This window comes from Erigeron canadensis, chromosome 7 (assembly GCF_010389155.1).
Source record: "Erigeron canadensis isolate Cc75 chromosome 7, C_canadensis_v1, whole genome shotgun sequence".
Classification (NCBI taxonomy): domain Eukaryota; kingdom Viridiplantae; phylum Streptophyta; class Magnoliopsida; order Asterales; family Asteraceae; genus Erigeron; species Erigeron canadensis.
The window spans coordinates 36,659,713-36,803,891 of NC_057767.1; the positions used below are offsets into that span (position 1 = coordinate 36,659,713).

The window sequence follows — 144,179 nt, forward strand, 5'->3', positions numbered from 1 at the left end:
TGGATTAAAATAAGGAATTAATTAAATAGATATTTTAACGAATATGACTAAAAGGGTACTTGTCGTTTTAATAATTTAATATAATATCATGTGTCGATCAAATGAGACTACAATAATCATGTTTTAGTTTATTGATAGATTTTCCAAACATAATACAAAGTCCATGGTGTTTGAGAATTTAAATGAAATCAAATACAAATGATCTATTTCACTAAATCCATGTTAAAAAGTGTATAAAGATACTAGCTAATAAATTATTATTATATAAAAAAAATTTCAATTTGTAGTTAAAGAGTTTTATGTGTGTTAAATTACTAATAGTTTAAATGGTTTTTATTATTAACAAGTAGAACTTATACATGATAATACTTTCTAAAAGTAGTTATTGAATGAAGAGTAAAAATAAAAAGATAAGATTTAAAAAAAAAAAACTTAGTAAAAACTACATGTTATCATTTTATATTTTTAACAAGAATTTTAAGCGAATTTTTCAACATATACTAGCTTATCAAACCCCGGTAATACCCAGATAGATCAAAATACATATTTAGAATTCGATCGTGTATATATACAATGAAGATAAAGGAAGAACATAATCATAATCATAATCTATTCATGAAACCATAAAATATGAATTAATTGAATCAATTTTGTCACGTTAATAGAAAAATATATATGATTTAAAAATACATAAAAAGATATATTAACTAATATGATAAAAACTTTAAAATATATAATAAATTAAGTATTGTAGTTTAATGTTATAATGATATCATAATATATTTAGTTGATGAGAAAATAACTTTTTTTTATATAAAAATGATAATGTAGGTAATTATAATTTTGTTTTATTTAATAAAAGTATCATTTTAAGACAAAAAAACATATAGGAACTAACATGTTTTTTTTTTTACCATCCCTAAATATTCATCTATATACAAAATCAATATACTACTTTAATTGTGTTTACAAAAGTAAAATAAAGAAATTGTTCATTGCCATCTTTCGCATGTTTTGAGTTACAATATCTCGACGGTGTGTGAGAAAGGTTATGATTAGACAGACTTTATCTCTACCTAGGTAGAGAGGCTGCTAGGTTCTACCTAAATGGTAGAAAAAGATCTCATGTCTTTTCATGGGCCGATGATTAAACCATTGACTTATATTTTCCAGAGGTCAGGATGTAAAAGTCAAGATATTTACCACTAATTCACCCCACGCTATTTTAGTGTTTAGAAAAATAAGTCAATAATAATATTAAACGAAGACATACAATAAACAAGAATATTAACTTATGCAATTTATTATTGGGTTAAGTATCTCATAATGAATTAATGATACTAACTATGACCAAATATATGTGTTAGGAACGAACAAAGGTTTTGTACATTGTATATTGATAATTTGGTGAAAATATTCAAATTATCTAATCAACCTATCAAAAACTTGCATGTGACAGCTCATATGAGTTGCCACGTATACGATGTTACATGATTTGAAAAATTTACCAAGTTGTCAAGATACAATATCTAAAATCTAAGTTTGTTCTTACTATAAACATTTGATAATATTTAGTTACATTTTGAGAAACTTAACCCTCTATCTATACTCGTTTATAATAATTATCAACTCCGTATTTTAAAAAAGTGTTAGAAAATGGTTAGATGCAAAAATACTAAATTACCCTTAATAAACACCCTTTATGAAAAAGATTATTAGAGATTACCAAATTTGCGCTTAATAAACTAATTTATACTTTATAACCTTATTTTGCTAATTTACACTATAAGTCCTTACTCTTAAAATATTTCCACTATCACCATTACATCAACTTACACGGTTACATCACTCGACACCAATTGTCGATGTCAACACCACCTTTCACTGACACCACTAAACTGCCGTCGTTGTCGCTGTCACCGCCGCCGCATTACGCGGGTTTATTTGTAATTGTAAGTTATTTTTAATATATTTTACTATGTTTTATCCATTTGGCAAAAGAGCAACGCAAAACTAATAATTTATTCTACACTTTTTGTCGCATTCAATATTTTAGAGGGCGGTTAAACCCTAACGGAAAAACCACACCGGCAAACATCACGAAACTAACAAAATGATGATCAATCGGTACCGGAACCGGATACCCTTTATCAACACGTCGACATTTCTAAGGAACTTTTCTACAGCCGTTGAAGAGTCAAACATTCCGGCTGAGGCCGTACCACCCCCGCCGCCACCGCCTAAAGAATCAGCAAACGAAAAACGGCTATACAGACGGTTATCAGCGATAGGCGCCACTGGGGGCACAGTAACACAAACATTAAATGAGTATACAAGAGAAGGCCATTTTGTCAAGAAAGTTGAGTTAGAGAGATGTGTTAGGGAGCTTCGTCGGTACGGAAAGTATGATCACGCGCTCGAGGTAGTATTATAGCTGGTTGTATATATATATATATGTATAATATTATATCTTAACGGCTAAAAAAGGAAGCTTGGTTACCTGGGGTGACCCAAGTGTTAAAGCCACCCCATTTGGTTGTACAGACCTCTGTTTTGATTCAGGTGTGAAGGAAAAAAAGATAATCTGTTGGTTGACGCTGTACGGGTAGACAGGCATCATTTCTGTTTATCATGAATATTGGTTTATCATCAAATGATGCACACGTTTTCATGATGCATAAAATAACACGGCGTTTGCATGATTGTTCACAAACAGTCTACATTTTATGAAAAGGGAATATAGAATTAAAAAAATGCTTATTTGGGTAAAAGTGGAATATAAATGATAGATTAGATAATGTAACGCTTATCTTGGTTAAAATGGAATATAAATGCTAGATTAGATAATGGAACACTTATTTTGGTCAAAATGGAATACAAATGATCGATTAAATGATGTAGTTCATAGGGAATGTGATTGAAATTTTCTGAATTACTGTCTGTACCAACGAACTGTGTTTTCTTCATTCGCTAGTAAATCTAAGTTTAGGTTTTTGCCGTTGATTAGGATACTGATAAATGCATAATCATTTGTGAGTTGTGACTTTTTCTGTTGGACTACTTTTATGTATAGTTATGATGATGTACATTACATGAAGTCATAATAATACTTCAGTTTGTAATGTCCAGTGGGAAGTGGCTTGCCATTAGTTACAATATGGGATTAGGCGTAAGCGTTCCTTTTCTCACACAAGTGGCGCGGGTTCGATCCTACCCTAGTACATATTGGAATGGACAGGCTGGAACCTTTCATGGGCAAAGCCTGTTAGACCACTACAATGAGCCAAAAAATGGCTTGCAATCCCGGGGTTACCCTTAACCAAGAGAAAACCATTTGAAATAGAAATTGCATTGATTTTGTGTGGATATCTTTCTACAGAACTGCTAAAACAAAACTATTTATGGAAAAACGGACATAATGTTTGTAATCAAGTAGCTGTTTAGGCAAACTGGATTCTGTGTAACAGATCAGACGATTAGTTTAAAAGGAATAAGATTGACATTTGACGGTTTCTAGAATACTGATAGTGCTAACGAACTAATTTTTTCTATTTATTGTTGAATCATATCTGGAGGTTTTTCCACTAAGTATGTGCATTAGTATTTCATCTGAACTGAAGTTATCATGATGATGACAATTTTAATGTACTACAGGTAATGGAATGGATGGATAAAAGGGACATCAACTTTTCAAACACAGATCTTGCGGTGCGTTTGGATCTAATATCGAAAGTCCATGGGGTGGCTGCAGCCGAAGGTTACTTCAATGACCTATCTCCAGTCATGCAGAACAGAAATACTTATGGTTCTCTTTTGAATAGTTACTGTAAGTTGAAATTGGTAGATAAAGCATTGGCTCTTTTCAAAGAAATCGAAGCGAAAAAGTTCACAACCTCTTTGTCTTTCAATAATATGATGACCCTATACATAGGATTAGAACAGCCCGAGAAGGTTCCTCCATTGGTGGAAGAAATGAAGGCACGAAAAATTCCGTTGAGCACATTTACTTATAATATATGGATGCAAAGCTTTTCACTTCTAGGAGATATAGAGGGCGTAGAACGGGTTTATGAAGAAATAACGAGAGACCACAAAGAAACTTGTAACTGGACTACTTACTGTAACCTTGCCGGAGCTTATGTCAAGGCGGGTCTTAGTGAAAAAGCCGACTCTGCATTAAAAATGGTTGAACACGAGATGGGGCAGGGGCGCCCTTCCCGGGAGGCTTACCATTTCCTTATTACTTTTTATTCTACACTGAATAATAAAGAGGAAATTCATCGTCTATGCAATGTATTAAAATCATCTTTCGAGATAACTAGTAATGTAAGTTATCGAATCATGCTTCAAGCTCTTTCTAAGGTGAAAGATCTCGAAGGTATGAAAAAGTGTTTTGAAGAATGGGAATCCAACTGTACCTATTATGATACACGAGTGGCTAATGTTGTTGTAAGTGGTTATTTAAGACATGGCATGGTTGCAGAAGCTGAAGTAATCTTTCATGGAGCTGTCAAGAAATCAAAAGGACCTTTCGTTCAAACTCTGGCTTTATTCATGAAACATTATCTTGCGACTCAGCAAATGGATCTTGCTTTTAAATGTCTGGAGACTGCCGCTACACGAGAGGAGAGTAACTGGTATCCTCACATCGACAATATTGAAGAGTTTATGAAGTATTATGAGCAAGAAAAAGATGTGGAGAGTGCTGAGAAGCTATACAACTGTTTAAAAAGTCTAAAATGTGTCGATGATAAGGTGTATACTCTCTTGTTGCAGATTTATATTGCTGCTGGTGTAACAAACCCTGATATTCGCTAGAGGATAGAAAGAGATCGCATTGTGGTAAACCCCGAGCTTGAAGACATGATTGAAAAAGTTTGCTCTGAGTAGGTATTATGTATTAAGTTCCAAGTTTACTTTAATTTGATGGCAATAAGATTGAAGAGCAAGTAAATTCTTTTATTTTTGGGCAAGAATCCAACTTTTCTAGAAATTCTTCTATTTTTTTTTTCCCGCTAATTAGATCAATCATGTGAACTAGTACTTCCAGATTGTTAGATATATAGCATTGATTTTAGAATCATTAAGATCTGAAGTTTGAATGTTTATCAACCCCCCATAAATAGAACTGCCCTTCTATACATCGTTTTAAGCCGTATCGTTTGAGATGTATTGGGTTATAACATATGTTGTTTATGCTTAATATAATTATTTTTGCTATCTATTAGTTGAAGGTTTTAGCTTTTAGGATAGTCTTTGTTTGACAAAATATTGAGATTAAATGAACATCTAATGTTAGCCAGAAACAAGGGAAGGCCACCCTGATTAAATGATGAACCATACATTTCCTTGAAATTAGTTACACATGCTATTTGTCCATTTGTTTTTGCATATTAGCCCTCCCTTCATTTCTATCTACAATTGAGAGAAGAGTAGAGATGATAAAAGAGAAAATAAATATGGAGCTTAGAGCTCGTATTTTGCTCATAATCTCCATCTCTTCTCTCATTTTGTATCTTTCAGTTGAAGGTCTTAATATCCTGCCATCAATAGCCCAACCGAGTTCTAATCTAGATAAAGGTAATCAGTTAGAAATAGATCAAGGTTCACCCGTTTTAGACGAACCTAAGAAAGCATCCAAGCGCACGCTTGACCCGGTTTCACCTACCCCGTTAAATAAGGCAGAACAGGTTCTTCGCCCAATTGCAGATGAAACTGAAGCGCAAAAATTACCTAATCCAGCTTCATCCCCTGATTCTGACCAAGATAAAGGGTCTAAGCGGCCCTCAATATGGGATGGAATCAGTGGGGTTTTAGATGATGCTGAAAGGACGATTGCACCAGTTACATCCTCAATCGTAAACGAAGCTGAAGCCATTTCCTCATCAATTTTTGGGTCAGGTGTAGATGTATTTAGCCCAGTTCCATCACCATTTTCAGGTCGTGTTCCTAACCCGAACTTGCCCCACTTCTCACCTGACTCAGGCCCGGCTCCATCTTCATTTTCAGGGCCTGTTCCTCGCCCAAACTCTCCTCAACCAGGCTCAGCCCCATCCCCGTCTCCATTTGCAGGGCCTGCTTCTTATGCGATCCCGACTTCTTCGGCACCTGGCTCAGGACTAGGCCCAGGTCCATCTCCGTTTTCTGGGCCTTTCCCATACCCGAACCCACCCTCCTTCTTACCTGGTTTGGTGCCTGGTCCGGGTCCAGCTCCTATTGGGTTCTTTGATCATGATGTTGCTTTGGCTATCGAAGCCCGGATCAAGCAAAGCCAGAGTGATGCTCAAATAGCGATGGATGAGGCTAAGAAGCATCTAAAGGACCCAAACATTGCTTCTTCAGAAACAGGCAAGTGTTTGAGTAAATGCATAGACAAGTACGGTACGAGCCTGGATAAACTAAACCATGCCATAACGGATCTTGGTGTTCGTGATGTAACGTTACTTGCCGACGATTTTGGTGCCGTGGAGATAGATATATCCACATGTCAAGCATGTTTTACGGAGAACATTGGAGAGGATTCCCCGTTAAAGGCATTGGAGGAGGCCACAGCCAAGGCGGCCCGTGAATGCTTAACAGTTATGGATTATGCAGCTTAATGAAATTTTTGTTTCATTTTATTGTCTAGTAGAATACAGTTTGTTGAAAATTATGCAGAGTAGGTGTATGTATTTTTGGCAGGAAAAACTTTAGCAATTACTAATCGCAAGCTACAATATCGACACTCTTAGTTTTACAAACTACTCGTAGTATAAAGGTAAATGGGTGGGAACCATTTGGTTTCATCCAACCATGACAAACTAGTTTAATACCTGATATTAAATAGAAAACCAATGCTTACTACTACGGAACCTGTACTACATATTTATGAGAGCTGGTTATTTAGATGATTTACATACATAAATCATTGAAGTTGGATATTGTCTCTTGAGAGGAAATCTGGATATTTTTGAGAAACCCCTGTATCCAACCAACAAAATTTTTTGCTCACATATAGATTTGAACCCGGGATCAAGTCCTCAAGTATCGATAGAGCATTATCTCATCTTCTGAACTAATGGTTTTCAGTCTTAATGTGTTGACGAAGTTGGGTCAAAAGTCCATAGTATGGACTCCATACTTTGTTAGTCCATGAAGCTCCATATTTGTAGCTGCTGCTCCTTTTTATCTTCATATTTATGCAGTTCACTAGCTTGTTGCAATTTTATTTTCATCTTATTCTTCAATACTACTACTTCACTCACTTTGAAAAGAAAAAAAATAGAACCTTTCCAATGAAAAACGACCCTAGGAGGGGAAACGAGGGATTTTGCCTCTTGTCCTAAACTCATCTTGAACATAAAGATTTATACTATTAATGACAACGCACCAAAAACACAATAGAAAAGCATAACAAAAGCAAACATCCATAAAATTATCCAATTTAAAAGTTAGAATGATACAAGATAAATGCTCTGATGAGCATAAAGTCATTGACAGGTGAAAATGGAAAATAAACCTCGTCCATTTCTTGTGAATGGGTACCTCGAGTGTATGCTGTCATTCCATATCGAGTGTATGTGTGTATAACATTGACACATAAACATAGTAGTAAATCTACTTTCATATAAAATCTAAGACATTCCAATCTCATATCTTTTGATAAAAAATTGAAAAATTGAAATCTTATTTTTTAAAATCATAATTTTACATGATTTTTTTTAACAGCGAGTTAATCAGTAGTTCGCATTCTAGCACAGTGACATTCAATTGGGCAGTATGCAAAGCTCGAATCATACATGCCTGCGATGAAACCCAAAAATCTAAAAAAAAAGAACCAATAATCTACCCCTATAAATGTAGAAAGTGAGATTCGAACCCCAGTAAATATGTAATACTATGCTTAAGAGAAGTGATAGAATTATAAATCAATTATCAATTGTTTATAACTGTTGCCAATGAGGTTCGTGGCTTTGATAAGGTATTTGAGCTTAAAAAAATTTGCTTGGGTTCGAGTTTATATTTCTATATTTGTATTATTGTGGTTTTTTAAAGTTTGGGTTTCATTTCAAATATTTGTTATGTAAAAAAAGAAAATAGTACGAGTAATAAAATTTGTCTATAGAGCATGGTACCCGTGTAATGCAACGACGGTGGTGGAGAATGGGGTCTAGTAGTGTCGGTGATGGTACTATTGGAGGTGGTGTCGGTGTCAAGTGGTATAGGTTGATGTAATTGTGATAGTTCAAGTTATTTAGAAGATAAGGTTTTAAAGTTTTGATTATTAAGATAAAGGTTTAAAGTGTAAATTAATTCATTAAGAACAAATTTGGTATTTTATAAAAACTCTTTTTATAGTGGGTGCTTATTAAGTGTAATTTAGTAATTCTATATGTAATTATTGTGTACCTATTTTTAAAAGAGAAAATCGCGTCATTAGCCACATTTCATTGCGATTATACCAAATTAACCAAGTTTTTTTGGATTTTCACAAAATAGCCAACAAAATCGCAATGAGATCTTCAAAACCGCAATGAGAACATCAAAATCGCAATAAGATGAACGGAATCGCAATGAGATTATGAAGAATCGCAACGAGATCTTGAGAATCGCAATGCGATTAATCTGCAGTATCTCTATGAGATCCTGCGGATCTCTACGAGATTACCAGAATCGCATAGTGATCATCAGAATCGCGTTGTGATTCTTAGAATCTCGTTGCGATTCTGCATAATCTCATTACGATTTTGAAGATCTCATTGCGATTTTGTCAGTTTATTGCAATTTTGTTGGTTATTTTGTGAAAATCCAAAAAAACTTGACTAATTTGGTATAATCGTAATGAAATTTGGCTAATAATGTGATTTTCTCTTTTTAAAATGGAGGTGTGATAATTTTTATAAAAAAAATATATAAGTATAGATGATATCATAAATCTATGACCACAAAATCCAAGGCCCAAACCAAAAAACTCAACATCAATTTGGGTTTAACATTCCTAACACGCAAAACCCAAATAAAAATCTTTAATTTCCATTTCCTATTATCTTCTTCACTCACCCACCTTAGTACCTTACTCCGTTGCAATCGCCGGCGTTATCCGTTATTCCGCCACCGTAAACCACCGCAACACAATGGCCCAATCTTGTGTTCCTTCACTCAGATTTAATCCTCTTGTTTTTTCTCCCACTAAAAACCCTAATTCCATTTCTGAACACACTTTCGTCCCTCTTCGTTCCAGGTAATATTTTATTAAATTAAGTTCATTTTTTTATTCTAATAATGTTTTTATATGTGGGTTTGTTGTTATATTGGAATTTATTGATTAAAGTTTGAAACTTTGTAAGTTTTATAAGAATTAATTTGATTAAAAGATTTCATTTTTGTTTAAAAATGATTAAAAAATCAATATTTTAAAATTGTTTTTTGAGCTAGTTTTATGCTTTTATTTGTGGGTTTAGTGCTATTTTTGAATTTATTGAATAAAGTTTGAAACTTTATAAATTCTATAAAAATTAATGTTGTGGGTAAATATGTAAAAGATTTTGTTGTTTTCTTGAAATGATAATAGGAATTTCGTTCTTTATATGATAGAGTGTAAATTTGATTGAAATTTGCAGGAAAGTGAGAATTAATGAGAAAAGGAGTTGTTCAGTGAAAGCTGTTTATTCCAGTGATTATTCGACACTCGACAAGAATTCGAGGCAAGGAGTATGGTCTATTAGGTGAGAGTTTCCATATATATGTATTTATATATTTATATGTATATCCATATGCGTATGTATATCTACATTTGTAATGTGTGTATCCATACATGTATAGGTGATGGTTCAAATGAGAATCATGTTAGTTACTTAGTTGAAATGTGCATAAGTTAGGTTACATGTGAAAGTTTGGACATGTTTGGCAGAATTAGCTTGTAGCGAGAGCTGGGGCTATTATTTAGAGCTTGAAGCTAGAACTTTTAATTGTATAAAGGTGTATGACAAAGTAGATGGAGTTGGAGCATGAGAATTGTAAAATGAAATAAGTACATACCCCTAAAAACTTGATTACACAGTAAAATACTTGGAGGGTATTTATGTTGCTTGGCATTTTATAAACTTGAGCTAGTTTTAAAAATTATTTAATGTAACTTATTTCAATAAGCTCAAGAAAATTATGTTAACGAAACAAAATTTTTAGCTTTTGTTAAGCTCTCATAAGCTTGCTTACTAACCATACTCTACACAGTTATTGATATGAAAACGAAAAGAAAATATTGGTCTAGACTGTTCAAGTATGAGCAAATTAAATAACATGTTTTAATAGTTTTCAGCTTTTTTTGTCGAGCTTATCCGGGTCTCCACTATTTTCACACCCAATTGACTTATTTGCGTATGAATTAGCACATACTTTTGTGGTTCTTAAGCATTTCTTTGGCTCTCATTCGAATCTTCACTTTGTTTATACACACATACACTATCCTGTTTGGCATGCAGGCCTTTTAACTGTAGATTATTTCTTTTATGAATAGGGAGGATGTGCAAGTTCCATCATCTCCTTACTTCCCGACTTATGCACAAGGTCAAGGGCCGCCTCCAATGATGCAAGAACGGTTTCAGAGTGTTATCAGTCAGCTTTTTCAATATGTAAGCTCCTATGTCATATCGGCATCTCTGGGCTTATGCATCAGTTTTTGTTGTTTTTTTCACAAGTGTTTTGGCGTGTTTGTAGAGAATTATACGATGTGGCGGTGCTGTTGATGATGATATGGCAAACATTATAGTTGCTCAGCTCTTATATCTTGATGCTGTTGATCCTAACAAGGTTTTTATCAAATTCATGTCTATTAAGATTATTGGAATTTTTTTTATTATAGATATAGAATTGTTTCGTATGAAGTGACAAAATGTGTACCAAATATCTGACAGGATATTGTGATGTATGTGAACTCTCCTGGTGGTTCCGTCACTGCTGGTATGATGTTCTTTTTTCTTATATTGTTCATCTCTATCTTTTTTTTCTTTTATTTTTCATCTCTATTTATGTTATCATGACTCATTCTTGAAAAGTAGTTTTCATGTTTGTGTGATTTATTCATTAGGTATGGCCATATTTGACACCATGAAGCATATCCGACCCGATGTTTCCACTGTCTGTGTTGGACTTGCCGCTAGGTAATAGAATCATTGCTGCACTTTTTATGCCATGCTGACTTGTACTTAATTATATTCACTGCAACTGCATTTGGTTATTGATAGTTTATGTGTTGAAAATATGACCTAATATCTTCTTCAATGTTCTATACATCGTCAATGACTATCTAAGCACTTTGCTCGTTTATAAGGATGGGAATTGCTTAAAATGTTCATGTGATCTTCTGCCATTAGAAGAGTGAATGGCAAGGCAATTGTTATATACTTGTGTTTCTAGGTTTTTGTTTATGTATGTTTATGTGTATGAAGTAATGGCAAGTTTAAGCGTGGAAGTAACAGGGGCATAATATTTTGAGAGGGGTTTGTAGTGAATAAATACAGATGTTACTATAACACACATGTTTTAGTTATATTCTTCTCCGTTATTACCTGATTCTGTCAAATTATTTAGTAGGAAAAGGTCGATGAAGCCGACATGTACTGAAATAAAGTGATAAGTGCTACGTTGTATGTATGCCCTGTCCTAAGGATATCACAATATATGTAGCATATGTATAATGGTTAGTGATGACTGATTATAGGTGTAATCGAGTTAAGTCTAGTCGATACACTGCTAAGCTCAAGCTCGTAGTGGTAAGGTGTCCTGATAGCCTCAGAAGACACACAGGTCGAACCTCACTAGGTCTTAGTATGGCCAGGAAAAAGGTGTAGCAAAAGGGCACGGAAATAAGCGTACATCAGAGTCAAAGGCTCGAGTCCGCTTGATTTTAGGCTTGAACAGGGATCCTTCGGAGTTTGCAGTTTGCCTGTCTATCTCAAGGCCTTGTAACTACTAATGCTTATGTGACTTAGGTAGACAATGACATGATTGTTGCTACTTCAGCGGGTTATTCTTGCTCTGTGCATAGCCTCCAACTTCAGCCAATGTGTTTTTGAGATATTCCTATTGGCCATGTTGGAACCTCTTTGCATGGTGTATTTGCCCACCACAAGGTAGAAACCCTTCGCACAGACAAAGCTCCAGATGACCATTGGTTACCAAGTTTTCAGGAAAGGGAAGGGCTGATTCTCCCTTCTCTGTAGTTATTGATTATTAGAGCTGATATCTTGCCTATATGGTCATTTCGGTGTTCAAATCATGTATAAGATTATTAGTTTTAGCTTTTTTTTTTAGGATATCAGGGTTTGTAGTGAGAGGTTTATCTATGGAAAGGACAAGGTAAGGGGTTGCCAAAGGGGAAGGGTGAAGGTCGCGGAAGGACGAGAGGGGTGATTCAGTAATGCTATGTTCTTGAGTTGCTTATTAAAAGAAAAGAAAAGAAGTGATAAGATGAGATTAGAAGATATTGAATCCTTTCAAATCATCCCAAAAGAAAATTTAGGAAACAAAATCAACTAGATTATCACTCCACTTCCTATCATTTCATTTCTCTTCCATCCTTAAAAAAAACTCAAGAACACAAATTGTTTTAAAATCATTTGGATTCCTTTCTTTTCATCTCTTAAAAAAACTCAAGAACATAGCATAAAGGTTATACTAGTTTAACCTGAAATCCTAAATAAGAAATTCATCTCTTTTCCAATTTCCAAATTAGCAACTTGGTTCATTTCTGTACAAATCAGCACTGCTGTTAATTGCCATACCTCTGGGTTCCTTTAATAATTAATATGTATAAATTATGCCCTTAAACATCAGTTCTTAAAGTGCAACTTATAATGAAAATTGACAGAAAGTATGCCTTTTTGTTGTAGTTTGCTGTTTGTAGTAGCCTAATTATCAGTTTCTGAAATGTGTCTATGTAAAGCTACGTGGAGTTAAACTAGACACTCGACTGTTCTGGATCTCCTTTGTTTGTTGTTTCAGCTCACTCGTAGTAGTGCTTTTATGCTTATAGCTTTGTTGTAGTGCCTTTATGCTTATAAATGATGGGGGGTTGGCATTTTATACTTCTTTGTTATTGTTCTATCGCCTGGGTGCTGATGAATATATCTTTACTATTTATTCTGGCAGTATGGGTGCCTTTCTCCTTGGTGCGGGCACTAAAGGTGATATACTGACTCTGCTGTATTTACCATGTCTTTGAGTCTTTCATTTCTTTTGAGGTTGGGTGCTAAATTATCATTTTTAAACCCCTTAAATAGGAAAAAGGTTTAGTCTTCCGAATTCTAGGATAATGATTCATCAACCTCTTGGTGGAGCCCAAGGTGGTCAAACTGATTTAGATATTCAGGTATGTCCTCTTTTCACTGATTTTGAGTTTAAGTGATTGGAATATCCACTTTCAAGCAAGAGCGTGTACTTTGAGAGAACTTATAATAATATAATATGGTGTTGAGGTATTCAATGAACTTGTTTCGTGCTTCTTATTGCAGGCTAATGAAATGTTGCATCATAAGGCAAATTTGAATGGATATTTGGCATACCACACCGGACAAAGCCTTGACCGAATCAACCAAGACACAGACCGTGATTATTTCATGAGTGCTAAAGAAGCCAAGGAATATGGACTTATAGATGGCGTTATCACGAATCCCCTCAAAGCCCTCCAACCACTACAAGCTGCCTAGTAAGCATCAGTAATCAATTTTAGCTGTGTAAACCAACATTATAATTTGCTCCACTGAAGCGTACCATCATGGATGTTGTGCCAAGTTGAATAGTATGCCGACTTATGCGCCTCTCATGATGAGTCTTCTGGATCCCTTTCTTGCTATTTTGTACCAATTAGAACTCTCTTTACACATAAAAACGGTAATGTAATATTTTTCTCTGAGTACATCTTATTCTAATTGTAGTCTTGTTCTTTCATTTGGATTACATATTCACACCCTTAGCCCTTACCAAACCCCTGGCCCTACTCCGGCCTTCTTTAGGAGGTGTTTAACATTGCCTTCTGGAAGTGATAATGTCCTGTAAGAAAGTTGTTACGGAAGATGGTGTTTGGATGTGTATTGTTGAGATTAAATTAGTAATTAAAGGTATAGTGTGTGGAAATATTGATTATTTAAGAATGTTGTCTTAAGGTTATGATTGTTTAAATACAAAGCTATTAACTTATTGATTAAGAGCTAACCACTCCAATTAACAGCTAAGATTGCGAATTTAACTTGTGGGATACTGGATATTAATAAATTTCGCCATTATTTTAGATTGGAATTTAAAACTTGGTTAGTCAACTTTTTTTTGGCTTGAGATCAACAAATGGATCTAAAGTTCAGTTGCAGCATGCACTTGAAAATGTAGGAAGAATGAGAAATGATTTGTGTATTACTAGCACTAAATCATGAGAAAGAAGACATAAATACATGTCATCAAATTATCTATTTTTCAAAAGGATGACCATAAATAAGAGGACTAAAAAAATGTAAGTACATCTTTAAATTCTTACAAGAGTGATTTATACACAACAAATTAGAGTATGTGATTACGATATGTATCATGCTACTCTAATTCTGCTGGCTATATCAATTATGGTGATGAACTGATGATACAATAGATATACCGTCGATCTATATTTTATATTTGTATGTATATTTGGTGTGTGTGAAACATGGTTATATGTTGGTGCTATGACGAAAATAGATTGTGTAGATATCTTCATCGTATGTACACTTCTAGCCAGTCCATGAATAACATGTGAGAATCTTTGTAGGTTTTAGATTTGGCATTTAGTAAAATGGGGGAATCTAAAATTTCTAGTGCCAATAAATCAACAAAACCAAAATGTTTGTCCCCCACTTTGTTGCAAAATAGATTCTACACAACATCCAAAAAACCAACTTTTGTAGTGCAACAAAAAGGAGGAGATACTTCCAAATGTTACACATGTATTCCCACTTATGCTCATAGCCTCATAGCACATGTGCACTAACTTAACCTCATGATCCATGTGTAATCTTTAAATTATGAAAAACAATACACATTTGGGAAGCAACAATAATCCACTTAAATAAAACATTATAATCTCCACTCAATACCTTTATTAGTTTTAGAGGGATTAATTATTAACCACTAGCTAATTTAAAATTTATCAACAAACTAAATATGATTTACATATTTTACTTCTTTTTTATTTAAGAAGGTTGAACAAGAACTCTTTCCTCAAAAAAATTACTTCTCATAAAACTCTTGAATGATGAAGAAGACATGGGTAACTCTTCAAGTTCATCATAAAAGTCATTTTCTTCCGTTTTTGATGCCGAAAAGTTCATGAGATCAGGATATGAGAGCGGCTCTTGATCAAAGAATGTATTTTCAGGGTCTAACGTCAAATGAAATTCATTTTCTGGGGTTTGGATGTAAAGAAAGTTATCACTTTCATCGGTTTTATTTTCGTCGTTTGGAGAGGTAACAACGGGGTCTTTTTCTCCAACGTTTTTTTGGTCTAGTTCATCGGTTGTAATTGTATCGGATTTCGGATCATTTTTGGGTTGTTTGGAGGAATTAGGGTCTGGATGATTATGAGTTGAAGTGTATGTTATAATGAGCATGGATGAATCTGTCCTACATATTTCCACTTGTTTCTTGGCTGAACAACTTTTTGATGTGCTACATTTGTAGTACCCTCTGCAAAATAAATGGAAAAACATAAAACAACTTTGTGAGCCAATAATTGATTTTTTTTTTTTACGAGTTGGCAAAAGGACCTACACTTTTTTAACCACTAAAATGAAAACATGATTTATGGGAGGTACAATGAACCCAAATATTATTTACTTTTTCACTAGTAAACACAAGTCTATGATTGGATTGATTTGAGCCCAAGTACTAAGGTAAATAAACCCAGAACAGAAAAGAAATAGAAGTGAAAAACAGGAAACTATCATAACTTTGTAAAACTTTTATATAATGATTGACATACTAACTAAAAGTAGTTCCCAAAATAGAAGTTTATATATAGATCTTAATTAAGTATGTCAAAATATACCAAAAAAATTAAAAATTGATTGTCTTCATAAGTGATAATTACAAGAAAAAAATAAGTGAATGAAATAAACTTTAAAACCAATAATTAGTTAACCTTGGATAAGGAGATCCCTTTATGGGTTTTTGACCATATTTCCTCCATGACCAACAATCACAAGAAGGGTTTAAATCACTCTTCTTTTTGCCTTCATGTTCTTCAAGTTTCACTGTTACCACAATCTTTTCAGCCACCTTCCTATCTTGCAAAAAGAACCATAAAAAACGATCAACACTCTTGTGTACTTCATTCAAAAGTCATATGAGCTATATAACTAAAATGAAAAAGAATCAAGAAAACTTGATAATAATGAACAGGAGAAGTGTTGTAATGCCTTGCCTTTTCTTGGAAGCTTGAACTTCATAATCAATGGAATAATCTTCCATTTTTTTGATATTGTTTCTATGAAGAGACAAATGAGAGAGTATTGTTGTTGATTTGGTAAAAATGGCAAGGAAGTATTAAAAAAAAGGACAATTGATTAAGAAGGAGAGAAAAAGAAATAAAGCAATAGATGACAAGATCCACAACATGCACTTCACCACTTTCACTAAGCATGCATTTTACTTTAATACCCTTGTTCCCCATGGATAGAGTTTTTTATCCAAAGTTTATCATCAACTATTATGCAAGTGGCCATTTTTTATACTCCTTTTATCAAGTAGTAGTTGGGCGAGTTTAAATCCTCTAACTAACACATTGCAGGCTTCAATAATTTAAACGTAATGATTATTGAGTAATACTTCGTAATATATAAATGATGAGAATATGTGATTATCTTGTATTTAAATTTAAATATATAATTTTTATATTTTAATCTATACAAAATATGAGAGTTTAATGTTTACTCATAATACAATAATTATTAAATAATTACTATATTTATTAAATAATTACTATGTGTAGAGGTGTATGTTTAAATTTAAGTACATAATAACCACATATATATATTTTTTTATATTTATGTGATTAATTTAATAAGCTTAAATATATGTCTCTCAAATTGATATTAACATTTTAATCTTAATTTTTAATTCATCATCTGTTACTATTAGATATTTAACCATGTATTTAAACCTAACAAATAAGTCATTATAAAAATTAGAGGGCGATTTAAAACAACAAGAACAACCAAAAGAAGTAAGACTACGGGCAAGGCCACCTGGTCTCGACAGGAGGGGCAAATAATTATATCAATATATAAAAAGGGTAATGATTAATTATCCTAATTTATAAACCTAAAAACTTTCCTTATGTATATGATGCTCACATGTGAAAAATCAAGAAAGGAGATTATGAAAGAGATTTAGTGGGATACCCTTTGTCATATTGATGTAGTTTTAGATGAATTTTTAGGCTAATAATTAAGATGATCAAACATTTTCCATATAAAAATTATAGTCATATGTTACAAGTTAAAAAAAAAAAATAAGAGACTCGAATTGACTAAACTACCCTTAATTTATGAAATATTCCATTTTTTTAATATTAAATTAAACAATCATTTTCTTTAAATTAAATTACTTGACTATCTGAAGCCTTCATCACACTGCATCATTGCTCGGGTAAGATGTTAGTTTTTTTTTTCCTTGTTTTTTTGTAACTAAATAGTTTTTTTTATCTAGACACTTTCTTCTAGATAAAGATGTCACTAATATTCATTATTTTTAAACATATCCTAATACTAATACTATTCTTGTATGATATTAGTATTATACTATTATTATCTTAATGAGGCACTTGAAAGCCAACTGGAAAAAATAAGACATGTTTTAATATTTTAGTTAGATTAGGAATAACCATATTACGGTACCTATTACTTTATAGTTACCTAATTGAAACGACATGACTCAATTAAAGAAAAACTAAGTTTTTTTTTACGCCCAGGTGTGCCACATGTTATATGCATGTGCCACATTTTTGAGTTAAAATCTGAACAGAGGCAAATATGTGCCACATGCTGTATTTCATGTGCCACATATTCAAGTTTTCCATGTGCCACATCCAAATTGTATGTGTCACACAAATGACCAAAATCCGAACAGAACCAAAACTGTGCCACATATTTTCGCTGAACAACAAGATGACCCTTTATAACACTTGACTCAACTTGCAATCTTTAAGACTCATTTCCAAGCTTTCAAACAGTGATTATGGACACAATTTGAACTTAAAAGGTAAAGTAATATCTTTACAAACTTCATTCAACAGAATGTACAAAGATAACAACTCATGGGTACTTTACCCAATTTGCCACATTATCCAAAACACCATTTTGACTTCAATTTATTAAGACTAGTTACAAACACCACAATTTACAATTTACATATCCATAAGATTCAAAATGCTAAGATTGTACCAAGAGCCATATGAGGTGGGATGCACTAAGTCTCTAACCAAAGAATACCATTCTTTCATGAATGGCCAAAAATACCTTCGAGTCAACTAGCACTCCAAAAATCAACACTTCAAATCAACAATACCTAGTTCCTTCTTCCGGAACCACCTATAAAATGGTAAACAACTAAAATATAAGCAAAGGCTTAGTGAATATACTTGCATACAATTATACATACGAAGGAGGACAAAAACACAAAAGACTATCGCATGTAGCCAATGATACCGTCATATCATCACTTGCATACTCACTTTTGCGCTAACAAAACATACATGGATCCACATACGCTAAACAATCATCAACATGATTAACTATCGGGATTCTTAGGCCCCGGAGGTTTTTAGGCCTCATAAACACTATGCCTCATATGGGCCTACCCCAAATCAATCACCACACATGGATAAGTAAACTTCAACATGATGTAGTCAACACCACACATGGACAAAAAGGCTTCAACATGATGAGGTCGATTGACCCAACGTATACATAAAGGTATGCAAGAGTACTCATATCCTCCGCGACTATCAACAATCAACAATGCAACAACAAGTGCAAAGCTTTCAACCTATCAATTCAATACAATATGCACATAAGACTTTATTCACAATCTTGGCTAACTCACTTAGCCAAACTAACGATTCACTAGCATTCCTATTCACCCAAACTCAATTTCCTTGAGTAGGCTTAAAATCAAGTTTCACTTAATAAAGCTCAATCTTTCTAACTCATCAATCTCAATAATCTATCATTTTGCTAAAAATCTCATTTTACCACCAACATGTGGCCATTTCATCTAGTTGCTCAAAATTACCAAATTCTCATTCACTAGCATTTTTCAAACCCAAACCCAAAACCCAACCCATTTGTCATTGAGTTACTTCCACCTTTAACAACAAAATTAGGTAATTCATCTTACCTTTTTCAACCACATTTCAATAACTAGTAAAAATTTCATCTTTTCTTGCAAACTCAAAATATTACTTAGAACTTATCAATTTCATAATCAAACACATCATATAACTCAATGACAACTAGGTTAACTAAGGAATTGGGAGAAATTAACCATAATTCATTTTCTAGCAAAAACCCCCAATTTGGTTCATCCATGAACCCTAAATTCAAAAAGAAAGATAAAAACTAAATTAGGGGAATTCAATACCTCAACAAACAATAGGTTAATGCTTAGACTTAAGTTGAAAAATTCTTCTTCCTTTCTTTTCTCTAGCAATTTTGGCCACCACCACAAAACCCGCAAGCCCTAGCTTTTCAATTCTTGAATGGAGATTATTTGATGGTGATAATTATTATTATGATTTTTATTCTTGGATTGAAAGAATTAGTCTTTGATTTTAGAAGAATTGAGATGAAGTTGCATGGAGGAATGATGATGAACAAGAGTGAAAATGTGAGAAGTGGAAAAAGGAAATGGCTGGCACTTCCTATGAGTGCCACGCCCTTGACTAACTTTTGTGGGTATTTTTACCCGCTATCCGTTAAAGTTCCAACTAAATTAACCTCATATCCAAAAATAAAATACTAGGAAACTAATTTAAAGTCAAAACTATAAAAAGGGGTTAGTTTATTTATTTTAAAATTATTGGGGTGTTACACTAATTACTCGTAGTATTCTATTGTATTAACATGCCCATTGTCCAAGCCCAACCTATATTATAAAGGCCGTATATATATAAAATAGCCATCTAATAAGGCAAAGGACGTACTTCAACTCTTAAAGAGAAGAAACAGGGTAAAGTTATTTTGAGAACTTTTTTTTGCGAGAACTTTTAAGAGTTTTTCAGATCAAACCCAACCGATAATTGTTCTTTACATGAAAATTGTTTTTTTGATTGTTTTCTGAATAACTTATGTGTAATTTTGAAGTTTATAATTGTTGGAGCATGGATTATCATCCGTTATACAATTATGTGGAAATTTGGATTCATGATCACATGTGCACGAATATTGCTATGATCACATGTATGCAAGTTGATCACATGTAATCATAGCAATATTCATGCACATGTGATCAAGAATCCAAATCTCAACATAATTGTATAACGGATGATAATCTATAACTCCACACAATATAAACTTCAAAATTACACATAAGTTGTTCAGAAAACAATAAAAAAAACAATTTTCATGTAAAAAATAATCATCGGTTGAGCTTGATTTGAAAAGTTCTTAAAAGTTCTCGTAAAAAAAAGTTCTCAAAATAACTTTTCACATTGTCCAAGCCCAACCTATAATATAAAGGCAGTATATATATAAAATAACCATCTAATAAGGCAAAGGACGTACTTCAACTCTTAAAGAGAAGAAACAAAAATAAAGTCTAAGACTATCTCCAATAGGTATGTTTTTGGGCGCCCTTGGATATCCTTTGCGGTTGAAGCTTGTCCAAAACTAAAGATAATTTGATGCATGCCCTTACTTAAGGGCATGCCCTTAGGCGCCCTTACTTATATTTTTTTTGTTTTTAGTGGAGTTAAAGGATATGTAAGGATGTTTGTATGGTTGGAGATAAAATTATAGGATTTTAAGGATTTATAAGGATGTGTAAGGATTTGTAAGGATATGATGTGGCAGCTCAAGGACGGACGTCCTTGAGCTGTCACATCATTTCCTTACAAAAGGCGTCCTTAGCATTGGAGATAGCCTAAACATACAACAAAATACACAAACTAACATTTTTTTCAAGACTCTAACTGTTAAGATTGTAAAATAAAATCATGTCAATATAGCAAAAGTAAACCCGAGAACAACTCCAACCATTAAAAGAGTTTGTTTAGCCAATCTTCATGTATACACCAAATATGACAAGTAACTAATTAACCCAAATTAATATTACACTTGTATAATTGGTGAGTAGCTAACTCATCACACCTGGCGTATAAAGCTACATGGCTTTCACCTTATATAGATACATGATACATGGCTATAGACGCATTAGCCGGCCAAGTCATTTGAGATATTATTACGCAACAACCCCTTAGAAAGAGAAGAATTATAACCAAAAGTACAGAAAAGACTGCAGTTAATTACATTTTTAAGGACATTATTCTAACATATTTCGTATAATATCAAAACTTTTAATGAATATATTGGTAATAAAAAAACTGGATTAAACTTTCTTAAGTCGTTAAACATAGGAATTATTACCTATGAATGTAACTAACTATGACAAAATGTTTATGTTATGTAAAAAGTCTTGTAAAATGTCTATGTAATGTAATCAACTTTCAAATCTTGGTTATTAGATGTATTCGGATATATATGTCAACCATATAAGCTGTCACGTGTAGGTTTTTGATTGAACAGATATATCCAATGACTGGAATTTGAAAGTTCATTACATTATATAGACATTTTACAAGACCTTTACACAATATAATCATTTTGTAATAGTTAGTTTTATCCATAGGTAATAATCCCTTAAACATAATATATAAGTCAGTGTGACCCCTGACTCACACGTTTAACCATTGTAATATACAAATCCATTATCTTTTTTTTTTGTATCTTGTAGTTATTTTTCAAACATGATAATCTATCATGTTATCTTCAATTTCTTAGTATCTTCACCAAAAAAAATAAAAAATAAAAACAAACATAAAATATGCTTCAAAAGTTATGTTGAAAAGTATACCATTTTTATGACATAGAGTAGTATTATTTTTCTTCGTTTTCTTCAATTTAGTGGATATGCTCGCATGCATATCTCAAGATATTTTCCTGATTTAATTTTCTTCAAGTTTTGAGCATACGGAAGGTCTATAATACATATTCTAATTTTCCACCCATGCTATGAATGGTGACCATGTCATTTTCACGCAAGGTTGTTGGGAAACTATTTATTTCTTCACAGTCGCGTGTTTAATTGGAATTAATTCCAAAATATCTAAAAAACATTATGTGACTGGATAAGTCGTATTTATTTCAAAGAATTATAAAATATTCTGTGAAATCTATATGAGTACTTATTGGCCCATATTTATGAAAACATAAAAATTTAATTTCCGAGTAATATCCAAATGCTTTTAAACTAATTAACTAACATGTAAGTATGTTCAAAAAATAAGAAAAGAAAAACTAACATAATGCAAGTTTAATCCAATATATGTCGATCAATATATAGCGAGCGGAGCTACATCTCGGCAACTATCCCTTAATTCACAATGTATGTCGATCACAAAAAATCGTTATGGACATCACTAATTTATATAGGGATAAAACAAATGTTCAACTTTAATCCAATGCAATAATAATATTTCTGATGAGTATTCTAACTAACAATTAAACAATAACTTATATTTCATGGAGATTTTTTGAGACTAGAATTGTGAATAATGTTACATGAAATAAGCTATAGGTTATATATTTTGGTTTTGAAAACGACCCCAATTAACTAGAGAGTGCTACTCTCTACAATAATAGTAATAAAAAAAAATCGATTTAGCTCACTTGGGTAATAGGCTAATAGCCTAGTGGTGGAGGGCTAGCTTGTTCCTTCTTTATGTAGGTGTGGAGTTCAAATCTCATTGTTGGACTTTTTTTTAAATAATTTATTTTATTTCATTTTTTGAATAATTACTAACACTATTAACATTTAGCTGTTAATAAAAATGTATATGAGGTTACACCACAACCTTTCACAGTTACCCACAAGACATTACGACATGATGGCTTCTTGAATGTTAAGAGCGTTGGCATTGGTTCAAGCACATTTTATCCCATCACTCACTTTTAACTAATCACCTTATGTCACCTCATCTTCACCACTCACTCACCACTCATTTAAATTTTATTGGCATCCGACCACACACTTCACCACTTACTACAATTTTAAAAAAATAAACTTAAAAAAAGAAAAAGAAGTCAAATCACAAAGAATTTAATCTATGAAGATGTCTCGTTGGTTGTTCCCATGGAAGTTCACTTACGTGGTCTGACCACTCAAAACGACACCACCACTCGTGGTGGAAGGTAGGCGGCGGTGTTCCAACGTGGTGCCACGCCCAACTTCCATCCATTGCCAACGCCCTAAATGCGATAAAGAAAGAGAGACCATATCACAACATATATACGTGATATAATGATGGTTTGCGGTGCGATCAACCAAGTTAGCTGAGCACGCGAAAACCAACTATACTTGAACTTAGTTTTGGCTCTGTTTTAATTACAAAAAGATTAATAAATGATGAAGAAACTTATTTAATCCTTGAAAAAATATTTAACATACATTTTTTTTTGTTTAAGTGGCTTGTAAGGATCCTGGTTTTAATGTGATTCGAAATTATACTGTTAATTAAAGGCACTACAAAAAAAATGTCGATTAGTGATGAAAAACATTTGGTCACTAATTTATCTTAGCAACTAGATTTTCGTCACTAACAATCAAAATTAGGTCACTATTGTGGTTAGTTACCAAATTTTGAGTGGTCACTTTTCGTCACTAAAGGTCTATCACTAATTTTGTTTAGAGACAAAAAAATGTTATCTTTTGGCAACTAATTTTGTTTAGTGACAACTTTTTTTTAATGGTAACTAAATAAGGTTATTAGTTTATAGAACAAATTGCATTTTTGGTCCTTGTGTTATCACACAAATTATAGATTTCATATAAATGTATGTAAGGTGGTGTTCGTGATCCCTGTGGTATCACTACACTAGTTGCAATTTTGGTCCAAAACTAATAGGTCGGTTATTTCTCCATTAGTGTGGCCATAAGCCAAACATGTGAGGCGAAATTATGTTATTTTCATGCAAATAGTATCTATTTAGCTAGATCATCAGATTCTGCTTTGTTGTAGAAAATTCTAGATTTATCATTTCTTTCACTCCTAAATTTATTTCTCATACATAAATTGAAAACATAAATTCATGTATCTATTACTATCTATTATCATCAAAGGAAACAGGGATCAGCAACAATCCCCACCATCATCTTCATCTAACACCTACCAAATTTTTCTACCCTTCCTAGTGGCTTCCTTTACATATCTAGAATACTAGAACTCAACCTTCCCTGACCACCTATCACTATCTTCTTTTTCTCTTTCTCTCTCTCTCTCTCTCTCTATATATATATATATATAATCATCATCATCATCATCATCAACCCTGACAAATGGTGGTTGTAGGTGGTGATAATGACAGGCGATGGTGGTGGGTGGTGTACACAGGATCTAGAAATCCCTTGCTTCACAATTGTCGGACCACCACAATTGCCAAACTTTACAGCTGTCGCCACCACCGTTGCTGGATAACAAAAAATAACCCATAAATTTTTAATTCTCGACTGGATTTTCTAGGGCTTGAATACCTTGGCCTTCAAAAAGTATTAAAAAAAAATTAAAAAAATGATTTTTAAGTAGTTAATATAAAATTTAAAAATTATTTTACATTTATATCATTGAAGTACTTTACTTATTTTAGATATATAATTACTTTTTATAATTAATGATCTTATTTTAATTTATATTAAATTAAATTTAAAAGTTAAAAAAAGTGTAAAACAATATAATAACTTTAATCAAATAAGAATTTCATATAAAGGTCTTAACTTCTTCGGTTATGAATTAAATGTTATTAGAGATTGTCCATACACATACATAGATGGATGACTTTACTTGTTGGCCGTGAAAAAATGTAACCAAGAATTGTAATTTTGAGTTATATAAAGCTAAATGTATATAGAATAATGATAAATCAATAATAAGTCGAGGTGCTTGTATTTAAACAGGCAATAATTAAACGTCCATAATAGTTATTATTTTAATTTAACGTGGAAGTGCATCATATATAATTTGTAGTTTCCTTAAAATATTTGATAGGATAGTTGTTCACCTATAATGGATAGACAGATATAAAGCTTTATCATTATAATAACATATTTAAATCTTCAATCTAATATTCATAAAGAAATACATATGATTAAATCATTTTATCAAAGAACCAAATTCTAGCATTGTTTAGAATAATTGGTGGCTAGGCTTGTTAATAATATAAAAATAAAATGGTAGCTAGACATATTGGTTTTCATATGTATGTAGTCGTCGTCCTCAATGGCATGAAATGTAATCCTGTCATATGTCAACCAACCACTTAGTCGTGGATACCACTCTATCTATTCATAAGTCTATGCGCAAACATATATACATATATATACCATCATTCAACTCATGTCATGAATCAAATCATATTTTCTATATTTATTGTATCATATTCATATAATCAATGTCTTCTATCAAAGTTACAAGGTTGGATCAAATAAGTGAAAACATTTTCTTGAAATGGAGAGGAACACTTCAAGTTTTCACAACCACCCTTCTTAGCCTCCTCCTCCCCCTCTCATTCCTTCTACTAGCTCGTCTTTCAGCCGCGGATTACCTTCTATCGTTGAATGACTTTCCTACGGTTGAGCCACCGTCTATGATCTTCTTCTCCCTCCTCCTCAATTCGATTCCATTAAGTCCTCTTCACTTCCTTGTTTCCCTTCTTTGTATTGCATCCCTTGTTCATACCTTAAACGATGGCCGGATCACATTCCCAAGCTTTTCCAAAGGAGAATGCACCGTGAGACCACGTTTATACACCGCATGGATCGTTCTATGTACACTACAAGTATGTGTTGATTGTAAATACTAGAATGTTATATTAACATACAATTAGAATGCAATTATTCATTTAATTTTTTATGATATCAGAGCCAAATTGTAATTTACCTCGGTTTTTATGTCAGGTTTGTGTTGGTCTAGGGATTGAAGGAAGCATAGGTGCTGGAATAGATGGTTCAAGTTTTGGTCATGAGAGAAACTTGATATGTAGCATTGTGTTTTTCCTAGGGTTACATGGGACAACGGTATATTGGTGGAGAATGATAGTAAAACCGGTAGTGGATGATACAATGTTCGGGTTTGAGATGGAGGAAAGGTGGGTGGAGAGGGTGATAATGGGTGGTAGTTTGGGTGGTCTATGGTGGTGGAGATTAAGAGATGAAGTGGAGTCATTAGTGGTAGTGACCGAGATGAAAAGAGAGATGGATATTGGTGCTAGTATGGTGGACTTGATGGGTTGGTGGTTATACTATTTGGTTGTGACAATTGGGATGGTTAGGGTGGTCAAGTGTCTCATTTGGTTTGGTGTTGTTTTGCTTTACAAGAAGGTAGAACAAGTGAAAGATGATAATATTAATGAATCCCTTATAGTTCAAGAAAAGGTCTAACATTGTTTCTTATTTAATTACTTCAATCTTTTGGTCTAAGTTCTAAATTTTTTATACTACCATGTAAAGAATTGGTAATATGATGCATTGTTGACAAAGGTTACATGATTTGTTGGATTTACGTATCTATAAAATGATAGTGATATATGAGATAACCTTTTGTATTATTTTGATATGTTTAGCTAAAGTTGCAATATTTTTAAGGAGCCGGCTCATCGCCTATTTTAATAGACTGGACTGGGTTGTTATTTAATTATTACATGGATTTGGATGAAACACAAAAGAGTGGGTCGAATTTGGGCTTTATATAGTTTTCTCACATTTGGCCCATAATAACTTTTTTTTTTTTAACATTGATGATCGATGGCAAAGCCGCCCTTTATCACCGATAGTCCCTCGTCTATTTTGGGTTGGATGTCATAATAACCCGCCAAAGAATACGTTCTAAACTTTTGTTTTTGTCACAGGTGATTGTAATAAATTCGATTAAATTATATTTATATTAATTTGTAAAATAGAGTGACCTTATTCATAGATCTAATAATATACATATTCTCATGGGCGGTACCACATGGGGGGAAAATGGGGCAATTGTCTCCCTCAAAATTTAGATTTTGTTATGTATTTTCAAATTTTTCATCGATTTTAAAAAATTTCTTATAGATTTTTAACATTTTGACCTCTTTTATATTTATATTTCACGGATTTTTTAATTTTGACCCCTCTAAGATTTTTTTTTGGTACCGCCTCTGCATATTCTATCTATTGTTTGACATATGAAAGTTTTGAAAAAATATTTCAAGAATGAATAAAGTCATATACAGAAGTGAAACGATGAATGAATTGGACTGATTATTCTTTTTTCCAAAAAATTAATAATTTTAAATATTAATTTTTTTAAGTTCATATTTAGCCCTTTTATTAGATTAATTCCCAGTTTTAGATTAAATTTTAAAACGATCCAAGTATTTTGTTTTCTCCCTTCTCAATTATATCTTTCCAAGGTGCTCGAATTTATTCAGAAAATAGAAAATATTCCAAGCGGATTATTGATGCTCTAAGCTTAGGTCATACTAGAACTTCTTCGCTGCCGAGGTTCAAAAGCATAATATTACCATCTTTTTTTCCATTTATTGAGTTATTTCTATCTAAGTGAGTCATGTATTGACGATCTGATCCGATCGTTTGAACCTTTCGTTATGGCATTTTAACCAAGTCAATGAAAAGTCCAAAGAATGTCTTATATTAATTCCTAGATTTGCTACTGAGAAATTCTAGACTTGATTTAAATCCTAAACAAAAGAAAGGGTGAATTTTAACTCGAATCTTGGTGATTATTTATTTATAGAAAAAACAAGTAAGAGAAATGAGAGCAAACATAAAACAACATGCAGAAAATGTGAAATGGCCATAAATTTCTCTCCACTAAATTACCCTTCGTCAGTACGTGAAGCTGCTAAAACAAGTCTTTTAGAATGTGTCACATGTATATGAAAGTAAAGTAAAGTAACTTAACTCCCAATGCCGTCTTCCACGGGTTTGGGTCCCAATACCATCTTCGACGGTGTATGGGGGAGGTTGATATGTAAACAGCCTTACCCCTACCAAAGGTAGAGAGGCTGCTTCCAGGTTCTACCATAGGTTGAAAAGGACCTCCAGCCTTGCTGGGCATGAGGATCGAACCCATGACCTCTGTTTACAGAAGCATGAGCTCTAACCACTGATCCAACCCAGTTGGTTTTAATTAAAAGAAAAAAATATTATTATTGTATATGCATTTGTTTAGTTGTCTACTATAACAGATTTAATTAAAAGAAAAAACATTATTATTATTTTTTTTTTAAAAAAAACATCTTATTATATCTACTAAAAGAGAAATACTAGAGAAAAATAATAAACATACGTATAAACGGATGAGGTTTTTCTTGTTTGAGTTGCCGTGGTCGTTCCTAACCAATTCCCTAACCACCCCAAAGTTATTTGTCAAAGTAGTATTTGGATTTGAGACCTCTTATAAAGGAACAAATCTTTTTTATATTTATCACTATAGTATTTGGTGATGATTTATTGATAAACAGACTAGGTAATGTTCAAATATCATTGTTAACGCATATGTAATACTTTAGCTTGTTAAAGATATTACAATTATTTTAAAGTCAAATTCACAAAATATTTTAAAGTTAATTTAATTTAAAATAAAATAAAGATATGTATAACTTAATTAGGCTTTTTCTCACATGTATCATGTATGATATCTAGAGGAGTCGATATATAGACCATTTCCCATCTTTGTCTCTCTTATCATGATTTTAAATCGATGCATTATTCTTTAATTACATAAATTATGTAGAAATTATTTCATATAATATCAATAATACTTTAAATAAAATTTTAGACAAAAATTTGCAGCTCATACTTTATATATCCAGATTTCAATGATAATTTCTGAATGTGATATAAATAATATATTTTAAAATGTGATATGCATCGTCGTCTAGGTTTAGAATAATAGCCGTTGGAATACACGATGGTTGTTGGTTTCTCAAAAATATTTATATTATGGCGTGTAAATCAAATTTAAAATGAAATTCATAAACTTCCATTAGTACATGTAGATATATTAATGGTGGTCTGTTATCGATTTCGTCTCAATCATTGACGGTGTATGGGGAGTTAAGATAGTGAGACTATTTTAGGTTCCATATAAGATATAAAAGGACTTACAGTTACAGTCTGGCAAGACATGAGAATAGAACTCTTGATCTATGTCTATAGGGTCAAAAATGTTGACTACTTATCCAGCCTTGTTGGTTCTTCCAATCATTGAAACATATGTGTATATTATTATGTTTTTTATTTGTTCGTAACATAATAAACATGAAAATTATTAAGCAACATTTTTTTTTAAGAGTAATGACATGTCTCTTTATATACCCAACTACAATTACAGAAAAAACTTATTCTAGGAATTTGAGCATTTTGCTCACATCAATATTTAAACTTAAGACCTCTAAATCTAATTAGGCTTCTATCATTTAGAGAGTGTTAACGTAATATCAAGGCTTTTAAAATAATAAAAAAATTAGAATATGTCCTCACATGTTTTATAATCTAATCGAGATATTACATTAGGATGGTGGCAATGGAGCTAGACATGGGCTAGGCATGGTCATGCCTAACGGCAAACACTACCGCTACACTTTAGACATGAGCTGCGCATGGAGCTTTTAGGCAACTTTTGCCGCTCAGGCATGGAAGAGAGAAAGAAAGAAGGATAATGATTGAATTGATGAGGGATAAGAGAAAAAGTGAGTATGATTGGAGGAAAATAATAAGGAATGGTGAGACATGATTGTTATAGGTTAGACATAACTAGATCTGAGTTTGACATAAAATGATGTGACATAACTAGGCATGTGAGGCATGGCTGTCATTAAGGCTGGCGTAACAGGTCACACAAAACTTGTTAAGCCACGAACCTGTTAAGGTGAAACACGAACACGACCTATTAACTAATCGTGTCAATTTTTTCAAACACGAACACAACACAAAAATTAACAGGTGCACCTGTTAAGACCTGTTAACATATATTTTTATAGAATTCTTGAGTAATATTAAAAAAACCTAAACGATACAAAAATTCTTACAATTCTCAACTATTATATAGCAATAATAATCCTACATTACAAAAGTTCATGAACATTTACCTCATAAAAATCATATATCATATCATAATATCAATTCGAAGTATTTTATATATACGCGAGTAAGTACCCGCGCGTTGCAGCGGTGAGATGGTGGGGGTGATAGCTATGTCATAGAGTGTGATAGGTCATAGGAGTTAATATGTCATAGAGTATGATAATCAAATGCCTTAGCCGTACGAGTTCCGCCTCAGATTTAAAATTTGTCAAAAGTATATTAAATGACATCTCTAATGGAGGAGCATGAAATTCTAAGAACACCCATATAATTCTTATAATTTATCGATGTATGGTTTTTGAGATAAAATATTTTGAATGAATTGGAGGAATAAATGATTTATGGAGGAGAGAGAAAAAAAATGATTGGTTGGGATTTGAGGAAAGAGAAAAGGGTATTATAGTTATTTTAGGTAATTATAGAATAGATAGGAGAGACATTTTGGAGAAATACTTAAAATCAATATTGAAAATTTAAGTTCAATGTTGAAAATCTAGGGTCTTTTTGCTTTATAATATTGTATAGATGTACCCCGTATAATCTTAACAGGTCTTAACAGGACCTAACATGTCCGGATCTGTTAAGACACGAATCTTAGCAGGTCTGGATCTGTTAAAACACAAACCTATTAAGATCAAACATGAAACCTGTTAAAAACAAGTCGTGTCGTGTTAACATGTTCCGTGTCAAAATTGTCAGCCTTAGTCGTCATCATCCTTAGAGATACAAACTCAAATGTTATTTCTTATAAAAAAAAATATAAATAAAAGATATACTCTTAAAGTCAACAAATTTTTTTGAATACTAAACGAATAAATAATAAATAATACCAAATAAGACATCTATCTACGAAAGTTCTCATATGCATTTATTATCATTTATTGCTACATATTTTATATTTATGCATTAAAGAAATCATATGCTTCTCTAATATTTATTACCATGTAATTTTATTAACTTCTAGTTAACTTATTAACTTCTAGTTAATTGCGTCATATTTATCAACTTCTAGTTAATCTATTAACTATTATATCTCATTTAATTGTTATAGCTTACAGTTTAATTATTATTATAAATAATATTATTGTTAATAAAACTCATGAAGATTTAATAAAATAAAATACATAGATGAAAAATAACGTACGTAATTTATTACATTGTTCTTTTTGAAACGTGTTATAAAGTACCGTCATAGTGCAGAATGATACTAGTTAACAAATCCTTTTTGTGTTATAAAAAGTTTCATATAACACTTTTCATTAATAAATAATATTGTTAGTGGATTGGTGATCAATTGATAAGGTCTTAAACCTTGAAAAAATCCACAAGTGTTCGAATTCCATTTCGTATGAGTGGATTATTATAGCGTGTTTTCGATAGATGTTATTGTGGTGTATCAAAAACTAATTAGTAATTACTAATTCGTTGTTTAAAAAAACAAAAAGAATATTATAAATATTAAATAATAATTAACGAAAATTAAATAATAATATCTAGTCAAACGTGATTACATATTACCTTTTTTTCTCTGACGTCAGTAAAATAAAAAGAATATAATAATTCACATACATTTTCGTATTATCTTTTTCCAATATTACGGAGTACATAATATTTCCTCTACAAACATTTCCGTTTTTTTTTTTCTTACATTAGTAAAGTAATAAGAATTTTGTAATTCACAAAATTAGAAGTTCATCAGTCCATATAAGTCAAGTTTTTATATTCAAAGTTTTGACAGAACATTATTTATACTTTTTAAAGCAAGCAATGAAAGAAAAAAAAAATTCATTTGGATATCTAAAAACTAGACCTTTACTACAAATATGGATTTTAAATAAATATCAGTATAAATATTCAAAAATAAAAAGAGTTAAAAACAATTAATAGTGATGACATATACATGACTTACTATAGAGAAAAAGTTCAAAAAAACAAATGATATTTAACCTTTAATTAACCTCACGTAATATAGCACACTAATTAACTTCACATACTACTTGCACACAATAGTCACTTATACCACCTTTCACACCATCACCTTCCGTTCTTCTTCGACATTCATCCTCCCTACGTCGATCATGGCTTCCAACTCTCCTCCAATCTCCGATGACGACATCGTTTGTTCTCTTTCTCTTCATTAGTTTTTTATATATATTAATAGTTGTTAATATTATGTGTGCACCTATCTACGAATCTCCACTCTTGATACATCTTAATAACAAAAGAACGTATTAATGTGCTTGTTTATGTAAAGTTTGTGAATTTGTGTGTGTTGATATAATTTAACTTACTATATGTAACGTTTTTAATGTAGTGCTTTTCATTACATGATTTAAAAGAATTCTTTATTGGATAGGGCATTTGTAATTATTGGATTTGTGTTCTTGTTAGAAATATCTGAAATATTTCATTCTCTTTAGTCTTTAGGATCATTTTGGATTGGATGCGAAAAAATTATAACTTTTCTTTGAAATCTATGGCTATAAATAAATGAAAAAAACTCTCGTTATAATTTATGAGAATTAGACTCCAATCTTGTGTTCTAATAAAATTCTGTCTGTCTAAAAAAATATTGATACTCATAAAAAATATAAATTACTATGTTTATTAATTTAGTGCATATATATATATATATATATATATATATATATTGTTAGTATAAGTTGAACAAGTCATATAAGATTCAAAGTTTTGTGGAATTAATATTTTTGATCAATAAATCCTTATAAACATTTATGAAAGATAACATATATACTATTCTAGTTATTTCAAATTTATATGAGCAATTGATATTTTTAATAAGTATATAATGAATTTATAAAACTTATAAAAAGTAAAATAAGATCAATTTGCGTAAGTTAAAATGATTTTTACATTATATATTGAAACTTCTTTATATATCATTTTTATTTACTTTATTCAAAGGACTTGTATTTTTTTATTCTTTTTCTTCTGCATTGGCAATTTGAATATATTTTTTTTTAATAAAAAAATTATTCTAGGAATTTTTTTTTACTTATTGAAAATGTTGTTTTGCCTTCTTTTTTTTGTTTAAAAAAATGAGATAAAAAAAATTTATTAAAAAGTTTAGTTATATTAAAAACTCACAGAAAAAAAATATTAAATAAATAAAACCTACATTGGTTATATCATTTAAAACTTTAGATTAACAATTGGGAACGTACAAATCCATATCAAACGTTTACACCTGAATTTTATTTTATGATAAGTGTACAATTATTTAATTAAGTAATAAACACTTCAATTTATTTGATGCCTAAATTATCATTTTCTTATGATACAATTAAGTTGTGATTATGACACATTGTATATTGTAAATAAAAAAAAAGAAAAAAGAAAGCAAACTCACGTACAGTTAATTTTCATAAAAGAAAGGGATTAGTACCCCATAATGTAAACAACTTTACACGAATTGTTATAGTGTATATCGAACTTCAATCTTATATATTGTATGTAATGAACTTTCAAACTTGTGCATTGTATGTATTCAACTAATCAAAACTTGACAAGTGACAACTTATATGGTTGCCACATATACTCGGATACATACAATGCACAAGATTTGAAAATTTATTACATCCAATACACGTGATTGAAGTTCGATACATACTATAACTATTTGTGTAAAATTGTTTACATTCTAAAATACTAATCCCTAAAAAAACTCCACAAGACCTAGAGAGAATTTAAACTCCGTAGTCCGTACTAGTTGTAAGATGACTCGATTGGTTTACCAATTTTATCTTTGGATGACTTATATGTTTTAAAACTTTTTAGCATAAGTATAGGGGACTGAACCATGATTCTCTTCCCAAAGATACAGAAGTCTCTAATCCCCACCACCCAGCAAAAGTTTTCACATATTTAAAAATTATTGTATGTATTCCATAACAAAGAGAGCTTTATAAGTCTACGGATAAATAGTACCTTTTAATCTAATAAAAAAATACATTGTTTAATCTAAATAGTACCTTCAATGATTATTCTTCGAAACAACGTTATTGGCTCATGATTCATCATTTTTAATCTAAGATACTACTCCGTATATAACATAAATCAATTCTTTAATCATCTTTTTATGATACTATGGACTGTTAGTATAACTTCAAAGGCATCATTAAGCTTTCGCAAACCACCTTCTATAGTCCTTTCATTTACAAAGCAATTACCGCAATTATGATAACACTTGACAATAACGATATCCGAAACAAAATTTCGAGATCGTTAGCGACCGTTAATTTTTCTACTATTCCTCGTCCTTTTAACTTGAAGTTATGGTAAGTAGTCTAAAATGTTGAAGCCCTAAAGGATTTATTTCCTGTATGGACTTCACAGCTAGACACTTGCTAATATCCTTCACTGCATATCTTACATGTGAAGGAAATCTAGAACGAATACGAGTTTATACTTGAAATAATGAGCTCAATCTCTCCATATAATCTACCGAATTCATGTCTCCATGTTTCTCTATTCTAATAGTTAAGTGTATCTCTAATTTTGGAATAGTAGGAAATGCATTTTGTTTTCTAAAAATGGTATACAACTATATTTAAGAGCTTTATCTAAACAGTCACCTGTACTATTAAAAAAATAATAATAAAAAACAAAAAAAAAAATCTTCAAATTATGTTTTGCTTTGTCTTAGATTGTTCACCTTTTGTTCTAGCTAAACATAATAATTTACGGATTACACTTGTATAATACTCGTTGAATCGCTATTCCCTTTTCTCCATAATGACAGGAATTGCAAGGAGAACAAATGGAGGCCGATTTAGCAGAGGTTGAAACCGAAATCGGTCAACAGAAAGAACATGTTGAAGAAGAAAGGGTTGCTAGTGTTCAAGTGAGTTGATCCCTTGTTTTAGAGTAGTTTGTTGTATGTCATCTAGATGTGCAAATGACCATCAAAAATACCTATTGAACAGGAAAGAATCATGAAGAACAAGATGACGGTAGAGAGGAATGTGGCTCATCACGCTGCGTTAGCAATGTCAAGAGCTGAAGATTCGTCTAAGAGCAAGAGTGGCTCGGGAAACATGCTTTTATATAGGATGAAAAATCCCGTTGGCATAATACGATCACCTATGGATCAAGGACCAACCATCCATGTAACAGCTACACTTCCAAAGGTTGAGAAGATACCTCGTTATACTACTTGGGTATTTTCGGACAGGTGCTTTATTTCATATTACATTTTCCCCACCTTATTAGTCCTTTTATATGTGATATGTGACTTTCTGTCACATTCTTTAATTGTCTTTGATTAAGATATTCTTTTCAACATGGTACAGAAACCGCAAAATGGCTGAAGATCAATCAGTCATAGGGAAACGCCGTATAGTTCATGACAAATTTGGTGGTAAGGCTGTGGTCGTCAATGATGATAATGAAGAGACTAATACACCAGTCGAAACAAAACATGAATTCTCTGATGGAGAAATGCTTATTATAAGGTAAAATCACCTAAGACAAAAATGGAAACAAAATGAACAAGGTTATAACTTCTTTTCTTGACTATATTTGTATTTTGTTGTTATTTGTTCAAGTTAGCTGTACAACTTTCAAATTTGGCACAATATTAAACAAAGATTTTACTTGCTTATTTTCTTACCTTGAATATATGGTTATATCTGATACATACTATCATCAGTCCAAAAACAAATCTTTGGCTTTAAATGTTATCATATTTGCAGAAAGGTTAGCCAAAAATACGAACCAAGCGATGAAGTTATTAAAACCTTGCAAAAGCACATCGGCGGAACTGCTTCTGAGATCTATGTAAATACGTTGCTCCTCTATATTTTAGTTAGAGACTCGATTTTCTATCATCAAATTCAAATTTTTACTATATTCTCTAGGATTGCATTAGAATATTCTTTCCCTATGATGCAGGAGGCTTTTATGATGCTCAAGGAACAGGATGAAGAAGCACTAAACTCAAATGTGCCTGCTCCCCCAGAGGATAGAGATGACAAGGGCAAGCTTCTGGATAAAAGCCTTGACGGTTGCTTAGATACCTTTAATGCTTTGTTCTGCCGACGATGTTTGGTACTTGTAGTTATTTGTTTTCTCATCTCAGGACTGTTTTACTAGATTTGGCTAACCATATAATCACTCTTTGTAGATATTTGATTGCCGTATTCATGGCATTCACCAGCCTGTAATCACTCCCGTAAGAATTTCCTCCTTTAGAATTGTTAGGAGTGTATATTACTGTTGCTACAGGCTGCACTTGCTAATGTTCATTAGCATCATTGGCAGGCTGAACGATTAAAGCGTCACGTTGAACCTCTGGAAGAAGAAAATGAGGAACCATGCGAAAATCAGTGTTACAAGATAGTATGGCATCTCATTAGACTATTTGATTTTTATTTCCTGTATTAGTGAGTAAGACACACATTTTGCCTGATTTATTTTGGTAGCTAATATATATGCCTAAGGTAAATCAGAAATGGAAAAATCTAAAATAGGGCAGAGTTGCTATGTTGATTATTGCTTGATAATAGTGATGAATGATTATATATATACACACACATATATATATAGGAATGAGTTCAGAAGCAAAGGGTCCATCAAGTGCCAAATGCACCTAGTTTTTATACTTTCACTTTTGCACCTGAGGCACTTACTACATGTGCATCAAAGAGTAAACCAAGGAGCACCAGACTGCAAAAAGTGCAACATCCTTCGCACTTTCTGTGTCACACTTTAACTAGTACCTATATATATCCATTATATCATCGTCTTGTACTCCAAAATATTGTTTTATTTCTTCAAATGATTATTTTATCATAATTCTTCTGACTTGGGTACAGGCAACAGCGAAGTATCCGGAAAGAGGTGGTTCAAGTAACACTAAAACTTCAAACGAAGGTCCATATGAGGGTTTCTCCACTGGCACTGATTTAGGTGAGATTGACGGCATTTTTCAAAGAATACATGGGAATACATGTTTCTTACGATGTTGATTAAAATGCCAAATATGACTATGAGTCTGATGCAGTTGTTCTTTTCTCCTGTGTATTAACAGATTCAGTCAAGGAAAGTAGCAAGCAAGATGTCGTTTGGAGGCATCTTGAGAAAGATCTATACTTGAAGGGACTGGAAATGTATGGAAGAAACAGGTAAATTTCAAGTCTGCTGCCCTTCATTTGTCGTTAAAAGACAAACTATTATGTATAACTTTTTTTTATAAAACGTTATGACTTGCAGTTGCCTTATAACAAGGAACTTAATGAATGGATTGAAATCCTGCATAGAAGTATACAACTATATGAATGAGGGAGGAGCAGAGGTGTCTTCAACTGAAGTTAATCATAAGGTTTTTTATTCAAGTTTGTGTTGGTTGAAGATTCTGGAAACCCATTCACCTCTATATTTATTAGATGTATTTCATAAACTCCGCATATATTAAAATATATATATACCAAAGTCAATTTTTTGTTCCTTGTTCTGTGCTATTTCAGGAGTCAGAAATTATGTCAACGTTAGAATCACTTCAGAAGAAGAATAAAGGAAAGAAAAAATTGTCTCCTGAACATCTACATAAGCAATACAATCCATGTGAATGCAAGTCGGTGTGTGGAAAGGATTGTCCCTGCCTAAGTAATTCTATTTGCTGTGAGAAGTATTGCGGGTATGTAGCAGAATAACTTTATTGATCAAATAAAGTCTAGGATATACATAAATAACACACATATTGGTCCAAAACGATTACTGATTCTGGTGCATAATATGATCTTGTAGATGCCCAAAAGGCTGCAAGAATCGGCATAGGGGATGCTATTGTTTAAAGAATCAGTGCAGAAACAAGCAATGCCCTTGCTTTGCTGCAGAGCGTGAATGTGACCCAGATGTATGTCGAAATTGTTGTGTGAGGTAATATATATGGTTTCCATAAAAGACGGTTCTTAAAGTGTTCTTACCGAATACCCTATTATATAGGAAACTTGTGGAGAACCTTTTCTTGTGTTAGCACAAACCTATTACATTAATAATGCCTTAAATGCACCGTACATTTTGCTTTGGACACTTCTGCACCTTCTAACTCATATATGTTTATTATGTTATCGTTGATTGGCTTTATTTTCATTTACTACATGTGTTACAAAGGATAGAAAGAGAACAAAGAAAACGTCAACTTTGAGATTCATTATTAAGTTTTATGGTCATGGGTGAGCACTAAGTTAAAAAGTATAACAAAGTTGAGTTGTTATCAGCTATGTGATAGTCCCTACGGCTCAATTTGTAAGTAGGCATGGAATGTCAAAGTAACAAACTAATGGGGATTAACGAAAAACTAGAATGACATTGAGATAGAAAAGGTTAATACTTAATAGTAATACCATCTAAAATCAGGTTAGTTAGGGTAGAGTTCCTTAAGAAAGCACTTAAGGGGGCGAAACCAAACAGCTCAAGAGATTAACTATAATTAGTGTCTGTTATGTTTAGGTACGGTGTAATTAAGTCTATACGAAACTCTTCCAAAAGGCTTGTCGTACCCTTAATATTGGAAGCTCGGGAATTGGATGGATATAAATCGAGACTTTTCAAGCTTGAACTCATGAACGAATCATCACTTATAAGCTAGAGATGACTCAACATATTGTCTTTTAAATAATTATAATTATATCAATCAAGTGAAATATTAATGCAAGTAATACCTTTTAGTTTGGCTCAATTATGGGTAACTAAATATACATACACATACATAGAGTAAATATAAGAGATAATACATTTCTAATTTGAATGGTAGGGGTAAAAGTAAGAGTATTTGAATAAAGGAACTCAACTCATAACTTTACTTAAATACCTAAGCTTGAGGTCAAGATTGAGCTTGAGCTTAATTTGACTTGAAAAAATATATGAGAAAATGATACCTAGTTATTGATTCAAGGGATAAGTGCGCCATAATTTAACTAACTATGCACGAAATGTTATAGTGTGCACGAACTAACAAGAACCTCTATTTTATGCACGAGCTTAGCAAATATGTTCAGACGATGTAGCATGGTATACGTGGTAACGTGGCACCCCATATGAGCCGTCATGTGCAGGTTTTTGATTGGTCAACCATAGTTAGCTACATGATTTGAACATATTTATTAAGTTTGTGCATACAATAGAGATCTGGTTAGTTCGTGCACACTATAACACTTCGTGCTTAGTTAGTTACATTATGGTGCGCACTTAACCCTCGATTTAATAATAATGATGTTTATGTACATGTTTCTTACAAGTCATGTTTGCACTTAATATACAAATAAATATCTTATATTAATAATAGACAGCATATAGCATGTAAATATGTGATTTATTATGATATTGTAATTTATATTGCGAAATTCTCAAGCAACTTGTGTAAATAATCCAGCATTTAAGTTTAACCGGTCTAGAACAAAAACAAAGTAGTCATGGTTAAGTAGGTATAGAGAATACATATGGATGTATATGTACAAATGGTGCCTAATAGGTTACATGTGTGGAACAATCTTAGCAAAACCTTTTAGAATCGGGCATTAAACCGAACTCCGGCCTTCGTTATTTATGTCTCTAAATTGGTGCAATATGTGCTTTGTTTAAAAGCTTACTACTTAAAGACAATGGTTCATATAACAACATCACTTATATAATATAAGTTATAACCAAACACATGGGCCACAAAAAAAATCCTTAACCATGTTGCTTAAAAAGTAATATCAAAGGTGTAAACATACATTATGTGCACCAAAGGAAAGAAAATGTATTGTCACTTGCAAATAAGTCATGTAGAGCTAGGAAAAATATAAAATAATAATAAGTGTGTACTTTTAACACCTTAACTTTCTCATATAAACTAAAAAAACATCACCCTGCTTAAACTTATGTTCTTACTACGGTTAAACATATAAGATTTTTTTTGTCAAAGTTATCCGGGAAAAACGAGTCTTTTGACTCAAATGTATGTGGCCTAGCCAGAATTCTCCGGTATCCAATGACTATTTCCTAACCCTTTTCACTAGCCATCCAAAGAAGTTACATAATGAGGACAAACCTAAGACCACTTATGCAAAAATCATGTCATCGGTCCACTAAGCCACCTTAAAAGTGGTCATGTATCTTATGGGTTGTTTATATAGCTACTAATATACTTCGTTGTCACTATAAAGGTTAACTGCTAACTGAGCCACCGGTAAATGCCAAGATAAGTATAGGATTAGTTTTAGGTTTTTGAACTAGCCACAAATTAGGTTGTGTTTATCATGATATCAAACTTAATCGTTATGCCCCTTTAGCATATGCATGTATAAGTTATAAATAGTCACATGTATGAAATTAACTTGACACATGAGTCACTATGTGTGTGTGTGTGTGTGTTTCATGTTGCTTGAAATGTCATATATTTAGCAGACAAGGTTTCAGTTTTATATATATACACAAATATGTTAAGATAACAACGTTCAAATATTTAGATTTTTTATGCATAGTGATATTTTATGCATGCAACATGCATATACATCCTTCAATCTTACTCTCCATCTTCAATCAGCTATGATATCTTAAGAATGAAATAAAAATGTTGTGTACCTATACTATATTCAATCTTATTTTATCTTATATAAATTAAATTTTTAAGATTTTATAGAGTTTCTTTAGATAGGAAAGTTCAACTTTAGGTAACCTAGGCTTAGATTAAATTTAATATATTGTAGTGAGTTTTAGAGATGAAAGTACGATATAGGTAACCTATGCTTCTCAATTGAAAAACTTAGCAATGAGATTGGACAATTGAATATTAAAACAACTATGTTTTATTAATATTAAGATAGTCAAGTAAAGTTACAATCAAAAATCATTTAAGTGTACTAAAAAATAGATAAAAAAAAAAGTTGGTAATTTGTGTATAAAACCAAGCCCCTTTCCTTTTTCAAGTAGCTTTTCGGACTTGAAGCTTTCTTATTGAAAGAAAACCTATGTTTGGGTATGGTGTTCACAAAGGAAAAAAAAGCTTAGCTCCCAAAAGCTTGAAAAACCTCTAAAAATAAGTATGAATCTTGAAAAAGAAAGCCTCTATTGCTAGCTCCAGCTCAAACAACTTTGTCCAAACACGCCCTTAGAGAGCATAAATGTTTCAATATGTATTCATCTTTAATTGAAAGTCTATTGTATATATCTAATTTAAATCATTGATTGTATGAAACTTTCAATACTTGTATCGAATGATATATTTGCGATGTTTTTGCTCACGTGATATATAAGTTACCGTCTAGACATGTTATCACATCAGCCAGAAGGTGAAAAGGGGGGGGGGGGGGGGTGTCCAATAAACAGGAAATTTACCTATTGAATGGAATCATTTTTTTTAAAAAAGGAGTGATTTTGGTGTGGTGTTGATATGTGGATGTTGTCTATTTTACACCTTGATGGAATGGTAATTGCTCCACTAGTAATTGTTAGAGCACGCTTTAAAAAGATGCATCAAGGTGTAAAAAAGTGTCACTTACAACATCCTTCACCTCCTAAATCTCGCCCATGTTAGACATATGTATCAATCATGCCACTTCTCTTAACACGGGTTACGGCTTTCTCCGACATCAAGGTAGATGAATTCGACATATTGGTTCTTGTACATTTCTGTAATCCGTCAAGTACCATTAATTATATGGTCTGGCCTTAATACAGGAACGCATTGGCATCTGAGACATTGCTCAAGGCTAGAATATATCATAATATACAATACATGTTTATTTCTTAGCATAGAATTCCTAATTGGCCTGCAGATTACTATTTACTTCTTGACTACTCATCATTTCCCCTATTTTTGGCTTTGAGATTTGTCATATATTAACTGTAATAATATCTTTTGCATATACATCTACATATGCTTTCAGTTTTGGTAGTGGTGAAGAAGAAGATCAATGTGGTAACATGAGGATTCTTCAAGGACAACATAAAAGAGTGAGGAATATCAACACTCTATTTCCTCAACATTCCTATTTTCCCTTTATAACACTATATTATAGAAAGTTCCATCATGATGTATTTTGTCGTACTCAGATTCTACTGGGAATATCTAGTGTTGCTGGTTGGGGAGCTTTTACATGGGTACTACAAATACGAGCCTCTCTTTTTCTATCTTGTTGAGTTTATCTTGATCTCTTTAAACAAAAGTTTTAACAATTTCTTGTCTATAGGACAACGTCGAGAAAGATGACTATCTGGGAGAGTATACTGGCGAACTCATCTCGCATGAAGAAGCAGATTGGCGAGGCAAACAATATGATCGCAACAACTCATCTTTCCTATTCAACTTGAATGATGAGGCGAGCAATTTTATTTGTTTGTTCATTTGGTTCTGTTTGCAATAGCCTTATTAGTCGATACACATATATTGAAGGTTCTGTTTGCTGCCTACATTTCCTATTGGAAGTTCACGAGTTACTAAACTTAAGATTTGAATCTCACAGTAACTTGTTTATGTGATGCAGTATGTCATTGACGCTAGTCGCATAGGAAACAAACTAAAATTTGCCAACCACTCAGCAAAACCTAACTGTGAACCCAAGGTATACATGTTCTTTCTTTGGTCATAATACACCCAGCTCCAATCTATTTGGTATCTGAAAAAGTCGGTATGTGCAGATAATCAAGGTGAGAGGTGATCATCACGTTGGCATATTTGCCAAACAGCGTATACAAGCTGGTTCAGAGCTCTTCTATGACTACCGTTACCAACCTGAACAAGCACCCTTATGGGCTCGCAACCTCAATGATGCCGATAAAGGCCCTTCCGTTCCTCCTAGCGCTCACTCGAAAAAGCCAGAACCCAATGATCCAGAAGAAGGCCCTTCTGTTCCTCTTCGTGCTTGCTCAAAAAAGCCAGAACCTAATGATCCAGAAAAAGGCCCTTTGGTTCAAGCTCGGTCCAAAAAGCCACCACCTCACCCATAGACACTCTTTTCTTTCTTAGTTTGAGGTCATCTTAGGTTAGGTTGAACTAGTTATCAGTTTGAGAAAGTGTACGCTTTCTTGGATAATTATATTCTTTACTGTTTTTGAGACTACAGTGATACAAGGAACAAAATTGAGTTCTTGTCATTTGCAAGATCTGTACCCTTGTTATCAGCGTATAACTGGCCATTTTAGCTATCAAATGTTTGACATTGAATAATTCTGAGCTAATTATAACTTGCTACATGAGACCAGTCCTACTTGTTCAAAAAAAATGACTATACAGATTGCACCGATTACTAGAGTTACAAACAAAAGATGTAATCATACGTTAAAATGAAAGAAAAAGAGTCATTGTACATACCTGTTTCCAGCTTTACACTGCAGATGAATATACAAGAGCTGATTCCAGATATCTGGAACTCCAGGTAGGCACCAATGGCTGCAATCTTCACCTTTCAAAGCACTACTGCCTTTTCTTCCATAAATTGATGGGTGACCATCAATTCTGTATTCTGATAAAGAAGTTATATTTAATAACTTGACAGGAGTTCTCATTTGCTTAATGATTTCTTCAACAATGAGATTTTTTTCGGGATAGTTATTGATTGTTGCCGTTTGGTTGAGAGGTCTGGAAGCTTCTTTGCAGTGACCACCAGCGTTCCACTCACCTCCTCGGAAATGGGATGGAGCGGAGCTTCTAAACACAACTTGCGTTTTTCTTGGATTAATGTACTTATCGACCCATGATGCCCATGTTAGCATAGATTTCTTGAAAGCCATTGATGCTTCAAGATGAGGCAAAACATTATTTCCTTCCTGATAGTAATTCAACCTGCCACAGTACATGTAGACATTAGAATGTGCTGCAAGGTCTTTGGCAACATAAAGAGAGTGATGAACTCGGTAATATCAACATTCAAATTTATCTAACTTAATGGTTAGATGAAATGATACTAACAAAAGAGATGAGTTGAATGATGTAAACATCATATCATTGTATTCTATGATACATATATAATCATCGAAGTGGAGTAATTGTGTATTAGCTTTGTCTAATTTTCAAAATTTACTTCTTAAAGGTGTTTAAGCGCCTCAAAAGCAACTAAGAAATCCAGTTATAAACAACCTTAAGCATGCTGCAGAACCATGAGAGTTGATCCTACACTAGCGAAGGTGGCATAAATAACCTAAAACTTGGTGTCCGCTTAACCAGAGAGATACACCAGTGGGAACTGGGCTCTTCATTTATTTGCTTATTGTTGGTGATTTTAGTAATTATTTATGTAGTTGTTATTTACCTGAGACCGGGGAGATTTTAAGTTAAGCTCTAATACAGGTAAGGAGGTTCGGATTGAAAACTATATAAGCTGATTTAATTGGCGAGTCAACGAAAAGAAACCTTATGGGCGGTGGTGGGGCAGCAACACGACTCCAAAATGGTATGTATAGATAGAACCAACGAATTTTCCACACCAAAATGCCAAAGGTAATGCCGTAGTGAACATATTGTTTCGCATCAAAAGACACATTGTTTACCAATGGTTGTAAAACGTGCAGCTGTTCATGTTTTATATGTACATAATTTTGGTCTCTAAAAAACACAATTTCTAAATAATTTGTCTATGTGCTCTAGTTTTTCTTGCCAAAAACTTGAGCCTGATTCAGTCTTGTCCGATCGTACATTTCGTGTAACCCTTCGCAAGTGTTGGGTGACTGGGTCGAAAAACTATTATTAAACCCTCTAAAAGTGCATCTAACAAGATTCAGAACTCCATCCAAAACTCCTTAACTCTAACGTATATATTACTATATTAGCAGCTAAATTTTACAACAGTTATGTCTAGGGAAAGAAGGGATATATATATATATATAAAGAGTATAGGATGAAGCTAAGGTTTACACCAAATAAAAAAGAAGAAGATGTGGATTGTCAAGCGAAGAGCACAATCCTTTGTTGCAAGTAAATCAAGGTAAACACCGTACCACCCAAAATACTGATTTGTATTCAACTCATGCATGTTGATTATCAAGACTTAAGAAACAAAGTTATGATTAGATTGTTCAACTCATGTATGAAGATGATATGAGATACACTAACATTTGATCAACGTAATCATCAACAGCTAGAATCATCCGACTTCCATGAAATTTGAAAGCAAGCCTTTTCTTAGGTAGTCCATGAGGGATAACACTTATAGAGGTTTCCAAACAGAAATAGGAACTTGAAATACGAAGGACTCTTAATCACAACAGTCAGGTTACTGGTTGAAAATCACTCTACTCAACATGGATGAAATGCTTGAGGTAAACATGGATTGGTTCATTACAATAGAAAGTTGATAAGCATACTAAGACAATCAAGGGTGGCAGTATATGGAGTTAACACAGGTAATGCCAACTGAACTATTATGGGGTGGAGACAATCGAGCTGTATCTACCGTGGCTAAAAAACAAGACAAGAGTTTTACGCATTACTTGAGACTTCAAGTGAGGAATGAATGTTAAAACCTTCTGAACATGTTTAATATGATGCAATAAACATGTTTTATTAGTAGAATGTCAAATATAAGGAGTTGTGGTTGCTATCTGTGTATTTTGGAAGTGTTTAGTCTTGTAAGGGCATTCAAAATAAGCATAAGCACTTCCAAAATACGCACCTTTGGTGATACTTAAAAAAGTGCCTATTTCAGTGTAGAACAAGCAAAGACTCACATATTTCCTTTCCATCCAAATACTCATAAAGTGCTTACAGCATTTTTTTAACACAATAATCTATAAGCACTTTAAAAAATGCAATCTGATATTTGAGGATTAGCAGGAAGCTTGAAAATGAAGTTTCTACCACAACTTCATATCAAGAATATTGTCGTATAGTTTAATTAAATATGATGATTCCAATGTGTAACACGATTAAGGAAAGAATAAGTATGGTAGGAAAAATGAGACTTCTATGTCAGGTTTAATAAAACTTTAATGCACTTTGAAAAATTTAAGTGAAAACTGTTTATAGGATGAAAAAACCTGTTTCAAAAGTTGAATTACTTGAATCTGACATAAGTCATCTTATAAATGTTTAGTTAGGGCAGAAAATTCATGAAAACTGATATTACGCTCAAACTAGATTTTGTTAGAAGCATAAGATATTGTCATACTGCAGACAATTAAGAGTAATGTAAAGAAACAAAACTCGGAAAGCATCGGAAAAAGTGGAAAGGGAGTTAAAGAGATAACATAACCAGATATGCCATCATAAAGTATCCCTTACTATTGTTTTCTATATTCACAACATTGGTAAACGGTTACTTGCAGCTAGTGCATTATACACACAGTCCTGGCTTGGGTAAAACATGAGATGCATTCTAGAAGGCTATTACTTTGCATATGCCTGTGTATTAGATATATTGCTTACAGATGGCCCTTCGTAACAATGGCCTGTTTGGAACTTCCTAAACTGTCAGATTCAGTTTGCAGTATCATGGTCAAAAAAGACATTTAGGCTGGATCATATATATCTTGTGTATATTTAGTTTAATATATATGTGACGCCATGACGGTGATTTTGATTGCACATGGAGATACAAGTAAAGATTTGAGCCATGCAAATGCGTTATCTTGACCTTTAATTTTTACTTTATTTAGAAATATCCTTCAGTGTTTTTATTCCCGCCCATCATGTACGTTGCATATTATGTAAAAGTAAAACCCCAATCAGAAACACTTCCCACTTCCTTCGTTGACATTAAACGGCGTTTCCTCCTCCCGAACCTCTGGTCACTTCCTTGCAACGCCGAATTCCAAATCATTGATATTCTTACTCACCCTTAGTTAGTAACTCAACGCAAGAGAGCATGCTAATTTACATCAATCTAATAATTTTCATCTTTAAATGGAGTTGTGATATTTAACTATTTTTATCTTAGATGCATAAGTATATGCTACATTTTCTTCAAGTTGGGGACTTTTTAAGTCCATATAATTTTATCTTCATGGATTATGTAATTATTTCTTTAGATAATGTTTTACATTAAAAATTTATAAAATTAAAAAAAATGGACCAAACGGCCAATTCTACTATATAGAATCATTAATATCTTCTAGTCTTTTTTATCTTCATCCTCATTTCATAGGTAGTATCTTATGCTAGAAGTCAAACTGATATGACCTTTCCAGAAATCACTTAAGAATCGAAGAAAGAAACTAATCAACTTGTTGATTATTCTTAAGTGATTCCTGGAAAGATCATCTCACAAACCCAGATCAGAAAGTATCTTCTTACTCTCTTGGTTGACAATTAACGATGTTCCTTCCTCCCACAATCTCTTCCTTGCCGCCGGTGCCTGTCTCAAAAGCACTGTTCTTCCTACAATCCTACTCATCCCTCAGATAAAAAGCCAAATGTTACGATTACATCAAATTGATAATGTTTACCATTGTATGGGGTTGTCATAGTTTCTTATCTTTTATCTTAGATGCATAAGTAGTCAGCTACACGTTAGATTTTCATTAAGGTTGCAGAGATTTATCTCCGCATCGTTTTTGTCCCCACATTATGTATATGTTTCTTTCAAATATTTTAATCACCAATAACTTCTATGATAACATATAATGGCTCAGACTGACAAACAAACCATCTCAGGTTGATCTGGCTGGTTTTTCGAGCATAAACTCAGGCGGTTTGATTAGAAAAATGTCAAACCGAGGTTACTTATTTAAAAGTAAACCAAACCATCCATATTCCTAACAATGTATCTTAGTTTCTACGTGTACATCTAATGAGTCATGAGGTTGATCGAAGCCTCGAAGGGATACGTAATAGGTAAAACAGGACTGGAGGATAATTTACTACAAGACTCGAATGAACTTTTGTTTTTTGTTTACATTAAGCTCTTTGTTTTCGAAGTAGTCGAGACTTTACTAATGCCTCTGTTGTTGCTCTAAACTATGTGATGTGATGACGTATACCAGGGGCTTTACATCCCCTAGAAATCATTTATAGAAATACCCTAACTTCAAACAAATATAGAAACCGAATCTCTCATAACAAATTACTATTACGAGGTTTTAGACAGTGTGAGCTCACCCAGATTTTGTTTTGTAATGGCTCCACCAATGTGCGGTGTTAAAGATTAAAACATCAGCTCCTCTCCATCTAGATGAACCCCTGTCGACAGTATCAATTCTCAAGGTCTGCAAGCGTTTCCTACCCACTCTTGCCTTGCCCTCATGAACCAAAAAATGGGACACGTAAAACTCAACTGTACACTTATAATCCTGAAATTAAAAATCCAAATAGCACAGAACTAGTATCAAAATCACATGTCAAACTCATAAAATTAACAACAAAAAAATTTATTATATCATAAAACAATTACCAAAAATTTGAAGCAATAGTTTCCCTTCTCTTTAGTGATACGCCGGCCATGTGTCTCATAGACCCTCTTTGGATCTTTAATGCCACTCATTAACAAACATAGCATGGACTCCCATTGATTCCTATTGATTGAATCACCAACAAATACTAGTCTCTTTCCTCTAATCAATTCCAACATGCTTGTGGCATTAAATCTATACATATACAACCAACTCATTCAATCAATCAATACTTCAACTATAGTACTCATTCATAATCAATATAATCATTTCAAGTCAAAAAGACTAAAAGGACTAAACATTGAATTAAAAGTATAAATAAAATTTATATGCATATATAATTACAAATAGTACCTAGGGATGTCACAATCATGAGGCTTCCACCTCCACTTCATATAATCTTTATCCAATCTACCATTAGCTTCACAATTAAAACCTTCATCTATAAAAGGACATGAAAAAGCAGTATACAAAGGATAGCTATCATCATATATCCATTCCCCTTTTGTCACATCACACACCTTTTCACCAACTTTTTTTCCATTTGTTTTCTTTAAATCAGATTTATTCACATAATTTGCAACTGAACTATTATTAACATCAAGAACCAAAAAGCTTGTGCCTTTTACAACATCAACATTTTTTGAATCAAGATTTTGAATCTTTTTTTCAAAATCATAAGAAAGTTTGTGCCTTTTTGATGAATTTAAGGATTTGGTAAAATGGGTTTGACTTATGTTGACTTTTTGTACAAAACTAAGAGAGGTGGATTCAATTTGAGTGAACTGAAAACGGGTGTCTTGATTTATGATAAATGGGTCAGACTTGAATACCCAGATGGAAAAAACTGTTAGAAAAATTATTGACAGTGAAATTGTTAATGAAAAAATGAAGAATTTTGTGGGCTTGTAAGAGAAGCTTTTTTGTTTCTCTATAGACATTTTTGGTGAGAGCTTCAAGAAATGAAAGATTACAGAGATAGTTTTTTTCTCTCTCTTTTTGAACGGCAAGATTAAAGAGATAGTGACAGTGAAGAGCAACATAAAAATTTAAGAGGAGTGGTTACATTTTGGGGTTTTTTTTTTAATGAGAAATGATATTCAATATTTATACATCTATAAAAAAATCGGCATTATTTAGTTGTTTCCTGTGAATTAAAATTTATACTTTTGTTGTAGATAGTTAAATACTGTTGTATAAATATCGTTTTCTTTTTTAATTGTTGATTCGTGGGGACACATGTTAAAGTCTTCTTGTTCTTTGCTAAATGATTTTTTTATATTTTTGTTTACTTTTGTTTTCACGACTAATAGTTGAAAGGATCAAGGATCAAGTGAACTTTATAGGTGAAGTTGATAAGATCTTAACCTTTAAATTTAAATCAAGGGTTAAGATTTAAATATAACATTTGAATCTTATGTGTTGTTTGGTACAATGGAATTGAGGCATGAGAAAGGGAAATAGAATCACTTCCTTTGTTTGTTTGAAAAAGAGAATGGAAATACAAGTATACTGTAGCTTTCTCTTTCTCTGTTTTCCTTTCCTTACAAAAAATAAAGAAACAGGGAGAATAGATAGTTTACAAAGCCTGATTCTCTTCTCCTTTTCTAATGTGAATTCAATAAAAGGGATATATATCTAAAAAAAAATATCACCCTCTTCATAACACAATCTATAACCCCATATCAGCATCTTCATAACACAATCTATAACCCCTGGTGAGTTTCTTTTCTTCATCAGTCTTATGATTGCTTTCATCCACAACTATAGTAATTTTTTGCTTATTTTTTCTCTATTTTATTTTAATCTGAAATCTCAAACCCTAAGAAAACCTAATTAATATATTCTTTTCAATTATTAATTTTCAATGCATATTTATATTTTTTTTGTGTTCAAATTGCTATTATATGTGGTGGTTTATATAATTACTACTTGTATTAATATATGTTTAATGATTTTCATATCTTCTCGCCTAATATTGAGCATTTAGATAATGTTTTTCATTACAAGTGATCTCTACGCTGGAAACTTGTTTTAGAAGCCCACTAAGTTGGTTATCCACAAGGAATGATATTTTTATTTTGAGGTGACCGTATATAGTTTTACAACTCGAGGAAATTATCATATTATTCCCTCAATTGATATATATGTTCTTGCATAAGTACTGATGTGAGTTGTTTCTGTTTGCTCCCAGCTTGATGTTTAGTAGTAGCACCCGTTAATACATATGTATATATATCTTATTAAACTTGAATAATCTCTAGATGACAAGAATGCCATTGTCTCAACGGAAAGTCCGAACTAGACACTCTGTTATACTCGCTGCATTAGGAACAACTCAAGTTATGTATTTTGTTGCTCGTTGGTTTCTTCAGTGTGCTCATGCCATGAATCACATCATAGAGTCAAGAACATTGCGTGAGAGGTACTTTGTTAGTTATTACGATAGAGATAAAAATATGAGAAAGATGGTATATCAAAGCGATACAACGAGTATCACAAATATAAGAATGAATATATACGCCTTTAGAAAGCTTTGTGGAATTCTTGAAAGTAGAGGGGGATTAAGTAATAGTAAAAACATAAAAGTGGATGAACAAGTTGCTATGTTCTTACACACACTTGCGCATAATGAAAAAAATAGGATTATTATCAATAGGTTTGAAAGGTCCGGTGAAACTATAAGTCGATATTTCCATATTGTCTTAAATGCGGTTTGTCGACTACATAAAGAGTTCTACAAAACGCCAGTGCCAGTACCAAACGATGAATTAGATGAAAGGTGGAAATGGTTTAAGGTTAGTTAACTATAATCACGTTTTAATAACAATATTGAGTTATCTACGTACTAATATATATATAATTTATATGTGAAGGGTTGCCTAGGAGCATTAGATGGAACATATATACAAGTTAAGGTACCTGCTGCTGATAGAAAACCTTATCGAACACGAAAGGGTGAAATATGTACTAATGTACTTGGTGTTTGTACAAGAGGCCTTCTGTTTACATACGTCTTGGCGGGATGGGAGGGTTCTGCAGCGGATAGTCGAGTGCTTCGAGATGCTATTAGTAGACCAAACGGTCTTAAAGTCACAGAAGGAACCTATTACCTTTGTGATGCCGGTTATATGAATGGAAATGGTTTTTTAAGTCCTTACAGGGGTCAAAGATATCATCTTAATGATTGGAATCGTCCACCTACTACAGCGAAAGAATTATATAATATGCGACACGCGTCGGCAAGAAATGTAATCGAAAGATGTTTTGGGATGATTAAGAATAGATGGAAAATTTTGCGTGATTGTCATTTCCATCCGATAGACTCTATGCCATGAATAATCATCGCTTGTTGTTTGATGCACAATTTTATTCGTACAACCATGGATGAGGACCCTGCTGATTGTGAAGTACCAAGCAATCATGTAGAACCAGCAAAAACTCACGATGATGTTATTAGCACAGTCGAGACTACACACGCATGGAGTGATCACAGAGATAATCTTGCTAATGAGATGTTTAACGAGTGGAATGCAAGACGTGCTCATTTAGCTCAATAGATTCACGTCTTAGATGATAATCTTTTGTATATCTAAGCTATTCCTTGCTGGTTTATGTGTTTTAGTAGTTAATATATATGTAATGATGTATGCATTTTGGCTAAACTAGAATCTTTTGTAAATCTATACTATTCTTTGCTGGTTAATATGATCATATATGGTGCAACCTTTTTTGAAAGTAGATCTTCTTTAGATACTTGTTGTACCCTTTTTTTGTAATGTAGGCATGGCTGAACAAACTATAGTTAAAGGTGCTGGAAGGAACAAAAGACCTTGGACAGTAGAGGAAGATGCAAAGCTGATTGATGCACTTATGGAGTTACATGTATCTGGAAAGTATTCAGGGGCTGATAATGGCTTCAAGCCGGGATATCTTAAAGCTGTACAAAGCCTGTTGGATGTATCTCTTCCTAATGCGGGATTAAAGGCAGACCCTCATATTAAGTCAAGGATGAAGACGTTGAAGTCAAATTTCAGCACTGTGCACGACATGTTAGTCGGCACCAACACAAGTGGCTTCGGTTGGAATTCCAAAACATGTTGTATTGATGCGGAAGACCAAGTCTGGGATGAATATATCAAGGTATACCTTGCTGTAACTCTCCTTCCTATAATTCCTTAGACTCAACTAGCCGACCCACGTTAGAGGTATAAGAAAACTATCATGTTATATACTGATCCAGTACATAAGTTTGTATATATAAGGTGACCATCAGGTTATATTATAACCTGATCCAGAACATTAGAGCTACTGATGCATATACGACCCAAAAACTCATTCATAACAATCCTATTTTAGTTAAATTTACTTAACGAGCTAGTTTAAAAGGTAGCATTTACAGCCACTCTCATACATATATACATATATATGACACATCAGTAGCTCTATAAAATAGGTGAGACTTGTACAACCTACTTGGAGTTTCCTGCAGTCACTAACTACTATAACAGAATGTATATTATATGTAGCTAAGAAATTAGAAATCATGAGTCATGTATCATTTAACCTACTGATTGAAGGAACATATTTAGACACTCTTAGAATTTCCTGCAGTCACTTCTTTACCCACATTGTACCTGTACCTAATGACCCATTTGGACAGTCCTCAAGTCGACTCAAATTGGCTCAACCGATTTCATGGTATAGTAAGTCTAACATTATTATACATATTACTACCAGATTAACCTCCCTTACGATAGCTAAATATATATCACAAGACTAGTATACTCGGCTTGTCAACTACTCTGATTATAACAGAAAGTGATCTGATGTTTATTTGAAACCCCAAACTATGATTTATAACCATTACCAGTACTGTTCCCGGTTATTCATATACGAAACTAAAACTAAGATTATTGAGAATACATGATTAATAGACCAGAGCTGATCACTCCTTCCTCTCTATTCTTTTATTTTTTTTGTCACTTATTTTATAAATAACATTATATTATTATACTAATTTCACGGGTTATTATAGTTAATAATAGAAATTTATTAATTTCTTGTAGTACCACAAAACTGCTGCTTATTTTCGAGGCAAGCCTTTACCATTCTATGAGAAACTTTGTAGCATCTTTGGCAAAGATAGAGCTACGGGATCTCGTGCTGAGGATCTTGGAGATGAAGATATTGGAGATGAGGCATAAGAGACTCCCACTGCAGTTGATTTGGAAGTTCCCATGTCTGGTGGAGATCCAAGTAGCACCGGTAGTAAGCGAAAAAGAAGCAAAAGTGACGACTTTGGTGAAACTTTTAAGGAATGTTCGAGTAACTTGACAGAAAGAATGGAACACTCTTTAGGTATGTTGGGTGACAAACTTGTTGCTAGTGCTGATCAAGCTAATCAAGATATTGCTAATGATATATTGGACGATGTTATTACCGAGATACAAAACTTACAAGGCATTACTACACATCAACGTCTTAGGGGGATGCATGTTATCGGTCGTAATGCAAGTAAAGCTCGTATATTTCTTAGGTCTTCTGAAGGAGATAGGATTACCTATATTCAGATGCTCGGGGATGGGCCTCTTGACTAGGTTAATGTGTTATGGATGCTTCTTTTGAACTAGTTTTTTTTTAACTTAACGGGGTTTATTTCTCTAGTAACTATATAATTTTTTTGGCTATATATAATGTATAGTTGTAAGTAATATAAGTAATGTAGGGATCTTCATGTTATCTAGATGTGCTTTCGTACTATATGACTATGTATTTTGTGGTTGACCAAGCATCATCAAATGGAACAATGTTGGTATTAGTTTGTTTTTTTTTTTTTGCTGTGAAATAATTGTTTGGCTTCATATAACTCATTTCTTACTTGTGTTTGTTGTTTTTAATTTTCTAGAGCAGATAGTTTTTGTTGTTGGTTTATTGCTTGTTTTGTTGGTCACATTTTGGCTACTTGTGTTAATGTTTTGTTGGTCTATACACTAATATATGGGTGAAGTTATGTATAGGTTTATCTTGTTATATGGTATTTTGTCTCTTTTTTCTTCTTTTTTTATCGAACATTTATCAAAAAGTTGAAATATTATGTCGTCGTAGCATACTATCATAGTATCATGTATAATGGATATTTTGAGATAGTAAAAGTGTTAAATTTCTACAAAATAATTTTTTTAAAAAAAAAAATTAATCCATTCACTTGACATAACAAACAAGAGAATCATTCTCTGTTATATTTCTCAAGTTCGATTCTCTGTTCACACCAAACAAGATAATGAACTACACATTTCCATGTTAATTCTCATTCTCTCCTTTTCTATTCTCTATTACATTTTCATCCTCTTTGATTCTCTCCTACCAAACAGCACCTTAAACTTTTATTTCAATCTAAAGGTTCAAAGTTGTTCAACTTCACCTATGAAGTTGATCTAACTTTAGAGGATCTTAATCTAAAAATCCTCTTAAAACATTAAAAATGTTACATGTTATCCACTAATTCACTTTTTTAATTTTGTCCCATGATTTTTACACATGTCATCATCTCATGGTTAAGAGAATTTTTAAGCTATTTAGTTAGAGGATTAATCATTTCTCATTCTCAGGAAGTTTTCTCTAATGCGGGCCCAAACAAGACAATGAATGTTAAACCCTCTTTTGCGAGTAGTCTACACCTTTAAGAAAAGAAAATAATAATAAAAAAAAGATAGATTCTAGTAACATCTTAATTTTTATTTATTTTTAGAGTTAATTGTAAGATTAGTTCATGTGGTTACAATATGGTCCCTTTTTTAGTTCAGTAGCAATGAAAGTCGTTTTCGAGTACACTACATGGTTGGAGATATGAAGATATATATGCTTATAGTGTATTTAATGATAAGAATGAGTATTATCATTTGATGAAAGCGATATAAATACCATTATTCTTTTAGATTTTATATTCATAGTATTAAAGGTTTTACGGTCATTGTACAAGCCATCAATGTGACACGAGGAATGTATAACAACAATAATATGATACTTAGAGGTTGTTCGAGGTTGCTTTTGGAAAGTGATTCTTAAATTATTTCGTTTTAAATTCGTAAATAATCTGTTTTAGGCATTTGGCTAAACATCAATAAAAATCAATTATTTGCGTTTATCTGATCATAAAACGCCAATATAAAAAAAGCAACTCATACCTTAACAAAATGTGAAAACCAAAATACAAGATTTACTTTGTTATTTTACAAAAATACCCTTAAATAAAGTCATAGATGTCTAAAATCAAACACATCGTAGTTTCACAAATTTTTTAATGTTACCTTAATTTGCTTAACATTCTCTCTCTATATCTCATATAACTAAAACATAAGGTTGGGGTACGTTTGACACCCCTTATAATCTTGAAATTATATTTTTCCTTTATAACACTTTACACCTCTTATAAATAAGCTAAAATTGTTTTCTCTATTTCAATCTTTATCTTTTCAAAAGTAAACTTTATTATTAACAAATTATCAAAAGTCTAACTATTACATTTTATAATCACTAAAATTATTTTCTCTATTGCTTGAATTCTTTTTTGTTTTATATCTGTAAAATCACTATCAATATTATTTTTGTATAAATCTACTAAAACAAGTTCATTCTTTTAATATATGAATTTTTTTAAAATTTTAGTAATTATCTAATATCTAAATATTGTAATCATTTTTTTCGTACAAAAAACTATATATTGTGAAAAGTAAAATCCGGCTATAAAACGATTATGATTATAATTCAGATAAAGTTTATTCTTATATATATTTCGATTGTGTTTTAAATTTTTGATATTCATTTTATTATATATGTATGAAAGTGACATTCTTTCATGTATAATCGTATAAGGTTTTTTTTTTCAAAAATGATAATTTATTTATTGATCTGATTTGTTTATGTAGTATAAACAAAACTAAAATTTTAATATAACTAAAAGATGAGGTTGAGGGTACACTTGACACCCTTTATAACCCTTTGAAGTTATATTTTTCCCTTATAACACTTGCACCCCTTATAAATTAACTAAGAAATATTTTTTTCTATTTTCATCTTTATCTTTTTAATAATAAACTTTATTATTAACAAATTATCTAAAGTCCAATCTATTACATTTTATAATCATTAAAAATATTTTTTCTACCGCTTATTATTTTGGTATAAATCTACTAAAACAAGTTAATTTTTTTAATATGATTTTTTCTTAAATTTTAGCAATTATCTAATATCTAAATATTGTAATCATTATTTTCGTACAAAAAACTATATATTATGAAAAGTAAAACCGGCTATAAAACAATTATGGTTATAATTCAGGTAAAGTTTATTCCTATATATATTTTGATTGTGTTTTAAGTTTTTGATATTCATTTTATTATATATGTTTAAAAGTGACATTTTTTCATGTATAATCGTATAAGATTTTTTTCAAGAATGATAATTTATTTATCGATCTGATTTGTTTATGTAGTATAAGCAAAGCTGACATTTTAGTTATTTATGTAATCTTGATAACATTTGCTTTTAGCTATAACTTCAAATTATGCTTTATATTTGATTTTTTTAGATACACATATACTATTTGATTAAATATAAATTTTTACACACATAATTTATATTTATATATATATATATATAGTAATGAGAACCAAGAAGAGGTCGAGAACCGTGAGAACCAAATTTTAGTTAAATGTCATAGGGATAGAATGGTAATTTGATAAATAAGTTGGTAATTTACAAAAAAATAAATAAACATCAACTCCCATTATTTCTCCCCCTGAATCGCTCACCCCTTCATCCATTGAATCTCTCTTCTAGTTCCCACGAGTTACAAGATTTCCCCTCTTTGATATCCATGATTTCATTAATTCACCTACACGATTTATCAGATGTTTTATTTTCGGTATTCTTAAATAAATAAAAAAAGTCAAAATGGATTAAAATAATAATGATATCATAATTCATAGGGAAGAAGATGATTGCTTCGATTCAATGTATGAATCAATTGTTGGTGTTCAAAGCCATGAGATAATTGAAGGTTTTTGCTAATTTTAAATATTCTTTATATTTGTTTTTAAGCCGTATTCATTCATATTTACTATAATGATTTAGTATATTATCATTTTGCACGCTTTCCAAATAATGATATCGATGATGTAGATGACTATAGGTAAGGAAAGGTAAACATTAGGGAGTGTTTGGATATGCTTAATTAAATTATATGTGGTATTGAATAGTCTGAACCAAGTCATCGGCTATGATGAAAAGGATAATAGGATGTGTATTTGCTATTTGAACCAAATCATAATCAGATAATAAGATATTTGAGTGTTTGGCATTTCTCATTAGTTATGTACGAGACTAGGTTTACAGAATTTTCATCGATATCATCATCTGGACACATGTTTTTTTTTTCTTCCTGTTGTTTTTGAACGCTTAAGATTGATATATCATATCCCCTGAACCTATTGAAAATTTTAGGTTAGATACATATGTGTTTATAAGAATTTGTTATAATTATATACAAATATTTTTATTGAGTTTGGGTTTTTCTTATAAGTCGTTATCATACACATGTATTTGAGCCAAAACTTGTTTTAATATATCATAGGACTAAAAGACCCCCTAATTAAAAGTAGAAACTTAATCAGCCATTTTCCGTCCAAATGGTTTGAGGTGTTTGCTAGTTTTTTTTAATTCTAAGTCATCTCATTTGCTTAAATTCACATGCTTAGGGTAACCGTACCCAAGAATTTATGTGACGTGTTTGCTCCCAAAGATGTTAACACCAAAGGTTCAGGAAGCAACACCAAAGGTTCGGGAAGCAATAGTGGCAAAAGATTTATCGGTCCAGATGAGAAGCATGTCAATAAACGTAAATGCCTGATGCACAAGTGCACATATTGTAAAGAGGTTCAAGACAATCACGACATACGTAACTGTGAAGTCAACAAAAGAGATGAAGCTGAAGCCTGGGCTGCAACAAAGAGGGCAAAACAAGGGTAAGGCACACATGTGAATTCGTCATGTAACTTTCATTCACACCTGCTTTCATGCTATTTTGGTTTTATTTTTAAGTTCACGAATTTTGTTTAATTCTTAGTTATAATCTTGTTAAACTAAAACAACTTCCGAGATGCTTCCATTTTATTCACGTCTATTTCATACTCTTGATTTTTGTTTCAGCTTTTGATTTTGTTTCATGATACTCTGATATTTATTATAACTGCTACTTTGACAATATACACGTGTATTTAAAAATCCCAATGTTTGTGTTCCCTTTACTATTATTTCAACCATTTGCATTTACTTTAATCAAATTGAACACAAATACGTACACACTATGTCCATATCTCACTAAAATCTAATCATTTTACAACACTGATTTTTAAAGTGCTACAAACATGTTTAATTCTCAATAAAAACCCAAACTATAAATATCACCATAGTAAATATACAAATGCCAAATATAAATAATGATACAAAAAAAAACGGCAAGTACAACAAAGAGCATAGGCACATAGCAATTGCTACCATCCAATACAGCCCATGTCAAAAACAGCATGAGCCCTCCATGTCCGCACCTGACATGATGCATACGAACCCAATAAACATATGTTTGCAAAGTCAAAAATGTGTTCAGAAAGACATGAATGTACGGTGAACATGTACCTAAGAAAAAACATATGTCCAGATCCGGATGTTGTTTACCAAAAAACTTTTGTAAAGGAAACATGTGTACAATCGGCAAGAAAAAAACATGCGTACTAACTGTGAAGGAAACAAGAATATACTTTTGTTAAGGAAACATGAATATACTAGATGACTTAAGGAAAACATAAAAATAACAGGCGCACAATAACATGGTTGCTATATTTCCATATTTAATGTGTACTAACGGTGAGGAAATAATAATAACATAATATGTTTTTTGCGAATCGACACATATCTACTCATGAAGACAAGAAAAACATGTGTCCATTACATGAAAATACTAAATGACTTCAGGAAAACAAAAAACAGCCCCACAATAAAGTAGGAGATGGATGATAACTTAGCAAAGTTTACTTCTTGTCTTTAGCAAATTGCAAAATCATCTCCAGGCAGGTATTGTATTCCGACAACAACAATTTAAGTGCATACTTCTTTCACAACGTAACTTGGACAACTTTGTTTTCTGTGTTCTCCCTTCAACATCTACTCCACAATCCCACTTTTTGTTGGGAAGCTTAGCAAACTTTGGTAACTTAACTCTAAATGTTATTATTAATTATTATTATACCTTTTACCAAAGACTAGTTTGCATATATATAATAAGCAAATGTATATGGTAATTAATTATTTAGAAAGTATTTGCTGTGATTAGAAAAACCGACTCTAATAAAAGTCATTCTCTATATTCGGGTATAAATACAAATACAATGGGAAGCCCTGAAAGTAGGTTTTTGTGAAAGTCGATCAGTCCAGAGCGGGGACAACATCGTACGTCGTGGTGATCAAGGTATTCGAAAATTTTAATACTACACGTAAAATATACATGGATGATTACTGTAAGAGGAGGAGGGGGATTTGTATGATAAGCATGCTTCCCGATGATTGTTTGTTTCTGGTTTTTGGAAAATTAAAAACCAAAGCCGATCGTGATTCCTTTGGCTTGACATGTCACCGTTTTCTTGATGTCCAAAATTCAAGTCGTAGATGCTTGAGAACTAGTGATAAATGTGAAATATCATCCTCTATGATTGCTAAATTGCTAAACCGTTTTACCCGGTTACAATATCTGGGTGTGTCCACCGGTTGTCGTGACTTTTCAAATTTGATCATAACCAATAAATTGCCAATACACGGTTCTCGCCTGCGCTCTCTTGATCTTTCTAATTGTTTCGATTTCTCCCACTTTGACTTAGTCGATCGTTCTTACAGTTCGATTATAAACGACGCTGTGGTTGCATCCGTTGCTTCTAGTTGTCCTAGCCTGTCTACTATCCGTCTTCATTACTCTTGTGTTACCGATGAAGGAATCAATCATTTGGCGACCAAATTGGGGCGTTCCCTCAAATGGGTGGATATTCTTGGGTGCTCTCAAATAACTGACCTTGGGATTTCTCACCTCACCCGCAACTGTCATCAACTTAGAGCACTCAGAATCACTCAATGCCATAAAATTGCGGGTGCAAGCATCCTTGGGTTACCTCCAACGTTGGTTGCTTTACATGCTGGAGAGTGCGCGTTTGATGCCACGCTTGTTTCTGGAGTACTTGTAAGAAGAAGCGGAGGAGGAGGTTGTTCTCTCGAGTATCTAGATGTTTCTTTTCCTTGGTACAGACATCAAGCCGCAAGCCTTGCTTTTGGATTTCCAGCAACTCTTAAAGTCCTCAATCTCATGTTGTGCTCCCCTGTCACGGATGCCGATGTAATCAACATCTCAAAAGGTTGCCCGTTGTTACAAGAGTGGAACTTATCGGGTTGTAATTTGATTACGCTTCTCGGATGGAAGTCAATCGCATCACGTTGTTGAAATCTGGAAACACTTCACGTCGAATATTGCAAAGGATTTAGAGACGAATCGTTGCTAGCTTTGGGTAAGGGTTGCAGCAGCTGCTTAACCGTGATATACTTGGCAACCGCATTCATCGGAATCAGAGGACTTCGATCTTTTAAGAAACAAAGACCAGATGTGAAGATCATAGATGAAAAATATCCCCGTGGCTTTCGTTTAAAAAATACCAAACGATATATATGATCATACTCGATCATGCACCTCCTTGATGATGTTATCAGGTTTATGGTATTTATTAAACGAAAAATCAAGTTCATGCGCGCACCTCCTAGCTAGCTTGATATATATATATATATATATATATATGAAAAATGTCTCATGCGGCTTTTCAATGGTATGATCATCTTGAATTATATTTATGAAATTATTGTTTTCCATCATCAAACTCTTCTGTTTACAAATGTTTAATATATACTTGGGTACGTATTGATGATGTTAATTAGTTATCAAGTTTTCGATCTGCATTTGTATTCACCCGGTTGTATACTTTTTACCACTTACTCTTGATCGGGTTGATGACTCATTGATAAGGTCTTTAACCTTAAGAAATTCACATGGGTTCGAGTTTTGTTTCTCACATTTGTGATACTGTATTATTGGGGGGGTTCCCGAACTCCTAGATTGCATCCTAGGCACTCGTGTAGTTTACAAGTAAGATTAAAAAAGAAAAAAGTTATACTTGTTACCAAACATAGTGATTACTTTTTTCAACAAGTGATTACTTCAAGGTTAAAGATCCATACTATTGGTTTCATTTGGAACCATACTATCAATTGCAAGTTTTAGATGTTACATGCATGGTCTAGAACCGAACCATACTTTTCGGCATTTCAGGGTTTGATGACTATAGTGACCGTAACATATTGTTATGTGCTGTAAGTGAGGCCATGTTCACCATTGGAATGAGGTGGTATGGGCACATTAGAGGTATGTGATAAGAAAGTGTGATTGAAAGTCATGCATAAACTTAGTCGCTAATATTTCCAAAATTGCTAAATATTTGGAAGTACATTATGACACTATATACTTTCAATCGGCTTAGTCTGGAAAGTTTTTTCCAACCCGGACACTCAAGTGGTATTTTTAATGGGAAAGAGAATTGGTTATATAGTGTTGGTATTTGTAGAGTTTTGGCAAATTGGTTATATAGTGTTGCAACCTAGTCACGGATGCAGATATAATCAACATCTCAAAAGGTTGTCCGTTGTTACAAGAGTGGAACTTATCAGGTTGTGGTAGGATTACGTTTCTCAGATGGAAGTCAATCGCAGCTGCTTAACCTTGATATACTTGGCAACCCGTTACATTGGAATCAGAGGATTTCGATCTTTTAAGAAACGAAGACCAGATGTGAAGATCATACGAAGTTGGCATTCGAGACCCATTCGCAATTCTTCACTATATATATATGATACTTACATATATCATGCACCTCCTAGCTAGCTTGTACAATGTCTCATGTGGCTTTTCACTATATATATTGAATGAGTATTATTATTATTATTATTTTTGCCGTTCAAAAAATTTTTTATTATTATTATTATTATTAGAAATTCATAGAAATTACAGTCACACCACAGTGACATGCAATTAGGCAGTATGTGGAGAGTTTGAGATGAAACATATATGACTGTAATTGTTTTTCTAACATTTTCGATTAATGAACTTTACAAATCATCAAACCAACCCACAATTATACTATAATCTTTTTCTTTTTGTTAAGTATATCGTGTTATCTAAATTCGAATAAATATATTTAGACTTGCTATTGTTTTCCAGGTCCCTATAACATTATTCTTAACAGGGAGAGGGGTGCAATTACGATTGTTTGAGTGTATGGCAGTGATGACCTTCCCCCAAAGGCTGTTGGGGTCATCTCGAAAACGCCACCGCCACTTCGATAGAAGTGATAGGTTTTTTTCAGATAAATTACCCTACCCGATGCAACTGGAGCATTGACAGTTTCCAAAGCAATCCAAGGCACTTTCCTGTTGCTAGAGTTCCCTCCCCAAAAAAAGGATCTACGTATTGATTCGAGTTTAAAGATTACACTAACCGGGCTTTGTACAACGAGAAGTAGTAGGTTGGGAGGCTATCGAGCACAGAGCGTATGAGGGTAATTCGCCCACCAAGCGACAGTGAGGAAGCTTTCCATTGTGAAAGGCGGTGTTCAAAAGTTTGGATTACGGGTGTCCAGTTCTTGATTAAGTTCATGTGCGAGCCTACTGTAAGGCCGAGATAGGTCATGGGGAAGTGGCCGTGTTGGCAGTTCAGAAGGCTAGTGGAGGCTGTGATGGCATCAGGAACCAAGTTTAGACCATAGAAGCTAGTATGACTTTTGGAAGCCAGATGCGAGATGAAAGAATCTAAGTATCTTGGAGATATTTCCTATATACGTGAGTAATCGACCAGGTTCCAAGCAAAATAGCATCGTCGGCGTATAAAAAGTGTGAAACTCGTGGCCCAAGATTTGGCAGTTGGATTCCCGATATGAGGCCGATGTTTGAGGCCAGTTGGAGAAGGCTTCCGTGTGATCAATGATCATGAGTAACATTGAATGCCTCATAGTGGTGTCCCATACGATGGTACGTGGGTTATGATCATTGACTTTCAATGGACCAATCATGTACAAAATTTCTTGGACTGAGTTTATATATCAGAAATTTCGTTGGATTGTTTGAAACTGTACAAGGAACTGTATTATACCTACTCCTTTTTGTTTAAAGAAAATATATACTCGAATGGCATTGAAAATTCTATTTACTCGAACTTTTGTAATTCTTTTACACTCGTATAAAGATAAGATAATGTATTAAATGTGTCTTGTTTATATGTATTGATTCATTCATATATCAAGAGGATATGGTTAACTCTAACAGACCTTTTAGCGATTTTTTTTTTTTTTTGACAAAATGGATTGCAAAAACTTCCATTGGTCCAAAAGCCCATATAAATTTTGGGTTGGACCGTACTAACCTAGCCTTTAGGACTTAAACCTTAGATTTATATTATATTATTGTTATTTTTACATTTCTTACCGAGTTTTAGGTATGTTAACTAGCTGATTGTTGGTAGCTCGGAAGTCGGAACTAAAGCTAGTAGCTGGGACTAAACTAATATTTAATTATACAATGTGTTGGGCAAAATAACTAAAACTTAAAGCAATAGCGCATGCATATAATTGTAAACTAACAGAAATAATCAATGAAAAGCGAGTTCATTGTTATTCCATATCATTCTCATTAGTCATTCCTATATATGAATTAACCAAATATCTAGTCTTCCATTTGGTCTTCCAGAAAAGAATATTAAACTAACTCGTAGATGTGGTCATTGACTTCTTGCGCCTTTTCTTGGTTAATAAAGTAATTAAGCAACTACCTCCATTATGACAAGTTCTTAGCGGAAAAAAATAGCATATATTTTGGGTCCCCTTTTGAGATAGTTAATGCCTTCGAGATTAATTGTAGAGATGTTGGGATGGGTTGGGTATCATGTTTGGGATGACACTTGAAACGGGTGGGTTATGTTGGATTGGGCTCACATACAAGATATATAGAGTTGATTACAAGTTCATCTTTATTTTATTTTCTATAAATTAATAGTTTTGACCCAATAGTCAACAATAATTTGATCTAAAAGTCAACACTTTTGATGAAAGGGTTAACATTTTTTGGATAAAATTAACTGTAGATGGGTCCAAAGTTAAGGATCTTTTATTATACTAAAGTACAGTTGCTCTAATAACTTATCGACTAATCATAGCTCTCGATTTCTTAATGTTGACTTTTGTTTTCAATTTTGACTTTAATTTACATTTTTTTGTTTTTCATCACAAATTTATACTTTTTACCCAATAATTTTAATATAATAAATAAATAATAATATCTAATATATATCTGATAAAATAATATCTAATATTATCCAATAAAATAATAACTAATATATATCCAATAATATGTTCTATTATATATATATATATATATATCAAGATCTTAATAGTAATTGACTAATTGTAATATTTTAATATTAATAGAGACAATTGAACTTATGACTTATTAGTCAATTATATCGCTCGATTTCATCAAAATGACTCTCGATAATGTCACCATTTAGTTTTTTACATAATTTTATTTAATTAATAAAAAATAAATAACTAAAATAATTATTTTACAAGTTATTAAAATTGGTTTCTATCTACAAAGTCCAGCTTTCACACAAGAATAATTATACATCGCAGTATCTCGAGTTAAGTCGAGAAGGGGCTCTAAGGTGTTAATATGTGACAAAGATGAGAAAAGAAAAGACATTACAATAAATTTCGTCTATAAAAAAGTTTTTCAACTGCCGAATGAAGGTATATGCTTCCAATATTATTTTTTACATTAGTTTTCTTTCTATTAGCTTAACATTCTTGACATTTGAATTAAGCACATAAAATCTACATATATCTTCAACTTTGAACTTATAAGCTTTTATGAGTTACATGTATTAATATCTATTTTTAATAATGTCGTAAGTCTCGTGTCCAGTGTTGGACACGGGTCTAAAATTTAGTTAAAATCTTAATTTAAGAAGATCTTTGTAATTAGCTCAAATACTATTATTATTTTTTTTTATTATTTTGTCATTTTTTTCAAACTTACTTTAAATAATAGACAAATTGCCTAGAAAGATAAGTAAATAACCAACTTTGAATTAAGTTTTATTTTCTAGTAATTTAAGAGAGAGAGAGAGAGAGAGAAGTCGTTAAATTGTTTTTGTCTAACTTTGTAACAGATTTTATTTGGAAAATTTGAGTTCGGCCCCTAACACATTAACTGATTTGATACATAAAACTATAAAAGATAAAACTAGAAACTTTTCATCGACCAACATTACAAAATCTATTGTTCATGATAAGTAGCACAACTTTTCTTCTAGACGTTAAAATAGAAAACGGATACAACATTTTGTGTCGCCCAAATTAGCGGCAAATAGCCGTTCAAAAATATGTGTCACATCAGTGGTGAAAAAGAATTGGCAAATAGGACGTGTAACAAATGTTCTTGTTCTTGCAAAAAACTTGGACATACCAAAGCCACGTGTCAAAACAAGAAATATTGCGACGTGAAAAACGTTTTTTTAAATATGCCACAAACCAAAAAAATAAAAATTAATAGCACGCGACAAACTCCGTTTTTACTTTGAAGTAGTAGGGCCACCGATATTGTGATATCCCTTTATCTATTTCGAAAATTACAAACATTTGAATAACACATGTTTATTTTGGTTTTTTATTTCATGTCCATCTTTATATACGTGCTAAATTGTTAATATCGTAAGTAATATAATATACGTTAGGCTTTTAATATAAGTTGTAGACTGGAGTATTTGAGATTTGCCAATGAATTGCATTATAATTGCTTCAGTGTATGTATAATTAATAGGCATTTGAATGGCAAAGTGGAGCCCTCATATACAAAACCTAGAAGTTTAAATCACCAAGGTAGTTATCAAATTGATAATTGAATGTTTGAAATTAACAGGAGCAACCAGATATTGACTTTGTTAGATAAATACATGTAACATCATTGTTTGATTCTGAATTATTTATAAAGCAATAAATCTTTTATAAACAATCTATAAGTTTGAGGTTGGTCCAATTAACTAACTAACAAATGTGATATAAAGTCCACTTTTATGTTTTTCTTTGAACATTAGTCCACTTTTATGCTACTCAATTATATATTTCGGCTATATCAAGAAAAAGTAAATTAAAAATAGAACGAAATGCATTTTTGGTCCTTGTGTTATCACATCATTTGCAATTTTGGTCCAAATATTTGCACGATTCTGGTGTCACAAATGGAAAAGTTTCGCAATTTTGGTCTTTGTTCAACTTTCCGTTTCTTTTTCACCGTTAGTGACTATATGTGCCAGGCATGTGATGGGTTATTATGTCTTTTTACATGTACATGGATCATTCTTGCAATTATCTTTTTCACTAGTTGAAACATTATTAAAAATAAACTTAAAAACAAAAATAAATAATAAATATTTGCCAGATTTTTCATCAATCATGAATCACCCAAAACTATACCTATTTACCAGATATATACCTCTATACAAGATGTAAATAACATCATCATCATCATTTATGTAGATAACATCATCATCTTAATTTAAAACATATATTTATACCTCATCAAATTTTATAACAGATCTTTCTCCTAAAATCTAGCAGTTATTCAAAAACAAATAGAAAAAAACTATACAAAAATACATTAATTAATACTTAATGGTGGAGAGTAATACTACTCTTACAACAAAGATGCACCATCACTTCCGATTTCCACCATCGCCGCAGTCTCCCTTCGAATCCGCCGTTGTTGTCGTCAGATTCGCCGTTGGTGCCATCGACCTTCAGTTTCGTCATCGCGACAACATTTACCGCCACCATCGTCGCCTTTCAGATTTGCCACCGTAGATCTGTTGAACCATGAAGGCTTCCATCTACTCCAATCACCATCGCCGACCGCCACACGAACCACCATCACAACCTCCATAAAAAAGGCTATGTTAATTATATGAAGATTGTTGGTGTTGGGAGGCGTAGAGGATAAGCCAAAAAAAGGGGACTAAGCCCTTTTTGTTTTTTCTCTCTTTAATATACGAGAGCATGAAGAGAGAGTGGGGTGTGATGATGATTAACGACGAATGGAATTCAAGGAGTGGGCTGGTGAGTATTATATATCTATACACATATACTAGATCATTCATGTTGATGATGAAGAATGAAAAGTAATAGGATGAAGATAATATGAAGATGACAAAACTTGGGAGATTTATGTCAAGAAAAATGATTGTATAAGTAATACCCAAATAATTATAATTTAAATTTATATATAGAATATATATATATTACACAGATTTGTATATATCTATCTGTGATTTTTCAGGATTTTGAATCAAAAGTTGTTTGGGATTTGTCTGCATCATAAGTTCTTTTGATTTAACTGCTTACGTATGCGATTGAAAAAAAAATAGGTTAAGATAATTGGGGGAAAAGGGTATATAAAGGGGTGAGGTTTATGTTATTAGTTGCAGATCTGGTCCAAAATTATTAAATGGACGAATCTACCCTGCACGTGACACGCACGTGGGTCGACAAACGGAGACATATGAATGGAAAGTTAAAAAAAAAGGACCAAAATTGCGAAACTTTTCCATTTGTGGCACCAGAATAGCCACTTTGCAAATGTTTGGACCAAAATTGCAATTGGTGTGATAACACGGGGGCCAAAAATGCATTTCGTTCTTAAAAATATTGAGATATATTAGTGTAAATAGATAATTGCCTAAATAAAAAAAAAGGTAAAATAGTAACTAGAATGAAAAAGAAAAATTAATAATATTAATTGTGTTTTATATAAGGAAATAATAGAGAACAATTAATTTTTATTATGTGCCTAGAAGGCACATGGTAGAAATCTGTCCCTACTTTATACTTATTGTAATCCGTACTCATCAATTAACTACTATTTTATTGTTTTGATTATATTAGATATAAAACCTCCGTAAATATGCTTTTAGTATACGTTTTCCCTTAAATTAATATGCTTTTAGTATAACTTTTCTCCTGTGAATAAATTAGCTTATGAATTGAAAGTTTTAAATAATGTTGGGGTTATAGTAGATTCCTATTTTTCTCAAACCTATTAAATTAAGTTGTTTATTTTTGTTAAAGGGTACTCATATATAGTCTTCATATAATAAATAAATAAAAAATTAAATCAATAATAACAGTATTTAAATTTAAACTTTGATATATGTTGCATATTGATTATCCTTAACTACGTTTTCATGCATTTAATCCCTAATAAGCATCTTTAATCTTTTTTGTTGAAAGGTTATTCACTTTTTTTTGAAAGGTGAATTTCGTTGGAAACTTCGTGTCGCGATTCGACAGCAGAAGGTCTAACATATGTTGTCTTAACCGGGTCCGCGCTAGAGAGTTCCCTCGAAGTAGAAATGCCTATTTCAAATACTCGATGGAGGAAAACCCCCTACTAATCCGCCCGAAGGCACGACAATCAATAGGGGTAAATCATGTCTCCTCAGACTTGAACATAGGTATACCCAAGTTAAGCTTCCTTATGTCCTCTCCAAGGCTTGAACTCAAGACCTAATGGATAAGGGGATGGTATTTCAACCAAATGCTAAAGTACAAAAGTTATTCACTTAATCAGCTTTAATCTTACTAGATATATAAACAACGTGACCTGAATATCCTTAATTTTTTACCTTAGTTTTCTTATAAAGCGACAATAATAGCAAAATCAATGTAAACAACCATCAGGTAACAATTAATACTCAACCAAAATAAAGAAATATATAGTAGTTCGCTATCTATACGTCACATACTTTAATATCATAATTGTAATTAATTAATTATCAATTTTGTATGAATATAACCGATCAATATGTTACGAAAAGCAGCTACTGGATGGTCGAGTTGTGTGGTTAGATTGTTAGGTTACATGATACATAAAAACTGGACATGTGTACGCCATTGTTAATAGATATTATGATATGCATGTGTGGGTGGAATCTATTTAACTATAAACCATTCAATAAACAAATATATAATGTTACCATAATTAAACCTAATAAATTCGACATTTGTCATACTTTGTAATCACGTTGGGAGATATATAGAAAGAACACTTAAAATCAAAATCAAAATGACAAAAGTAACAATATAATATATAACTTTCGGAATTTAGGCAAAATGAACTGTTAGTTCACAAGTTTGAACCTATATTTCTCATGACATAAATTTCTTTCCTTATGGTATCATTCTTCCAAAGCATATATATCTATACTATATTATAAAGCAAATTTTTCTTAGATTTTCAATATTAATTTTTAAGTACTTTCCCAAAATGTCCATCCTATTTATTCTATATTTATCTAAAATAACTATATATCATTTCTCTTTCCTCAAATCTCAACCAATCATCTTTTTTCTCTCACCTCCATAAATCATTTATTCCTCTAATTCATTCAAAATCTTTTATCTCAAAAACCGTACATCGATAAATTATAAAAATTGTATGGGTGTTCTTAAAATTTCATGCTCTTTCATTAGAGATGTCATTCGATATACTTTCGAAAAATTTTTAAATCCGAGGGCAGAGCCTGTACGGCCAAAGCATTTGACTGTCATACTCTATGACATATCAACTTCTATAACCTATCATACTCTATGACCTATATATCACCCCATCATCTCTCCGCCACAATGCACGGATACTTGCTCTTGTTTTAATAAAAGTTATGAAAGACTTTGTAAGAAATTGGTAACAGTTTCGAATCTATTCTTGTTACATTCTGTACGTGGTATATATCAAAATTAAGTAAACATCGTATGTACATTATTGGTATTCGAGAAAAAGTTCAGCGGAGGTAAAAAAAATTGTAAAAATATGGTTTATGGAATTATGGGTAGATAAAGTAACAAATTAGTACTAGTAACTTTTATAGCAAACTTTTTCATATGAAAAAGTATAAACCCAAAGTTAATATACAGTAACTATTTGCTAACAAAATATCATTATTTTTGAACAAAAAGATTATGACTATATGAGTATGCTTGATTTTTATTATAATGTGCTTATATCCCAAGCTAGGGTCCATTAAAAATATCAAGAAGTAGCGGCACATATGCTAAGAAAGAAAGAAAAATTCTAGAATGACAAACAAATATTTATAAATAAACTTTATAAACTTATGTGGGCTAATTAAACAAGGAGAGAGAATGAAGAAATAAAAATAAAGATAATTCTATTTGTTTTGACTGATCACATGAGTTTGTAAATTGTTTGTAAGTCTAAAGCTTCTCAAGAAAGAATATGAGAAGGGACATTTATATGCATAGGTGCATAATTACATATTCACGTATTTAACAATTGACTCTCTCATTATCCATGGACCTACACACAATCAAATTAATTTTTGGTTCAAAGTCTAGAAAATGAGCCGCCACATATACATACATGCATCATTCTTTTTTTTTTTTGTCTCCAAGGTTTTTAATAATCAAAATACTTTTTCTACTTATAGTATAAGGTCCATGTGGTTTGGGTCAAATTTTGTCGATTGTCCCTAATTTTGTAGGTAACTTTGTCTCTAAAAGTAAAACAAGTTTCAAAATTAGAGATTGTCCATCTTGGTGTATTAGTAAGTTTTATACAGTAGTATAATTCGAGTTTTAACTTTATTTAGCTCTGTAAGGAAAATGATATATATACTTCCAAAACAATTTTTATAACAATACAATCATGACGGTTGATAAAATCAATGATGATATTAGATGAAATAATTAGTGGATTATATGTTAGGAAGATATATCATTTTCTGCTAAGTAATTATTAGGTATGTTATATTGCAAAGTGAAATCGACTTTATTACACAGTAGAAGTCGAAAACCAACTTGGACTATTGCTTTGGCAGCTGGACTAATGAAATAAGTGATAACCAGGAAAGTATGTATGTATAGTTGCTAAAAGTTAGGCAAAGGGTCAATAGCAAAATGGACATCGCCTCTACGTGACCAAAGTCCAGGTGTCACTAACTAATTGACCCTTTCAGTTAATTTCTATGTCTAAAAGAAAAACTGTTCCAATTGTGTGGTCTTGACGCGTTTACCATTTCAAGTACTTTTTCATCTATAAATACCAACTCGTCTCTCCTCATTTCTCATCAAAAACTTACATACCTCAAGCCATATCTTTCGAGACTGATTGAAAGACGAAAAATTTGCTTATTCTCGAAGGTTTTTTAGCTTCAGCTTCTAAAACGTATATGGAAGAAATGGCTCGTCCTTTCTCTAGTGCCAACCTTATCTCGTCGTTCCTTGTTGATCAACTCGTTGGTGTTGCAACTTTGCAAGGTATTTTAGCTCAACTTGTGAATTATGTTATACTCCATTTTTAGGTACTTGTATATATATTGTGACTTACTTGCGACAAGTGGTACTTGAACCACAACCTATCGTATATTGGGTAACGGGCTAAATTCATTTTTGTATTATGGAACAGTATATGTTTTTTGATAGTGATTGATTTTTTTCATTTATAAGGCGTGGATACACGACTGCATCAACTGGAAGTGTAAAGGGGAAGTGGTGTCGCAATGATGAAGAAAGCAAGTGAGGAATCTAAGAAATCGACTCCATGGGTTCCAGATCCTGTCACAGGCTACCGTAAACCCGAGGGCCAAACTAACCAGATTGATGGAGCTGATCAGCTACGTGAACTAATTTTGAAACAGAAAACCCGTCGAAGCTAAATCATTTGGAATTTATTTTTTTATATATAAAAACAAAAGGAGAACATGGAGTAGAACAATACCAAGGCCATCAGTCACGACACATAGAGTGATCATAAAGGGAAAAAGTTATACGATGTTTTGTTGCTTTGTTAGTTTTTGTGTATCATTGCATGTTACTATCTATGAATGATCATTGTATTATTACAACGCTTAGGTTATTGATATAACGATATTTTTAATTATGGTTAGCCTTTTGTTAAAAGTAAAGATTATAATGCTATAATCATTTCATAACTTTCTTGGAATCCTTGGTTCTACTAAAGAGGCAGTTTTAGTTTTGTGCAATATAGCACTAAGTGACCCGGCCCATTCAAAACAACACCCGAACCCTTTCGGTCTAATTCCATTTCAGTCTATTATCTTTGACTGCCTTGGCTAACATGAGTGAAGAAAAATAGTCTAAACAATGCAAGACCTGAAGACCTACATATGTTATGATTTGCATCATCTTTAACAAAACTAGCTTTCGACCCACAACGCTGTTTAGGGTGCAAGTTCTCAAGTACTTAGAGGACTGTCGATTGATTCAAAATAAGAATTTAAGGGATCTAACATATCGCAATCCCATACCGAATGAGACTACATTTTGGCTTCCAGATACCCTGTCTGCTTGCTGTAATGTAATGTAACACCATGCCAGTATCAAAAGTAACTGGTAATTTTCTGGACAATTCCTTCCATAATGAACAAAAACGGAAGAAAAAAAAAAAACTTTACAGAAATAGTATGAAACATCCAAAAGTGGCAATAGCCTAAACTATTGTGCAAACTCCTAAAAAAAAACTTCACAATGAAGTATGAGAGATTCAGCCTACATGCTCAAATCACCATTGCTATTCAGATGCATTCAATCTGAGTATCTCCAACGCCATCCTCCTCCGGAAATATGGCATATCTTTCTGCATTAAAAGATTATCACAACTATTTAGTCCGTGTTTAATGTCAAAATCATTTAAAAGCCATCACAAATGAGACAGTTCTATTTAAGACATACACTGACACCATTTAGAAGAAAAAAAAAGAAACTTAAACAAAAAGAAAAAAACCGGCCTAACGACTCACCTGGCCAAACAAGTGGTCACTCTTTCTGCTATAAAAGTCTGCGTACTTCATTATGAACACGCCACAGTCATAACTGTCAAGAAACAGATTAGGACTAGTGAGAAACGCATAACGGTATACTAACTTGACAAAAGTCACACAAAACAGTCTCTTTTTCTCTTTTTCTTTTTCATAATGACTAGGAAGCCTAATGGTTGTGTCTATAATAAATTTCAGTATTTGTTGTAGGTCGAGATTTCCATACTTTCAACACACCCAAACCTTGTCATTATCAGTTATAATAAGAGAAGTTATTTTCTTTAAGTAGAAAAACTTTGAATCAACACACCTGTTCTCCTGTTTCGGAATGTTCTTGACAAATTCTCTCTCCCAATCAGAGACATCAATGCGTTGGTTTTTCTTGGCTGCAACCTCATCAACGATGTACTTGGCCTGAAGAAGCCATAAACAACAGTCATATTTAGTTCCTGTTAACCAAACCCGTCAGAATATGCTTCTGATTTAACAAGTAGTTTTCATATTCACATCTATGTCATGAAAAATAGGCAAGGCATACCAACACTTTCATAACTTGACTATCGCTGCCTCCAAGGGAGTCAAAATACTGAAACTTTTTGTCCTTATTGTTTATAACAGCCAAGCACCAGTGCGATATTTTATAAACAGGGACAAACACCTGCATAGTGAGAATACCGCAACAGAAAACTGAGAGTTCGCATTAAGGATGTAGGAGAGACAGAAGGCCTTAAAAAAAAGTAGCAATCTTTACTTTATCGTACTCCTGCAGACCGCATTCCAAACGGGGCGTCCAGTTTTTAACTAGCTTGAAATCGTAACCATCACTTTCTATTAACTATATGACAAAAGGATTAAGATTAAAATTCATAAAAGATGCCACAAGTTATCAACATAAAGTCCCACAAACGACGACTTAAACTTGATAACGCTGAAACCAATAGAACATAACTAGAGCTTCAATTATGCTACGAGTAATATCTATAAAGAAGTTCCAATATAAATTATCCCCTCGAGAATTCTTAACATGCATTGGAAATTCTAAGAATTCTCCTGCTAAGAATTGGAAATTACGACATATGGAGTAGGTAAATAAAGCCAGTAAAAAAGACGGCAACTTGAGAGATTAAGTATTATTGTAAATGTATAGATAGATATATAGGCAACGTTAGCAAGGGAAAAGGGGGCGGGCTAACTTAAAGCGTTCAAATTAAAAAAAGACCCGGCTTGAACCGGAAGTCAAAATAATAAATTTTGTTCGAGTCATCAATAATAAGTGGAAATATAAATAAAAAAGGTTTAAATCGAAAAAAAAAAAATTGTATATCGTAGTAGATCATGATGGTGGTGTGTAACTTACGAAATTCAATGGTCCTTTTTTGGACTTTTTTTAGTTGGTCTCAAATTATCTTTCCCATATGTATATATATATATATATTTCTGGGTTCCATCTCCATTCCATTTCAAAAATCAATGGTCATACTTGGTCCTAAAATAAGAGGTGGTCTTAAAATATTTCACCCATATATATATATATATATATTGGTGTTTTGTATATAGACATGACTTGGAATTTCTATGTAATCCATAAATGAAATTAAATAAAAGAGAAATTACATTCAAAACACTTTTTGACCGGCTACTTACACGAGACCCCACAATAGTAATTTTAGTCGTTTTCATACACTCAAATATAACTTTTTTTGTTGGAGCCTCAGAAAAGGTTTCTGTGACAAGTTGAAGGACTTTTCAAGTAATTAGCCATATTTTTAACTGGCTACTTGTATGGAACCCCATAAAAGATATTTTAGCCGTTTTTCTTCCCCCGAATAGAACTTTTTTTTGTTCGAGCCCAGAAAAGGTTTCAATGACAAGTTGAAAGACTTTCCAAGTAATTAGCCCATAAAAGTAATGATATCGTATAAAATAAATATGTATAATATAGGCGATATCAAAAATCGAATTTGAAGAAAAGTTCCAAGGAAAAAAAAAAAACAAAATTAGATATTATACCTTTACTACGTGCTTCAAACCATCTCTATTTTTCAGATCCATAGTCTTTTTGGTATGAAAACTTAACAGATCTCAGGTGGAAATGATCTTAAAAATTTAAGATCTATTAGGATCTTGGATGGATTCACTGTGCGTGGATGGATTCATCGTGTTATCTAATATGGAATTTAACAATTGTTTACATTGTGATATGTTGAAACATGGAAGCTAGGAAGAGGTGGAAATACAAAATAAGCCCAAGAAGTGGAAGTTGAAACACGTGACCTATATGATATGAGGAGGTCTTTTACCTATCTTATCTATATGAGTGCAAGTTGTCGGACCTTCTTTTTGGGCGTATATGTTTATATAAAAGTCTATTTACGCTATAAAAAAAGCCGATTCATGACAAAAGTTCGTGTAATATACGAATGAACATATACAATTAATGACATGTTATCGTTTCATGAGATCGTAAATCGGCAAACATAAATTAAAGATGTAGGTTAATTAGTATCATAATGCAAAAGATGTAAATTACTATCGTGCTAAAATTAGGGGTGTCAAAACTATCCGTATCCAAACCTCTTATCCGAAAATCTGATTCGATTTTATCCGAAAATCGAATATTAAATAGTGAGTTTTGAGAATTTCAGATATTTCGAAAGGAAATGATAAGAAACGAAAAAGAAACAAAACAAAAATGGCATTCTTGGGTTTTTATTTTTTAAATGAAAAGAAAGAAGATGACGGGAAAATTAAGCATTTTTGGATCCCAAATTTTTCAGCCAAAAGTAGGCTGATTTGGGAAGAAAAGTTTCTAGTCTTTATGAAGTTACTTATTTGCCCTCTCAATTAAACCAACATTTCTTCTCCAGTTAAGGGTATAATTGTAAAATTATTTTTTTTTTTCTTTTCTTTTCCTTTCTTATAAACTCAAGAATTAAATTAAATTTCTAATTTCTTTTCTTTTTTTTAATTTTCATTTCAACTCAAAAATGCATTTTTTTTCTATATAATTTCTTATCCTTTCATTTCGTGTCCAATTCTCTTTTTTCTTTTCTTTTATAAAAAACTGGAGAATGTAGAGTTAAAATCACGATGCATATATTTCATGAATCCAACAAAACAAAGTCATATCAATCTATCAAATTTGCATAAAATCCCATTTCACCTTTAACAACAATCATATCACCTATACCTGCAATTGTTCAATTCTCGACACCCCCACCTATTTCTGCTGCTACTGCTCCATCATCTTCCACTGTCATCACCATAAGCAGATTCCTTACTACCTATGCTTAAACTTTGATTCATCATATCTGATAATGATGATGAATGCTTATTTGGGTACCATTTCTTCAATTGCTTGCCTGGTTGGTTTTTAAGATTTTGTAGTAATAAACACCTCCCATTTCTTGGGTTTGTATGATATATAATATATATACAAGATATATGGGAAAATAAAAAGTCAGATCATATACTATTTTTTTTGTTGTTGATGAATGAGCAAAATCATATACGTACAGGATAGGGGTGTACTTTTTGGTGAAGAAAAAGAGCTAAATCTATTTGGTGAGGAAAAAGAAATTTTATTTTAAAGAAAGATATCATCGAATTCGTATGCTTCACCAAACAAAAAACAGTACGCTGTTACTTTTTCCAAATGAGTCCTTCAAATGGAAGTAATTCTTATAACAGAAAATATAAGTCCTTATATAGTGATATGTTTGTAGAAATAGTAGAGATAGAAGTGCATATATGAATATTAAGTTCATATTTTTCTCATGTACATATCTACCATTTCATATTTTTCGCATGATACATTTAAGGCATGATATTTACTAAATGCATGATACATTAGTTTGTTGCATGACTAATGTAAGTAATCTCAAGAATTATGGAAGTAATTCTTATTTAAATTTGATTGTTATTTTCATTTGTATTTACTACATGTTAAATCAGGGTTGGCTATTTTCATTTGTATTTACATTAGTGATTGTCCGCCCGTATCGATGTATAGCTAGTTGTCCCGTGACACGAACTAGGGGTGAGCAAAAACCAAACCGAAAACCAAAAATACCATGAAAACCGAAAACCGAAAAAACCAAAAGTTGTGGTTCGGTTTTGGTTTCTAATAATAAACCAAACCATAAAAACCGAACTGAACCAAATATATATATATATATCTTTACTTTATTTTATATTTATATCATTTTATTATTAATTTTTGATAAATATGTTATTATATTTGCATTTTTAGGTGTATATAATAATATCATTTATATGTTTTAAGTAAAAATACACAACAAAATTAATTTGTTTTAATAATTGTATAATTAAACAACACGTAAATGATATAAATAGTTATATATAAAATTTGTTTAAAGTTTGTACAACTTACTTTAATGGATTTGTTGTCATTGTTGTAGTGTTATTGTTACTAACATTGTTTTGAAAACTTGTTGAAATTAATTAAGGTGTAATTATAGGGTATAAACTTATAAACTTTTGAAGCTCAATTTGACCCAAACCACAAGTGGTTAAAAACCGACTAAAACCGAAAAAGACCAAAACCGAAAAAACCGAAACCTAATGGTTTTAGTTTTCAAAAACCGAATTATAACGGTTTGGTTTCGGTTTTAGTCAAAAATCAAACCAAACCGAATCGTACTCACCCCTAACACGAACGTTAAAAAGAAAATCATTATAAAGGAATAACAAAGCCATGGTGGATTTCCATAATTATGCTTGATTTCTATGTGAATTTGAAAAAGCCATAAAAGCGGAAAAAACCTTCAATTGAGTCGAGTTGCATAATAACAAGAATGTCCTGAGCCTTCTATGTCCCGACTTTTGAACATAACAAATGAGGGGATTAGAACATGACTTGTAGAAACTCATAGAAAATTGTTTGAAATTCATAAAAGCTATATATATATATAATATATGATCTGAATTTTTTTTACATGTCTTTCATGAATTTTGAAGGATTGATGACGATGTTTATAGATTTACAGGTAATAGAATAAAAGAAAGACAAACGTTTAGTCATTTAGTGATAAAAATGACACAAGTATCCTCACGTGTTCAACACATGAGAGAGTTAACAAATGGAAGATGACAAACGTTAATACAAGGGACTAGACGTGATCCTTATCCTCTTACAAAGAATTGTTAACGTCTTTTGCAATAGATAAGAATGAAATTTGACTTTTGGGTAAATCACAAGGATGATTTCGGTTGTTAACTCCAGAAATAAAAATTAAAATTTATCATTGCTACAAGTAGGCCTGACATAACATGTCACACGAAATCTGTTAAGATACGAACCTGTGAAAACACGAACTTAGCAAGGTCAAACATGAACATAGCAAGGTCAAATACGAACAAGAACTGTTAACTAATCGTGTCATTTTTTCAACCACGAACACGACACGAAAATTAACATGTGCACATGTTAAGACCTTACCTAATAACATGTATTTTATATAATTCTTGACTAATACTTAAAAAAATCTTAAAGATACAAAAACTCTAACAACTATCAATTAATACATACCGATAATAATCTACACATTTCAAAATTTTATAGACATCTTAACTAATAAAAATCATAATATCAATTTTTAGTATTTTATATATATGTATAACCAGGTCTTAACAAGTTCTAACATATTTGAATTTATGAAGACATAAATGTTAACAGGTCTTATAGGTCCAGACTTGTTAAGACATAAAACCTACTAAAAACAAATCTTGTCGTGTTAACACAATTTTACCAGCACTAGCTATAAATGTACAACGATTTTTCCAAAATCAAAACTCCTTCGGCCCAAAAGTCCAAAACTAAACAGACATAGTTTCGTTTCTCAAAAGGCTAAATACAATTTCGTACTACAATTTACAATTCTCTTTTTACACCTCTCTCTATATATATATATATATTCAGAGATAAAAAAAAATTCACAACACATCCTCAAAACACAAACACTTTCAACAAGACAAACTCGAAATACAAAATACAAACCTTCAAATCCACATAAATTTTTTATAAATCTTTTTACCTGTTAACATGTATTTTATAAACTTCTTAACTAATATTTAAAAAAATCTTAACAATACAAAAACTCTAACAACTCTCAATTAATACATAACGATAATAAATCTTACAAAAATTTTCATAGACATCTTAACTAATACAAATCATAATATCAATTTTTAGTATCTTATATATATGTATAACCTTAATAGGTATTAACAGATTCTAAAAGATTTGGATTAACTGGTTTTAAAAGATCTGGATCTGTTAAGACACAAATCTTAATAGGTATTACAGGTTTGTTAAGACATTAAACCTATTAAAAGCAAATAATGTCGTGTTAATAAGTTTCGTATCAAAATTACCAGCCCTAGCTACAAGTGTACAACGATTTTTCCAAAATCAAAACCCCATCGGCCCAAAAGTCCAAAACTAAACAAACAAAAACAAGCATATACGAGTAGTTTCGTTTTTTATAAGGCTAAAATCAATCTTTTATTACACTAAAGCACATTTGCTCTAATAACTTATCGACCAATCACAACTCTCGATTTTTTTAAGTTGACCATTATTTTCAATTTTGACTTTAATTTACACTTTTTTTGTTTTCCATCACAAATTTACACTTTTACCCAATAATTTTAATATATTAAATAAATAATAATTATCAATATATATCTAATAAAATAATAGTTAATATTTATTCAATAAAATAAAAACTTATATGTATCCAATTGAATAATAACTAATATATATCCAATAGATAGTTCTATTATATAAACATAAAATTAATTAATTAAAAATAAATAAAATTTGATGTAAATATATTAACATTTTAAGAACAACTTCGATGAATATATTTAAAAAAAATTTTTAATATAAAACTTAAAGTGTTGATATATCGATCAATTTTTATTACTCAAAATAGTATATTATGTTTTAAGTTATAATAAAAAAACATCTAATATTGATAATATCGTAAGCCCCGTATATTAGACACGAGCCTAAAACAGTTCAACTAATGACTTATTGACCAATTGCATCGTTCAATTTCGTCAAATTGATTCTCGCTTATGTCATTATAATCCTAATAATCATTATTATATTTCTAGCAAAAGTCTCACTAATTTACACTTTTTTGTTTTCTATCAATAATTTATATTTTTTAGCCCTAAATACTTAATTTATACTTTTTATAATATTTAGTCCCATCAACTTCAGAATAATTTTTATGATATTTCATTATTTAATTAATTTGTTTATCGACTAATAACAACTCTCGATTTTTTTTTTAATTTTTCACAAGTATGTTTAATATCACATTATGAGTATAACTGATTTTAAAAATTTTTATAATATAGAAAATATTGTAACATTTGGCTTGTTGAGTGACTTATGGCAAACAAATCCATCAATATTTCTCATGTAATTATTGTATTATAACTTGTAAAGTATAACACTTGAAATCGTATATCTACAAAATTATAAGCTTTTATGACTTAAATAGTTAATTGTACGAAGATCTGGTGTAATATCGTAATAGTTTCTTACTACAACTCTCTTTGACCTCTATGTTCAGGAAAAGAAATTCACAACACAAACACATCCTCAAAACACAAATACTTTCAACAAGACAAACTCCAAATACAAAATACAAACCTTAAAAAATTTGTTGGTCAAACCAACAACACGACCTCTTCTTCTTTGATCATCTAATCAACCCAACAACAATAAAACACTCTTAAAGGTACAATTACGCCAGATCTTTTTTTTTTTTAATTTAATTATTAATTTGTGTAACATTTGCTGTAAATTTCCACTTATAACTGAAATGTATCCTTGCCCAGATTTTTTTACAATTTTTTGTAATTTTTTATTGTTAATTTGATGTAAGGCTAATTGGGTGCCCAATTTTTTATCTAGTTTTTAGATAAAGTTTACATTTTTATGTGTAGTTTGTTGGTGGGTCTATTATCTAAACCCTAAAGCTTTGATTTTTAAGTAACCCGGAACCTTGGTATCGAAATCTTGTGATATTTTTAGCACCTGTGAATTTTTAGGTATATTTAGGGTTATCTTTAGTTGCAAATCGGGTACTCGATATCTTTACAGCATTTACTTTAGGGATAGTGCATTTATATGTTTTTGAAAGTAGGATGTCTGGCGCCGTATCTTGAAAGTGATTATCTGGTATTGAGTTTTTGAGGCCGTAAAAATTAGTATCATAACATTAGTTTGACCTATCCAGAAAAAAATGTAATGTGGTTTTGAATTTTTAACCCATCTGGCCTGTTTTGTTATAGTTACTTATCTGATTTTAATTGTCATATATCACTTAATGATTCTTAATACGTAATGCCAATGTACTTATTCTTGTCCATTTCTGTTGGTAGACAATGATAGTAACTAATTTCCTTAAACTCTACACTTTTTAGTTTATTGAACAAATTTTTTTCCCTTTGAAGTATCTTTCCCTACGATCCTACATAATAGTTTTGTCATCGGAGTTTTGAAGCATAATATATGTTAATGTTCAATATTTGTTTAGTTGAACATGTGATACATGTGGTTCTTATCATGCTGGCTCAGGTGGTAGGTATATATGCGTATATATACATGGAGTCGGGACATCATACATCTTTTGATAAAGCTTCCTCCGCAGCTACGCAACATTTGGGCTTTATAGATAGACTGTCTACAAAGTCTCATAATCAACCCGAAAGTGAACCGGGTCATGATGTTGCAGCAGATATAGATGTAGACTTGAGAGAAATATACTTTTTAGTGATGCATTTTCTATCTGCCAGCCCATGTGAAAAGACTTTTACACAATTCTGTAATGAACTTATGGAATATCAGCTTTTACCAAAGAGATACCATGCATGGTACTCAAGGTACGGTACAGCTTCAGAAGAGGAAACTGGTGATGGTGTTTCTTTCCCTTTAAGCTATGAAAGCGTTACACAAAGGTATTTGTTATCATGCTATCTAAATGATTTATATATGGTTTGTCAAGCAGTTATTTTAGTTAGATTTTCACAATTAATATTACTTTCTCTTATCTAAATCATTCATGAGAGATGCTTAAGGTTGTAATGGAATGAGAACCTGTTTGATACTCTTTTACAAGGCCTGTAGTGATGAGAATTGAGGATTTTAGGGGCAACCTTGCAAATACCTAGGGTTTTTCGCTGCTTGAAGTTGTAATAATTAAATAATCAGAGACAAATCTAGACTTTCTGAGTTAAAGCATAACGGACTTTTGTAAAATAAGAACAGTTCATCAATATAGGCAAGCAGGTAATTTTACTTTGCCCTGAGATCACTAACTGATTATTCGATCATTTATAATCAGAAGCAAAGATAATCTGTATCTATATCCGGACATTAAAAACTAATGAAGTTTGATAGATATGCTTGAAATGTGTGCCCAAAGATGTGCTTAACAACTAGAAGAAAGTATGTGTTGAATTCAATGGAGAAGATGAGTGAGAAAATGTATACGTCATTGCCAACCATTGAAATTATTAAGCATAATTTTTGGCGTGTGTTTCAGATTGATGTATCATTACTTAAAATCTAGTTATTGAGACTTCAAAATCAGCTGTAAAACGCACATCCAAAAATTTCATGCTCTAATAGGAAGCTGTATTGCCAATGGGGTTGGTGGCCCATTGGAAAGTTCTTTGACCTTGAGAGGATCCACCTGGGTTCGAGTCCCACTTCCCACATTTATGGGGGTGGATCAATAGGGTTTTTTTTCGAGAGACCTGGGTTATATCTCAGGCATTCTTGTAATGTAGGAGTAGAAGTAGAATAATATGCCGTTCAAAAATAAAAATAAAAATAAGAAGCTGTATTGTCTTTTGACGATACACGGTTAAGGAGCTTGTAAATGATCATAGTTTATGAAGCTATGTATCAGCTGAGTCATTTGTGACCCCAGCGTTATTTTAATGAATAATTCCATAAATGCTTAGGTAACCCTTCTTCGTATATGGAAAATTGGAAAATAAGCTTTTTAATAAAATGAATTCTGCAAAAAGGATATGCCTTTGTTTGTGTAGATGTTTTTCTCTTTTGTTTTTGCACTTTGTATACTTCACTTGTAACTTGTATTTGTAACTCAATGTAGGGATGTCAATATTGACGAGGGCCATTTACCATTAATATATTATTGTGACTCCAAACTCTGACACTTTAGGCTGACGTAAAACTGTTAAGCGTAGGTATTCTCATATTGAAAAGGACCACTTGGTAAAATTGCTGAAACAATTAATACTGCACGTGGCTCCGTCAAGGGGTATATTTGGAAGAACACCTCCTACTGCTGCTGATGTTCCTACTCTTCTTGGAATTGGCCCGTTTTCACTCCTTGGATGTAAGTCTTTCTTATAATTTTTCCAAATACATTATGAAATGAAGCGGATGCATTTCTAATTGTTGTATCATGTTATTTAGCGACCCAAAATGAAACGGTGCCACCTGTTAAGGCTCTGCCAGCATATCTTCGTTGGCCTCACATGCAGGCTGATCAGGTTCACGGGATTGGGTTGAGGGAAATTGGAGGTGGTTTTCCAAAACACCATCGCGCGCCATCCATTCGGTTTGCATGTTATGCTATAGCTAAACCGTCAACCATGGTGCAAAAGATGCAAAATATAAAGAAGTTAAGAGGACACCGAGATGCCGTTTACTGTGGTACGAGTATGATAACTTTCATTTCTGAATTTTGCTCGGTTGATGTATGTATTTATATAGTATATGATTTACTCGCTTGTACTGATATACAGCAATATTCGATCGGAGTGGGAGATATGTGATTACTGGATCAGATGATCGTTTGGTGAAAATTTGGTCGATGGAAACTGCGTTTTGCCTTGCCAGTTGTAGAGGACATGAGGTATGTTAGATTTTTCAACAAAGCTGATGATGTTCTGTCTGTAATTGTATCACCATGTTTGTTCCTATGATGTAGGGTGACATTACCGACTTAGCTGTAAATATAAATAATAGCGTAGTGGCATCTGCATCAAATGATTATAATATTCGTGTTGTAAGTATTTTTTTCATCAACCTAAACATATTCGTTTTTTTTTTCCTTTACATTGTTGGGCCTGTTCTGAGTTAAAATTCTTCCGTGTTGTAGTGGCATTTGCCCAACGGAAAGCCTCTTTCAGTTTTGAGAGGACATACCGCTGCCGTTACTGCCATTGCATTTAGTCCAAGACACCCATTCCAGCTTTTATCGTAAGCATTTTAATATTCACAGAGTATAATAGTAAATATCTGATTATTTTATTTTCTTGGACATATACAGGTCATCTGATGATGGGACTTGTAGGATCTGGGAAGCTAGGTCTTCCCAGTGTCGTGAACACGTTTATGTTCCGAGGCAGACCCAAGATGTTGCTGGTCAGTGATAGAGTAGTCGTGATATTATTCACTTTGGCAATTTTGACCTAAAAACTTTTGATATGATCAATATGGAATGAGTTTGATCTCAAACGGGTCAAAATCTGACAATAGTTCATTTTTCATGTTTCTATATAATAATTTATATGGTTATTTCACTAAAGTAGTGTTGGTAATCATGATCAGATATTCATTATAAAAGAAAAAAAGAAATGGACAAATTTGTGCTGGCAGGTCAAGCCAACTTGGCTCAGCCCGTTTTAACCCCACTTAGATTGGACCATCATAAACCCAAACTCATTGCACAACTGCATGATCCACTCATCCTGTCACCTCACTTTATTGATACTTAACTCATTGGCACAATGGATATTTGTAGGGAGTAACAATGGTCCTTCATCAGGTGCTAATCCTCAAAGCAATCAAATACTATGCTGTGCTTATAATGCTAATGGATCAATTTTTGTTACTGGTAGCTCTGATACATTTGCTAGGGTACATGTTATATACTCTCATTTTATTATACCCGTTCAAAGAATACGATAGATCTTCTTTCTAAGAGGGAAGTATTTGCAGGTTTGGGTTGCTTGTAAACCAAATACAGACGCTTCACAGCAACCAATACATGAATTTGATGTATTGGCGGGTCATGAGAATGATGTGAATTACGTACAATTCAGGTTAGTTTGTACCCATATTGTCAATATGTCTCGGATAATATATTCACGTGGTTCGTTCTGCAGTGGTTGTGCCGTGGCTTCAAGGTCTTCAACTTCAGATACCGTGACAGATGAGAAAGTACCAAAATTTAAAACTTCATGGTCAGCTAATTACTTTTTTTCCCCCTTCTGACATGGTTATATTCTGACATTGTAATGATTATACATGTTGATTACATACAAACTTGAGCAGGTTTAGCCATGATTACATTGTTACGTGTTCCCGTGATGGCAGTGCAATTATTTGGATTCCAAAACGCAAATCTCACGTAAGTTTCACGATATATGCAATTCTAGTTTCACATTTTATCGCTTGTAGATCATATATGTTGAGCTTGACTCAAGATTCACAAGTTTTATTGCTCAAACTGTCCAAACAATTTGAACCCTCTCTGCTGTCAGCTCTATGTATGAGCGGAATAATAGAGATGAGTTCTTTAGCAATGATAGTAAGGTATCACCTGCCATAATTATACCAATCAAACATATGAGTTTAGGCTGTTAAATATAGTAATTGAGTTGTTTCAGGGAAGAAGTGGACGGTGGACACGGGCATATCATCTCAAAGTCCCTCCACCACCAATGCCACCTCAGCCACGCCGTGGAGGTCCACGGCAGAGATTTCTTCCAACCCCGCGTGGGGTCAATATGATTGTATGGAGTCTTGATGATCGTTTTGTGCTTGCTGCCATCATGGGTAATCCACTTTCATCATTAAGGATTAAATTTAAATTGGTTTGGTATTTGACTTATTTATGGTTCAGATTGCAGGATATGTGTTTGGAATGCTAGTGATGGTCGCTTGGTACATTCCTTGACTGGCCATAGTGAATCTGTAAGTATTTGACTCTATTTCATTTAGGTCAAGATTCAAGAAACATTGCTTGAGTGCATATTTTAACACTCGTGAATTTATGCTCTTGAAATTTGTTTTATCTTAAAAGCTTAAGTTATATGTTCCATCTTTTGCATGCAGACCTATGTTTTGGATGTTCATCCTTTTAATCCCCGTATTGCAATGAGTTCTGGGTACGACGGGAAGACGATAATTTGGGATGTAAGTTTTTATATTGTAGGGGTAATTGCATACAAAAATATCCAGTTTTCGTTCTGGTATGGGTAATAATGTAGTATTTTCTCATGTGTTTAAAGGTACAAAATTTTATAAGGGAAATGGAATTTTCTGTTCTTCCATATTTGGTATCCATCTTTAAGATTTTTTGTTAATAATACTTTGTTTAGGAAGATGTTGCCAAAAATACCCAATTTCACATATACGTTTAAATTACTACTCACATGCGTTAAGTTTACCAGTGACTCCCCGAAACATAAAAGCATATGGAAGTTTGTCCATTTTTATGAGCGAGAAAATACTATAATCCCCATAACAGTCAGATGAGGAAAGTTGGTTACCATTTTATGCACAGTAAGTTTGTTTTTTATAATGATTTGACCTTTATATCCGTGTGATGTTCCATTCTGTCGTGTTACCTTTTCTCACATTTCTAGATTTGGGAAGGCGTACCAATCCGCATATATGAAATTGGACGTTTTAAATTGGTTGATGGAAAATTTTCACCGTAAGTCATTGCATGTTACTTGGTATATTTTCTTGGTTTTACTATTTATGTATATGTATATTGACTTGGAAAATTTATGTATTGTTCAACGTGTATTATTATGGTAAATACAGGGATGGGACATCTGTTGTACTCTCAGATGATGTTGGGCAAATCTACTTGCTGAATACAGGGCAGGGTGAGTCCCAAAAGGATTCAATGTATGACCAGTTTTTCCTTGGTGATTACCGGCCTCTTGCAAGGGACGCTCATGGAAATGCCATTGATCAGGTCAGTTCCCGATAGAGCTGGCAACTTTTGACCATCTATGGGTAAATGGTTCGAACAATAGATTTTTAAGGAAAGGTTATAGTGGAAATGAGTCCAGTGGGTCAGATATTAAGTCACCCAAAATGTATTCAAACTTCAAAGTAAACAGAACCCCCTAAATCATTTATTTTAAATTAATATTGTCATTGTAGTCTTGTAGTTCTTCAATCATATGTTTAAAAATAGTTCTTTTCCTATGTTTAACGTCAGTTATTTGTAAATTTCAAGAATAAAAGGCGAATCTTGCCCCATAATATTACGTGTATTGACCCAATACTTAAGCTGCCCTACCCACCCATTTTCCACCTCTAGTTTATCGAGGATGTGTTGGTTGTTGTTAGTCCAAGTCTAGAAATTTATAGTTTATCTGATGTTAGAGACATGTCTTGTGTAGGAGACTCAACTTCAGCCCTACCAAAGGAATATGCAAGATGCTCTTTGCGACTCAAGTATGCCAATGACTCGCTTATTCCTCATTTTCTGAAAGGGTTTATTGTAAAATAGGATCATGTTTTGTCACTTTCGTGAATACGACACCGTACTTAGGCAAATATCAAAATAACAACATACTTTCATTTCTTTTGTGGATCATAGCAACCATGAGGCAAAAAACATTGCTATTATCTGTAAGAAAATGAAATATGTTTATCTGAGTGGTAAAGAATGGAAGTATGTTGCTATAGTTGGTGAACTATGAATGTCTAATTTCTGTGATCAATAAAAATGATGCTACGTTACGATTAATTTTCAAAAATGATATTATTGGTACAAGTGTGAAAGTATGTAGCTAGTCTCTACAATTTTCCTTTTAAAAGATCTATTGATTCATATTCTGCTAGATTATATTCCGACATCTAATGATTATTTGTTATTGATGAAAATACGTTAGGCATGCTTCCATATCCTGAACCATATCAGAGTAATTACCAGAGACGTCGGTTGGGTGCATTGAATATGGAGTGGCGACCTCCATCTCGAAATTTTGCTATTGGCACAGATATTGGGTTGGGTCAAGAATATCAAATGTTACCTTTGGCTGACTTAGATGTAGTTGCTGAGCCGCTACCAGAGTTCCTAGATGCCATGTTCTGGGAGCCAGAAAATGATGTCATCATTGACAGTACTGATTCAGAGTACAATGTTACTGATGATGATTCTAGTGGAGATGAGCAAGCAAGTTTAGGTAAAAGCTCTGTTGATGCAGCAGAAAGCAGTGGTGGAAATAATATTGATGACAGGAGCCGGAGATGGTTAAAAAGAAAGAAACTGAAGGACGTAAGTGCTTTATCTCTTAAAGAGTGAAATGGGTTAAAGTTAGAAAAAAATGGGTAGTTTGGGAATGGGTAGAATGGGTCTAACTCACAAAAATGAATTCAAATTATATAAGTTGTAAATCTGCTCATTTCAGACTTAGTCATTTAAATTATACGGTTTGTCAATCATACATCAAAATGTCTTTTTACATGATTACGTCAGAAGATGACCAGTTTTGCTCAAGTTGTACGAACTCTCTGTTTAATATTTTCCACAATAGAAAGTCGAGTATAATTGGCTATCTTTTTTATGTAATTAGTTCTTAAAACATTATTTATTAAGGAAAGAAAAGGAAAAAATTGTCAGTGGGACTGCCCAAATTTTGACCTGTTGGCCAATCTGCCTGACCCACTCATTCACCCATCTTCGCTTTAAGTCCGTCTTCACTTCATGGCCTAGTTCCCACCTTTCAACTATTTAAACTCTGATCTTTTAGTTAGAATGGGAGTCTTCGTCTGGACGGCGTGTTAAAACAAGGAACTCTGACGATCATGAAGGGACATCATCCAGATGTAAAGGATCGAAGAAATCAAAAAACAACCGTAACTCGAAGGCTACACCATCTAGACCTCAGCGTACTGCTGCAAGGAATGGTAAAAAGTTATCATCACAAGATTTTGGAAGTGAGAAGGATGACGATGACTTGTCAGAAGATGATTCGTCAGAAAGTGAGCCGTGTGTTGAAGAGGAGGACAAACCAACAGTTCTGATTGGAGTCTCGTCAACTGTGAATGCAGCACCACCACCTGAATCGAGACATAAATTAGTATTGAAGCTCCCAATCACAAAAAAATCACCAGTTTTTGAAACTATCCCTATTCAATGTCATGACCCTTCAACATCTTTGAGACACAAAGAAGAAAACTCGAAACATGTTAGTGGGGACCATGAGACAACGGCAAATATGGAAGAGAATGGTAGAACAGAAGATCGCAAGCCTACCAAAATCATATTTAAATCAAAGACGGGGCTCAATTCTGATGCAAAATCGTTGGGAGAGTGCTCTCAAACAAACAACGAGGCAGATGATACTGTATCTCAAAAGAAAAACCTTATCAAGTTAAAGTTGAGTAATCCGAAGGCGAAAAATAATGATAATTTGACCGAAGTTGATTCATCTGAGGATGCAATTCCTAGAATAAAACCATTGAGAATCAAACTTGGTTTTCGTGAATCAGATGATGCACCTCAAAATCACAATAATGAAGCGCATATGATCCCGTACGATAGTTCTATGAATGGTGCTTCCGGAAGCAAGATAAATGGTCAATGTAGCAAAACCAATTGGCTTTTGTTGGCAGATCAAGATGAGGGGTGTCGTTACATCCCTCAGTTAGGTGATGAGGTAGCATACCTAAGACAGGTATGTACATTTCACTATTTTAGTTTATTACTGCAATACTGTATTTGTGATTTAGCAATGTGGATAAGCTTGTCTGTTTTTTTTTTACAGGGTCATCAAGAGTACTCAGAATTACAAGCCTTGACTGAACATGTGCCATGGATTCAATTTGGGGAAAAGATAAGAGACGTGGAAATTTGTTCTGTAGATGCCGTAAATTATGTTCAACTTGTAGGTTCAGGGGAGAGTGGTTGTAAAATTAAGCTTAGATTTATTGATCCTTCTTCTAAAGTGAAAGATAAGACATTTCAGTTAACGTTACCAGAGTTGGTTAACTTTCCTGATTTCTTAGTTGAGAGAACATGTTATGAAGCTTCACTCGAAAGAAACTGGCATCCAGGAGATAGATGCTCGGTATGGTGGCGAGATCAAGGGGGCGGTGGGCAGTTGTGGGAGGGTGTGGTTGTTTCAATCAGTGATAAATCACCTGACTTTCCGGGTAGCCCATGGGAGAAATTTTCCGTTACGTATTCAGGTGATGAGGTTGAGCTGACTCGTCACAGTCCTTGGGAATTACTTGATAAAGATATCCGGGGGGAGCAGCCTGGGATTGATCCCAATATTAGAAAGATGATGATTTCTTTGCTTTCTAAGCTAGAGCAGTCAACTAGGGGCAATCAGGTAACTTTTATTTGTGGGGTTCGTGTCAAAAGGTACAAGGGACAAACTCTACAGCTGATGCTTGTGTGTGAAGTCTTAACTATAGTGTAGAGTAGAGGCGGCACACTGGGCAGCTTTGGTTGGGTTAACACCCAAAAAAATTTGTCCAAATCTTCTGATTTTCTAATGTATAATAATCAAATATGATTTCAAAACTATAATCTCAATAAAGAAGATTTGAAGTTTTGAAATAACATGATTATGAGGTTTTATATATAAAAAATATAAAAAAGTTATATTTTTATCTTTCAAAAACTATAACTATAACATACATTTTTTTTACCTTTTAAAACAAATGTATAAAAAATTTGTTGCCCAACACTCTGATCATATCGGTTTCCTCTGAAAAACTAAATCAAGTCAACCAAATCATAACTAGATGGGTCGACGTTGCCAGATTTGAAAGTGTGGGGCAACCCTTGTGATTCTTATATACTCTTCCATCATATTCTAACTGTATTGAAAATGCACAAAATATTGCAGGATAAATATGGCATCATGAAGTTAAAACGGGCTTCCGAGAAGCCAGAATTCATAAATAGGTAAAGCTTCGAGTTTTGATTGAGTAAAATCTAGATGCTCCGACAAAGCTTTTCCCACAATTATATGAACTTTTAATTGAGACACTAAATCTTTTCAGGTTTCCAGTTCCATTGACTCTTGATATCATTGATCAAAGGGTAAAGAAGTTCTATTACAGAAGTTTTGAAGCGCTGAAGCATGATATCACAGTGATGCTATCAAACGGTCAAGCCTTTTTTCTTAATCATGCAAACATGTCAGCAAAACTGCAGCATCTTTCAGAGTGGTTTGATAGAAAATTGTCGACGTTAAGATGAAAACAGGAAATATTTTGTACCTTAGGAACATATTTTAAACCGTCAAAAATATAGACATGTAACACCATCATAGATAGGTATACATCCATTTTTTTAGGCTGAATCTGCCTTACGCTCAGTTTTTAACTTTGCCGAAAGCAAACAAAATGTATTCCACCAGTACAAACTAATCAATATTAATCTACAGTTTTCATTATTGGCTGTGGAGATCTTTAACCACTTCCTGTATCTTGTGCTCGTTTAATGGTTTGGATATGTGCATATCGGTTCCTGCTGCAAAAAATGTGTTTAATTCTTCACCTTCTGCATGAGCTGTTAACCCAATGATAGGGATGTAGACACCATAATCTTTCTCCAGTAGTCTTATCTGCCTTGTTGCTTCACAACCATCCATCACTGGCATCTATAAGATCATAAGTTTGATCATTCTATAATCTAAAAACTATATAAGTTTTGGCAAAATGGTCGTGTCGAGCAGATTGGGTAATGGGTTTGGTTTGAGATATATCACCTTAGAGGCTTAGTGGCAAAATGACAAGGTTGAGCTCATGGTGTCAAAACAATTTGGGTTAAAACTTGTCACTGTTTAGTAAGTTAATACACGGAAACTAATGTTGGGTTGACTTGCTAACATGTATCCAGTTATTCAACAAGTTTTAAGAATGATTAGTGCATTGATTACGATTAAAAACAATATCACCGTGATTGTGTTTTATCCGCTACCTGTTTAGGCAACCCCATTTGAAGTAAAACAAAATCTGAGATCGACCAATAAGAGATTACCTGACAATCCATGAAGATATAGTCATAAGGTAGAACATATGAAGCACCAAGATCTCTTTGATCATTTAAGCTCTTGGAGACCAAAATCAATGCTTCTTTCCCATTTGTGCATGTGTCAATTACCATACCATGCTTCAAAAGACTCTTCTTAGCTATCATCAGTTGCAATTTGTCATCCTCAACCAGCAACACTTTTTTTCCTCTCAAAGGACTACTACTACTTGGCGAAATCCTAGAGATTTCTTGTATTTCATCTTGTCTTCTTGGCTTACGCCGATTCCCCTGGGGTGGTGTGCATGAGATCACACTTCCAAGTTCTGGGAGAAGATCGATCAATGAGTATAAACGTGACCCATGAAGTGGCATGGGTAAGATGATATCCGATGGTGGGAGTTGCTTCTCGTCCAAACCATGGACTTTCATGCACCTGGATCCTAACCAAACAACTCTAGAACTAGCATTCTTACAGGTTTTTCTGAATTCTGCCACCACCTTGCATAACTCATGAAAATTAGCCCGCGTTGTGTCAAATCACAAGCAATATGAAACCTGAAACAGTTGGCCGATTAGTCCTTCTGGCCGGTGACACATCAGTCCCATCCAATGCACTTAAAGGAACATTCCTTGGGCTCGAATCTCTAGATGTGGAACGTGTCAGATACCCAGAACTTAAGTTTAGACCGGGTCTTAAAGAGCATATGCTATTCTGTTCTTGTCTGAATCCCCTGAGAGTTTCTGAAAGTAGTTGTATGTTTTTCACTGCTAACACGTTAATCCCTTGGGCTCGTAGAAACCTTTGTGTCATTCTTCGTCTTGCGTCACTGCTAATGAAAAGAACTGTAGAAGAACTGGAATCTTGACGTATGGGACTACAGAAAGGAGTGTTTGACACCGGTGACAAGTTGCCAAGAGATGGTGTCTTTTCATCTTCACTATTGCTACATAGATTCGAACGAGAAACCTTAAACACAACATTAAATCTGAAACAGGTCCCCCTTTCACAGACCTTGTCAACTATGCTTATCTCTCCTCCCATCAAGCGTACCTATATACGAATAGAAATCAAATCCTAATATCTGTGGTGTTCAAACGACCTAAAAGCGAAAGGGCCAAATTGTTGCATAAAGAAGTAACGTACTTTAGCCTAATTTAGGTTGTAAAATCTTACTAATATTGTAGGTAAGCAGGTTTAAATACCATATCAGGTCGAGAAAAATGAGTCAACATGGGTAAATTTACTATCAGATACTCATATCAGCGGCACATTATCATTTTCACCAACTGATCGGGTTAAATTACCTTGGATCAATACTTTGGAAATCAAAAGTTTGTTCTTTCAGGTATACTTGAGAAAAATAAGTACGTTATATCTTTATGCAATTCAACCAAAACTCACAAAATAATTAAAAGATAGGTTACCAGAGATTGGACAATCGCGAGTCCTAATCCAGTGCCTTCAACTTTATGAGCCATTTCTTTAACCTGAACATATTGTTCAAAAACTGAACCTTGTTTCTCTTTTGGAATACCCTTTCCAGTATCATTTATTTCAAATACAAATTCCATCCAATTATGATCACGATGATCTTCATCTATTCCTTCTAAGTTAGCACACTTTTCACTGGTTTTGTAAAAGAATCTTGATAGGTATGTTGTGGACTGATCATGATTAGAATTAAATGTTGGGCTTTGTAGTTGATGTTTCATGGCACGAGCTCGAACTGAGACATAGCCATCTGAGGTAAATTTGATGGCATTGCTTAACAAGTTAGATAATATATGTCTAAGCCTGCGTTCGTCACCTATAACTTGAGAAAACTTGGTCAACGAACCATCTTGGAGATCCAATATCACATCCACTTCCTTATTCAGACCTACCGGATAGAACAAGTCAACTACACCCTCGACTAATTCTACTATATCGAATGGGTTTTCTTCCATCTGTATCATTCCGGCTTCTATTTTACTTGTGTCAAGAATAGAGTTCAATATACCTGAAATAACAAGCTTTTGATATAAGGTCTTCCTGTATGAATCATTTTCCCAACAAAAATTATTGAAATTCCAAAATTATGTTGGTTACTAAAAACAGAAATGTGACCTAGCCACGCTTGGGTTAACACACTTACTCTGAAGATGATTGGAACATTCTTGCATAAGTCTAAAGTTTTTGGCTAACTCTGATCCTTGACAAACGTCGTTGATTGACATCTCTATCAATCCATCAAAGCCTGCTAGTGAAGCACGAATGTCATGGCTTGCAGAAACAAATGCAAGATTTTGATTCTTGCTTTTTCTTTCTGCTTGTTGTGTTGCTTCCTTTTGTTTAATAAGGAAAGCTCTTAAGCACATTTCTGTGCTTGCTTTTCTCACCATAAGCACAACGAAACTGAAGATAGAGACGATGGTCATAATAAATGTTACCAATACAAGAATGAACACAAACATGATATTATGATGCATCCTGTTTTGTACTCCATATGGTAATGCCAATACAAATACCGATTGTGTTCTAGTGAGGTTGAGAGGGGAAGAGTATAAGATATACTTTGTTCCTAAAATGTCTACAATATATGATTTTGCAACCTCATAATTGAGTTGTAATGATATTTTATGATCATTACCAACTCGATATCCATTTTCTGTTTGTATCTTGATAGATATTGTAGTATTTCCATCAAGAAAGATGCGAGTGTTAGGAACCTCGTCACTTAGTATCTTTCCGTCTTTTGTAGCCAAATACAAGCCTCCACCGGAAGGTTTAATACCAGAAAACACATCCATTAACGATTTGAGCTCAAACCCAAGTGAGATAACTCCATTTTCACTCACACGGGATGTATTTAGGACCAGAAGGTTATTGACATCATTCCATGAATTCCCTAATGAAGCATATCCGTTTGTAGATTTCATGGCTTGTTGTAACCAACTTTCATTAACCAAAACCTGAGGACTAAACACAACTGATTCTCCATATAACTTTCCTGTATCAGAATCTATGGGTTGAGTATACCATAAAGAGTTGTTTCCAATTCTCTTGGCCTTTGAAAGTGAAGTATTGGAGAAAATAGCAAAATATGTTGGTGGCCTTGAGTCAGTTGAGTGTATAATGCAAAGAACAGGCCATCTTTTCCGATATATGATATCTGTGACACGTGTGGGATCGTTAAAAGAGCTTGGAAGAGTAAAGGAGCCATCTTTGAACATAGGAAGAAACAGATTTATTTGTTAGTAACCGTTTCTTGGATATCATTTGAACCAAGTAATCTAACAATGGAATTTCCAAAAAGAAAATGGAAGAATGCAAACCTTAGCTTTGATGTTATCTAATGTGATGTCTGTTTTACCAAGAGAATGGGCCACAATTTTGGCTAAATTGGTTGCTGATGAACTCCTTGGAAGCAATACCGCGTTAGTTGCATTTTCTACGACTGACCATATTTCTTGATGGGACTTATTGGTGATCAAGTCGATGTCGTTTTCAACTTGTTTGATATGTGATATGCATAAGGAGATCAATAAGCCAGGAAGCACCAGCCATATCAGAGCCTGCAAATTCCATAAAAAGGTATTCTTTTTACTCCACCTATTTAAGTTTAGTCTATTAAAAGGATTTCATTTTTAAAAATTTCTCAGAAAAGGTAATATCGTTAGTTTTTACCGTTAGTCACCCGTTAAGTGACATTTCAGCATGCCACATCATTGAAGAAGCCCACATCAGATCCAAATTACAGATTTATATAATTAGAACTACCTCTTACGACTTAGAGTGCATCATAATGAGAAGAAAAAAAGAAGACGACAAGGATGATCATGATGAAAGCTATAATGGGTAGATGGTGACAAATAAGAGATACAAACATCATAAGAAGAAAACGGGATTGTAGCTGAAGACAAAGGGCTTCAAACTCATCTTCATCAATGTATCGGGTCAAACAACTACCAGATTTTGATTCACATAAATCCCTTCCCTTTCTCTATAATCCCATCAATAAAGATGCCAAAGAAAATGGTTCAATGTTAGCTGGAGTTAAAATCGCTAGGTGGATGGTGGCGGTGATCAGAGAGTAGTCTGGATTACCTTTTTTAGGAATTTTGGTGGCGGTAAAATAAAGATTACCTTTTTATGGATTTTTCCATAAGATATACTATATGAATGCAAAAATGTACACTAATGATACTGTCACACTTTATAAGTGTATAAAAATGACTTAAGCTTATAAATCTCAGGGAATATTTAAAGCTCCACACTCATGAGTCTAAAACCGTAGAAAATAAGATTTGGAATTTGTTCACATTTACATATTTTTGAGGATAAACTTTAGATTTAACTCGTCATGACATATTTTGCGTCCATGTTTGCGTCTCTACTATACATTGTTCAACGCGTGGAATTCAAATATTGCCCGCTTCATGTTTTGCAGTAATGGGTATCGTTGACATCGACATTTACACTAAAAAAGAAACATAATAGCATGTAAAATCATTATCAGAGAGGAACTAAATTACCAACAGAATGACGAAATAAAATATGCTTGGTGTGTCCATTTTGTTGATCTTCATGCAAACTTTCAAGATATGTAAGAATACTAAATTGGGGATGAAAAACCAACTGTAAATAGTTTTGAATTCTATATAATCAAACTTTGAACTCTTGTGAAGTTCGTTGTTAAGCTCATAGCGATTCTCAAACTTCCTTTTTTTCTTCTTGATTGTAAAAATATATTTTACAAAGATTTTTTGGTAATAAATCTTGATTTTAATTAGAAGATCATCCTTTCAATATTAAAGTGCTATCGAATTCAAATATTTCAAGGCACTTATAGAAATACTTTATATAAAATTTGCATTTATTTTTAAAATTTGCAATTTAATTAGTATTTGGCAAGTAATATTACTTTATATGATGTAATTGTTGGTGGGAGTGGTTCGTTTTTTTGGGGCCTCCTCTTTGTGTTTTGAATGAAAGCTTTTTTTCCAAAAAAAAAAAAAAAAAAGGTAATATTACTTTATTATTATATTATTATTACAACTACTATATTAAAACGTTGTTTTTTTCTCACCAAACTAAAAATGTCAAACAAGTAAATAAAACAAAAATTGTTATGATTGAAGATTGATGGTATAGTTTCCATCTTGGTGTTGATTATTTTTAGTAAATTCACTTGCCAAGTTCACAAAATCTCCTACAATAAAGTTTCAAAATAAAGAAAAATCAAAGAAAATAATATAAAAAAAAAAAAAGTTAACTTATCATTTGGCCCATTAGGCATTACAAAGTTAGGCGAAGAGAAAAATCAATGAAAACCTGAAAATCCAAAAACCTAATAATAAGGGGTTTTTATGGTTTTACTTTTAACATTATACAGTATAACCTTTATAAATTAATAATGGCGGGACAAAAGTATTTTATCAATTTAACGACATATTATCATATCGATAAATTAATATTTTATTAATTTAAAGAGGTTTTATGATGTAAGTTGTGGAGAAGACATTCGTGAGCTTAAAAACTTGATTACGAGTATGCATTATCAATACAAAATGGATATGAATCACCTGCTTATTTATCCTAATGTAAATAATGAAGTGTGACATCCATCACCAAAAATCATTATTTTATAATAGTCTCTAACTTGTATTAGAAATCATAATCCTATTAGAACTCTTGATAGATTATATACTATTGTATCCTAATTATATTTAAACTCTTAAACACTTATCTATATGAATATATATAAATTAATTACCCTAAATAAAAATATAACCTCCTTGCTTTGCTTGATGCCGTCTAACAAAAACAAAACACCACAAAATTCAATTCTCTTGATCTTTCAATTATCAAACACTCATCATAGGGAGTTGGATTTTTGGTGAGTTCAAATAATTTTTCATTATTTTTTTTAAAAGGTTTTTATCATATAAAATCTATGGTAAAATTCTTATAAATTATATGTATTTTATATTTGTCAAGGTATCTAAGGAGTGATCATCAATCTTGGGGTAAATTACTTATCTTTTCTTTTCATATATATAACTATATTTTTTTTATTGATCTTTTGTTTATAAGTAGCCTATTTGATGAATATATATTATGGCAAATTTATAATAATGAATTAAAGGGTTTTTTTTAAGGTTAAATCAAAAGCTTGAAGTATAAATCATATTAATGTTAAAACTCTACGTATTTATTGTATCATAATAATTAATGTAATTAAAAAAATCCAATTATGAAGGCATGAAAATCATAATAACAGATGTAAATAGGTGTTGGAAAGATTTGAATGTTTATATATGTATATTAGTTGTAGTAGTCTTTAAAACAGTAAGTTTGAGTTATTTCAGAATCTAGACAGATTCTGTTTGTTAACTTTGAAAGGTCGTATCTTGGTCATGGAAGATGGTTAAGTCACGTTTTTGGTGTCTAAAATTAATTTCAGGAAGTCTACTTTCTAGTGGAAGTGGTTTCGTGTCAAAATATGAAGTTTAAGGTTGTCAAACGAATTTTATAACAAAACTGCGCAAAGCTGAGTTTTCAGAACAGATTTAGGTCGACTTCAAATAGTCATATCTTGGTCGATTTTATGAACTGGAAGATTATTTTTTTCCAGAAACATTTTTAAGATGTTAATAGTGTACAGTAAAAATTTGGATTTTTTTTGAAGCTTCGAAGGCCCTTAACTTTTATAAAACTTTTCTGCGCGCAAACTGTGAATTTATTAACTAGTCTGTAATTATAGAATTTTTAAAAATAGTTAAAGTACAAAATAAATTCTGTAAAAATTCATTTAAGTATCTAACACATAAAAGTTACTGTGGTAAAAATTTAAGGACTTGGTTAGTTTGGGTGATCCAGAATAAAAATTGATAAAGTTACCGACAATTCCAGTGAATATGAGTTTGTAGAATTTAATCATAAATCATCAAGACAAATATTCTATATTAAGTTATATGACTTGTAACTTAATAAAATATGACAAATCATTTTATGAATACTTTGAGTGTAGCCATATGTGTATTTTATCAAATGCGGGTTACAATGGACGGTTATTGACCATGTCCAATAATTGTAACTTGTACATGTATATGTTGTGTAGATTCCAGTGATCTTTTGGACTTTACACAACTGCTTGCTGATTGAGGTGAGTTTCGTGGCCCCTTTTTATATTATTTCTTTGGAGAAAAATGATGCTCAAAACACTTTTCATTTCTTTACTAGTTGTGCCAAAACTTGTTTGTTTTCATGGACAAATACGTGTAATTATGAAATGTGTATGTTAGCTTGCTTTTATTGATTTCTTTGATGCAATAGATGTCTTTTGGTATCTATTGAAGACTATTGGAAAACTATCGACCAACTTTACACTCCAGCTGGTAGTTGTTGGTATTTAAAGCATGATTGAGTTGTTGGCAGGAGTGATGGGGATTGTGTTGCTGGATAACTATGATGGCATTGATCAGTATTTAGTATGCTACTACATGTTTATATTTACACTATTGTCCAAACCTCATATATCATGCACAACAAATTCATTTGTATTCCTTTAAACCTGCGAACTCACCAACATTATGTTGACATTTTCGAGCATTCATTTTCAGGTAATAACAATGCTTAAGGAGACTGAGTATAAGGACTTTAGGAAGACCAGTAAAGAGATCCTTCATAGACTCCTAGATTGCATTTGAACATTCAATACTATTTGCTACTTCTTTTGCTATTTGAGGCGTGTTGTCTAGACTTATCCCGCTTGTAGGAATCACATTTATTTGGATTTCATTTAGTATAACTCTATTATAAATTCCATGTGCTATGTTATTTCTTTTTGTCATATCCTACGATTCCGCTTAAGGTGGGGTGTGATATGAAGGTTATGAGATTCAAAACATTAAAAAATTTATGGTGAAATCATTCAAAATTTGGTTAATGACAAAGTTGATGATGATTTAATAGCTTTAAAAAGAAACATTGTAAACGACAACTATTCACAACTTTTTCTAACAATACAAAAAAACAATGTCGTAACTCTTGAGTACAATGAGAATATTTAAAGATAAGATCAATACAGAGAAAAATAAATAAATGGCTTTTTACTAAGCAATCTTAAAATATAGAAGATTCTAATAATTATTAATTTATTATTTCGTTGGGATCAAAATAAATACACTGGAGATTTCATAAAAGTTTTTATCTTATTATTTTATTGATTGGAGTTCCATTTTGTACTGGTCACAAGTTGGGACCGGACAAATTATTAGTTTTGTAGAGGTTATTAAATTTATCGAGTATCGATTTATAAAGGTCCGAATGTATAAAGAACGTCACCACCGCCTCAAACCCCACCTCGCTGGTCGAACATTAGCCATCTCTGGTGATTGCCAAGTTCACGAAACCTCCTACATGTTGATAGTTAAAGAAATACAAAAAATAGAAAAAGAAAAAAGAAAACCTTAAATTATTGTTTGGCCCATTAAACATTACAAGGTAATGCGAAAAAATATATATATAGAAAAATAAAAACCAGAAAGTCCAAAAACCTAATAATAAGGGTTTTTATGTTTCTACCTTAGTCCTAAAGAACTTCACCATCACCTTAAACCCCACCTTGTTGGCCAGACATCGGCCATCTTCGACGATTGCCAAGTTTGTGAAACCTCCTACAGTCCTACATATCAAATGTTAGCAAAACACCTAAAAGAAAAAAAAAATGGAAAAAAAAACTTAAATTATCATTTGACCCATTAGGAATTACAAAGTCAAGCGAAGAAAAAAATATATATAAAGAAATGAAAACCTAAAAGTCCAAAAACACAATATTTTGAAAACTGAACTGGATATATATTGACATAAACAATATTTAACCAGGTCGGACGGGTAAGTGGTGAAGTTCACTTTCCATATAAATACTATATATATATATATAGGGGTTAAATATTGTAAAACAACTCTTAAAGTAAAACAAATAAAACAAGATCTTGACCCTTATATCATTGATGCACGAAGATTCACGAAGCAATTGATGCATAATAAGTTTCATGATGCACGGTGATCTTCAGAGAAGAGAAACATATTGTTTTATTTGTTTTACTTTAATACTTGTTTTATTTTACCTAAAACCTACATATATAACTACTATAGATGAAAAAAATATATGTAAGTACTCTTTCTCTACCAGATAATGATATGTATACCTAATTCATAGGCCTAAAAATAAGTATACTTTATTCGTTACATGACACGCATTTTTCACTAATTATCTTTTATTATCCTACTTTTGATTTTGTTACATGATTTGATCTTTCTTTAAACATACAAATTAAAGGAGAATGATAAATTTATAACAATATTTAGTTATCTACCACAATGCATTACACAATTCTGTATAATATAATAGATACATTTGTTGTAGATGACTAAAAATTGTTATATATTTATCATTGCCCCAAATTTAATGCATTAATCTTTTTCTTTACCACCAAACTACCCATCTGATTATAATATAACTAAAAGAAAAGTCATTTTCATCTTACACATCTCAAACACTTCATTTTCACTCTACTAGACTCATTTCCTATCTCATATTTTCTCTCATTTGGCAAAAAAAATAAAAAAAAAATAATACTTGCATTTCCAAACTATGAAAACTTAAACGGAAACTTGAAATATATCTTTTTTATTGAAGACTAATAATAGATCCAATGTTTATGACGGCAGATTTGCTTTACCATCGCCTTTTCTGATCAGATTCTAGACGACTTTTCTGGCCAGATCCAATCCACGATGGCTTCACTACATTCTCATCAGATTTCATAACGACGGTAGAGGTTTGACTTTCTCTAATAATAAGTTGCTTTCTACCTTAGCCCTAAGAACTTCACCACTGCCTCAACCCCCCACCTTGCTAGCCGGATCTCAGCCATCTCCGGTGACCTCACAAATCTCATTCTTTTCATTTATCTCCAGCGACCTCGTTTTTCTTTGTACCACCAGCACACTAAAGATAAACACTCACCAACACACAGACAACACCACCAAAAACACACACATCTTAGTTAGCAGATCTGATCAGCGGTGGTTCCGATGATGGATCTTTAGCGGTGAGGTTTACGAGATGCCATTTTTCTCCCCTGGAGTTCGGATCTTCAATGTACAATGTGGGTTAGACTACTTTCATAAAATATTAAACAAAGTAACTTTTTTTTGTTAAGATATGCATCTTTTTTGCTTGTTAATTTATAGATATGGTATATCATGTGATTATATAAAATAGTAAAAGGTGTTGCATTTAGATCTATTTGGTTTATCATGTGGTCATGAACGACAATGCAAAAATTGGTCGTTTAAGTGGAGTATTTAAATGAAAAGAAATCTTTCTCCAATCTATTTTCACAATTACAAATTTCAGTAATTTCACCTAAAAAATCTTTCCACGCTCTAATTTCACCATTACCATTTCAGTATATCACCAAAAGAAATCTTTCCCCAATCAAGTTTCACCATTATCAAATCTTTCCCCATTATTTCATTAATATTAACCATTACTAATTTGAAATTTTGTACCAATTCTTAAATCGGTGTTTTAGATTTCCAACTTTCAACTTCTTGAAAGAAGGATTCTAGGGCTTCTGTATCAAGCTGATTTTCCTTTCTATGTCCGCAAACCGTATGCAGATGAACCATGGGTTCTTGCTGGTATTTTACCTTTTTACTTCTTGCTCATGTGTTGTTCTTTTTCTTTGATTACTGTTCTTTATAATTACTTTTTCTTTATTTTTAAGAGAAATTTTTATCTTTTATAAACATTAGAGAAAAGTTTTACTTTTTTTACAACTTTGACCTTTTTAAAACTTTATCTTGATTACTGTCTTGTTTTTCAAAGAAAAATTGTTTTTGTTTTCAGAGAGAATTTTTACCTTTTTATAAACCTCATATTGTGCTTCTTTATCTTGATTACTGTTCTTGCTCCAGAGGAAAAAAAAAATTTAAACTTTTTTTTTTTTTTTTGTTTTAAGAGAATCTTCAAAAAGGACCAGAAAGATGTTACTATATAATTTCTCTAAGACCCACTCAAGGGATTGGGTGGGGTCTGGTTCGATTGAGTTGTTAAAGGCAAAGGTTGCTTGGCTCATACCGGATCCAAACGGAAGGCCGATGGGGTACCCGTTGTGAAACGATTCTTTTTCTATGAACACGGCTTTATCCACACAGGCCAGATTCGTACGACATGGGAAGTGATGGAGAGCTATCTTTTCGTCTGAATCTTCGAAGGAACAGATGACATTATCTTTATCTTGCTTTCTACAAGTTGAAGTGGGTTGTAGAAAGCAAGATAATATCGCTTGTTCCTTCGAAGATTCGGACGAAAAGATAGTTTCATCACTTTCCATGTCGTACGAATCTTGTACGGATAAAGCCGTGTTCATAGTAAAAGAAGTTTCAAAGTAGGTACCCCATCGGCCTTTTTTTTGGATCCGATATGAGCTCAACGGCCTTTTCCTTTTAACAACTCGATCGAACCGGACCCCTTGAGTGGGTCTTGGAGAAATTATATAGTAAGATCTTGCCGGGCCGGTTTCAAGATTCTCTGCAAAACATAAAAAGTGTAAACTTTGGTGGTGGTGGAGGCGGCGGCGGATGATTCTGATGCAAATTATGATCATGGTACGTTCATGAATGTATTATTATCATAATTATTTTTTGGTATAAACAAGAATGGGTAGGTAGATGATGTGATTAGCAGTGTCGTCTTCGAGAATGTAAAAAGTTTTCGAGGCCTGACTTGAGCATAAAAAGTAGGCCTCCACAAAAACGAGTCAATAATAAAATATACTCGTAATAATAACATAATATTACGATGGTTTCAACAATTTATCGGACGAGGACTATAATTTCTTAAGGTTTTTCTTTTTTCATTTTGTTGATTGCCGGATCTTTAGACATATTTAAAAAAAGTAAAATATACATTCATGGAATTATTGTAATAGAAATAAAGTGTATGACAAAGATATCCAACCATTCAAATATTAATAAATAAAAATGTAAGGTATAGGTTCCTGTAAGTTAATAAATAGTTAGATAAAACTACTATTACATAAGTTAGAAAAAAAAAAAATACAATTGCAGGCGTTTCTTTGACAAAAGAAAAAAAGAAGTTTTAATTAGTTTGTTATATTTTATGAATTGTGAACATGAGTACGTGGCCTTTCAAAAACGTACAGTAGATAAAAATGTTTCAATAACAGTAACTAAAGGTTGTACATAGCGGTTCAGAAGTCTATAACTTATGGGTCTAAACAACTATAGGTGCAGCAGATATTACTAAATTTTTATACAAATTGTGGGCCCTTTTGGAAGAATGAGCCTGGCTCTTTAGCACCCTTTGAGCCTCCCCATAAAGGCTGTAAGAATTCTGTTTTCGTAAGGAGTGTGGGTTTGGTTTCGTTTTCCCTTTGCTCGACTTCAATTAATTAATGCTAGCTACTTCACCAGCAGATTCAAGATGTGCGAGTGTCGGTGGAGAGATATCGAGCTCAACATGAAAGAAGCATGGATATATACCATTTGGTTGATAACAATTTCATCAAGTTTGACCTTTAGTCGTTAAAGCCTTAAAGCTCAAATACATCATCGATTGCTTCAAACGAAATGGGAAACTTGAAGTAATCGAAGATATATTTAGGGTTGAAGGCTATAACGACTGTATAGTAGGGTCTAACTTGATGAAAATTGTACACGCCAATTCCAGCAATGATGGAGAACCATACACATATTAATGATGGGGGCGCGCAAAAACATATCGAACTCTATTGGCACCAAACCTTTGTGTCATGAATAAAGTTATCAAAGATTATTACTGATATCATAACAATCCTTCCTCCATCAATACGTTTATCGTGATAAATACAACTATGAGCTCGATCACAAGGTGACGAGAGGGCATAAAAGACACTGTTAAGGACACAAACATTAGTCATTGCCGATTAGTAGGGCGCCACCTGAAGAACGGTTCTTGTCTGTAGAGTGAAGACAGACGAGTTGTGTATTTAGGTGCATTGTGAAGTATGGGTACACTGATTTACGCAATGAAAAGGAGTCATTTGAAAATATTTTGATTGACGTACACATATATTTAGTGTTGTTTTTTTTTTTTTTGTGGACGATATGTCAAAACACAAAATATGTGTATGAATGTTTAAGAAAGCAAAGTCCACCAGCTTTTCGACATACTTTTGTTAGCATTGATATATTTTCAAGTAGATAATAAACAAGTTTTTCAATACACACATTAAAATCATTCTAACTAGATCAAAACCCGGTCGTTAACCGGGTCAACGCACTAACCCATATGATCTGAAGCCAACCCACTAATCTACCAATTCATCAACTCATATGACTTGAAATCAATTAACCTATTCATTTAACCTGTAAACCCAATTTTTTTAGGTTGGCGGTTGGGTTGGGTTTGGGTTTACGGATTGACAGATTTAAATTGAGATTTCAAACTCAATATTGATATGAGGCCGGGCTCGTGTTGGATTTTATCAATTCATTAACCGAACTCGTCAATCCCAATTAATTATTTTATAATTATACTTATACTTGTCTTAGTTACTATGTTATATAAAGTTATTTACTCGTGCATTAAAATTTTAAATTGACGGTTGATAAAGTTAACCATCATCACCCTCATCCGTTTTCCCAAGTAAAAACTTATGAGCATCATTTTTAAATCTAAATTTAAATTTTTTCGTTATTTATCATTTTACGCATTGCACGGATACTATTCTAGTTTTTGAATAAAATCTTATAAATAACCCATTAAACACTTATTTTAAATTTCTAATTTTGATTGGAAATGTACTATTATGTTTTATTAATGCAATAAATATTTATATATAAATATTATATTAGTCAGTTTAATATCTTCAAACCAAGTTATAATGTATTAAATAACAAAAATTACATATATTTTTCTTTACATTTTATTTTTATTTAAAATATAATTTAAAATGTCCGGGTTAAACCCGGGTTGATTAGCTAGTATATTATTATATTAATATTTATTTTATTTTGTAGAAAAAGTCTCATAATGCACACTTTTTTGTTTTCCATCAATAATTTACATTTTTAACCCTAAATACTTGATTTATATTAATTTTTAACCATCAACTTGAGATTTTTTTTATAAAAAATTTATAATCATTTAATTAGTTAAAAAAAATTCAACATATTAAATATTGTCTATAAAAAATTATTTCAAAACCTAATGACTTAGTAACAAATATTAAATTAGATTTTTATAAATAATAAATATTCATATTTAGTTTAATATTTAATATAAACACAATTTGAACTCTAAATACATATCACAAACATAATAGCAGATGACGATATACAACATCTTTATCCTAAACACAATAGGAATCACTGAATATGAGACGATCACAGAACAAAGCACGATTTATGACAGAGGGTTACTTAAATATTAAATCCAAATCAATATAAATCCATTCAAGATTTATTATATATCTTAATCAAAAAGGTACATCGTTTTCTCCTTTTTTATATATTAGGTTTTAATTAGAATCAAATTTTCAATATGTTTTAATTGGATCTTATACAAACTCTTTTTTTTCTTTTGGATACTTGAATATTAAATCCAAATCAATATAAACCCATTCAAGATTTATTATATATCTTAATCAAAAAGATACATCACTATATTAGGTTTTAATTAGAATCAAATTTTCAATATGTTTTAATTGGATCTTATACAAACTCTTTTTTTTTCTTTTGGATAACATAAATCTATCATGGAGATGCAATTTTTTTTGAACGCCAACTTGATGCACCTTTATTATCTATATTATATTTATTTATTTATAGCTAATAATTGGTTTTTTAATTATGGATTAATGCATTATTGTCATAATTAACCATCAAAGTTGACTTTTAGTTTTAATGGTAGAGATTAACTTATTGGTTTATTTTCAATGGTCTAGATTAAAATATTGTTTATTTTTTTCTCTTTGTAGTGGTAGCCATATATATATATATATATATATAATTTTAATTTTTAACTTTAATCATTTAGATTGGATCTACTGTTTTGTGTTACCATTAAGCTTTATTATTCATGATATTGTATTATATATTAGGGTGCGTTTGGTTCACAATTTTTGTTGAAATGAATGAAATCTTTCAAAAAAAATTAAAATTTGAATTAATGGAATTTGACGGAATGTTTCTTATGTTTAGACTTTAGAAGATTCAATTGACAAACGAAATGAAATCCCCTCATCCCCAAGGAATAGAGATTTTATTAAATGATGTAATGTTTACATTACAACGAAATATAATTTCTTCATCTTTGAGCAACCAAATAAATTAACTAACTAATGGAATTCAATTCCAATTCCACCAGATTCTATCACATTCTGTGAACCGATCGAAAGTGACTGTAATATTTTTTTCCCCTAACAACTAGATTATACTCGTCCGATGAACGAAAATATTATAAATATAAAGTAATTACTAATTATCTATGAGTGTTGTTTTATCAAATGATAAATCATATGTAAGACCAAGTAAATGTAATAATAGATATTAGGATTTAACAATCTAAAAAAGTTGATTGTTTTATTTACGCATAAACTTTACAGTAAGACTAAAAAGGTTCTTAATGATATATTTGTATTATGTATGTAAAATCTTAAAAGAACATAATATATATTCTAGAATCAAAAACAAAAGAAAAGAAGAAGAAAATATAAAAGTGAAAAAAAAAAATTTAAATCGAATATAATAACAAATATCAAAGTAAGAGTATATTGTTATTTTTTTTTATTATGAGAATAAATTACGTTTTTAGTCCTGATGGCAACGAAAAGACCTTTATACCCTCAGTGTGTTTGTCACGTGACCACCAACTTAACATTCGTTTGGGTCGTGGGCAGAACTTGTTGACGAAATTCCAGGCCCAGTGATGAAACATGTAATTTTGTGGTCTCAAGGATGATCTATGAAAGTAGGTATAAACCATAGGGATGAAAAGTGTAATTAGCTCCTTTTTTGTATGGCGATGAAAATGAAGTTTTAATTAATGTTGATGAATGACTGTATTATTTTTGGAGTAACATATAAGTGGGAAACGATAAGGAATGAAGGTAAAAGTAATCAGTGTCTAGGGTAATTGCAAAGATTCACCATTATATGGTGAGATTTCCCTAATGGCGTATACCGATTAAATGTTCAGATCAATATTATATGAATTGTTATTTTAGGGTATAGGGGGTTCTTTATTACCACACCTCCCCACTTTCCTCTCCCGCAACCGATACCTAATAGTCGGAATGGTGATGACCAGTCGGTACCTGCTTGGGACTTGGGTACATCTAGCAGCCTTAAGTCTGTGTTCTCGAGTTTATATGTAAAGGAAGGGGAAAGAAGAGAAGAGGGTTGAATGAAAGCGAAGGAGTGGATTTTCCTTCCTTTCGAATCATCCCAAAAGTGGGATGAAAATATCTTAAACAAACTCTATAAAAATTCTTCTTCCAAATCTTTTCTCTTCTTCTCTTAAATAAAACTCAAGAACCTAAATATTTTTAAAATTCTTCACAATCTTTTCATTTTCCTTCAAAACAAATCTCAAGAACATACCCTAAAAGTAGGTATGTTAATACAAGTCTATGTCAACTTGGTTACATATACCGATGACAAACATATATAAACATTGTTTGGTATTTCTATTTTTCCAATTTTTCGGATACCAAATCATACAAAAATCAAATATATCGAACCTAGAAACAGCCAAACATGAGAACGGATCGTAATTAATACTATGAGGTTTTATTACACATACTAGCTGATATCGGGATTTTGGTATTTTTTTGCTCACCCTTAGCTGTTTGAACATATCATAATTTTTATCTACATAATTTGATTATAGAGTATAGTATTAAATTGAGATTACATAAATTGATTATATAAGGTTTCAAATGTCTTGGTTGTACAATGGGATCAGTAAATTAAAGGTTCAAAGAGATATCGGCCTATCTTTATCGAAGCTTTGATTATGTGAATTTGTAGAAGGAAATACTCCTATTGGATTAGCTAGGTTGTCAGTTATGGGACTAGCAATTAATTTTTTTAGCAATTTTTTTTTTTTAACATTTCATTTATGGTATACTCGTATAACTTATATTAGCTCTAAAATTCCAATTTTATTATACACAGATATTTATCTAGGTAATATTTAATTAAAATAGAAAGCCCTTTTTTTTAATGTGTTGATGATGACCCGTTAATAAGACTTTTAGCATATAGATCTCCCATCCTGATAGAGTAGATGATCAAAGAGATTTTTGAGTAAGAAATACTAATAGTTCATGGTTAAGATGGAAAAATACAAAAAAATTGTGATCCGGGCCGTTGCATACCTGCATACGTCAGGGATCAATGACAAGTAAATTGAGCGTTTGCTATTCCCCCGCGTTCCAAACACTAAAAATGTACGTTTCGCATTACAAGAAAAGTCAACCACGCTAATTATTGGTCAGTCAAATTGCCAGTCAAACTCTATCCCACTTAACACTCCACAAAAACTCACATACTTATCTATATATATAAATTCCACTCATAATTACGAGTGACTCATATCTCATAAAAATCAATAACAAGCTACTTCACAAAAGAAAATAACACAACGACATCACAACAAAAATTAGTCCAACGTACTTTTAAGTTTTAAACAATATATATATCAATGGGAAATCTAACATCTTGTTTCATAGTCAAGCACAAGAAAACCATGCTAATAGATTTGCATGGGAATTATTTACGTGAAATCAAGGTTCCAACCACGGCCGCAGAGATTATGATCCTTGAACAACCGGGACACCTTATTTCGTCAATTGATAGTAATAATCTTTTATCGAGTTTTAGGTTATTAGCTTTGCGTGCTGATGACGTATTGGCTAATGGGAAATTATATTTGTTGATACCTATTGGAAGGTTAAACTCGTTTATTATGGATTCGGAGTTGGAAATGTTGCGAGAAAGTTGCAAGAGTAGAAAGAATGATGTCAGAAGACGTCGTAATTCCAAGGTATTGCCGGCTGAAGAGGGCGAGTATGTTACGAATGAAGTGATCGGTGAGGGTTCAGGAGTCACAGAATTGTCTCTACAATCACATCGCAAAAGGAGTTCTTCAATGTGGACACCCGTGTTAGAACCGATTTATGAATAACAAGAATATTTTTTTTCGCTCGATCAATTGGCCATTTTAGATTTTAATTGTTCATTGTGTTTTATCTTGGTTAAGGGAAAAAAAAAACAGTAGTGTTTAAACTTCAACAAAGTTGAAGATGTGACGTATGTCATATATTCAATATTATTCATATACGTAAAAAATTTGACTTGGACTCGATCAACTAATTATGCTACGTCTTTACTTGTGGAGTCACTATCACTAACTCATGTAAACTAAAAGATTAAGTATATATACAATATGTCTTTAAAACAATATATAAATATACAGTGTGTGTGTGTGTGTTTAAACTTTAAAACAGTAGAAACGAAATAATCTAAAACAATAGAGACAAAACAATCAAACCATTGTGGGGAAAAAAAGTAGAAAACGTTTTTTATTCTAAAGTAATATGATGCAGTAGTAACTAAAAGAGGAGTAAATCATTTTCAAATGATCTAGTGGTAAGGAGTCTTTTCTCACAAGAAGTGAGAGGTTTGACTTTTGAGTATTGCTCTAGATATATTTAGGAGTGAGCACAAGTATTTATATGCGTGAGTTTTCCTCTGATTAAGTGAGCACAAGTATTTATATGCGTGAGTTTTCCTCTTCAGATAATCAGACCGTGATAGAGGTTTCTTATCGAGTGGTTTAGATTAAGGATTTATTTAACGAATGGGTTTTCTAGTATGAATTCAATTAAAACAACGTAAGTTAAACTTTTTTATATTCGTAAGTAATTCACACTTTTAAAAAAAAATTAAAAGAGAAGCAACAGAAAGGATGAAAAAGTTAAGACTAATTAAGTCATATTCACACCATGCACCTATATATGCTTGTTTATGCATCCCTAGTCCCTACACCCAATTGATGAGTTAATTACTAAAAGAAAAGAAATGGTAAAACTAATTTGATTTGATTATTTAATAATTGCAAAACAAAGAGACCAAGTCGTTTATAAAAGGAGTAAACAACGAAAGAGTTTAACTATTTATTCAAGTAATCCGAATAAAGGTCATGTCGTTAATTTAATCGAAGTATCGCTACTACACTTTTTGTCTTGTTTGACTACTCATGATAAACTTCACATCTCTTATAAGTTGTGGGTCCACATCAAAACGTATGATCACTTTACCAAACTATAAGGAAAAAGGTAATTCTATTTTCGTGGCAAATAAAATGACAAGGAATCAAATGAAATGAAATATTACCAAGTTAAATAAAAATGAATATAGATAACCTTGCTTTTGGTTTGGTTCAACATCCCTTAAATAATAACTCCTTTACTAATTTTACATCTCTCAACTATAAAAAGACCTTCGCTTTAGCATTTTCCTAATTTCTTTTAGAACATAGATAACCTTTAATCAAATAATAATATAACTCGAAACCCTTTTGGGTAATAAAATCTCTTACGTTACTTATCTTAATTTATTACGTAGAAACCAATTACTGAGGAAGCTGGATTCGAGCAAAGAAGTAAAGAAGAATTGAAAGACAAACCCAAACAGTAAAAACCTACTTATTTAATTAGTTATCTCATGCTCCAAAAAATTTGACAGAGAACATTACAAAAAATATTAAATTTTAAAACTTTTTTAAAAAATCAATTATATATAGGTGCAATTATAGGGTTTTATTTGCATATCATAGTGATTTTTTTACACTGGTATTGATCTATTGGATCCAAAAAATTTAGATAATGTTGGCTGAAATGTTTTTTTTTTTTACTATAAAAGCAAAACTAAAAGTTTTTATCCATAGTTTTTTTTGTTTTTTTTGAAAACATAGAGCGTTTTTGGCCTTTCTCCACCCAAGTTGTATATATGTTGGATTGGCCAATGGGTAATTAATTTGCCATGACTTTAAAAGAAATTATAAATAATTTATTTTTACGTAAAGTTTTAATTATGTCACTAAATGTAAGTTTTACCCGGGATGCTTTGAAGTCTGAAGTCTAAATTACAACTTTTCATTAACGATGAACTCATTTTTGTTTTGTAACTTAAAAAAAATGAAATATATACGTACGGATTACAATTTAATATAGCAAAAAGAACCATTCTTAAGTACGTATAAATTAATCCAAGAAAAAAAGTGGAAAAAAAGAAGAAGTTAAACAATCGGAATAATTGACTTAAGTATATGTTGTTGGGTTAGGTTAGACCCCATGAACATATATAGGTACTATAGTTGCAACTTAATTAACACGTCAATTAGTAGTTTAGTTATTCACCAAGTCCACTTCTACCGGTCCTAGATGGAGCCGTTTAACTAACACTTACTCAAGATTGACTCACCGGCCCTTTTATAATAACTCGATCTTTTGTAACGCCACCATTTATTCACTTCTTCAATTCAATACATATACAAAACATACACCATCTATAGATCAAATTTAAATAATTTGTCACAATGGGGAACAATAACTCTAATGGCTTAGGAAAGGTCATACTTCCTAATGGAACCATTCAAGAATACACCAAACCAATGACCGTAGCCGAGCTCATGCTAGACCATCCACAACAAGCCGTGGTCGAGTTTGATCAAACGCTTACAAATGGAAAAAGACCAAAACCATTGCCTGCGGACGCAAAGCTAGAGACTAAAAAAGTCTACATGATGGTGCCTAAGAGAAGTGGGAAACCGATAGGGGAAATTTCATTAGAAGAAGCACGTAGGATTCTTTTGAAGGCGAATGTGGTTTTGAACACGGGGTCGTTTGGGTCAGCTTACACGGGGTTTCTTCCTTTGTTCGTGAGGATGTGTCCTGCGGCCGTGGTTAAGAGTAAGAAGAAAGTGAAAGTGGAAGAGAAGTCACAAGTTGTGGTGAAAAAATCAGGGTTGTTTAGGGAGGTGGATTTGGAATCAGAAGTTATGGAGAGTTATTTTTTGAGTAGGCAATTGTCTGGAAAAAATGCATGGAAACCTAGTTTGGATACTATTAAGGAAAAAGGTGTCACGGCTAAAATTCGACATTGGTTGCTTTGAATTATTATTATTATTATTATAGTTTAAAACTATAATAATGAAAATATTTATGTTTTTCTTTCCACTAGTTTCTAATCTATGGGTGTTGTGGGTGTGTGAACTATATATTAAGTGTTCAATCACAATATAGATAACAAATTTACTCTTTAAATACTGTTACTCAATCGAACATGAGTGATTTTGTTTTAGTTTTTAGTACGGATTAATGTGATCTCATGGTAGGTTTAGAAATGATGGCAGGATAAGTCGATAAGACACGTTAGTAGGTTTCCGTCGGAATTTTCTATAGAATGTAAATAGAGGCTCACAAGTTTGAGAACTTATCAGAGCCAACAAGGCAATAAGCAAAATGGTTTGGGTATTGGGCCTAAACCTTCTAGGTTTATGGGCTTTTAAATGGAGCATTTAAACTTTAGATTTGAAATTGCGAACAAAACGGCCCATCAATTTATCTGAGAGGCTATTCAGCTATTCTTGATCCTACATTAAAGAACTTTTTTTTTTCCACCGGTTTCAAACCGATGGTTTAAAAATAACAGCCGCTATTGGACTCGATATCTAACACATCTTTGGATTAATAACTATATCATAACTATATCATTGATAACATTCCATTATGAGATTAAATAATTACTTTTTCATAATCATTTACATTATTAAAGGAACTAATTCGTGATTTTGTAAAACTATATTTTAGTCGCACATTTAACAAACCAATTGGTGTTTGTAGTTTACAATTGTTTAGTCGCAAATTTTAAATCCGGGACGGAGCCCGTACGACTAAGGTATTGGCTATCACACTCTATGACCTATCACCTCCACCATCTAACTGTCACAATGCACGAGTACTTTCTCTCATTTTTTTATAATTAAGTTATCATTCAGTTTCAATAGCTTTTTACATCAAAAGGCCTTCGGTTTTGGAGGTATTTAAATTAAGCTAATTCATCAACCGAGAAGTTTTAATAGTTATTATGTTATTTGATAGCTAATTACTAGATTTTAAACTCTTGTTCAACACTAGACACATGGTTTACGATATTATCAATATTAGATGTTCATACATTTAAGTCATAAAAGCTTAAAATTTGAAGATATACGGTTTCAAGTGTCATACTTTGCAGATTGTAGTACAATAATCACAGGTTCGTCACTATCATTATTAGCCGAGACATATTGATGAGATTGTTTGTCGTAGTTATTTCATAAGGCACATGCTATAATAATTTCTCTATTATATAATTTTTTGAAACCAGTTATACTCATAATGTGATATTATTAATATAAATATACTTGTGATCCTGTACTTGACATTTAAGTATACGTATTTGATCATGACGTGGAACCTTAAAACGAATAGGTTTATTCTCAATCACTTATCCTATGATAATTATTGATGACTAAAAATAAATATTATTTAAGTATTCAGGGCTAAAAAGTGTAAATTATTGATGAAAAACAATTAAGAAGCCGGAGTCAATTTGATGAAATTGATCGATTTGATTGATTAATAAGTCATTAGGTTTTGAAATAATTTTTTGTAGATAATATTTTATATGTTGATAAATTATTGATGGAAAACAAAAAATTGTAAATTAATGAGATTTTTTCTACATTTAATATAAATATTAATATAATAATGTATTTGGATAATGATTATTATGATTTTTAATTAATCTAAATGATGATATACGCGAAAATCAATATGATGAAATTGAGGGATTTGATTGGTTAATAAATCATTAATTCAACTGTCCTATCATATATATTAAAATTAAGATAAGATTAAGATATAAGATTAAAATTAAACGGATGATATTTGCATATTGAGCCAATACCAAATTAACGAAACCATATATGGTGAACGTCTTGTACTCGGTTTATGATATGTGACAAGAGCTGGATATTTTTTTAATATGTATTTAATTTTAAGACATAAATTTATTTTTATATGCTTTCAAATTAATTTTATTTTATCTCAATAATATCTTTCTATTTTTAGCTTAAAAATATAAATGTTATTATTTATACATATGGAAAATATATATTCAAATATCCTAACTGTTAGGATATGAGTCAAGTTCTCTAATTTAAGTATTTAACGTTGTGCCTTCAATAAGCCTCTTGTGCATAATTAGATGCGTTTGTTTGCAACTTGTCAAGAGTGTTTTGTTTGTTACTGATATTGCAAGTTGGGAAGAGGGTCATTATGCATGTTTGCAATCAATAAGTACTGTATTGCAAGTGGATAGATCGATACTCATGTAAACCATGTTTACATTATGGAAAATGAACAATCCTCTTAAATTCTCTTAAAAATTATTTTAAAACCTTCAAATCATGACATGTGTTATACACTAATTTTCTTTCCTAATCTTGCCCTCTGATTTTCCCATATGTCATCATCTCATGATTAGAAGAATCTTTAGACTATTTAGTTAGGAGAATTAATCATTTTCTTTACATTATATACAAAAGAAATGATTAACCCTCCTAAAAACTTTTTAACTACTTTTTGTTACATAAGTTTACCCATTTTCATACCAAAACTCTATGCAATAAAACGTACATTCATATGTCTTGAATCATGTATGCTCTTTGCTTAATATAGTTTGATATAATTTTCCCCACTTCCAATTAAATAGAAATGACTGACGTTTTTATATATAGAATCATGTTAGGTTTAATTCCTATTACTTTTTAACTGGATTATTCGTAACGGGTATCCAACAAAAAAATTTGTGAGTTATGCAAGATGGATAAAAATGTGTTAGATTGATTGAATGAGAAGCAAATGAAGTGAAGTGAAGGTGGTTGGTGACATAATTGTGAATACAACCAACATCTCTTTCAAGTGAAGCCTTTGGCTTTGCGTAACCGATGTTTTTCTTGTTTCCTTAAAATCCATTTCCAATACAACTAAAATAACACTATGGTAATATATTCAACTTTACTCTTAATTTTAGACTTTAGATTATACATTTCATAATTACCTTAACCATGACTTGTAAGAAATCCTAATTCTTTAATGGTTTCTACTTTTCTTCCTTGACTAGAGGGTCTATTAAATACTAATGAAACTTTCAGAATAAATATATTTTTGGGTCTAAATTAAATTCTGTTGTTTTCTTTAAGAATTTTAGGTTATTATTTCGATCTTGTTTTAGTGGAAATCTACAATTACAAAGATCCTAAACTATATTATACTCCGTATATATTAGCTTATTTTTTCTCAAAAGATAAATAAGGACTGAGATTCTAAGTAGAATTCTACGCTTACAAAGATCCGAAACTAGACTAGTTCATTTTATCGATCGAAAAAATAAAAGCATCTAGATTAAGATCTATAGCAACTATGTGGTTCTAAATTTGTCGTAGTTTTTTTCTTCTTTTATTAAAAGATAAATAACAATTATGTGTCTTTTAGTTCTTCATGGTCTTGTCGTCATTGATCTTGGATTAATGGTTTAAGAAGAAGCGAAAAACTTTGCCTCTTTAATAAGTCTCGTCTTCTAACATAGTAACATGAATATTAGTTTAATCACCAACTTAAAGTTTACAGTTGTATTTTGCCTTAATGAAGTTAATTGGCATTAGAAACAAAAAACTAAAAATATACATGCCATCCATATCATGTCTCAATCACTTAATAAATCCCATACGATTTCATGGATACTAATGACCCACCACTAACTTGTCACGCTAGATTTTTAACCCCCATAACATATTTCTATTAATATTTATGTAGAAAATCAAAAAATAACCATAGATAAACATTATCCTATCTATCTTATTTCATACAGCTTGAACACTTTAATTACCTGCTCCCCGTACTCCACTGTTTATGGAGACATGTGGGTCCCACTCGACCTCTTTTATCCACAAACCACGCATTGACACGTGTCATGCATTTCATACATTTATATTCATTGTACGATGCACATTTTCCTTCCCTTTCAATCACCATGTTATGGGTATATGAAAAATATGAAACTCGAAGTCGATCGATCATTCGATTGCTTCTTTTTCTATGTTTCTTGGACACTTCAATATTTCTATTTGGAAAAATACAATTACTAAATTATAGATATTTTATTATATTCCAATATATAGTTAAAGAATCAAATATATCAGAACATAGTAACAAAACTTTAAAACATTATTTTGATACATTAAAAATATATAATATTAACATAATGTATAACTAATTATGATTATTTAAATGTTAACAACACATTAATCCGTTAAAATTGAAAAAATCACATTTTTTGTTTTTTTGCATTCATCTTGGATGCATATTTATCATAATGGATGCACAAAAAAAAATGTGATTTCCTCGATTTTGACTCATCAATGATTCAATGTGTTGTTAAACACTTAAATAATGATAACTAGTTATATACTATGTTAATTTATGAACTTTTATTGCATCAAAATAAAGTTGTTAAGTTTTCTTACCGTGTTCTCATTTTAAAGTTGTTCTCATTGGAAAAACACCCTTAAAGGAAAGTGATAAATCCTCCTAACATATATCTTCCTAAAAATCATCTTAATGTGATCGTGATTGGTTGAATAAAAAATTAAGATTAGACTAGAAAATGAGTGATTTACATCTGTCATATTTTAAAATTTTTAAAAAAATTATTTTTATATTTATTAAAAGGATATATCATTACTCATATGTATGATATTTTTCTCATTCCGATATAAGTGTATACATGAAATTTTTTTTTTTAGGAAATATATAATTATTGCATTTAGCGGTAGCAATAGGACAACCAATTATTCTTCGTTTTACAAAAATTAATAAACGCTGGTGTTCGGAAAAATGAATCAAAGTAAAAAAATGGTAATTGACATATAACTTTTGAAAGTAGACATAAGTCGATCGAACCAACATATTAAAGATAAAAAAATAAAATACATATGTTTAAGGGGAGGGTGCATGAGTGCATGACACACCTACCTTATTTACGAAGTGTCATGATACATCAACTCATAGTTCCATACCATCATTTAATATAAGTTATTAAGGCTTTCAAAGGATTCAATGGTCAAATGTGTGTATGGTCACATTCGATTTGTTAAACTAATTAAACTCACCCAAACCCAGTCCAAACACCAAAATGAAAAAAATGACGTTCAATTTTGATTTTCGTCAAAACTACAAGCAAACTGAGTTGCACACCTTCCTCTTGTTATGTTAGGATGAAGGGAGTATGCGGGATGTATTGATGTATATTGTTTTAAAATGTCGTACATATCACTTAATTTAAATGATATATGTTTGCTTAAACGTTTTAATGTTTGATGCATTAACCGAACAATCAAATTAGTGACACTACTTTGAAAAGTCACTCTACATTAATGGATATATTTGACTTTATGCAATGTTCTTGTTAGGTGGATTTGTTTCACAATGCCTAATTTCATAAGTTTTGTTGTTAGTTTGGTCTCCCTTAGTTTTAGTAAATTAGTAAATGTTAGGTGGTTAATTGATTTCTTTCTACTTTGTACGAGTAGTTTTTTTCAAGCTTGATATAATTAGGCGTTGGGTAACACCACCAGGTCAACGGTCAACCCCACCAGGGTATTAGCGGCGACGTCGCCGCTAATAGTGGGACCCCCGACACATACCGACCAGCTTGCAGACTAACGTGACCGTCGACGTGGCAGTGCCACGTCATCACCATTTGCGGCGACGTCGCCGCTAATGTTGATGACGTGGCACTGCCACGTCGACGGTCACGTAAGCTGGTCGGTATGTGTACATCGGGAATTTAAGTATCGGGAATGGTTTTTTGTATTTGTTTCAGTAAAATGAACACTTGTTTCAATAATATAAACACTTGTTTCAATAATATAAACACTTGTTTCAATAAGATCAACAGATAGTGCATAGGAATTATCGTTGCAACAATTTGAGACTATATATATATGGAATGTCTAATTATCTATCGTATACTTATACTTGACAACCAATATTCATGTAATAATAAGTCATGGTTTTCATACTGAATCTTTGTCTATTTCGGAAAAAAATTTGGATACATAGGAATCATCATTTTCATTACATATTTGTAGTTGTTGTTATTGTGTATCTTTTCCTTTTCAATCTTATTGTTTATATATATATATATGTATTATGAATATAGATATAGATATTATACGTATGTGTAAATATATATATATATACATATATAGGAATCATCGTTTTCATTACATATTTGTAGTTGCTGGTTTGTGTATCTTTTCCTTTTCAAGCTTATTGTTTATATATATATATATGTATTATGAATATAGATATTGATATTTTATGTATGTGTAATATATATACATATATATATATTATGGACATCATTAATAGTTAATGAGGTTGATGTTGATTTGAATTGTTTCAGATGGATAGTTTAGAGGATATTTGGGCAGACCCAGAAAACGTACGTATTGAAGTGCCGGATAATGTGTTTGAGCAACCTGTTGCAGACGGTGAATATGAATGCGAACCTGGGGACTTTGAAACTGATGAGGTGTTCGGTTCCTTTGAAGAATTAACGGAGTGGGCTCAAAGAATAGCAATGGATTTGGGTTATGTTCTAGTTATACGGCGGACGAACAAAAACTCAAAAGAGGTGGTCAATAAAGTGACCCTTATATGTCACCACGGTGGAGCGCGCGATGCAAGGTTAATTGGTCCACCTAAACGGTCAAGTAAGATAGGTTGTCCTTTCACTTTAATAGGCCGCTCTGGGCGTGATGGTGGTTGGAGGTTAAGTGTCCAGGATTGGAGACACAATCATGATCCAACTACTAATCTGCAAGGGAATGCATACGCCAGACGGATGACGGATGAAGAAAAGGAATTTGTGGGAACCCAATCGGATCGCGGTTTGTACCCACATCAGATCCTGGTAAACCTCAAACTTGAATTTCCAGGAAACTTGACTCGCAAAGGAGACATTACGAACTTCCTAAAAGCGAGAAGAAGGTCGGGGCAAGCAGGGCGCACTCCAATGCAGGTACAAACATTAAATATTTTATTGTACTACGTAGTTGGAATTGACTTATTTACTCTATCTTGGTCATTAATCGCAGGTTATGTTTTCATTGTTGCAAGAGAAAAGGTACTTTTACCAGTTCACCACAAATAACAAAAATGAACGCTTGGAGAACCTATTTTTCATTCATCCAACATCAATGACCCTATGGCGCGCATTTCCCTGGGTTATTGAAATCGACTCCACTTACAAAACTAACATCTACAACATGCCGCTAGTTGAGATCGTCGGCGTGACTTCAACGGGGAAGACCTTCAGTTTAGCGTATGCGTTTATCGTAAACGAGCGGGAGGCAAATTATCAATGGGTTTACGATGTCTTCGGTCCACCCTTGATGATAGCTTTGCCGTTCGTGTCGTTCTTACTGACAGGGAGCTGGCCCTGATGAGAGCTTTGAAGGTTGTTATGCCGGATTCGAAACATCTACTGTGTAGGTACCATATATGGCAAAACATAATCAAGCACTGCGAACCGGCATTGCGTATGAAGAAAGATGTTAACATTGACAGGCTTAACGTTTGGTGGAAAAAGTATATCAGTCTCGGACTTCTGCCAGCCTTTGGGACCCACCCCTGCTAGTGAACCAAGTCTTCTTGAATTTGCTTTTTTATCCCTGTAGATCTTCAGGGCATCCTGACGTATCATCCTGGTCACGGCCTCTCGTACGGGTGATTTTCTGGGTGACCTAGATAGGGTTCTAAGTAGAACCGTCTCTGCAATAGTACCAAGTAAAAGTTAGCATCTACCATATTTTTTAAATAAAGTATTTAAAAAGTAAAAAAATTAGTTTATACCATAAGCCAGTCAGTAAGTCCATCCTTGATGGGCTGGGGCACCTGATCCCACGACTCGTAATTATGTGGGACGGTAGCGACATAGGTCCCCAAATAGCTCTTGTACCACTTGGCGTGGTCCCCGATTGCCTGCCACCTACTGAGATCGTTATTTAACATAAGCGAGATTCGGCGTCCCGAATTCTGAAACTCGCGCTCCAGATCGTTGTTAGCAGCAGCAGCTCTCCCTGTGCTAATACCTGCAAAACAAAATAAAATAACAAATATATATACATATGTACCATATATTTATATGCAACGTACATTAATATATACTTACCACCCGTACGCCTACAACCCCATTCGGGATTCCACCCCCAGTTTGGAGGGTCGTTGCCACCATCTCCGCCGTGAAGTGCAGCCATTTTAACCTACATCAGCCGTCTCAATTTATAAATAACATAAACAAACATAAAAGTCATAAAAAAGGTGCGACCTAAATTAACATATTTTCGACACAAAATTGTTTTCCAAAATTATTATACCTAAAATGACCACTTTTTTGCAACTTTTTTTCAAACATTCGTTTATAACATTAATACTAACCTAATAACAACTATATTAACAATTACAATTATACTAAAAAGTGTTTTTCTAACTAAGAATCATACTTTGAACTATAATAAACAATAATTATAACTACAAATGTTTTCCTAAAAATTAATGAATTTCTAAAAATCATATCATTCCTAACTATAATAACATAAGTAATCTTTCCTAACTATAAAACTATAACATTTCTATAACTAATACTTTCTAACATATAATTACTAACACTTGTTCCTAACATATTTTTTATATAACATTAAACTATAACATTTATATAACTAATATTTTCTAACACATATTTTTTCTAACTTTTTTTTTCAACATATATTTTCTAACAAAAATATATAACAATTCTATAACTAATAATTTCTATAAGAAATAAATATTTGATAACATTATTATATATTCAAATAAAAACAAGTATTTAAAAGGTAAATGAGTGTTATCTCGTCTGAAAAATAGTTTACCGGAAAAATATGTATAGCAAAAAACGGACTGTCTGGCTGGCCGGAAAAAATAATAGTCACCGGAAAACTATAAAAATTGTTTTCCCATACGTCAGTGGTGGAAAATACGTTCCCGCAAAACTGGTAGAAAGAATAAATTTTCGCCGGAAAAATGTCGCCGCTAAAAATACGCCTGAAAAACGACTCCGGGAAGCCGGAAAAGGTAGATAGTGTAAAAAGGAATGTTGATAACAATGATGAGGGGATAGATGGCCGGATTTGTGAGTTATAAGAATGGAGTAAAAAGGATTTTCCTGCAGAAAGAATGGAGGAGGACGAAATTTCTTAAGGAGGAGGAGAAGTATTCCGGAGAAGAGGAGGAGAAGAGGAACGAATGGATTGCATTGTTTATATCGAAAATCTGCCAGTGGGGGACCCACTATTAGCGGCGACGTCGCCGCTAATAGTGGGGACCACCACCACGTGATACGGTCAAACGTTACAGACGCAAGTGACCCTGGGACCCACTATTAGCGGCGACGTCGCCGCTAATAGTGGGTGGTCGGGTTACACTTTTTTCCCTGGTCGGGTTACGCGCTTCGTATAATTATTGTCTAATCTAATACACATTCTAGACCGTGCAAAAAAGAACAAAAAGGGAAGAAAATTCCATAAAAATACATGAATCATTATCTTGATGTATTATATTACAACCCAACTTGCACCAAAAGCAATTATTTCTTTTCTTCCTTACTCGTATAACTTATTGATTAAAGGGAATCACATCAAATCCACCAAGCAATACTCTTACATCACCTATATATGCCCATACCCAAACTTCAATGATTTAATAGGTTTCCATTTCTTCCCTTTATATAAACCAACCTTCACTTTTCCCCTTAGTTTTCAAATCACTAGGGGAAAGAAAGATACATTGTTTCACAAAATAAAATGGGTCGTTTCTTTCTTATCCTCTTTCTCTTGTGTGTCACTTGGTCAGCGGGTAATGCCCGCCGACCATTCGCTTGTGACCCAAGAAACGCAGCCGTGAAAGGACTGCCCTTTTGCAAGGTTAATTTGCCGATAGACGTCAGAGTAAGGGACTTGCTTTCACGACTGACGTTAAAAGAGAAACTTGGGTTGCTAGTAGACAATGCCACTGCCATTCCTCGGCTAGGAATTGATGAGTATGAGTGGTGGTCCGAGGCACTTCATGGTGTCTCAAATGTTGGCCCGGGGACCAGGTTCGGTGGCCAGTTCCCCGGTGCCACCGCATTTCCGCAAGTTATCACCACGGCTGCCTCGTTTAATACGACCTTATGGGAAGAAATTGGGCGGGTGAGCTTATTTTTATTCATTTCCATGCGAATTTCGTTTCATTATTTTAATAGTTACACCTCGATAATGCTATGCTACAAGGGTAATATTATCTAGACATGTCAGTGCATGGATTTGTTAAACAAATGTATCAGGGCATTTATGTCATTTGAATTATATTCGTTTTTAACCTTTATCTATGTAAGACTTTTGGGAAAAGTAAAATATGCGTTGCCTATTTAGCCAAAAAACTACTTCCTCCACTACCAACAAAACTAGATAATATAACTAATAGCTAGATGCCTTTTTTGCATTATTCCTTATTAGTACGAGTAATATTTAGTAGGAATTGATATCCGTACTAAACATTTTGATAAATTTATTAAACTATACAAACTTTATAACATACAGTACAAGTAATTCATGCATAACTTTGATAGATTAATAAAAACAAATGGTACAAATGTCATCTCTCATATTTATATTTAGTAACTAGGTTGCAACATTTTCCATTTAAAAAAAGGAGCACTTTAATATATATATACTTTATTTATATATTTTAGGCCCACAATAATATAAGTTTACTATTAAGCCAGTTCTTCAAACTATTAAAGCCATCGAGTTTTACTTATAAGATGTAGGTCCAAATTTGTTTACAGTAACATTTTAATTGATGGGTCACTTCAGATTCCGATTACGTTATCCTTAAGGCCTATTGATTTTGATGTCTCATTGATAATTTGTTACCGAAGTATGAATCTTGTAACAATTTATTTAAATACTTAAATGCTTAATAAAATATGTTACTATAAGTTGCATGTTATCTTACCATTTCTATTTTTGTGTAAAAAGATTTTACCTTGACTTAGTAGAGAAAGATTAACTTTTTAAAACTTGACCATGATATAGGTAGTGTCCGATGAAGCTAGAGCAATGTACAACGGAGGTGTTGCGGGACTAACATATTGGAGTCCGAACATTAACATATTTAGAGACCCAAGATGGGGCCGGGGTCAGGAAACACCCGGCGAAGACCCGATAGTAGCCGGTGAATACGCGTCTCGATACGTTAGGGGACTACAAGGTAACCTCCCCGGTGATAGGCTAAAAGTGGCTGCGTGTTGCAAACATTATACCGCGTATGATCTTGATAATTGGAGTGGGACGGATCGTTTTCATTTTAACGCTAAGGTAAAATTGTTGCAACTACATTTCGGTTAATGTGATATTGACCGTTTCCATATAAAATATGTTGCCATTCGTGTAGCTATTATAAATTTATTTGGTAAAAGGTTCTCTGACACCTTGATCTTGATGTCTTGGTGTGGGAGCCAATAGAAAAATAACTAAAATAAAGTACTCGTATTATTTTAACAATATAACCGTAATTGCACCACCAAATTACTTTTTTTTTTTTTTTTATAAAATTTAGTCGGTAAACCAAATCAGGAAAACCTTATCCAATAATGGTGAAATATACTAAAAAATGATAAACATAACTCCGAGCAATATCATGTATCGTCTCAATACTTTCGTGGTGCAAATAAAGGTGGTTTTTCGAATATGTATTCGACCACATATCATATGTTGGATATATATATTTATTTGTCAGTTAGATTGTCTTCGATAAAATTTGAAGCTGTGAATACATGATATCAAAATGGAATTATCATATGCAAATGCAGGTGAGCAGACAAGAAATGGTGGATACATTTGAAGTACCATTCAGACAATGTGTTACTCAAGGAAAGGTAGCCAGTGTTATGTGCTCATACAATCAAGTCAATGGCATTCCAACTTGTGCTGACCCGAGACTTCTTCGCGACACCATTCGTGGTGCTTGGCGACTCAACGGGTACTATTTCATTTCACTGTGTACCTGATTTCGCAATCGAGATCATATGATGGCTTGTTTTAGTTTTCGTGTTTATCTTCTAACATTGTTGGCATTTATTCTTGAAACAGTTACATAGTTTCGGATTGTGATTCTGTTGGAGTATTTTATGACAAGCAACACTATACTGCAACTCCTGAAGAAGCTGCAGCAGATGCTATAAAAGCAGGTTACAAAAATAGTACATTTCACTTTTATATAATCTGGCTAGTGGTGCAAGACTTGTGAACACTTTAATAAGGGAAAACAATTTATATGTTGTGTTTAGGTTTGGATTTGGATTGTGGCCCATTTCTAGCTAAACATTCACAAGGTGCAGTCGATCGAGGTCTACTAAAAGAGACTGACATCGACAGTGCATTACTTAACACACTTACGGTTCAAATGAGATTGGGGATGTTTGATGGCGATTCAACAGCAAAAATCTTTGGTAATCTTGGCCCGAAAGATGTCTGTACCCCAGCTAACCAAGAGCTTGCTCTTGAAGCAGCAAGACAAGGAATCGTTCTTCTCAAGAACCATGGCCCATCATTGCCTCTATCCCCAAGACGTCATCCAACTGTTGCAGTTATCGGGCCTAATTCAGATGTTACTGTTACAATGATTGGAAACTATGCTGGGATAGCATGTGGATACACAACTCCTCTACAAGGAATTGCAAGATACACGAGGACTATTCATCAGCCCGGTTGCAGGAATGTTAAGTGCAAGAACTCTCACCTTTTTGGTGATGCGATGGGTGCAGCCCGCCAAGCTGATGCAACCGTTTTGGTAATGGGTTTGGACCAGACGATAGAGGCAGAGTTTGTAGATAGAAATGGGCTGCTTCTACCTGGATATCAACAAGAACTTGTATCTAAAGTCGCTGCAGCTTCAAAAGGGCCTGTTATATTAGTATTGATGTCAGGTGGGCCTGTTGATGTGTCGTTTGCTGAGCATGATCCTCGGATCGGTGCTATTGTTTGGGTAGGTTATCCGGGCCAAGCTGGTGGCACTGCCATTGCTGATGTGTTGTTTGGAACACATAATCCAGGTACACCATGGTAGCAGTCCTTTTTATTTATGCTCTATACACTATAAATTTGTGCGATATCATTGAAAAATAAAAATATATTTCAGGAGGAAAGCTACCAATGACATGGTATAAACAAGACTACCTCTCGAAAGTGCCAATGACGACAATGGACATGAGATCAAACCAAGCAAGGGGTTACCCAGGTCGAACATATCGTTTCTACAATGGCCCGGTTGTGTACCCATTCGGGCATGGATTTAGCTACTCAACATTCGTTCATATACTAGCAAGTGCTCCTGCAACTTTCACAGTACCAGTAGATGGTCGCCACAAAAACACAACCGCAGTCACAGACACAGTAAGGGTGACACATGCCAAGTGTGCCGGGCTGTCCATTGTTCTCCAAGTGGACGTAAAGAATGAAGGCTCTAAAGACGGGTCACACACAATGCTCGTTTACTCAACCCCGCCCGTTGGTCACTGGGGTCCACACAAACAATTAGTTGCGTTTTCGAAGGTGCACGTGCCAGCAAGGACACAGCTCAGGGTGCCTATAAAGATTCATGTGTGCAAGTTTTTGAGTGTTGTCGACAAATCTGGGATTCGAAGAATTCCTATGGGACAACACAGTCTTCATATTGGTGATGTTAAACATCTTCTATCCATTCAGTCGAATCCGCTAGGGGTGATCAAATCTTAATTAGTGGAAACTGAACCTAAAAGGCTTCACAAATTAATAGTAGTATAAGTTTAGTATAGCTTGGCAATAAGAATTGTTGCTGAGTTCATTCAGTTGGACAGAAATATTGAAATTGAATAGATGCTTATTATCATTTTGGATCATTACTCTTTTATAATACAATTTGAACATATTGGTGATTTGAATGGAAATTCTTCTTCGTTGACTAAAAGTTATAAGAGTCTTTTCTTAAACCCGGGGCCCAAACATCTAAAGCATTATTACGGGCTAATGCAATGCATATCCACTAATAACGACCAACCCAACCCACACATAATCTTTGTTCATTAGAAATGTTTTGTATGTGTATGGCTGTATGTTCTTCCATTTTAATGCAACAGAAATAGTTACGAGATAATAATAACAGATTAACAACACGAGTCGAGGCTTAGCTCCTTACCTTTGAGTTTGCTATCGGTTCTTTCAATCTTCAATCCCACTCGTCGACCCCTTTGGTTATTTAACCACCTACACACGGTTCAATATCATTCCATTATAATAACAGATTTAAGAAGCATGTTTAGCCATAATACCAAGTCTCACATAGGCATTTCATCAAACAACATGTGTGCAATAATACCATATGGTTCAACATATATATTACCCTCTTAGTAATCACACATTTTTCATCTGATATCACAAAACAACTCATAAATTCTCATAGCTATCGAAAAACACTCATTTCTACATATCAATAACATGTAGCTTTCATGACATCACAAATAGATGGGTTTCACTTATACATTGAAATTACTACATTACAATCAATCATACTAGTTTACAACCTCGTATATAGATCCAATTTTACACAAACATACTCATCATGTGATTAACAGCAACAAATTAAGGGGATGAGAAAATAACAAGTGAGATTATCATTTCCAGGCTTTTTATTGAACAATGATAGAATTCATAAACACACGTGTCGACTTCTAGGCTTTTTATTGAACAAATTACACATTTTTGGTGTGAATCGAGTAAATAAAGTTATAAAACCATAAAAAAAAAAAAATAGGCTTAATACTTTTTATAATATCTCTAAATTACCCTTAACCTTAAAATAAGTAATACGTTCACTTCACATCACTTCTTTGTCTCTCTTTCTTTCACATTATCACTTTCTATTGTGACAGTGTCCATCATCACCGACATTCTGACCATTGCCTTCCGTATCTATCATCACCAAACTTAACTATCGTTTTTTAAATGGTATCGCTTCAGCGCGGTCACCCATCTAGTTTAAGGTAAGGTTATTAACCAAACTTTTAGATTATTACAAATCCAGCCCCTGAACTTAGTGTACTTGTATATCTATTCTCTCATGATTATGAATAAACAAATCCCGGCCTTTTTGTTCGGGACGTTACAAAAAGTTTGTTTTAAAGTCTTCTTTTTCCTTTTCTTGTATTTTTAAATTAAACAAATGTTTGGGAACATAAATTTTTCGAATTCACCCCTGATCGTCTTCGTTATTGTTTTTTTTTTTTTTTTCGAACATTAGTATTTTCTAAGTAGTTTCAGGCCCAATTCAATTCAATTCACCGGGTTTACTTATATGACCCGTCTCTTTGTCACAACTCCTCCTCCACTTTGGAAGCTGATGTTCAATAAGACGTAGGAAGGTAACGATTGTTCAGTTCTTCATTTGTATCTCGTTTTTTTTTCAAGTTTTTTATATGGGCTAGGGTTAGTTTAGATGAATACTGTAGATAAGTAACCCTTTTGCGTCAGCTAGGCGACCAAAGCTACTTTGTAACATAGGTTGAGTAGCATTCGTTATCTTATATGAATTCGTTGGATCTTATTCCTTCTATGTAAATTGTTGCATGTTTGGCTTTATGCACCTAGATATGTTTGGCTTTTTGCACCTAAATTGTTGCATGTTTGGCTTTATGTTGTTGTTTATTATGCACCTAAATATGTTTATTATGCTGCTTTATGCTCTATGTTGTTACTATAATTTATCTTCAATGTAGCTATGCGATACTCGTCCGTGGATCTAGAAGCAGCCTCCCTACCTATGTGTAGGGGTAAGGTCTGTCTACATCATACCTCCCTCGTAGCCCGACTTGTGTCGAGATCGAGTACCTTGTTGTTGTTGTTGTAGCTATGCGATACTCGTCCGTCACGTATGGTTCCTTATCTCATGCACTCTACTGTTCATTCCTCTTTTTGGCCGGAGGTCCTTATGGAAACAGTCTCTTTACCATTTGCAGGGATTGGGTATTGTTATTGTTGTTTCTTTTTTTAAGGTTTTTGTTGGGGTAAATTTTTTTAATTGAATTGGGATTGATGTAAATAACATACCATGATTGATTTCTTAAGATTTGCTGTGATATATGTAAATAAATAAATAATATATACCATCGATGTTGTATATGATTTTGTTACAACTAATTTGGTGTCTGTGTGTCTGTATATATTGAACTCTTTAAGTGGTACGTTTTTGATGATGTACTCTTTCTTTCTTTCTTATGCGGTTTCCATACATCATCTTTATGGTTTTATAACTTTATTTACTGTTACAGTTAAAAGGTTTGACTGTGTTCATGTCTTTGTTTTATTCTACTTTGATATATTTAAACCCACAACTGAGTTTTGTAATCTCACAAGCTACCTAGTATCTGACCCGAATCATATAAACTTAAGAAAATATTACTATTATTATTCAATAGCATCGACTTCAACATCATCCGTTCCAAGGAGCTTCATTTATGATGTCTTTTTGAGTTTTCAGGGTGAAAGATGTACAAGTTCTGTTGATCATCTTATAAAGCTCTTAATGACAGAGGTATTATCATTTACAAAGATGATAAACGTGCAAGGGGAAGAGATCAATGACCAGCTCATCGCAGCTATTAAAAGTTCAGAATTTTACATTATAAGTTTCTCCAAGAACTATGCAAATTCTGCTCGGTGCTTAGAAGAGCTTGCACAAATCATGGAGTGCCAGGAGACGGGGGAGCAGACTGCTCATCCCATCTTTTATGATGTGCAGCCCACTCAAGTCCGCAACCAGAATGGGCCAGTTGGAGCAGCATTTCAAAAACGTGTAAACAAAGATTAACCAGTTGGCCAGAGGAAAAAGGCTTTGAAAATAGTAGCAGGTCAGGATTGCTTGGGTTGAACACCAGTGTTGGGTATTTTCTAGTTCCTGACTCTAAACATGGTCGATTTTTAAGAAATGGAAAACATCATTCTTATCCGTGTATCTGACATGTTGGGTCGTTGCAGCTAGGGGCATGCAGCTAAAATCATGTGTTCATAATCATATAATTTCCGTTCTATTATTCAACACGGAAACGAAATATTACAGACATATATAGAAGACATCCAAGATGATATAGAAGAAAGGGGCACATGTCAACTTGTTATTAGCTATATACCACAGGCATTTATTACAAATTAGATATTTTTCAAACAAGTTGTCCAAAGTAATAAATGGATTCTAATTTTAGTCCATACAAGTAATTTTCCAAAAAATTGAAATTTGAAACCACTTTACACGGCTTAACACCCACCAATAATTGAAACTTTCAAACCTCTTCCCCTCGACTCCTAGTCTTTTCTAAGTAGTTTGTGTCCCAATTCAAATGAGTTTAAGTCACCGGGTAGCCGGGTGTAGTTATAATTCTTCTCCTTGTCCACAACTTCCTCCACTTTTGGAAAATCAGCGATCCAAAATCACGGACCAAGGTAACGATTCTTTTTCAATTTTATCATTAATCATGTTCTTGATGCTTTATGTTACCATGCTACCTTTGTTCAATAATTTTTGAAGTCCATAGCTTTCTTTTTGCAAGATTTCTTGTAGTGCATATAATAAGATTTGCTGTAATATATGCCATGACTTATAAGTTTCTTCCACTCTCTCAAAACTGCAGCCATATTTTCGTTTTAAAATAAAGCTATTTTCTTTCTATGTGATTTTATTACTTGTACATCTTTGGTGTCTGTCTGTTTGGAACATAGTAGGTAATATTGACCTGTTTAAGTGGTACGGTCTTGATGATGTACTCTTTCTTTCTTTCTTACGAGGTTTTCATACATCCATTATGTACTCATTTGATTAGAAAATGACTCGTAATTCTGTAAACTTTGTATTATGATTTATTCACTGTTACACTTGAAAGGTTTGACTGTGTTGATGATGTCTTTGTATTATTTCTACTTGCATATATTTAAATCCACAACTATGTTTATATATTCACACAAGTTACCAAGTATCTGACCCGACTCACACTAACTTCAGATTTCATCATTGTTCAATGGCATCAACTTCAACATCATCCGTTCCAAGAAGCTTCTTGTATGATGTCTTTTTGAGTTTTCGGGGTGAAGACGTACGTACAAGTTTTGTTGATCATCTCTTTAAAGCTCTTAATGACAAAGGTATCATCATTTACAAAGATGATAAACGAATCGTCAAAGGAGAAGAGATCAGTGACCAGCTCATCGCTGCTATTAAAAATTCGAGATTTCACATCATTGTTTTCTCCAAGAACTATGCAAATTCTGCGTGGTGCTTAGAAGAGCTTGCACATATCATGGAGTGCCACGAGACAGGGGAGCAGACCGCTTACCCCATCTTTTATGACGTGCAACCCACTCAAGTCCGGAAACAGAGTGGGCCAGTTGGAGTAGCATTTAAAAAACATATAAAGAAAGAGGCTGTTGGACAAAGGAAAAAGTGTTTGAAAATAGTAGCAGGTCAGGATTGCTCGGGGTTGAATACTAGTGTCGGGTATTTTCTTCATCACATCTCTTTTTATGTTTCTTTATTTCTAATCTTTTGTTAATGGGGTAGAAAAATCAATATCTCACTTTGTTATATCGATTATATGTCACAAAGTTGAAATTAATCGGTCAATGTGGGTTTCAGAGTAATCAATCTTCGTTACCATACAGACTGTTGACCAGAATATCAAGCACACCACCAAAAACCATAGTCGAAATAGGGTTTGACTGGAACAACCTGCGTATAGAAAACTTTCGTATTTTTATTATTGAAAATATAAACGAAAAAAGAAAATCACCTTAAATAGCTATCTTAACATACTAGGAAACTAACGATAAACACTCCTAAAGATAATAATATTATAATTGCCCTTTAACTTGAATGACCTCTAAGCCAGACCTTGAGATCTTCCGTACCACCCTAAACAGAATAACCCTTTTAAGAGTCTGAGACTCTGAGTTGGTAATGTGTTTTATTTTCCACACAGACATACTCGAGATGTCGGAGATGGAAACATTCTTTGACACGAGCATCAAATCTGGCTGGGTGGGAGTTGAAGAACACTGGTGATGGGTAAATTTTTTATCTCATGTTTTATTTTGTTTCTTATTTTCTGAACTATGAATAGGAATTGAAACATTAATATGTCACTCCCTTGTTCTGATTATATGCTATACAATTGAAATATTCTTTAATACACAGCCACGAAGTTCAGTTCATCCAAAAAGTTGTTGAAGACATTTTACAAAATCCACATTTCACCAATTTCAGCATTGATACTAACTTAGTAGGCATCGCGATCCGGGTACAGAAATTACTTTCATTATTACAAGTCGACTCTGATGACGTCCGGATGATAGGAATCAAAGGGATGGGAGGTGGTGGGAAGACAACTCTTGCAAGAGCTGTTTTTGATCATACATCCAGTCGGTTTGAAGGTAAAAGTTTTGTTGAGAATGTTAGAGAACGTTCAAAAGTCTCTGGTTTGCATAAATTGCAAGAACAGGTCCTTTCATCTGTGTTCAAAGATCGAAGCATTGATATAGAAGGTGTTTCTGATGGAAAAAATTTGATGAAAAGGATGATGCCTGGTAGAACAGCTCTTATAGTTCTAGATGATGTTGATCATATAGAACAACTTGAGGCGTTGGTAGGTGACTTTACTCGTTTCAAGCCCAGAAGTAGAATCATCATTACAACGAGAGATGAGCAAGTGTTGGTTGGATATGGCATTCAAAGGGACAATATTTATGATGTCGATATGCTATCAGATGAGGAAGCAATTAACCTTCTCAGTAGGCATGCTTTTAAAAGAGAGAGTCCAATTCAAGAGTATGAAGGCCTATCAAAAAGGGTTGTAAGTTATGCTGCTGGTCTTCCCTTAACCATCAAACTTTTAGGTTCATTTCTTTGTGGCAGACCTCAAGATGAATGGGAAGATACCATCAACAGATTAAAAACAATTCCATGGCACGATACTTTGAAAAGACTGGAAATAAGCTATGATGGTCTAGAGGAGGATCACAAACAAATATTCCTCCATGTTGCATGCCTGCTGAAACTCGAAATGGAGAGGAAGGCAATCATAATGCTAGAAAGCTGTGGATTTAATGCTCGGATTGGTTTAAGAGTTCTAGAGCAGAAATCCTTGATAACTATCTGTCATGATGATCCTAATGATGAGGAGTTAGCCATGCATGATCATATAGAAGAAATGGGTGTCAATATTGTTCGTCGTTTGCACCCTGATGAACCTCACAAACATAGTATATTGTGGAAGAAAGATGAAATTGAACACATATTAGTCAATGAATTGGTGAGGTTCTAAGTATATATGTATGATGGGTGATGACACATTGTTATCTATTAGGGTTTAGTGCACATTATAACTTTTTAGGCATAGTTTGTTTCATTCCCGCTCACTAAACCCTATTTGTTATGATAAAATATTCATGTTAGTTTTATCTATATGATAGGGTACCGAAGCAACAAGGAGTATAGAATTGAAGAATACAGATCTCCATGCAACTCAAATTCTGCAAGGACTTAGGAAGATGACGAATCTAAGATTTCTTTGCATTACTAAGAGTATGAGTCAGGCGAAGTGTAAAATTGATGAAATTGGCGGATACCTACCAAATAGCTTACGATGTCTTCATTGGCAGCGTTACCGTTTTCGGTATTTACCTAAATTGTTTCAAGCTGATAACCTTGTTCAGCTTTGTATGAGACGAAGCAAACTTTGGAAAAGAGGAGAAGAAAAGGTAGAATAATGGTTGATTGGTTGTATTGCATAGAGTTATATCTTATTTATATTTCATCTTTTTCTTTTCCTTCTATTCTTATGATGATAGGTTCTTCCCAAGCTCAAATTCCTTGACCTTAGTCGGTCAAAGTTGAAAACCTTTGACCTTGAGATGACTCCAAATCTGGAAGAACTACGTCTCGGAAATTGCTGTAAGTTGGTAGAAATCAACATGAGCGTTGAATGCCCGCATCTTAAGAAGCTAAATATGAGGGGATGTAAGGCGTTGAAAAAACTCAACATGTCCAATAAATGTCTGAATCTCGAGGAGCTAAATCTGTGTGCATGTAAGAACTTTGAAGAACTCAAAATGCAGGTACAATTTCCAAAGCTAGAATCACTCTTCTTTGGTTGTTCCGGATTAACTAACCTGAACCTTGGGATGACTCCAAATCTCAAGCATTTATATCTTCAGAAGTGCAGACTCTTGGTAGAACTCCACGTGCCTGTTGAATGTCCAAAGCTCATAGCCCTCCGACTCGGTGGTTTTAAAGTGTGCAACTTTAAACCTGATCTGGCTCCAATTTTGGAGAAGTTAATAAGTCTGGAGGGTATGTCTCTAGAGTCCATTGATATTGAGTGTCTTCCGTATAGCATATGTATGTTGAAGCATCTGAGACATCTTGAAATAAGGCATTGTCGGCATCTAAAGCAGTTACCAGAGGATTTTGGTAGATTAGGATGTTTGGAGACATTAACCCTAGAGGATTGTCCATCCTTGCGTTTCATTCCCAATAGCATCTGTAAGATGGAATGTTTAAAAAAATTAGATCTCGTTGGTTGTGAGGGGCTTAAGAAACTGCCTGATGAATTTGGACGTTTACAAAGTTTGGAAGTGTTATTTGTAAAGCATGGAGGCATAGAAAATCTTCCCCAGAGCATTTCTCAATTGAAAGGGCTTATGGTTATACACTCATGCTTTTGAGCCGTACAAACATTTTTTTTTTTAGGGTTGTAAATTTTGGAACGCTATGGTTCCAATAGTTGGATACTGGTTTGTAATAAAAGTAGCATGTTATCTTTTTAGTTGTACAAAGTATCTGTGTCATATGTTATTTCCACTGTTACCGTATATTTGATCATAATGTATTCGGTTCCTACTTTTAATAGCAACCTGTTCGGTACGGTACCGAAAACAATCCTGTTAGAGAGTAAATAAATAATCTTAGATTATATATATTAGCATTGCAAAGTACTTGTTATGCATATGTGATTAATTAACTATTTTTTTATAGGTGTGGATTGCTTGCATTTAAAGGTCTAGCATACGTTGTCTTAACCGAGTCTGCGCTAGAGAGTTCTATCACCTCCAATACCTAGAAGAAGGAAAAACTCTCAACTAAATCGCTCGAAGGCACGACATTTAATTGTGCTAAAACCAATCATATAACTTGACATGAGTATAATATGGCTATAAATATGACAGAAAATGGAATGAATAATATGATAAATTGACCCTAGTCGAAAATTCAATTGACAATCAACCATAGATACCAACTAAAAGAAAATTCATCCTCTCTTAGATATATATAAAGACTAGCTAATCAACCCGGGTAGACCCGGGCATGATTAGAAAAATTTAAAATCAAAATCTTATATTTGATTACCCTTAAACCAATTACAACCTTGATCGTCTTCATAATTAATGGAGCTAATCTATCCAAACAATAAAGAACTATAGAATCAACATTATAACTGAATAAAACTATAAAAAAAATATTGTTTCTTGAACATCATTATTGATACCCTCTAAAGCAAATGCAACCTAATCTATATTTAATGTTTAGTTGTATAGCATGTCACGTTGTTCTTTATACCTGAAAATGGGCCAAGGTTGTAGTCGTCAAATAAAAGTTGGAAATTTCACAAGTATATGTACAGTTAATTGAGCATAATTTATAAAGCTTTATTACTGTACTGAAATGGTCAATGGTATCTTTGGTCGGGAAATTAGCAAGGTTGCTTATGTAGATGCACGTTCTCTGCAATATTGTAATTTATCCAAATTAAATGTTCTCAATGCTGCAACTTTGCATAACAAAGCTGAAAAAACAAAAGATTATTGCAATTTATTGAAGTATTATCCACATCTTACTAAGATGACATAATATTTGACATTTGATCACATACATTGTGAACTATTATGTTCTTGATAAGGAAATACTAAGTCAAATAGTAGTTGTTTGGTTACTTACATACTGCCATAAAGAATAGGTGTATCAGAGTGCCCCAAACGTCTCTTAATTTGATTTAATAATGGATCCCAAGCATGCACCATGAAGTATTAAAATGAGATAATCCACTAACCATGCTTAAATTCTTGAATTGCGGCATAGTAAGCCTAAAAAAGTATCAATATTAGAAAAGACAAATATGTTTTGAATTGTACCGCGTTTGGCGGGTTATGACTTGTTACCCAACCCGCCAATTTTGGCACCTCTTACGGTAAACAGGTACCTTCCAAGAAAGTATCAGTACTACACACGCGGTTGGACATGTCCTTTGTTCGCAAGAAACTATGACGAATAATATTCCACCGTACTTCCACATTTGATCTTAAATCCTGCCATATTTTACCAACAAATCAATGTTCCTCTCAAGGGCATCTAGGTCATTGCCTAAAAGCCGACCTACTAAGAGAGGTGTGATCTTAGCAGAAGAGGCATTCCTATGCATATCAAGGGCACATTATAATCCTTATAAAGCATCATCTAAAGGGGTTGTTTAAAACTTACACTTGAAGTTGCGTTTGGTTTAACCATCTCTTCCGAAACATCTATATAATAATCGAGAAGATTAACATGCTATGGAACATTGATTCCAAGTCCCGAAAAGCATTAATATACATGACTAAATGTATAAGATGAACAATGTACTTGCTAAGTGAAAATCTCTCATATTTTTTTTCTGTTCAGCATTGTATTTGGGATTATAAGATTTTTCATTGCAAATTATCAGAAAGTTAGTTACAAAGATTTTATCTCAAAATACAGATATAAATATATAATATAGATAATGATTTAAATGTAAAAAAAAATTAAATTCTGAGTTATATGGCTTCATCAGTAAAGCGCCAAATAAAAATTATACCTGACAAAGGTAAAATGGCTTCGGTTTTTCATTAAGTATGAGAAACTTTACTCTCAACATGATTTATAGTAGAAGCTTTATTTCCATTTCCCACTATACCTATCTTCAATATTTGAATTCCTACTATACCTTCATAACAGATAATGAAGTGAACAAACTATGTAATCTTCCTTCTAAAAACTAACCACTTTAGTTTTAATAGAAATCATATAGCATATAGTTAAGCAATATATCACTTTGACTGATTTACCTGACTGATTTACCAGTTATGTTGTTCATACAATCCTAGGTGGAAAAACTATAACGATTGTACTTCGTTATTAATATAGCATGTCCCTGATAAAACCAAATAAAAAACGCCATAGCTACATATTCATATTTCAAATCAAAATATCATTTTTATACACGATACGAAGAAAAAGCAACAACAATTGGAATTCAAATTATCACTCCAACACTTAATCAAACAATTGGTATGCATTATAACAGCCACACACACACACACACAAAAAACAGTATTTTTTTAAAATTCAGTTAACTTGTCGATGCTTATCACGAAGAAATCAACCCCTAATATTTAAATCTGAAATCCCAAATTTTGAGGCAACTGGTTCATTCCCAAAAAAATGAATAATTCTTTTCCCTAAAAAAACCCCTAACTGCAAAATAAAAATAATAATATATTCTAAACTTAAATGAGAATATACCTGACATGGCTTGAACATTGGATTTATTCATCAATCTCTACATAGATGGAGATGAAAAAGGTTGGGAAATAAATTTATCATGAAGAAATCTGAAAATTTTGTATGCAATCGGTTCACAAAAAATAAATGACTAATTATTTTCCCTAAAAAAACCCTAACTGCAAAAGAAAATAAAATTTTAAAAAAAAAAACTAAATTTAAATGAGAATATACCTTAAACATTATATCTGATCATCAATTTGCCAATCGATGGAGATACAAAAAAGTTGCGAAAAAAGAGAAGAAATAAAGAATAAGAAGAAAGAAGGAATAAGAAAGGCGGTACGTGAAAAAAAACTTTGGTGGGTTTTTTTTTCTAAACATAGGGAATAGCTGCCACGTGGCAAATTTGTGAAGGCTTATTTTTTTGGGATCCTGATTTATTAGGAAAAGAGATTTGAAGATGTTCATTTTTCGGAATTTTTAAGTATTTCATTTTTAACTTATCTTCTACTGTATCAATTAGTGTTTGTATTATTTACATTATATATAAACATGACGTAAACAAGAATTTTCTTCCTCGTTTGTTCAAGTCGTGCATACGTCCACCAAGTATGAAGGACAAGTCTATATATACAAGTTATGTAGCATTAAAACTGATACACTAAATATACAGGAATAAAAATATATATAAAATATGTTAAAAGTATTTTCAAAATAGATATATTAATTAAATTATATATAATAATAATATATTACTTATATCAGACAATTATATTATTATATATAACAATTTAAGTTGAGATTTCTACAGTAACTTTTTGTTTTTTTACTTTTAATCACACATTTTTATGGTTCTTTTAGTTTTTGCCTCAAACTTTTAGTTTTTATTATACTTGCCCCTCTTTCTTTAAGAGTATTACTTTCTTTATGCTTCATTCTTGAGTTTTCTTTTTAAAGGATAAAAAAAGAATGGAAAAAAAAACATATGTTTTGACATTTTTACTAAAAGAAAGGAAAGTAATAAAAAGAAAAAAAGAGGGATTTTGGAGACAAATTCTTTTTTCCCATTTTTGGCCAGAAATGGAAGGATTTGTGTAGGAAAGTCTAATCTACCCTTTAAAGATATATAATGGGTTTTAATAATTATAAGGGTATAAATGTAAAATTATATGTTTTTATCCTTTTTTTTCATTCCTTATTAACTCAATAATACATTCAAAATCATTTTATTCACTTTCCTTTCTTTTAATGATAAAACTCAAGAATACATTTTTCTAACATAACTTTTTATCTTTTCTTCTCTTATCTAATCTTCCTCTCTCTTTTCTTTTAATAGAAACTCAAGAATGAAGCATTAATAAGATAAGAGTATGTGAATAATACCTATTTTGTCTTCACATGAATTTTGATATAAACAAAAGATTTGATAAATATAAACAAAGTTTTAAAGTTGCTTGAGTGGAAGAAGACTTATTTATTATAAGTGAGGTTTCAAGGTTCTAATTTCACTTGATCCTTTAAACTAAATTTTTTTTGTTTGCTTTTTTATTTTCAAAATTTCACTTTGCCCCTTCCAAATTTTACATTTATAACCCTAAAATTTTGTATTTGGTTATAATTAGATATAGTTTTAATCTAAATAATTACTTGGATTTAATTGTTTGTGTTTAAATAATTTTTTGTTATATATATAACAATTCAAGTTTCCTTAGATATAGGAAACTTGGATTGCTTCACATTTCTGCCACGAAACTTTTAAGTTTTTACTTTTTGTCACATAACTTAATCTCTTTTACTTTTTGGTACGAATGTTTTGTTTTGTTTACTGTTTAAACATTTGTATTCTTAACTTTTGCCACGAAAGTTTTAATTTCTTTACTTTTTATCACATAAATTTACTAAAGTTTTCGTCCGTTTACTTTTTCCACATCACTTTTGTTTTTAACTATACATTGAAACTTATAATCAATATGCAGAATATAAAAGGCTATATTGAACGTTTTGAAAACTAAAAGGCTGTAAAGGCAAAGGGGAAAAACATTTATTTTGTGTGAATATATTGTCTTCAACCTCCAAGCCGCTTGCAACTTTCGATTTCTACTATTAGAGATATATTATTATTTTCGATTTAATTGGAAATGTTATGGAAACTTATGGGAAACGTTTTGATAAATACAGAAACGTGTAGGAAACGTTTCAGTGTTGTTTCGTACGCGTTTTCGTTCCCTTGTTCACGAAACAGGTAGAGCTTGTCTTTTGGCATTTCGGGGCATCATGTAACACCCCACTATTTTTAAGGTAATAGAAAATTTACCTTTTTTATAGTTTTCACATTAAATTAATTTCTTATTATTTTGTTTTGAGATAAGGGGTTAATTTAGTTGGAACTTTAGTGACTAGCGGGTATAATACCCTTTTATTTTAAAAGAAAACGTGGCCATCAGGAGGGATAACCCAGCCACTTTAGTTGATGAACTCTTATCCTCATTATTCTCTAAAAACTTCTCCATCTTTCTTTTAATTCTTCTAACCTCTTTTGATTAATCAAGGAGTAAGACATAAAATAATTCTTCTAAATTCAATTAGTTAATTCAAATAATAAATAAGCAATTGAGGGTTCATATTATGGTTGTGGTGGCCGAAAATTTCAAGGAGAAGGAAGAAGAAATTTGAAGGTTTTATAGTTTGCTTGATTGTTCTTTGAGGTAAGGAATTCCCTTTAATTATTGAATTATAAGTTAGGGTTTTATTGTTGAAATTAGGGTTCTTGAATAGTGAAATTGGGGATTTCATCATACTTGGGGATTTTGATGAACCCTACAGGAAATATAGAGAAGGGGAGAATTTGGGGTTAATGAAAATAAAGCCTTTATGGTAAAACCCCATAGTGATAAACTACACATTTTAGGTGTTTGGCTAGAAGAATGTTATGAAATTATTATGAAAATTATGATAAATGAAATGGTATAGTCAAACACCATAGTAATTGAGGTTATGGTGAATTTAGTTAGAAAATGTGAAAGAAAGGAGTTCATAAAACTCATAGTTATATATAATATGTGTTGAAATGTGTATATGTGGTGAAGATCCTTGTGTTGAGTCTAATAGCCATCTAGTATCAACTAGCCATAATCAAGGTGAGTGCATATGTATAACTTCATAGTTGTAATATGGAGGTCATAGATGAATAATTCCTATGACTCCATTTGTATATTAAATTTGTGTAAGACTAGAAGATGATGATATACCTACTAGCATATACATTGGTTTTGTGCAAGACTAGTAGATGATGAAATACCTACTAGCATACATTGAGTGTAAAACTAGTAGATGATGAGATACCTACTAGCATATGTCCTTGGCCAAGTAGAAATAATATGATCATGATTTGATATTGTTGTTTTGGTTGTTAATTGAATGGCTCAAGTGCTTACATGCATTTTATTGTGATATAGTTATATAGATATTTTGATCATACATATATGTATTCACTAAGCTTTATTGCTTACATTTTAGTTGTTTAACTTTTATAGGAAGTGGTAGTAGCAAGAAGAAGGAGTTGATCAAGTAAAGCTAAGATAGAAGGTTGTTGATTATTGCTTTTGAAGGTTGACATCTTGAGTAATGGTGTAGACAATTCATTGGTACATTTTGGCTCTTGATACTTGTTGTTTTTGGTAAAATAAGTATATTATTATGTTTTGGAAGTCATGAGTTTTGTTGAACTATGTATGCAACTAAAAAGGGTTAAATCGCCCATTTGCCACTTTTGTTAACTACGGGCGAATGACCCGTTTGGTCGTTTTAATGTATATTTCAATGGTTATGGTTTTGGACCTATCAATTATATTGTAATATATGAGTTTACTCATTTTGGTGTTTTGGTTTAAAGAATTTGAAGCATTGAAAGTGAAATATGGATTTTTGGCTAAAATGGAAATGTGCAGGTCGGACCATAAATTTACGGTCCCTGACCATAAATTTACGGCCCATTGATTTACATGGGACCGTAAATTTACGGCCCAGGGCCATAAATTTATGCCCCTTGCAATTTTGAGTTGTTTTCAAACAGGGACGAAAAAAATCCAAGAGCAAATTACGGTGCAAATTTTACGGCTAGTTGTAATTTAAGCCGTAAGTTTACGGCCATGGACCATAAATTTACGCCAGAACAAAAAAAAATCATATTTTCTTAAATTGAGTCGAGTCATTTCACATCATAGTATACAAGAATTAAACAGTCTTCTTATAATTGGTTGTGTTCTTGTTACTATCTTCCAAAACTATCTTCTTGTGATTGGTTGTTTTCTTGTTATCGTGAGAATACAACTACGAGCTTGATCACAAGGTGTCACGAGAGGCCATATGAACGAGCATGAAAACCTCGGTGAAAACTCAATGGGCCACGATCAATAATAAGGGATGTGGAAAATGAGATTGCATGAATGGAAAGTCAAAACTTGACAAAATATACAAGTATATGAAAAGTATGACTTGCATGTCGACAAGGAGGTGGTGAATTGAAAACTTAAGTAAACTATTTAATCTTTGAAAGTGAATTTTGTTAATTAAAAGAAAGTTTTGGAATGTTATTTTTAACAATAGAAAACATAAAATGCAAATAACAACTAAACAAAGAAAGTGAATAACTAACAATATCAAAAACACAGGTAATCCACTCACTTTTCAACGTCCATGGTTGATTACTTGATTTAAATAAAGAAATACAGAACGGGTGATCAAATTAATGTTAACTTGGGGACATTGCTTTTTACGTGAGAAATCGTGTGACATAGTTAACACTTAACCCACTTGCCTAAACGGTCATCTACCACAAGGACTTACGCATACATCAGTACATCACCAAGTAATGGAGACAAATATTACGGTCAGAGATATTCCCCATTTTCACTATTTACTTGACTTCTTGCGAGTACGGCGTAAGCCAAAATCTTCATTTATAATTTAGAGGTTGTTTTTGTAACAACAAACTTTGAATTTAAACTTACTTGAATTAACAAAGTTAAGTATATGGTTTCCTAGTATTCTTTAACTTCATTAATTAGACATTAAAAATGACTCAAAAAGATTAGTATGAACCATGATGTGGTTTACCTTTTCACGACCGAACTAATTTTATAGTTCCTTATAAAGCAAATAACTTTTTTCTCATCTTTTTACTTTCCGCCTTAATTTGAAATACCTAAACTACTACTCTCTCTCATTTTTTTTTTCTTTTTAACTAATTTAAATATATCCACATAATATACCTATAAATCTATAATACCCTTACACTACATTCTTGAGTTTTTTTTAAGAGGGATAGGGAAAGAAAAGATAGGAAAAAAACAATTTTTCTTATTCTTGAATTTTTTTGCACAAAAAAAAAAGGAATGATAAGAAACCTCAAAACTTTTTTGTTCCAAAGTTTTCTAGCCATATCTGGC

The 144,179-nt window shown here is 32.6% G+C and overlaps 16 protein-coding genes and 1 long non-coding RNA gene across 21 annotated transcripts; 11 read left to right on the forward strand and 6 right to left on the reverse strand.

Moving 5' to 3' along the window:
* The first annotated feature begins 2,025 nt into the window (after positions 1 to 2,025).
* LOC122608081 (pentatricopeptide repeat-containing protein At1g02370, mitochondrial-like) lies at positions 2,026 to 5,083 on the forward strand. The gene is made up of 2 exons (XM_043781168.1): positions 2,026 to 2,422; positions 3,655 to 5,083. Exons 1-2 carry the CDS (start codon positions 2,114 to 2,116, stop codon positions 4,816 to 4,818), a joined length of 1,473 nt encoding a protein of 490 aa, XP_043637103.1. The 5' UTR covers positions 2,026 to 2,113; the 3' UTR covers positions 4,819 to 5,083.
* Positions 5,084 to 8,950: 3,867 nt separating this feature from the next.
* Positions 8,951 to 13,926, forward strand: LOC122606619 (ATP-dependent Clp protease proteolytic subunit 5, chloroplastic). Its single transcript, XM_043779461.1, has 9 exons — positions 8,951 to 9,220; positions 9,600 to 9,704; positions 10,496 to 10,610; positions 10,696 to 10,788; positions 10,893 to 10,938; positions 11,066 to 11,138; positions 13,129 to 13,163; positions 13,260 to 13,348; positions 13,491 to 13,926. Exons 1-9 carry the CDS (start codon positions 9,114 to 9,116, stop codon positions 13,683 to 13,685), a joined length of 858 nt encoding a protein of 285 aa, XP_043635396.1. The 5' UTR covers positions 8,951 to 9,113; the 3' UTR covers positions 13,686 to 13,926.
* A 1,137-nt stretch (positions 13,927 to 15,063) lies between these two features.
* Positions 15,064 to 16,637, reverse strand: LOC122606620 (probable WRKY transcription factor 65). The gene is made up of 3 exons (XM_043779463.1): positions 16,421 to 16,637; positions 16,139 to 16,279; positions 15,064 to 15,684 (listed from the first exon to the last, which is right to left on the reverse strand). The coding sequence occupies exons 1-3, from the start codon at positions 16,465 to 16,467 to the stop codon at positions 15,192 to 15,194; spliced, it is 681 nt and encodes a 226-aa protein (XP_043635398.1). The 5' UTR covers positions 16,468 to 16,637; the 3' UTR covers positions 15,064 to 15,191.
* Positions 16,638 to 35,974: 19,337 nt separating this feature from the next.
* Positions 35,975 to 49,746, reverse strand: LOC122608700 (protein trichome birefringence-like 6). 3 transcript variants are annotated; one of them, XM_043781793.1, is made up of 5 exons: positions 49,087 to 49,746; positions 48,735 to 48,927; positions 48,443 to 48,633; positions 43,724 to 44,194; positions 35,975 to 36,720 (listed from the first exon to the last, which is right to left on the reverse strand). In XM_043781793.1, exons 1-5 carry the CDS (start codon positions 49,671 to 49,673, stop codon positions 36,708 to 36,710), a joined length of 1,455 nt encoding a protein of 484 aa, XP_043637728.1. In that variant the 5' UTR covers positions 49,674 to 49,746; the 3' UTR covers positions 35,975 to 36,707. The 3 variants fall into 3 exon arrangements, with proteins under 3 accessions (XP_043637728.1, XP_043637726.1, XP_043637727.1); XM_043781791.1 differs by lacking the exon at positions 35,975 to 36,720 and adding an exon at positions 36,890 to 37,445; XM_043781792.1 differs by lacking the exon at positions 35,975 to 36,720 and adding an exon at positions 42,275 to 43,294.
* A 1,259-nt stretch (positions 49,747 to 51,005) lies between these two features.
* Positions 51,006 to 52,070, forward strand: LOC122609451 (protein ALP1-like). Its single transcript, XM_043782494.1, has 2 exons — positions 51,006 to 51,530; positions 51,609 to 52,070. Exons 1-2 carry the CDS (start codon positions 51,006 to 51,008, stop codon positions 52,068 to 52,070), a joined length of 987 nt encoding a protein of 328 aa, XP_043638429.1.
* Positions 52,071 to 52,518: 448 nt separating this feature from the next.
* LOC122609452 lies at positions 52,519 to 53,939 on the forward strand. Its single transcript, XM_043782495.1, has 2 exons — positions 52,519 to 52,875; positions 53,802 to 53,939. Exons 1-2 carry the CDS (start codon positions 52,519 to 52,521, stop codon positions 53,937 to 53,939), a joined length of 495 nt encoding a protein of 164 aa, XP_043638430.1.
* A 6,353-nt stretch (positions 53,940 to 60,292) lies between these two features.
* Positions 60,293 to 61,273, forward strand: LOC122609453 (F-box/LRR-repeat protein 12-like). The gene has a single exon (XM_043782497.1). The coding sequence runs from the start codon at positions 60,293 to 60,295 to the stop codon at positions 61,271 to 61,273; it is 981 nt and encodes a 326-aa protein (XP_043638432.1).
* A 10,801-nt stretch (positions 61,274 to 72,074) lies between these two features.
* Positions 72,075 to 72,879, forward strand: LOC122609454 (protein SENESCENCE-ASSOCIATED GENE 21, mitochondrial-like). The gene is made up of 4 exons (XM_043782498.1): positions 72,075 to 72,251; positions 72,296 to 72,354; positions 72,400 to 72,404; positions 72,478 to 72,879. The coding sequence occupies exons 1-4, from the start codon at positions 72,164 to 72,166 to the stop codon at positions 72,647 to 72,649; spliced, it is 324 nt and encodes a 107-aa protein (XP_043638433.1). The 5' UTR covers positions 72,075 to 72,163; the 3' UTR covers positions 72,650 to 72,879.
* A 452-nt stretch (positions 72,880 to 73,331) lies between these two features.
* Positions 73,332 to 76,059, reverse strand: LOC122608528 (putative ubiquitin-like-specific protease 1B). The gene is made up of 6 exons (XM_043781631.1): positions 75,782 to 76,059; positions 74,523 to 74,606; positions 74,310 to 74,429; positions 74,082 to 74,185; positions 73,754 to 73,826; positions 73,332 to 73,590 (listed from the first exon to the last, which is right to left on the reverse strand). The coding sequence occupies exons 1-6, from the start codon at positions 75,821 to 75,823 to the stop codon at positions 73,525 to 73,527; spliced, it is 489 nt and encodes a 162-aa protein (XP_043637566.1). The 5' UTR covers positions 75,824 to 76,059; the 3' UTR covers positions 73,332 to 73,524.
* Positions 76,060 to 81,383: 5,324 nt separating this feature from the next.
* On the forward strand, positions 81,384 to 92,236 carry LOC122606734 (PH-interacting protein-like). 2 transcript variants are annotated; one of them, XM_043779593.1, is made up of 23 exons: positions 81,384 to 81,549; positions 82,392 to 82,771; positions 84,032 to 84,183; positions 84,264 to 84,503; positions 84,596 to 84,705; positions 84,781 to 84,858; positions 84,952 to 85,052; positions 85,123 to 85,217; positions 85,597 to 85,712; positions 85,794 to 85,897; positions 85,961 to 86,038; positions 86,130 to 86,205; positions 86,465 to 86,633; positions 86,701 to 86,771; positions 86,913 to 86,993; positions 87,446 to 87,516; positions 87,630 to 87,786; positions 88,220 to 88,274; positions 88,715 to 89,100; positions 89,576 to 90,502; positions 90,593 to 91,162; positions 91,685 to 91,743; positions 91,842 to 92,236. In XM_043779593.1, the coding sequence occupies exons 2-23, from the start codon at positions 82,419 to 82,421 to the stop codon at positions 92,038 to 92,040; spliced, it is 4,248 nt and encodes a 1,415-aa protein (XP_043635528.1). In that variant the 5' UTR covers positions 81,384 to 81,549; positions 82,392 to 82,418; the 3' UTR covers positions 92,041 to 92,236. The 2 variants fall into 2 exon arrangements, with proteins under 2 accessions (XP_043635528.1, XP_043635527.1); XM_043779592.1 differs by having other exon boundaries at positions 85,794 to 86,038.
* Positions 92,234 to 103,339, reverse strand: LOC122609455 (histidine kinase CKI1-like). The gene is made up of 9 exons (XM_043782499.1): positions 103,272 to 103,339; positions 101,387 to 101,486; positions 96,133 to 96,372; positions 95,912 to 96,020; positions 94,953 to 95,819; positions 94,243 to 94,817; positions 93,373 to 93,868; positions 92,824 to 93,257; positions 92,234 to 92,443 (listed from the first exon to the last, which is right to left on the reverse strand). Exons 1-9 carry the CDS (start codon positions 103,337 to 103,339, stop codon positions 92,234 to 92,236), a joined length of 3,099 nt encoding a protein of 1,032 aa, XP_043638434.1.
* Positions 103,340 to 113,449: 10,110 nt separating this feature from the next.
* Positions 113,450 to 114,059, forward strand: LOC122606534. The gene has a single exon (XM_043779384.1). The coding sequence runs from the start codon at positions 113,484 to 113,486 to the stop codon at positions 114,057 to 114,059; it is 576 nt and encodes a 191-aa protein (XP_043635319.1). The 5' UTR covers positions 113,450 to 113,483.
* Positions 114,060 to 121,767: 7,708 nt separating this feature from the next.
* LOC122609456 lies at positions 121,768 to 122,973 on the reverse strand. The gene is made up of 4 exons (XM_043782500.1): positions 122,967 to 122,973; positions 122,231 to 122,321; positions 121,912 to 122,150; positions 121,768 to 121,830 (listed from the first exon to the last, which is right to left on the reverse strand). The coding sequence occupies exons 2-4, from the start codon at positions 122,313 to 122,315 to the stop codon at positions 121,768 to 121,770; spliced, it is 387 nt and encodes a 128-aa protein (XP_043638435.1). The 5' UTR covers positions 122,316 to 122,321; positions 122,967 to 122,973.
* Positions 122,974 to 123,783: 810 nt separating this feature from the next.
* LOC122608161 (probable beta-D-xylosidase 2) lies at positions 123,784 to 128,082 on the forward strand. The gene is made up of 6 exons (XM_043781252.1): positions 123,784 to 124,283; positions 125,172 to 125,453; positions 125,948 to 126,117; positions 126,228 to 126,325; positions 126,425 to 127,189; positions 127,276 to 128,082. The coding sequence occupies exons 1-6, from the start codon at positions 123,897 to 123,899 to the stop codon at positions 127,869 to 127,871; spliced, it is 2,298 nt and encodes a 765-aa protein (XP_043637187.1). The 5' UTR covers positions 123,784 to 123,896; the 3' UTR covers positions 127,872 to 128,082.
* A 1,806-nt stretch (positions 128,083 to 129,888) lies between these two features.
* LOC122609457 (disease resistance protein RLM3-like) lies at positions 129,889 to 130,977 on the forward strand. The gene is made up of 2 exons (XM_043782501.1): positions 129,889 to 129,945; positions 130,648 to 130,977. Exons 1-2 carry the CDS (start codon positions 129,889 to 129,891, stop codon positions 130,975 to 130,977), a joined length of 387 nt encoding a protein of 128 aa, XP_043638436.1.
* A 1,201-nt stretch (positions 130,978 to 132,178) lies between these two features.
* Positions 132,179 to 136,060, forward strand: LOC122609458 (disease resistance protein RUN1-like). Its single transcript, XM_043782502.1, has 5 exons — positions 132,179 to 132,649; positions 133,136 to 133,221; positions 133,351 to 134,464; positions 134,625 to 134,912; positions 135,003 to 136,060. The coding sequence occupies exons 1-5, from the start codon at positions 132,179 to 132,181 to the stop codon at positions 135,876 to 135,878; spliced, it is 2,835 nt and encodes a 944-aa protein (XP_043638437.1). The 3' UTR covers positions 135,879 to 136,060.
* Positions 136,061 to 136,531: 471 nt separating this feature from the next.
* On the reverse strand, positions 136,532 to 139,081 carry LOC122606674. 2 transcript variants are annotated; one of them, XR_006324975.1, is made up of 5 exons: positions 138,964 to 139,081; positions 138,751 to 138,839; positions 137,411 to 137,729; positions 137,149 to 137,294; positions 136,532 to 136,996 (listed from the first exon to the last, which is right to left on the reverse strand). It is a non-coding gene; the product is annotated as an uncharacterized LOC122606674 (long non-coding RNA). The 2 variants fall into 2 exon arrangements; XR_006324976.1 differs by having other exon boundaries at positions 137,149 to 137,516.
* Between the last annotated feature and the right edge of the window lie 5,098 nt (positions 139,082 to 144,179).

Coding starts and splice junctions, on each gene's coding strand:
- LOC122608081 (XM_043781168.1), top strand. CDS start 2,114: ATGATGATCAATCGGTACCGGAACCGGATACCCTTTATCAACACGTCG. Junction 2,423..3,654: donor AGTATGATCACGCGCTCGAG/GTAGTATTATAG, acceptor AATGTACTACAG/GTAATGGAATGGATGGATAA.
- LOC122606619 (XM_043779461.1), top strand. CDS start 9,114: ATGGCCCAATCTTGTGTTCCTTCACTCAGATTTAATCCTCTTGTTTTT. Junction 10,611..10,695: donor TCAGTCAGCTTTTTCAATAT/GTAAGCTCCTAT, acceptor GCGTGTTTGTAG/AGAATTATACGATGTGGCGG. Junction 10,939..11,065: donor TGGTGGTTCCGTCACTGCTG/GTATGATGTTCT, acceptor TTTATTCATTAG/GTATGGCCATATTTGACACC.
- LOC122606620 (XM_043779463.1), bottom strand. CDS start 16,467: ATGGAAGATTATTCCATTGATTATGAAGTTCAAGCTTCCAAGAAAAG. Junction 16,280..16,420: donor GTTCAAGCTTCCAAGAAAAG/GCAAGGCATTAC, acceptor TTTGCAAGATAG/GAAGGTGGCTGAAAAGATTG. Junction 15,685..16,138: donor AAGGGATCTCCTTATCCAAG/GTTAACTAATTA, acceptor TTTATTTTGCAG/AGGGTACTACAAATGTAGCA.
- LOC122608700 (XM_043781791.1), bottom strand. CDS start 49,673: ATGTCTATAGAGAAACAAAAAAGCTTCTCTTACAAGCCCACAAAATTC. Junction 48,634..48,734: donor ACTATTGCTTCAAATTTTTG/GTAATTGTTTTA, acceptor TTTTAATTTCAG/GATTATAAGTGTACAGTTGA. Junction 44,195..48,442: donor CATTACAAAACAAAATCTGG/GTGAGCTCACAC, acceptor GTACTGTGGCAG/GTTGAATTACTATCAGGAAG.
- LOC122609451 (XM_043782494.1), top strand. CDS start 51,006: ATGCCATTGTCTCAACGGAAAGTCCGAACTAGACACTCTGTTATACTC. Junction 51,531..51,608: donor AAAGGTGGAAATGGTTTAAG/GTTAGTTAACTA, acceptor TTATATGTGAAG/GGTTGCCTAGGAGCATTAGA.
- LOC122609452 (XM_043782495.1), top strand. CDS start 52,519: ATGGCTGAACAAACTATAGTTAAAGGTGCTGGAAGGAACAAAAGACCT. Junction 52,876..53,801: donor TCTGGGATGAATATATCAAG/GTATACCTTGCT, acceptor AATTTCTTGTAG/TACCACAAAACTGCTGCTTA.
- LOC122609453 (XM_043782497.1), top strand. CDS start 60,293: ATGGATGATTACTGTAAGAGGAGGAGGGGGATTTGTATGATAAGCATG.
- LOC122609454 (XM_043782498.1), top strand. CDS start 72,164: ATGGAAGAAATGGCTCGTCCTTTCTCTAGTGCCAACCTTATCTCGTCG. Junction 72,252..72,295: donor TGGTGTTGCAACTTTGCAAG/GTATTTTAGCTC, acceptor CTCCATTTTTAG/GTACTTGTATATATATTGTG.
- LOC122608528 (XM_043781631.1), bottom strand. CDS start 75,823: ATGGATCTGAAAAATAGAGATGGTTTGAAGCACGTAGTAAAG. Junction 74,607..75,781: donor GTTTGAAGCACGTAGTAAAG/GTATAATATCTA, acceptor TTTGTCATATAG/TTAATAGAAAGTGATGGTTA. Junction 73,591..73,753: donor GTGACCACTTGTTTGGCCAG/GTGAGTCGTTAG, acceptor CTTTTAATGCAG/AAAGATATGCCATATTTCCG.
- LOC122606734 (XM_043779592.1), top strand. CDS start 82,419: ATGGAGTCGGGACATCATACATCTTTTGATAAAGCTTCCTCCGCAGCT. Junction 86,772..86,912: donor TGACTGGCCATAGTGAATCT/GTAAGTATTTGA, acceptor TTTTGCATGCAG/ACCTATGTTTTGGATGTTCA. Junction 89,101..89,575: donor AAAGAAAGAAACTGAAGGAC/GTAAGTGCTTTA, acceptor CTGATCTTTTAG/TTAGAATGGGAGTCTTCGTC.
- LOC122609455 (XM_043782499.1), bottom strand. CDS start 103,339: ATGGGGAAAGATTTGATAATGGTGAAACTTGATTGGGGAAAGATTTCT. Junction 94,818..94,952: donor ATGTTCCAATCATCTTCAGA/GTAAGTGTGTTA, acceptor TTGTTATTTCAG/GTATATTGAACTCTATTCTT. Junction 92,444..92,823: donor ATATCTTCATGGATTGTCAG/GTAATCTCTTAT, acceptor ATGATCTTATAG/ATGCCAGTGATGGATGGTTG.
- LOC122606534 (XM_043779384.1), top strand. CDS start 113,484: ATGGGGAACAATAACTCTAATGGCTTAGGAAAGGTCATACTTCCTAAT.
- LOC122609456 (XM_043782500.1), bottom strand. CDS start 122,315: ATGGCTGCACTTCACGGCGGAGATGGTGGCAACGACCCTCCAAACTGG. Junction 122,151..122,230: donor GGGTTGTAGGCGTACGGGTG/GTAAGTATATAT, acceptor TTTGTTTTGCAG/GTATTAGCACAGGGAGAGCT. Junction 121,831..121,911: donor GACTTACTGACTGGCTTATG/GTATAAACTAAT, acceptor GTACTATTGCAG/AGACGGTTCTACTTAGAACC.
- LOC122608161 (XM_043781252.1), top strand. CDS start 123,897: ATGGGTCGTTTCTTTCTTATCCTCTTTCTCTTGTGTGTCACTTGGTCA. Junction 125,454..125,947: donor GTTTTCATTTTAACGCTAAG/GTAAAATTGTTG, acceptor ATGCAAATGCAG/GTGAGCAGACAAGAAATGGT. Junction 126,326..126,424: donor AGCAGATGCTATAAAAGCAG/GTTACAAAAATA, acceptor TGTTGTGTTTAG/GTTTGGATTTGGATTGTGGC.
- LOC122609457 (XM_043782501.1), top strand. CDS start 129,889: ATGCGATACTCGTCCGTGGATCTAGAAGCAGCCTCCCTACCTATGTGT. Junction 129,946..130,647: donor TACCTATGTGTAGGGGTAAG/GTCTGTCTACAT, acceptor TTGAGTTTTCAG/GGTGAAAGATGTACAAGTTC.
- LOC122609458 (XM_043782502.1), top strand. CDS start 132,179: ATGGCATCAACTTCAACATCATCCGTTCCAAGAAGCTTCTTGTATGAT. Junction 133,222..133,350: donor TTGAAGAACACTGGTGATGG/GTAAATTTTTTA, acceptor TTTAATACACAG/CCACGAAGTTCAGTTCATCC. Junction 134,913..135,002: donor GGAAAAGAGGAGAAGAAAAG/GTAGAATAATGG, acceptor TTATGATGATAG/GTTCTTCCCAAGCTCAAATT.